The sequence below is a fragment of the Neolamprologus brichardi genome, chromosome 7 (genome assembly GCF_056152115.1).
Source record: "Neolamprologus brichardi isolate AB-2024 chromosome 7, ASM5615211v1, whole genome shotgun sequence".
Taxonomy (NCBI): Eukaryota; Metazoa; Chordata; class Actinopteri; order Cichliformes; family Cichlidae; genus Neolamprologus; species Neolamprologus brichardi.
The window spans coordinates 49,852,508-49,977,730 of record NC_142110.1 but is presented as its reverse complement, the minus strand read 5'-3'; the positions used below and the strand labels follow the sequence as shown (position 1 = coordinate 49,977,730).

At 40.1% G+C, this 125,223-nt stretch overlaps 1 protein-coding gene across 1 annotated transcript; it reads left to right on the top strand.

Annotated features, from left to right (window-relative positions):
• The first annotated feature begins 29,191 nt into the window (after positions 1-29,191).
• On the top strand, positions 29,192-96,221 carry hcn1 (hyperpolarization activated cyclic nucleotide-gated potassium channel 1). The gene is made up of 8 exons (XM_006789067.3): positions 29,192-29,765; positions 35,826-36,249; positions 59,533-59,694; positions 70,321-70,539; positions 75,741-75,887; positions 80,001-80,241; positions 85,810-85,974; positions 94,716-96,221. Exons 1-8 carry the CDS (start codon positions 29,410-29,412, stop codon positions 95,801-95,803), a joined length of 2,802 nt encoding a protein of 933 aa, XP_006789130.1. The 5' UTR covers positions 29,192-29,409; the 3' UTR covers positions 95,804-96,221.
• The last annotated feature ends 29,002 nt before the right edge of the window (positions 96,222-125,223 follow it).

Sequence of the window (125,223 nt, the reverse complement as noted above, 5' to 3'; positions counted from 1 at the left end):
CCTCTTTGGTAGCAGTAAATATCTACATATGCCAATGCAATATAAATCAAGTACAAATAAATAAATGGATACAAATACATACATCCATGATTGTGATTGTGAGTTATGTAACCTATTCCAAGGTAACTGACTGACAGCTCTGCTAAACTGCACTGAGACCGATGTGTTTAATCAGATTAGATTATTAGATTAGGATAACAAACTTCATTTTTTAAACAGGATTGAGAAACAATTTCCACTGCCCGTTACAAGAAGAACTCCAAAGCTCTGAATAAAGCTACACATTTGTAATCTAGCTGAAAACACAGTTTCAAGTGTAGTCAGTCAACTTTCTCTAAAACAAATAAATCCTGTGAAGAATTATGGGGCATTAAAAAAGTACAGTAAGAAAGAAAAAATAGTTCCAGTGAGGGTTTCTGCTGAAAATGATGCACCTAAAAATATTTTTATAAAAATCTTCTTTAACTTCATCACACAGAAAATATTTTTTCTGTGTAAGGCCCAAATATCAATGGCATCTACGGAAGAGGATTAGGGCCATTGGGGAAAAAAAAAAAGAATTCAGAATTTATAATAATCTCTGAATTCTGACTTTAATCTCAGAATTCTGAGATTAAAGTCAGAATTCTTTAATCTCAGAATTCTGAGATTAAAGTCAGAATTCTTTAATCTCAGAATTCTGAGAATAAAGTCAGAATTCTGACTTAAATTTTTTTTTTTTCCAGTGGCCCTAATCCTCTTCCGTACATCAAACTGGTTCGGTCATTACAACAAGACAAGAGTCCAGACAAGTTAGTGACTTAAACATAGCAGTGCCTGAGCTCAGCTTGCCAACATACTCACAATACTAACTGTGTAAGCACGCGGATCTCTGGCCATTTGTAATAAATAGTGAGAAAAACAGTGCCACTATAGAGGATAGTGCATCTGTGTCTGCATGGTGAACCAGTTTTTCTTAGGACAGAATAATCTCTGGGATAAAGATGATGTTAAGTAAACAATAAATGTCAGTGGGGGAGCTAGAATACTAAAATGTGTGCTATTTCCTACAGTCATTTCTATTGCAAGCTAAAACACAAGTAACTCAAAAGAAACACAAAATTACTGAGCTGTCATTTTGCTCTCACATTTACTGGTGCGCTAGCAGATGGTCATATTAAACCCGCCCGCAGTTTCAAACAATTGAGCTCACCATGCCCGAACCTCTTTATTTTTCAATTTTTAAATGTTTGGTCCGTATCATGTCAGTGAGGGTAGATATCCCTAATTTGGTCATCACAGGCACACAGCCTCGGCTGTGAACACAGCCAGTTGGCTGATTGAGCAGAATCACCAAAGCTGCTTCATTAAAAAGTCCAAGAATTAAAAACAAACAAACAGCTGGGAATGAAAGTGTAATGGTTCTTTTTAAAAGTGTTGGCAAGGTTTATGGGCAAAGCACACCACAGCCCAGGTATGGTAGGTCCAGGTATTGTTTGTTGCATGTTTACTAGGCTGAGTCAGTCTGCTTCTTCAAGCAAACTGGCCACAGTGCCCTGAAACAAGTCCAAAATCTGGACAGGTAGGTATTAGATTGACGTAGACAGGACAGATATTAGACTGCAAGACATAACAGAGACAAGTCACTATAGGTCAGATTGGAGAGGGATGAATAACTCAAAGGGAAGCAGACTTCATGGCTCTCAGAATTCAAAAGTAAAAAAGCAGAAAATAGCTGACAGATGTGCGTGATCTGAATTCTTCCACCTTTGCAGAAAATAATGCGTTAATGTGGGACTGCATACGAGAATAAAAAACAGACTGAAAAAATGGTAATGGTAATTTCTTTCATTTTCATTTGCATTAACCTCTACTTGAGAAAAAAATAACAGAGAAAGCAACAGCTTCCCGATTGTACAAAAAAAGAGATCTTAATCCGGCTCCCTTGGGTCTAATGTTGTCCTGAGTCAGCACAGCTGGTGCGTCTGCAATCTGTCTGTGCTGGTGTGAGGTACGTCTGCTCTGACCTTATTACCCATCTGTTTTCCCTGTGTGCTGTGTGGCCAATAAGGCACAATTCAAGTCAGCAGCCCTGCAGCTGAGAGGGGGAGCGTTTCTCATGAGAAGCCTCGCCAGATATAAATAAAAGCGCCATCTATCAACCTAACAGGTCCGCAAATTTGAGAAGGCAGGGCAGGAAAAAAACAAAAACCAAAAAAGCACCAAGGACTTGTTTCACAGATTTGTTGCAGTTGTACTACTCTAATGGATATTCCTGTGTGGAGGTAGATGTCATTTCAGGTATTTTGTATTTAATTCTCTTTGCAGATGGTTGTAGAGGCCAGGGTCATTAAGGGAGACCCAAAAGGACATTAGACTACAATAAGTAATCACAAATGAAAATATCCTGTCTGGAATTACAAGCTGGAACAATGTAATCTTAGCCAAAATGGGATTATCTGTATATGAAAGATACTCTGAACTCTGTGCCGAAAGAAACAATTTATCTTACTATAGGTTATAAACCAAAAAGCTAAAACATGAAAACTACTGGCAGGTGATGTGACGTAATTGGAAACTGGTTCCTTGCTTAGATAACCTGGCTAAACTTTGCAGTGTGCCCCCATCCACTTCATATAAACTGCTTCTGATATCTTTTAGGTATGATAAGGTGGAGCAACACAAGATTGGAAAGGTGGTCTTAATGCTGTAGCGGTTGTCGTGTTTTTTCTAAATGTTCTTAATCAAACATTGTAGACATGCAGTACTGCCTATTACCACTGGAGGGCAGTCTGATTGTTGAACTTCCCACTGCATCTACCAAGTTCAAGAAATCAATTAGAATCAGGGGAGATCATTAACACACACACATGCACACACACACACAAACACAGATCCTGCATAGCTGATGATGCATTATCACTGTTAGCTAATATCTGTCACTGTGTTTCTGCTAATTTGATCAGTACAAATAGATGACAACCTGGATGAGCTAAAATGACTCCAGTGACAGACCTTTTCAAACCTGAGCAACAGTAGCACACAGAGCTCTGTGGATTCATGCACTTCTAGTTATGGTCAAACCTTTTTTTCCTACTAGCCATAAGTGCAGATGGATTTAGTCTGCATCATGAAATTATTTAAAAAGAAACAACTGCTTGCATGTCACCGCTCTAATTAGGTCACCTACATTTGTTTCTGCCCAGGTGCAAACAAAACATGTACGCTGAGTTTCAAAAGGAACCCTTGGATATCTCCCAATTTAGCCACATTTTTCATCCATCACAAATCACAAAAGGGAAGCCAAGACTGATTTTTTTTTCCCCTTTTACTCTGCCAACTCTGTCATCCACAAATCGATTGTTTGATTTCAAATCCACACTGGTGGTGCACAGAGGCAAAACTACAGTTTAAAAAACTGCATTATAAAAATAGCAATTTGGAAACAGAGAGATTTGTCTTGCATTTCTCCCTTCACTGTCACTGCTGCCAACCAGCTTCAGTTTAAACCTCATGAGCAAATACATGCACTTCATATGCCTTAAAAATAGAAGCCATTTGCTTAAACCAGTGCACCACCACAGATTAGCTGTTGTGTGGACTATTTGACCCTTTAAACTACTTTAAACAAACAGTTCAGCAATTATTACAGTGCTGTACTGAGGTTTTTCTATCTATTTGCTTCCCAGGAGCCAGACCATGTAATTTTTAAAGTGTTCTTGAGTAATAGTTCTCCTGGGTTTCTGAAGATCTTTTTGAATTTTTCTTTGGCTGCTTTTTCACTCACTCTCAGTCCAATCTAGAGAGAGGTACAACAGTGAGTGTTTACAACCAACTGTAAAACCCGGTAGAGACTGTGTCAAGGTTTGGGACTGCATTTTAGCTAGTGGTGTTTGGTGGATATTATGGAATGCAAAAAAGCACCATTAGATTGTGAAACACCTGGAAAGCACCCGATTGGCAACTACATTTTTCAGCACGATCCCAAACACTTCACCAGTGTGCACACCTTGGATAGATAGAGTCTGCACCTCAACATTACTGAAGCAGTGTAGGATCATATTTACAGGGAATGAACAAGAGGCAGCCAACATCAAAAGAAGAGCTTTGAATGTCCTCTAGGAAGCCTGGAGAAGTATTATTGAAGTCTATTCAAAGGAATTACAAGGAAGCTTGCCTAGCAGCGTTCATGGTGGGTGGCTTAAGACAAAACTAAAATCATTATTTTTCTTTGTTTTCTTTTTTACAAAATAGTTGATGTACAAAAGACATCAGAGGACCACCAAAACTGGGAGGTAACTTTATCATTACCTTTTTATGTGTCTTTTTACAGTGTTTTTAGTGCAAGTGTGTGAGACACGTTAACAGTAATTTCGAAGCTTAACCAAGTTATGTGTACACATCATATTTTCTGCTCTGTTAGACTGAGGTGGCAAAGGATGTTTAATACATTTTATTTTCATTTATAATAAAAAAATCATGCCTCCGGAGAACAGAGCAGGTACCCATCCTGAATTTTTAATTAGTTAAAGGCTGGTGTGACCTATATAGTCTCACTGAAGCAAAACAGGAGTGACTGGTCATCTGATCCTCCACCCACTAACCCCCCCCCTGTTCCCCTCCAAAATCAGAGAAGCCCATTTCATCTCAGTAGTGAATGAATGGAGGGCTGCTTTGAAAACAAGGGCACTTGGGTGCGGGTCAATGAATCACTGAGTTAATGTGCTGATGTGACGTGTGCCTGGGCTTGTTTGAGTGTACAGGCTGACACCCTCTCTTCTCTCATTACAGGACAGGACAGACAAGGTGTGACCCGTGTCCCTCTGAGATACTTAAGACTCTGGTACGGTTTCAATCAGTGATGTCGTGTGTGTGTACTTGTCTGGTTGCTAAATTACAGTCGGGATGTTGTGATATGTGCCAAATAGGTGACAGGAAGGAACTGAACACATGCACAAAGGCGTTATCTGTCATTTCAGACCCATGATTTGATAAATACTGCATCTGTGCAGTAGCTGTGTATTTTGCAAATACACCCATTACCTGGACCATTCTTAGTTAGACAAAGAATGCTGTTTCTGACCTTTGTCATAAAGTTACAGCCAGCATGAGCTGGTGTAGTTTAGCCTAAAGATGGGAAACAAACTTCAACCAAAGCAGGGAAAGATATGCGCTTGTGTGTATATGCCTGAGTGTAAATAGTTTAAGGGATGTAAAGTCAGTCTTCCTGTCAAATACACACTCTGTTTTATAGAAACAGAACAACTCAACAACATGACACAGTCCAAAGTGCTGACCTTTTATAAAAAAAACCCCAGTGCTGTTGAGAACCTGCAGGAGACACTAGAGCAGATCTAAGGGCCCACCCACTTATCCTGATAAATTGTTGCATTTGTTGAATTGGCATGGGTTAATTTGCAGCTTGTCATCTTTAACATTTGTCTGTAAACATATTGGACACGTTATGAAGTTTGCATTAAATGCGATAACATGCTCAACAATGTTTCCCAAACTTGTTGTGTCCCAAAAACTGCAGTTCTTTAGCCAATTGAGGCAGCATCCATGCTAAACTGAAGTTTAGAGTCTTTACAGTCTGATAGCAAAATATATGTGGTCTCGAGAGATAATTTATCCAGGGTGGTGGGTTTGTTTTATAGCAAACCCTTTTAAATTTAAGGAATAGAGGAGTAGAGTGAAACATTATTTGGGGTGTAGCCACTTTGGCTAACAGGTAGGAATCAACTAGGCTGCTAGCTTAATTCAGCTAATCAACTAGCTAATATTTACTGCTGTCGACTGAGGAGTTGGTGCTCTCATGAAAACGCCCTTTTTATGGCAGTTTCCCTCGAATGGCCTGTGGAGTGACAAGCCAAGGTGTGTCAGGGAACTTAAGGAGGATTTAAGTGACACTAGGTGGGAACCTGGTGAGACTGCTCCGATTAATAATTCAGCAGTGTCTGAAGGGGCAACACAATCTCCTCGTACTACTGAACCTTTCTGGAATGAACCAAAATACGACTCTAAAACAGGTATCAAGTGTAGCTGTTTAATTCATTGGGTTAAGTAGATTTTAAATGGCTATTTTTAAAGTGTTGGTTTGGTGTGAATAGCAGTGTCATTTTATAAGTCCAGCACTTTGTTCTTGCCTTACAGATGCTGAAAAGCAATTTCAATGAAACTTTATGTTCTCAGGCATCTCGTCTTTTCGACGACATCTCGTCTTGTCGACTATTTCCTCGTCACCGAGGAAATAGTCGACTAAGATGATGATTCTGGCACGCCACATCTGCACCACCACCATCGGTCCTTTGATTTCTTTTCCTAATAACCTTGAGTGCGTCTGCTCTTACACAGCGAGCCTCTCAACATTTCTCAGTACCACTACACTGGCTTCAATCTAATTTCCCCATGAGCGTCATCAGACAAATAATCTCATCTGAAAATGAGACTGCCCCACCACTTTGGCCAGCAGCTGCAGTGACAGCAGATCTCATTTCAAATACATTAAGTATTACCTCCAGGCTTTTAAAAGTGACTTGATCTTTTTTAAAATATAATTTTACCTCCTATTGAAAATGGAGTTTTCTCGTATAGAAATAACATTTTAGAGGACACCGTTGCCTGAAGCCAAACACCACCAGGACATGAGCAATTATGGATGTAGAACTAAAGGATAGAGGATATAAAACTGCGAATAGTGCCTCCTGTTGTGTCTTTCTGAATAAAGTGCTATGAATTATATGATTTAAGCAGTGTAAATAATCAAGTTATTTACCCTTTTATTTTCACAAAGGTGCCTAAAAAACTCCCCTCACACGACTTACTCATTTCATTGTGACTGCAGTTTGACATCCTCATCCTTATCACAAAAGGGAGATCCTGCATGTAACTGACACAAAATACCCTCTGAGGCTCAGTGTATCCTCTTTCATTTAAATCCATGTTATGATACGTCAGCTCTGCTAAATGTCTGTGTAGCTGGAGCTAGTTGTCTAATATCTCTGGCTTACAAACACTGCGCAGCGGAGAGTCCATCCATCCTTTGGCTCACAGACAGTTCATCAACGATGGCTGGGGCTTTACCTCCTGTGGGCATCAGCCCGGCTTCATACAGCCAAAGCTGGCTGGCTGCTTCCAGAGGTTGGAAGCCAATACTAAACAACAGAGCTTTCATTTTCAATGAGTTATTACGCAACAACATCTGGGCAAGAGACCTTTGCAGGAACAGAAATTTCTTTCAACCCCTCGCCCTCCCTTTTATTTGCTAATGATGTTGAAATCGGGAATCATTTTGTATTCTCAGTAATCATGAACATCTGGTGTTTGCCATCTGGCTAAGTTGCTATCGGAAGGGCTTGACCATGATTATTAGACAAAAAAAAAGAGATATACAAATGTACAGGCTGCTTTAAGCTAGGCTATTTTTTGTAAAGTTTATGTAAACATACTTCCACATGTACAAGCGGTGGGATGAAATACAAGTAATCCATTTTAGTTATCTGGATACTTTAACAAAATTGAAGTTTTAATTGCAAATCAATTGTAATTTTTTAAACCAGGCATTACACATATATATGTGTTTCTGGGACAACATAACCTCATTAAATCTCCACCACAACCACACAGGAGTATATACAATGTTTGCATGCTGTAGAATTGGGACAGAAAAACGATGACACAGGACAAAAAGGACCAAGTTACATTCCCCGTGAGCTCAAAATACCAAAGAAAGTAGGTCTGTATCATACAGTGTAAACGTGGCACCTGCTATAATGCACATATATCACAGACCCACAGCCAGCATGTCACACACTAACAGGCATGCATTCGTGCGCGTATATACTGGGCTTTGTGGCAGCCTACACCAGCCACCAGACAGTGTCTGCAGGGTAATCACGCAGACAAAAATAGCTGTGTGACAGCCTTTCTTGTGATTTATAGTCCTTTAAAATCTGCACCACCAGAGATGCTTTCCTTCTTCAGTCACTGTAAACATGCTGCCTTTATATGCAAGTGTAACTGAAGCAATGATGTGCAAGGTCCAATTTCACCTAAAATATGAATCTCTGCTATCTTTAACCAGAAAACAGCTAAATAAAACTTTAAAACTGTCCTGTATGTGACTTAATGTCCAGCGTAAGCTCTATTAGTCTAATCGTGATGACAAGCTGAGGAAGATTGCCGAGACTTGTTGCTCTCCAGTGAATATTGCTAGATGTTCAGCTGAAGCAATGCCGGCCACACGGACCTGATGACATCCATGTGTGGACTTCCGATCGATTGCTGACAGCTTTTTTTTTTTAAAGTCGCTGCTAAATAATTCAGTGTTGTCACTCCAGGTATTATCCACCTTCCTCTGATCTTATACTGTACGTTACATATTCATGAAGCTACAGTTTATGAACCTGACCTACATAAAAGTCTTTGTATACATTTGTGCTGACATCAAAGGCATGAAGATTATATTTTAAGCAGGGCCTGTGATTTATCTCCAGCTACATGATTAAACTGCAATATTAATCATGCAACAAACTGAGCCTGATCTATAGTCTAAAGTCTGCAAATACAACTAAGTCTCTCTGTGCCAGAGATATTCTTCTTTATAAAGAGAGATAAAGAACAAACAAATACTCATTTTATTAGTTTGCTGTGTGCGAGAATCAAATTTTTCAAGGCACATTACCAACCACGTGTGAATAAGGGAGTCATGCAAGTATGATGCATAAAGCACTGGTTTGTTAGGGGTAATAATCCCAGAGATTTAGTCTCAGCTCAGGTGGATTGTCCTCTCTTTGCACTTGAGGTGTCTGTGATCAAATCTTATCCTACAGTGCTGGTGCGAGTGTTGTACACACTGCTCTTGTGTTACACACAAAGTGTCAGATGCCCGGTGCGTGCACTTGTAAACACATCCCGGTTTGCAGACAGAAAGAGGTGTCGCTGGTAAACTCGAGCGCTTCTGACTACCTTTCCAGGAGAATCACGAACAACTCCTCTTCACACTCAGACTGCACTCTGCTGGTTTGACGGGACATGGGTTAGCACTGTCATAACAAAGCAAAAATGCGGATTTAAAGAGTGATGTGGTTTCCTCATGTATTAACATCCTTAACATATAAGGAGGACACAGCTGAGCCCATAGGTAGCAGCAAAGGATCTCTCATTCATCATTAAAGTCATTTACAGTTCTGCACATCTGAGGCAATAAGTTCCAAAAAAAGATGAAATGGCTACATGATTTCTGATTCTTTGCTAATGCAGTGCATGTTCTGATTCATAACTCTGACCATACATGAACCATCATATATGTCTGTTTATCAGTTTATATTTTTATCTTTAACTAATAAATGTAACCCTTTGTATTTTAATCTATAATTCCAGCTTCATATAAAATCCATGGAGAGGATTTTGAAGAAGATTTGTTCTTTGGCACCCGCTGCCATTGATGGCAGACATTAAAAAACGGAAGCATCAGATGTGACATCTGTGTTGGGTAAAAACCCAGAATCACTGTAAAGTATATTTATAGCAATGAAAAAAAAAACAATAAAAAAGACAGAATTGCGTAATGAGATGAATCGAGGGAAATGCACAGGGATGACCTCCTGGAGGAAGGATGGTGCCAGGAGAACGGGGGTGGACCGGGAGCAGTACCAGCTGTTTGCCACGTGTTATGCTGCCTATGTTGTTAATATGATGGTAAAGTCAGATTATGCTGTAGATAGGCTTTTAGTGTTTCTGTAGAAAGGATTTTTTCAGAAGGCAACATGTAAAAAACCAACCAAAGAACAAAACAGCAGAACAACAGTGAAACAAACAAAGAAATTTAAAAAAAAAATTGTGTGCATGTAAGACTTGTTGCGTATAGTGTTTATTTTTATTCATATGAGTCTGTGCATGTGCGTATGTTTGTGTCAAGCCAATGTGCCTAGCTGGAATAGCGTTTTCAATTAAGGCGATGTTTGGGCAGATCAATCACCATATAGCTCGCTCTCTGTGTTGCGGACCCTTAGTCACATGTCCCGCACTGCTGTTGCTGCTGCACTCGGCGGTTTTGATCATCGCAGCGTTTCTGTTTGGGGTCCTTTTGTATGGTTGGAAAAGCACACAGAAAACAGTCTGAGGCACGTGTCTCTTGTACCTTTGTCGATTAGTGACACTTTAGAATTATCTTCTAAGAAACCGTTGAGAGTACCAAGGGCGAAAAAAGGAGATTTTCAGCATTTTGCCTTATGGTTTGATGTCCATAAAAGGGAAAACGCTGAGATCAGTTCAGTGACTGTATGCTCTAGCTGTAAAGCCTCATTTTCATGAAAGCTCCCTTATGGCCTGGGTGCTGCCAGCTTCCTGTAACTGCTGACTGTAATATACAGTGACAGTTTGTGTCCTCTCAGCTGGAGCCTTTATGTAGTAACTGATAGCTTTTTGTCAAAGCTCTTTCACATGTGATGCATGACTATGTGGTATAAGTGGGTGGACTGGCTTAGAAGTCTGACCCTGCAAAGCAGATTTATTACAAGCTTGTAAATGAAAGCAATGGATAATAAACTAAAAGAAGAACATCTGCTACCCTACGTACGATCCACCAGCCACAAAAGGGTGACAACTAAGCTCTGTTTTGATAGTGCAAGAACTAAATGGTCAGATTCTTTAGAATAGAAGCCACAATAGTTTCCCAGTGATGCAAGTGTCTGCATATTTGTAGAGTAGGTAATTATATTTACTAAAGGTTTGGTCCAAACCCTGCAGGCTTGTGTATGATCAGCCCTAACGAGGGCAACAGAGACAGATATTCATTAGTGAGTTTAGGCGTAGACTTTCCCTCTAAAGCCAGGGAGATTAATTATCAAAATGGCAATAGTTTTATACCAGTGAAAAGATTAAAGCAATTTTCATAACCCACCCAGTGTTGCAAACGTAGACTGACAGCTTTGTTGCCATGCTAAAGAATGACCCCATAGGTCATTTGTCCAAGCAGCTTATTACAGGGTTGGTGCTAGATTGGATCAGCTGCAGGGATGCCCTATTCTGCTGTGATTGGTTATTTCTCTGTCAAGCAACTGGTGACCTTCTGGGCTTTCGGGAAGATCATGGTTCAGCTTAATGGGTCAGTTCTGTCCTTGGCTAAGTAGCTTGTTTAACATTTTGTGTAACTGCTTTGCAACTCACAGATAGTCCAGGAAATGGGATTTTACAAGACTTGATTAAAAGCACAAATGGTTTCACAAACTGTCAACCAGGCCAAACATACAAATTATTAAAAATACTAAAAGAACAAAACTGAAATTATGTAACGTTGGTATTTTTGCAAGCATTACAGTTCCACTCCTCTAAAAAAATGTGTTTTATATATAGAAGGATTGCATCATATCCCAAATACATTTTGCATGTCAAAGTCATAATATGGAGGAATAAGTAGTGACTAAAGATGCCAAATAAATGTAGTAACATAAAGTACAGTTACACACACTGAAATCACACAATGAGTCTTATTGCAATGAATATAAAATTATCTACATGGTGAAGTGTGTAAACTGTACTTACATGGGCTGTTTCAGACTTTAGAAGCAATTACTGATATAATTGTCTTGATTGAAATGTTTACATGGCAGATTATCTTAGACAATGCGGGTGGAGCAAAACAACTTAAACTGCGCAGCCTCAAATGAGGACTGGAGATGGAGCTCTTCTTTCAAATGTAATGTCAGTATTTGTGGACCAAGTAGCTCTGGTTTTGTGAGCAACTCCTGAAAAACAGCATCCGAGTGTTTTGCCTGATCCGGCACTCTGATGTCTGTACCCAGCATTTATTTATGCCGGCTTTATGCTCAGGTAGTGCAAAATCATCTTGAATGTACTCGAGGGCCTAGAGTTCGAGGCCACAGTTAAAAACCAACATTTATACAAGAACTGTTATTTGCTGGGTGGAGTGTCTCTAGATCTAGAATAGTATCATTTGGTTTCTGCCTTTGTTAATTATTGATAATATTGTCACATATAGTAATCAATCTCAGTAGGCCCGAAGCAGGAAGTAATGTGGTTTTCTGGATTACTGCGGTATACTTACAGCTGATTTCATTATTACTGGCGACATCCTATGAAATGCAATTTTCATAATCACATAAAATGATATTAGTTCAACTTCAACTACTGAAAATGTATAAAATTATCATTCTTGAAGTTCTTCTGTTAAAAGTAGTATTTTAGTGGTTATTAGTGCAACAGAAAGGAAAATGAAATAATAACCAGTCTGATTGAAGAGCAGAACGAGAAACTCCAAGTAACCGAGGTGCCAAGGTACTGGCCCACCACCTCCCAGTTTGGTGTTTTGGTGCTGATGGTGGAGAGCACTATCTCCATAGATGTTGGGTTAAAAGCTACTGACTGAAGCCGTTAGGATATGGTCGTTTTGGTCATTTTGCTCCACACCATCTTGCGCAGAGGCTGGGGTCATTATAAAGCTGGAAGAGATAATGACGCCTTTATTATCAAGTAATAAATGTGATCCATGCGATTTGCATAATCCTGCCTCTGATGGGACAAGAGGACCACAAACAATGGCAGCAGAATACTCTAACATAACCCCCCCCCAGTCCTTAAGATTCACCTGTTGTTTTTTTGTCATGGAAATTTATACTAAATCTGAGCAAACAAGCACAATCACATGCACATCTAATGAGGACATCGATTATCTAGCCTGGATTTCTGTTTTTTTATGTTTTTATTTTGATTTAAACATTGTATCTCAGATCTGACAGGAGGATGTTATAGTAATGGATTTTATATTAACGCCCCCTTTTCTGTGCATGGTTTAAGCTTACTCTAGTGGTACTTACACCTCTGACACTTGGCATTTTATGTAAGAGCGGTCGATTCAATGTGGAGTGGAGTGAACACATTGGTTTTACTGAACTTGCATTTTTCCTTGTTTTTTTTTAGATTTTTAACTTTGTTTTTGTCTTTTTAATTTCTGTAGACTTATCTTATCTTAATGACCTTGTAGTACCATATCACCCTATTAGAGCACTTCGCTCTCGCACTGCAGGCCTACTTGTTGTTCCTAGAGTATTTAAAGTAGAATGGGAGGGAGAGCCTTCCGTTTTCAGGCCCCTCTTCTGTGGAACCAGCTTCCAGTTTGGATTCGGGAGACAGACACTATCTCTACTTTCAAGATTAGGCTTAAAACTTTCCTTTTTGCTAAAGCATATAGTTAGGGCTGGACCAGGTGACCCTGAATCCTCCCTTAGTTATGCTGCAACAGACGTAGGCTGCCGGGGATTCCTATGATGCATTGAGTTTTTCCTTTCCAGTCACCTTTCTCACTCACTATGTGTTGATAGACCTCTCTGTATTGAATCATATCTGTTATTAATCTCTGTCTCTCTTCCACAGCATGTCTTTATCCTGTCTTCCTTCTCTCACCCCAACTGGTCGCAGCAGATGGCCCCGCCCCTCCCTAAGCCTGGTTCTGCTGGAGGTTTCTTCCTGTTAAAAGGGAGTTTTTCCTTCCCACTGTCGCCAAAGTGCTTGCTCATAGGAGGTCATATGATTGTTGGGTTTTTCTCTGTATCTATGAAGCGCCTTGAGGCGACTTTTGTTGTGATTTGGCGCTATATAAATAAAATTGAATTGAATTGAATTGAATAGACTCTTAAAATAAGTTTACAGATTGAACTTTGAAACTTATCTAACTTTGGAAGCCGATGTGATTCAGCTGGGGTTAAATTGGGATTTAGCAGGTCAGGGAACCCTGAGATAAAGTGTTGCAATGCAGCGTGGGGAAAAACATAGAAATAAGTCGGAATAATTTGTGTTGTGAGGTCCAGTTTTTGATGTTTCTTCATGTGAGGATGCGATCAGTTGATCTGTGCTTTCTGCTGTGAGATTCACTGCTCTTTGTGGATTTCGCCGAATCAATTCGACAAGATCTGAGCAGATGTTTGTGAGTAACTGCTCATTACTCTTGTGAAGCGCTGGCGGGATGCTGAATTTCCATGACCACAGTTTTATTTACACCATGAGTGCATCACAGGGATGAGAAGGAAATATGTGATGAGGGTGTAAGCAGAACCGTGGGATGTCATTATTTCCTTTTTACTCCATGCTGTCAGCTGGAAGCAACGCTAGGTGACAGCACATGAAAAATGAACGCACCCAACAGTTTTATGTAATCGTCCACAGATCAGATTTAAAGACATATTTGATGAAGGTTCTGGAGTATCCACTTTAACCCCCAAGCATGAATAAACTCAAACACTTCTGGACATAAGTAAAAACCATGTGTGTGACTCATCTTTACACCATCTTGAAACCTCACTCTGTATTTCACTAAAGGGAGTGTCTTCTGGCGTGACCAATTACTGAAGCTCCAATACCACCATGTCTGACATGAGGTCCCCTATAGTGCCACGCTCACCTTTGACATTTTAAAGCAAATTAGTCTTTGTTCATTAAAAATAGACAGATATTTCCCATAACTACCTATTGTTCCTAAGATAACCATATGACCTAACACTGCACTTAAATCTGGAAATTATTGGGATTTTTAAAGTAAAAGACTTTACTGCTTCAGTAATTTCGGTGACTCACAATACTCCCATGAATTACATGCTGGGTAAAACAAAGACACTGATAAGAAATACTTTAAAAACGCAGACAAAAAGCCACTAAAATAAGACCGGCAATTACCACCAGTCAAATTACACTCCTCTAAGAGGGAGAAATACAACAATCAGATAAATCCACCCAAAGAGAGCGGGGATTAAAATGCAGTAAAAACATATCAATCTAACCCTCGCTCTGCTATTAGTCAGTTCCTTGAATAACACAAGCAGTTACAACAACAGACTAATAACTGTGCTTTGCCTGTCACATCCTCTGGAGAAATGCGAGTCGCAGTAGACGAGAAAAAAGGAGTTTTGACACCTAAAACTAACACTTCAATCCAACAGAGTCGTGCTAAAGTGTTGCTGGGTAGATGTCAGGTCTGCTCATGTCAAGTCTGGGGAGCTAAGTGAGTCATTAGTGATAGATTCATTAGCTTGGGATCGAATTGGGGCACCTTGCCATTGTGGGCTTTTTAATTATTCATAAGGATGAGCTCAAAGGACTTAAACATAGATTTAAAGCTTTGACCTGGGCCTCTTTTTTCGTCCCAATGATCCTAATGATAAATGAAAAAACAGAACACAGCTGTTATGCACCTTTACAAAAAGGAACATATTTAATATACGTGTTATTCTCCTTCCTTGTTTTTACTGCATATAAATGTTTTTATCTCTTCTTCCACAATGTGGACGTACCTTAAGTGTACTCAGGTATGAGTGTCTTCCATGATGACAGTGGGTACTCAAGCAGGAAAACCTTTGTCTTGCTGCTCCTACAAATCAGAATGACAGCCCTGTGGTCATTCATCAGCACGCTAGAGAAAATTGATCATCACAAAAAAACTCAGATAAAAGAGTCTCAAAGAAAACAAAGGTTTAATCAGGGTGGCTGTTTGAACAGGGACTACACTAGTTTAAAAACCTGATTCCTGATGGTCAATCAGGGCTTTAATACACTAGGCTGTGGCCAGGAGGCTCTTATCTCACTTTCTGGTAGACAGACAACAGAGTAAATAATTAACTGGTTTCAATAGCTGTGGTAATTCAAGGCATTTAAATGCACCAGCATTACACGTTATACCATGGTAGGTAAAACCTAAGCATACTTTAAAAACTACACATCAGAAGGTGAGGAAAGACATTTTGGCAAATTGTTGAAGTGGACTCGATCAAATCTGTAATTTACTTCCCATTAAAGTTTTAAATTTAGGTCAATTACTGCAAAATATGGTCTCTGTATTAATGGGATGGGACACTGAAGGTGAATAACACAAACATGTCACAAACTGTTCTTACAGTGAAACATTCCCTGTCGATTACTTACATTAAGACAGTTTTTAGTGTGGTACTGATAAAGTTATGTGATGGTGAAGTGTCAATCATCCATGTCCATCTTGCTACAGTTCATACAAATCACTGAACCTACAATATTGGCCATAATTTAGTGGAAAGTGCACACAGTGATCAACTTACAAACTGAAATTGAATACACTGATTTGTCTTGGAGATAGAGTAACTGTTTATAGTCTCTGAGGATTTTGTGCAGGATGGCCAATCAGTGACAATAAAACATAACTTTTATCCTGTACATTATCATAACCTGTGATTTGTGGTAAATTACTAACATTCTGATTTGTATGAGAACTTTCTAAAATTTTATATTCAAATATGCAAATGAGGTGTTTTTTAAGTATATATTAGTCTGCATTCTTAGTCAGACCTGAAATATAAACACTAGATGAATTAAATGTCCAAATCCTTATTTCATCTTCTTGAACTATTAGAGCTCATTTTAGGAATATATGCTTAAATAATAAATCAGAAAACACAGATCCAGAAAAAGAAGAATGATGTTTTTTTTGTTATACCAATCAGATGTTTAATATATTAACAGAACACTGTAAAAAATACTTGTATAAAAATAAACTGGAAAGTGATGGGTATAAATGCCACTAAAGTGGAAAAAACAAAATTAAAAAACAGTTGTTTAATTGTAAAATTCCTTATGATTGGGGAATTTTTGTGTTAAAAAACAGACACCGCCATTAAACTGACAGGGAACATCTTTTGTTTTGAACTACAAGGTCTGTGAAACTATATTTAACATGCTTATAGAATTTGAATAAGTATGAAGTAAAGTGAATGACAACTTAACAAAATCTAGCAAAACACAAACATCAAAAATTATATTTTTACAGTATTTTTTTTTTTAGTATCATCTGGTTTCATGGAAGTAAAATAGCCCAATCTGTAAAAGTGAGAATGTTTTCATTGATTTATATTGAGTAGTACTGATGCATATTTGTTAGAAAACCCCCAAAACCCCCCAAACACATTTCTCTGTTGCTACACGAATGCTGATGAATCACTATTTAAACTGATTATTTATTCAAACTGTGCTTAAATCTGGATTTAAAGCCTTGACCTGGACCTCTTTTTGGTGTATGAGCTGCTTAATATTGATTTGTTGCTAATACAACATATCAGTGAGCCTGCTCCAGCGTGCTGATACAAGAAAGGCATTGGAAATCAATTATGCTGTACACAGTCAGCTAGCCACATGAGACACTCAAATCAATTTTTCCCTCTCAATATTCAGCACGAAAATTCTGAAGTGACTTTTAATTATCTTTGAGGATTTCCCGTCTCTGCTTCTGTCAGTACCTCTTAATACTGCACGTGTTCACATGCTTAATAGACCTTTCTTACAAGGGCCCCTTTGACGTGTCAGAGCAGGAAGAAGCACAGGTAACAGTAATGACCAAACTGACGCGCCCTGCACACACGGCAGCACTGCCTTGGAACTGGCTCAGCCACAGTAACTGATGTTATTAATGTTTACTCGGGTTTTAACCAAATCTGATAAGCATTTTAAAAACAAACTGAAACAAACACGTAAACTGTAGGATTTCCACAAGATTAGAGAAGCATGTTAAAACTTGGAAACATTGCACTTTAAGAATACCTCCAGCTATTTAGTCTTGATTTAACAAAGTACTAGAAAATGATAACACCAGTCAAAATGATTGCCTATTTGCTTTACAAGCTTAGCATACATCCAATTTGCATGTGGTTCTTGTGGTTTTGGTCACGGCATGTGGAAACAGGATGTTGACTTCAGGGTTAACCCTGGGTTTTCTGTACTACACAGGTTGTTCACTTCTTATCAGGGTATATTGCCTTGGTAACTTATGTGGTAAAACTAACCAGATTAGAGATCATCAGCTATGAAATCATCACCCAGGAGTAATCAAGTCTCCAAAAAGGAAGGTCTAAATTTTTCTGACAGAATCTGAAGTCTTTGTGTATGCCTGATGTTTAATAAGAAGTAGGCTAAATTTGATGAATATCCAAGTGCTTGAAGTGTGCATACATTTATTCATTGCTGTTGATATTCAACTATCACACAGCGATTTTCATCCCACAGAACGGATTTATTTGGAGTGACTGTGTTCTGCTTTCAGGCTGCGTTTACACACTTGATATTTTTCTATATTTTTTTTTCGTCCTCTGTACTAAGAAGGTGATTCATGTCTTACCAGGACATATCACCATGGTAACTTGTGCTGTGAACTTAACCTGCTCCAGAGTAGATTAAGTTCCAGATTAGAGATTTGCAGGTATGAAATCACCGCCTGCTAACCAATCAATGACCGTGGGCACTGACCAATCAATTCTCTGGATAATAGTGTCACCACTCCTGGAGGATCCCTTGAACTTCTGTAGAGGGAAGAAGGTCTAAAGAGTTTTGGACCCTCCTTTGTGTTTCCCTGAGGAGCACCAGTAATAAATATACACCGATTAGGCTTAACATTACAGCCACCTGCTAAATATTGTGTTGTTCTGTCTCTTACTGCCAAAACAGCCTTGAACCACTGAAGCATGGACTCCACTAGAGTCCACGTGGTACCAGGTGCCAAAATGTTAGCAACAGATCCTTTAAGTCCTGGAAGTTGCAAGTTTGGGCCTCCTGGGATCAGATTTCTAAAATCTGCCAAATTTGGCCCGCAGCCTAATTACATTTGGCCCGCGAAGCCATACCAAATTATTATTAGAGCTGGCCTACTGGTATTATACAGCTAATATATATATTGTTTAGTATTAAGCTTTGCTTGTTCCATATTCAGTTTTTCAGCAAAACTTGTTTGAGTCCATAAGAAGAGATTCATTCTTATATCTGGAGGAAGATTTTTTTTTCAATAAATATTAATGTTAGCCCGCGACCTTGTTCCAGTTTTGAATTTTGGCCCACTGTGTATTTGAGTTTGACACCCCTGGTCTAGCACATCGCACAGATACTCAATTGGAATAAGATCCGGAGAATCTGGAGGTCAAATCAAGACCTTGAACTTGTCATTATGCCATTTCTGAACCAGTTTTGCTTTGTCACATGGTGAGTTATCCTGCTGAAAGATACCACAGCAATCAAGTAATACTTTTTTAATGAAAGGGTGCAACAATGCTTGGTAGCCTTTTTTAATAGAACATTCACATGGATGGCAGCACCCAAAGTTTCCCAGCATAACATTGTCCAAAGCATCACACTGCCTCCGCTGGCTTGCCTTCTTGCAATAGTCTGTTGTGATGCCAGGTGTTGCACAGGTAAGTGACGCACCAAGTCGTCCATTTGATGTTAAAGAAAACTTGATTCCTCAGATCATACCACCTTCTTCCATTGCTCCATGGTCTAGTTTTGATACTCATGTGCCCATTGGTGATGGTTGATAACCAGTTCTGTGTGATTATTTATTCCAGTTGCCAATATTAGGATAAATGAATCCAGATAATGGAAAGATACCCTGGGTATTCTGAACTCTCTTTGTTGTAAAGTAAAACAAACAATAATCTCAAAAACCACAAAAGTAGCACATGAGGAACATAACAGACAGCAACCAAGCACAGGAGAAGAGAGTCAGGACAATCAGCTGGAAGCAGGAAAAAAAACTAACACAAGACATAAAAGTAAAGAAGACAACAAACAAACAAGCAAAACAGAAAATAACCATTTAAGACTAGCGCAGACATCAATACTAACAGGGAGTGCAAGATGTGAAAACCTCCAAGCATGTGGTTTATTGCTAAAGCCAGGAACAATTACAAAAATGAAGTCCAGGACAGGAACGCTGGCTCCAAAGCCCCTTAACGTTCAGACTCCTTAGCAATTTATCAGCAGATTTTTTTAAATAAGCGCTGTGTACGTTTTCATTTTAAAAATAATACAGCAGGATAGAAATTGATAAGATTTTACTTTTCTAAGAATCCTATTATCTATTGAGCTTATATGTCTTTAGAAAAGTTGTCCTTCATAGGTTAGCATTGTAACTGTTTTGTTATCTCTGAGTCTGAACAGAAGCAGAGTAGAAGAAAAAGGCTTGACTCATGTGTGGAAAAGCTACAGCATCAAGAGTTTGACGTCACTGTTTTGTAATGTGCCACAGTCAGAAAAATAGCTGAAAAAAGGCACTGATGATCTTGGAGGTACAAGATAGAGTGGACAACTCTGACGATAGGGCTGGTGACATATCTGTTTTTAACACTGAATGTAATTCCCATTCAAAACTGTGATCAGGAACTGTCACAGTGGTGGTACACCTTAGATAAACATAAATTTTATTTGGATATGTGATCATTTGATTTTTACAGTTTGCTGGGGACACGTTGAGATTAAGAGATTTTTGCCTCTGTGACACGAGTTCAACTCTTTTTGTCCATCTGCAGTGAGATTCTCCACGCTAAAAATGATACTTTCATGTTAGCAAGTGTAAGGGGCTTTTGCACTCCTGACACATTCGTCTGTTGATTTTACATTGAAATTCTGACCACACAAAGACATTTGCTATATTCCTTTTTGTTTACCCTTTTTTGTATGTGAACCATTTAATCAACCCTGAACCCAGTAACTCTCAAGGTGAGCGCACTGTATGTGGTAATGAGCAGAGCTGCGGGGACCCTCTTTCTTCTGGGAGATTTAACCTTGCTGTTCTGCTCAAGCAGCACGCCAAAACACCAGGAAGCCTCATAACCATTTCAGAATGGGAAAACTGAGAGAACTGAGTGAGATATATAGGAGTTTGGGGCGGTCTGATAAAGAGGAAATAGGAGGATCAAAAATGCAGAAATAAGTGAGGGCTATCGTCACTCGTAGGGAGGTGGGGAGGCGCAGTGTTTAAACAGGAAAAATGAGGGATAAGGTAAAGGATGAATGAGGGAAGTAATGACGTCACAGGTTACGTATTGCTATGCTCTGCAGGGCAACCCTTCACTTCATTTCCCGAGCCCGGGACCAGGAATACATCGTATCCTCTTACCCTAAAACGTTCTGAATTCATCTAAAGTAATTCCCTCCTCTTGTTCCTGCCCTAAATGCAGACAGACACACATGCGTGCACACACACAGACGCACATTTGTCTGTCTGCAGCTGGCTATGGTCTGCGCTGTCTGGTAGCTGGAGCACTTCAGATCATCATGGATTACTATGAGCTTTTCCCAACAGCCTCTAAAATCTCTGGCTTTCAACATTTAGGCGATTTGACTTTTTGGAGCCATAATTAACATTTAGATTCCTCTCATACTCAGCCAGCTAGCACTCAGCCATTGTTTTACTCTGCACAACTGACACGTGTACACACATTTCTGATGTTACGAGGTTCTAAAACTGGAGAAGATTATTTGTTCATCTGAAAAGAACATTCTATTAAAATACAGTCCATCTGTTACTGTTAAAGATGTTTGTCTTCAAGTGTCTACACATGGTGCACAAGAAAAATGCATGAAATCAAAGCTAATGACAGAGACAGTTAGGAACGAGAGGCACATATAGAACACATATTCACCCTCACTAATGGAGCAGATAATAAAAGCTCTGAGGCAGACAGGCGGTGAGACAGTGATAAGATGTTTCTTATATTAACATATAAAACAGCAGTAAAGACACTTTCAATCCGAAATACTACCAACATAAAAGTTTTTGTTTTATTTTTTTGTTCTCTAAGACAAAGTCGTCTCCAAAGATTCAGAGGGATGAAGACCCTGAGTTGTTCTGCTTCATTTCTTGGAACAGAAACGTGTGTTTAGCAGAAGCACTTTGGAGACACTTTTGTCTTGAAATATATACGTGAAGGTCAATGTATACATTTCTTTAAGGATTATTTTTTAAATGTAACAAACCTGTTGTAATAGTGTAGTAATTACCAACTTCTGTTGTGAAGGAATAAACTGGTTAGTGTGATGAGATATCTATCAGATCACATTAAGCTAGCAGAGAGAAAAAAATTGTCACTTTCTGTAATTCACAGGGAAAAAATGATTCAATTTCTCACTTGTTCAAGCACTTTGGCTGGCTGTACAAAAAGTCCAAAACACACACACACTCACACAGCACACACAGATGTGGTTAATGTTAAACACTTTACTCAGCAAGGCTTGGTGGCTCACTTCATAACTGTTGTGAAAGACGCCACCCATCAAGGGATCAACGGACGTCAGTAAATCCATTACTAAAAATACTTGCCAATCCTTGGGATTACTACGCTTAGCAAGTGGACACTGTGCATGCCACAAATCTGGAATTAGGCAGAGAAAGGCTGTCAATGGTGCATCAACACCTGATCCACTGTCTAGGCATATGCGTGCCCGGGGCAAAGGTGTTGTTAAGTGTGTCACTTCAACTGACCTGCACCATATGGTACACTGAACTTTGTCCACTTTCTTGAAAAAGGTTGGCAAGAATTAAACTAGTGGGACTGCCACTTAAAAGCTGTGATTTTAAAAAAAAAATCTATGCTTTAAAAAGACTTTTGCAGTTATGTGCTACAAATACAGTATGACTGAACAAAATAGGCATGTATGAAAATAAAGCTTTGTAAAAATGGAATGCATGCAACAGAAATACAACAGAAAGAATACTGTCACTACTGTTTGAGTTGTTCTTGGGAGCGTTGTTTCCCACTGAAATAAAAAAATTAGGATCAGATTGGGTTTCTATAAGAGCTTGGATAAGCACGTTAGGCAGCGAGCTCAGGGTGGTCTGTTGTCTGCTGTGTCTTAATTCTGTGCTTGCTTATTTAATAACACGCGCTGTAAATGTTCATGCTATTTTGGAATAAGAAATAAATGTGGAGAAAAAGGACTTTTGACTATGACCACCAATCGACTGCAATATTACACCATTTAAACTTGACAAAGTGAATTCATTCTATTTTCTATTTTACTTGGAAGTTGAATGTTGTAAAGAACTAAAAAACAATAAAACCACTTGAACCTACAATCAATCCATGGCAGGCAGAAATTTCTAGTGCTTAATAATGTGGTCATATGATAATGATAATTAATCATTTGAATTAAGCAGAAAGATTAAATTGTTGACAAAAGAGTTGCAGGCTAAAGCTTCAGCTTGTTTTATTCTTTTGTTTTTAAAAGGTACATTTTAAGTGAGAGTGTCTGTGTAACTACACTCATCAAATGAAATGCCAAATAAAAAAGAAATTTATTGAAGAAAGTAAGAAATAAATTATTATTTTATTTTATTTTTTTAAATTATCATAGTGATTTTGCATGATCGATTTATATTCTTATAACATATAAACATACCATATAAAATAACATGTGACCCCCAATTCACACAAACAGCAGGCAATGTATGGATTTATTAAGAATAAATACAGTATATCTAATTATTTTTAATTTGAAAGATCTTCAGTTTTTAGAATATTAAAGTAGTTTGGAGCATTTTTGTTTTGTTGTCCAACATAATTTATGGTTGTTAATAACCCTAAAATCTGTTATCATAGCCTTTTTCTATTTCTTTGTCTATCATAATTTATTTAATTAGTTTTTACTTAATCTACTAATAACTTGTATCTGAATAACTTGTATAACTTGTATCTATACAATAAACAGCACCAGACCAACACAGATATTTATTTGATATGATGTGCAATATAGTTTCAATTATAAATATTTATTATATGCATGCAACAAAGGCATCACAAGTAAAAACATACTGGACCAAATGCACAAAGCAATTAAAACTGTAAGTATAGGCAGAGATAACAGAGAAAGGGAAAAATAAAATCGAAGCCATCTGAGTATGCTGGATTGCTAGAGCTGAGTGCACTACAGCAGTCTGACACAGAGTGGATCTGGATGGCTGGTACATATACCTGTAGGCCTTATGAGGAGAGTAGGAACAAGTAACCAAGGTAGAGTAGTTCAGGTAATTAACTGAAATGACCAAACAGAGTAGTAAATATATAGAAATAAGAATGTCTTATAAAGACATAACTGTGCATTCAGCTCTGTGTTAAAAAGTTTTGAACCTATACAGCTATGCACAGACTGCGACTGCCGAGTTTTCCCATCTATACGATCCATCTCACACAGAAGGAAAACTGAATGAAATCCTGCATACTTGCAAATTATATTCACTGCAACAGATGAAGTCACACCCCACCTACCGCATACTGCTGCACTACATCAAGCTAATGCACAATGATAATAACGATCCTGCAATTATTTCAATTTTAATTATTGCTACAATTTTATTATTTAGAGATTTTTTTCATAGTAAGAATATTTTAAAAATGGTGGTTGACATGTTGGTTTATAGCTCACAATTAAGAAGTAAGTGTAGCTTCTTTTGGACATTAGAATCATCCATTTCTATATTTGCATTTCTATCTGTTGCTTTTGGGCATTCCACAAATTGGCCAGCTCATTCTGATGATTGTAAACCAATAACCGATCATTTTTTATCACATTCATCTTGCTGATTGAGCTTCCTAATGCTCTCATTTGTTTGTACAAGTCAGTTCGCTGATTAAGTCAACCTTGGCCTCAGCTGGTCCCTTTCCAATGCCTCAGTCTCATCCCGGAGGTCCATGATACCCTGATAGTCTCAGCTGGAGACCGACCAAAGCTTTCAATCTTATTACAACACTACCATCTTTCCAGCCCCAATCACGGTTTAATTAAAGTAGTCAGCCATGGGACAAGCGTCCAACGAGGACAAGTGAATTAGTAGTCACGTCTGGCCCAAGAGGTGGAAGATTTGTGTTTTTTTTAATTTGTGTTAGTTATTAAGCTCGGTCTCTCAGATGTTTCAGTGAGACTACAATAGGTGATTTACAGCATTTACATCCACAGGTTATTATTCAGTGGACAAGAATTGAATGGAATGGAAATGGTAAGACTAGAGTTCGTGTATTCCTATGTGACAGGTGTCTGCTAAACCTTAAAACAAAATGATTTGAGCAGAAACAATTCCTGTTTGTAGGAAATCTGGTTTTACATTTAATATCTTGCAGAAAATGAAACGAGTCCAAGGAGGCACACAGTTTCACTATCCTGCAGAGGGGTGATGCTGTTGTTGGCAAAAGCAATGACTGACAGTGCAGGGGTATGCAAGGTTTCATATCTATCAGTGTGAAACTGGATGTAATCTTAGACGCACAATGCAATTTCAAAAAGGCCACTGAGACAATCAGAAGAATCACAAACACATTTTTCAATGTAGGAAGCAGGATATTAAGTACACAATTCTCTGGATATTCATCATAATATTATAAAGCTGGATTAGATCCCACTAGGATCAGATTAAACTCGCAGCTTAAACTGCAACATACTGTATGGTAAAGTGTTTAAAACACATTTCCATACGAGGATTGAAATCTCACTATTGATCTGTTCATATTCAATATGTGTGACTTTTTTTTTTTTTTACCTAAACATGATTAGATGTGTAAAGAAAAGTCAAATAAAATCTCTGAATAATTTGTTTTTACCCCGCTCACCAGTTCTCCTCTGGCTGAATTATCGGACAGATTTGGAGGCAGGATGACGCCGTGAATTAATCATGAGGTTTGGACAAACCCAAACAAAGGTTTACTCCCAGATGAATGTGCTCCTCCGTGATCCACAGTCTCCACCCACTAAAGTTATTTGTGTTGTATTTATTCTCTGACATGTGAATGTGCCATCTGTGATTTCCACTTGTTCAATATCAGTATTACTTTAAGCCATAAATCTTATGCAACATTTTTCTCTAGCAGTACCCCTCCCTGTCCCATTAACTGTGTAGTTACACAAGCGTTGTGTAGTAGAAACAGTTGGCATGCCAGCTAATCCAATCCAACACTAACCCAGCTGAGAGAGAAAATGAACAAAAAATTAAGGGATGTCTGTTTCAATTATGATAACATTTGGATCATTGCATAATAATCCACTACCAAACATGCAAAATATCTGAGCTATTGTCCTCTAGTGATATACACAGCCAGCTGTGAGATTTTGTGTTTTGTTTTTTTGTATTGACAGGAAAAGAGTGGCTACGTGGGTTCAGCTTGGGCATACAATGCCACGTTGTGTAAAAAAGTACAGTTTCAGGTGATACGAAATGCTTCTGACAACCACACTTAATTGGACAGCAGTGGCTCAGGCAGTGGAGCAAGAGGTCTGTCACTTGGAGGGTTGTTGGTTCAAGCCCTGGCTCCTCTAGTCTATGTGCCAAAATGGCTCATAGCACAAAGTATTGTGTGCCTGTAGAAAGCTTAGTTAGAGTGCTATCTAAGTAACTGTCCAATAAATTATTTAAAAAATATCAAGAGAGTTTATTTAGAATTTAAAAAGGTCAAAAATGTATTTTTCCTTCAGAAAAACAAACATTTTTTCAATAGAGTATATTCTGTTCAGAAAATTTTTGCATTCAAAATCTTAATTACACCCAATCAAAACAAAAGTAACAGAAGATGGGTACACAGTGTTCATAAAGAGATGGACATGGTCAGCAACAATACTCAGGTAGGCTAAATGAGTTTTAAGAATGCTCATTTGGTAAGGTACCCAAAAAGTGCCAAGAAAATATAGCCTGCACCATAATTTGAGCACCCTGAACCTGGATGGATCCACGGATTCATGTTGTTTACACCAAATTCTGACTCTACCATCTGAATGCCATTAGAAACTGCTTAAATCAAGTAACATTTTTCCAATCTTCTTTTGTATGAATTGGTGACCCTTTAGTGGTGTTCTGCTGCTGTAGCCCACCCGCTTCAAGATTTGATGTGTTGTTCTTAGAAAACTGCTCTTCCTGTTTATTGACTTGAATCACCCATTCTCCTTTGACCTCTGGCTCCAACAAGACATGTTTGCCCAGAGAACAGGTGCTCACTGTGTGTATTTTGGGTTATTAATATAAGCACCTTCATGTATAAGTCCAGTTTTTCTAGTTTGCTTTTCAAAGTTAGAGGTACTTTAATTGATTTATATTATTTTGGGTAGTCAACAGGGCCTTTGTTTAGGCTACTGGGTTAACATGCTCAAGTGCAGGACTGAGCAGCAGCAGGTTGAAAACGATATCTAAAGCCAAGTCCAAGAGAGAATCCCGAGTAGGAAGAACAAATCAAAAGCCGAAAAGAGAATCAGAGAAAGTAAAGAACACAAGGAGATTAAAATAGATGGAAAGGACTATTCGTACACACAGGGTAATCATGGAAGTGGAGATAACTTGGAGATATGAGACACAGGTACAGGCCAAAAAACAATCAAACAAAAAAAAAACCCAAACAATATTTACAGTTAGATACTGGAGACAAATTTAAAAGTAAAACAAAAAATACCAACAAAAAACATCCCCCCAAAAAATAGAAAGACAAGAGAACGTACATTGAATGCAACACAGAGGCACGCTGCCTTGATAACCTTCTAATGTGACCATTTCTGAACAGTAACAGTAGCAGTTTAGTAACTTTAACCTAAACCATGATTTCTCATGAATCTAATAAAACTGTATTACCAGTTAATACCATCAGAAGCCTGTTTTATATTATGTTCATGGTAATTAATGATCCTGGTATAGTGAACAATGCAATTGGGGACTGGAGCCATGTGAAAATAGCTTTAATGCATTTATAGCATGACCAGTGTATAATGGCCAGTGTCTCATAACCAGTCATTCTTATACTTACAGGAGTACCTTTTTTTCCTAACAGTTCTGCACCCGGTCAAAAATGTACATAAATGGACACACACACACACGTACACATATGTACACAGTACCTGAGTATAAATATGCAAATAAATGGATGTATTTGTGTGCCCATCTGTATGTGTGTGTTTATTCTAAAATATCTCTTATTCTTAGACCTATTGATAGTGTGGAAATTAAGAAAATCTCATTTCATGCTGTGAGTCTGACATGAAAATCACAGCACTAGATTTTCCCATGCATAAGGCAAAATTTCATCCTTCACAAAATATCCTGACTCTTAGCAGTAATGTCTAAATAGCGTTTCCATGGCAGATGGTTTGTGTGACAGGCTGTCCTGCAATTATGCCATTAAGGGGGAAGCCACTCCCTGTGCTCTCTCACTCTTTCTGCTTCTCTTCATCCACACTCCCAAGCAAGCAACCTATAAAACCACAACTACTCACTATTTCCTTTTATTAATGAATAACCCAGTTATTCTTTTGATCAATTATTTAATGATTCAGTCTTAACAATGTCAGAAAAAGTGACAAAACATGAACATTTTCTAAACTTGATAGCTTTCTTTGCAAATAATAAAGAAATGTATCATAAATTTAGATGTAAAAAACAAACAAACAAACAAAAAAAAACTAATTCCGATTAGAGTACGATTAGCTGATCAGAATTCCTTTTAATTGGTTGGCTGCTTCTGTAGTTTCTGTATTGCTCCATCTACTGTCTCCAGCCTCCAGTCTTTACCATCCTTCACTAAAATTATTTCTGCACTTTATTCTATTATTTTCCCACTGCAATGTAATTCCAGTACTCACATCCTTTCTTTGGTCCATCTTCTTCCTTGTCTATTCGTCATCCCATCTTTGCCTGCAGTCCTTGAGATGTATTCTGGATAGAGACCTAATTCTAGGAGAGCGAACCACGGTTCGGATAATTAGAGAAAACACCTTTTGGAAACAGCATGAGTGGAACAGTTGGTCATCCCTTAATTTACACAATATGTCAGAATGCGCTCATTAATTCAGACGTTACCTAATTAACTACAGAATTCTCCTACATAGAGCAGATCATCTCTTTGTGGTGCATATAAAAGCTCTGGTTTCTACGCAGCCTGTACGTCAAGTTTTTAAATAAAGCAAACTGCAGCAGGTAGTTACAGGAAATGTTGGATCAAGATCTGCAACACCTTAAAAACTGCGATATCCACAAGATGTTTAACTTGTAGTTTAATGTGGCCGGTGGCACCTACTTTACAATCTGTTTCATCCAGTTGGCTTCTACTGTAACTTCTCAGCAGGAAGCAAACCAGGTGCCAGGCGAACCACCGGAAGCACCTAATCTATATCGGTTTATTAAGAAATAAAATAATAAAACCAGCCCTCATTAACTTGTCATACGTGTATTTTTTCTTCTACAGCAGCGGGTTCCCCCTGCCGTGTGTGAAACTGTTGGCAAAGAAGGGGACTGGAGACGGAGGTGGGGGGTATCGTCAGCCACATTATGTAAATAAGGTGCAAGAGCATGTGCCAGTTAAACCGCAGTGTCGTGCGAAGTGAGATGAGGCACAGGCTTTGGACGGCAGAAGCCGGGGGCCGTCGGTAGATGGCGGTAACCCAAGAAACCTGATCCACCGGGTTCTCGGCCACTCTGTCTCAGTTTGCAGCACTCGCGTTGAAGGCAGAGGAGCCGAACAGTTTGAAGGACATCAAAAGAAACAGGAGAGCTCGCGGCGCGTCCTCTCGCCCCCCCTCTCTCTCTCGAGCCGGAGACGGAACGCGTAGTCTCAGAGAGAAAACAGAAGAAAAAAAACCCCAAAAACAGAAAACGGGAAAACTAAGAGCGCCATGGAAGACAAATCGAATTCGTTCTCCAGCAACAAGGAGGAGAAGGCGGATGGGAATAATGTTTTTCAGAGGCAAGACTCGATACAGAAAAATAACACGGGGAGCCAGAACATGAAGGACCATGGCAACTCAGTGGGCTTCAAGGGGGAGCGGGAAGAGACCATGGTTGGTTTTGATGATCTGGAGGGGGCGTCCAGGCAATATGGTTTTATGCAGAGGCAATTTGGGGCTATGATGCAGCCCGGAGTCAATAAGTTCTCCTTGCGTATGTTCGGCAGCCAGAAAGCTGTGGAGAAAGAGCAAGAAAGGGTTCAGACGGCCGGATACTGGATCATTCATCCATATAGCGATTTTAGGTAAGGGCTGGAATAGACACCTGCTCAAACCCCCTCCCCCTCCCCTTTATTTTATCCACCCTCACTGTCACCCTAAGGTCTGCAAGCTATAGCCTCCACTTGTTATCGCCACTCTCTCACACACAACCTGGCCCAAAGCGCATACGCTAATCTACCTCTGTATTTAGGCAATCGGGCTTCTGCTGTAGGGGAGGGGAGGGGGGCTTCTGTCAAAATGTGCTCAGTGATTGTGTGTGTGTGTGTGTGTTTCATTGCGGCATTTTTAGTGTTATTATTATTATAAGAGAAAAGGGGGGACGCATTAAGGCTAAAGGTGTACCAGTGAAACGTCCTTGGATAAAGGATGGTGAATGTCATGATTGGAGAACACACACAGAGCTCAGCCCTCCTGACTGCTTCACACCAGCGGCGCAGTGGCAGCTTCTCATTGCGACACATTCCCTGCTCGTATAGGGGCGACCGTACCTGGACACAACGTGACAATGCCATTGCACCATCGGCGGTTGTAAACATTTCTTTGTAGGCGGATGTGAGCCGATGGGCCTGCGTGCATAAAGGGAAAAAAAAAATGCACAGAATGCGGAAAATCGTGCAGGGAGACGATTAAGGAGAAGATGGCCGTGTTTTGAATTAATTAGTAACAAAAAAAAAATCTGATCTTCGAGTCTTATCAGAGAGTTTTTACATGCATTTTTTTTTAAAACTGACTTGAATGAGGAAATGTGATGGAATGTGTTTGTTTCAAAGGAACCGCAGAAGGATCGTGCCACACTTCCTTCCTCGGCACCCACTAAATGTCATAGTGGTTGATCATTTGGATTTGGTCTTTGGTTTGTCTAATTTATTTATTTTTCCTCTCAGCTGCACCAGCTCTCTGGCTTTAGTGCAGCAGAGAGTGTGAGTTTCAGACCAGCTGCCTCCAATTTGCTTACATTTCCATACACAGTAAACAAATGAATCCAGGTAAAGGCGGTACGGGCTCACCCTCCCCCCCCTCACACACACAGACACACACACACACACACACACACACACACACACACACACACACACACACACACGAGCTGCGTGTTTACAGTTTACCTCTTCACCAATTAAGCATCTCATCTGGTCCAGCCTCTGCACCAGTGTCACCTGGCACAGCTTGGTGGTGACAATCATCCCCGTTTTCCGTTGTCGCAACATGTAACGTGTCGGGACACGTCCCCCCCCCCCTTCCGGCTTCCAGTGCCTTGAGCTTAGAGCTGTCCATGGTCCTGAACTTAGAGCAGGCTGCAAAAATGCAGCGCTCCCTTTTTCTGCAAGGCTTTCTTTTGCTGCTGATTTTTTTTTATGGCAGGTGATTTCTTATTTTTTTAAAAAAAAGGTCCACAGGAAATAAGTTTCCTGCTGGCTTATTTGCTACATACATTTGTTGTGATTAATGAGATACCACATGGTACTCATGGTAGCGCTAAACTCTATAAATCTTCATGCCCCACCCCTTGCAAGATCCCCCCCGCCCTTTCCATGCATAAGAATAAAGATAACTAGGCTATCATAGCCTCAGCCACACAAAGACACTGGTATGCGTTTGCCCCTCTGCAGACACAGATGGACAATGATGGTAGGCAAGGATTAGCACAACACAACAGTCAACGAGCTTAACAGACTCAATTATGTAAGAAGATTGACCCCCTCCAAAAGATAGCCAAAGGGTATGACCAGAGCAGTTCAGTGAAATGGATACCTGTTCCACAGCTGTTAGTGAGTCAAGAGATTAATTAGTGGCCCCAAAGTGAATGGGCTGCATTTGTTATATTTGAGGAATTTCAAAAAAATACAGTGGGGGATTACAGTGAAAATCAGCAGGAAAAAAAAGGCTCTGTAATGAGAACATATGTGTGATTGCTCAAGCAGACTGGGCCTTCTTCTTTCTGCAGTATTAGAAAATGTTTGTCTCACTCACGCTGGCAGAGGCCCCCTAAGGTTACTTCCTCATGACATTTTCCAGAGGGCTGTTTTTCAGAAGACGCTCTTGTCCTCCAGACAGTGCAATGAAACGACCGCCTTCTAGGCCGCTGAGACCGCCTCCTGGCTTGGAAGTGCTACCTTGAGGTTTTCATCCCAGTTTGTGCCCAGTTTGTGGTGGAAGAGACAAGGCTGCTCCTTTGTTGCACGTGGCTCCATGTAGTATTTCTTGGAAGCAAATCTTCCTCTCTCATTTTTTTCTTCTTTTTGCTAAGAAGTCTTCGTCACTTGTTCATTAATCTTATACTGTTATATACTCTCATCTTAATGTTATGTGAGCAAAAACAAAAGACACAAAACACTAACTTTAATGAAAAGCATTACGTAAGTACAGACCATGAATGACACCAAGCATTCACACGGGCTTTATATCGCGTTGTCGAGTGATGAAACTCAATATTCAACATATTCTTTGTACACAGTAGCTGCTTAAAGATTTATGGCAGGTTAGTAATATTCATTATTAATAGATTTTTGAGAGGGCCCGTGCACGGCCTCGCGCACCTCTGGTTTTGCTAAAGGTGGCTTTGTCATGCTCCATATGCTGTTGTTCAAAGACGTTGTGGAGGTTTTAAGCCTTTTCAAAGTAAATTCTCATGTTGCAGTTCTTTTAATTAACAGAATGAATTGTAGAGTCAACTGTGTTTCTTTCCGTTAGTCTAAAACCTCTATACTCTAAAACATGCTGAGTGGTTAGAGGCAGAAATTTTACAGTGTAGCCTTACTTCCCCTAATTTATTCCTACAACAACAGCCTTATTAAAAAGAAGAAAGAGGCGAGTAAAGCTAGTTTAGAGTATTTAATCAAGCTTGAACAAATCTTTTCCCACATGTTCTGTTTTACTCATCTCGACATTCGTAGATGACTCTGACATCCTTTTTTTTTAACCCAAAGTCTTTGTTTTTCTCTCTGTCTGAGGATGTGCCATGCTGTAGCACGGTGTACCTGCTACACTGTAGACTGGTTGTGCTGAGTAGGATCCTGTGGACTTCATTGTGTTGCTTGGCAGGAGTGGGTCTGGCATTGATCATGATGGATCACTTGTTGTAAGAAGGAAACCTACAAGACAAAATGTGCTGGCTTGATTCGAAGCAGATTTTTTTTAACTTTCTTGTGATTAATCTGCCTCAGCTGGATTATTAGAGGCTCACTGCTTCCCCCTTTGGGGTTCTGTAGCTTCCAGCTCTTGTTATAAGTGGAACATATTGTCTCAAAGTATTTTTTCAGTGATACACTCAAATCACATACGCTTTTTTGCTAGTTCATGCTGCGTGAACACATTTGGCAGAGTGACCAGAGCGCCACAGTTTCTCCGTTGCTGCAGAGCCTACAGTGTTTGGGAAATGTCTCCCATTTTAAACAGTCACAACAGCAGCGTGTTATAACATTCAGACCAAGTTTTTTAAAATTGATTGTAAACTCGGGATAAAAGATGATTAGCAGAGTACACATTTCATCTGGATGTGAATCCATAGCCGGGACGGGACTTGAGTGCTGAAATGGGCTGGAAGGGGAGGCTGTACTCCGACAGCACCGGGTGAATGTGGAAGTAGAGTACTTTAGCTGGAATGCATTGCTAGTGTTGGTGCCGCAGTTACAGTTAAGTGCACTGCACTGCATTACTGGTTTAGCTGGGGTGCTTTCTTAGAAGTGGCACATTAGACCAAAAGCTTAAGCTTAATGCAGTATCAGAGCTGCCTCTGTGACTAGGAGGAGCACACCTGCGTTGGTGTTACCATAAATAAAAAAATGTTTTTAGCATTTAAACTTCCAAATTAGTATTTTCATTATTTCAGTCTGATAACTTAACTTAAAATGAGTACTTTATTACAGAATTATTACATTACTCTGTTGTTTTTGACTTTGGTATGTGATGAGTTACATGTAAACTGTAGCAGCATTGGGGTTTCACTCCATTTGACAGATTTCTTGTATTCTTCTGATGACGAATATTTCAAGGTTGCTTAATGATTCTTTTATTTGAGAAGTGAAGCACAATGTTTAATTCAACAGATATGTGGGTGTCTTAGAGGTCATGTACAGTATAAATACCACCTACAAAAGTCACAATAGAAATAGAAATATGTTAGAGATGTGGGAACTCTGTCAACATGAGTGGAAAACATCCAAATTCAAAAAGTGATTCAACTTAAATTCTGATATTAAAACCTGTTTGCTGAAAGCAGGAAGATAAAACATCTTAGTTCACAGGGACTCGTTTTTTTAATCTCCAAATTAACAGACTGTACATCTTGAACTCACATTTTTGTGTATTATCTATTATTTAACTATTTTTGCTCTACCACTGTTCTCTTTTTTTTAAACTATAAATATGTTTGTGTTCATTGATATTATATAATCCTTGATCCCCTTAGATTAAAGTTGAAAAAGATTAGTCATGGCAGCCTCTTCTTTAAAACTGAAATATAAACAATTACAAGACAAAAAAAAGTCACGCACAACATGACACATCGGGTCAATAAGCATCAGCTTATTGAAAGGTTGATACAATGACACACGTGCTAAAAAGCGTATAAGCACAGCTTTTGTATGCTTTTTTAAAATGCGCTCTTATTACTCATAATGCTATAGCTCAGTTCTAGTGCGCATTGTACTTGTTGCGTAACTTTGTTGTTATTGTGCTGACCTGAGAGGACTCAGTTTGCATCATGGTTTAGCATGAACTCAACGAGCTCAGCGGTTCAATATCTGCTGGGGTAAAAATACCTATTGTGGACCTTATCAGCCACCTCAATGTTTAGTTGAAGTGAAGACAGTTATCAGACATGTGATCTGTGGGTATTTATAAAGCCAAGGCCTCGGCTTAATTTATTGAAACAGATCCATTACTGGGTGGCAAGTCTGCCAGACAGGCATCCAGCCAGCCAGTTCATTTCTACCTTCAACAACAACGTGATGGTCAGCAAGGCAGAGCAGAGGCAGGCAGGCACGGAGCGGGGATAACGTCAGTGGAGAGTTTTTAGAGTGAGATAGGATTGCTGAAAGCATCTATTTTCATTCATGGTTGTCTGGCCTTTACTCAGGGCCGAGAACACTTTGTGAAAAGAGCAGGGTGCTGATGAATTACTTCTGGCTCTGTTCATCGAAAGGCAGAGGGCAGGGACATTAACACAGCCAGGAAGGATGGAGAGGGTCTCAGTCTAAAGAGCCCTGAATACATATAGTAAGTGATAGCAGTACATTACTGGATGTCCTTGAATCGTAATTAACTTTGAGTTTTGGTACGAACTCAAGTATATACTTCTCGGAGAGAGATCTTAAGCTTGCATGTATGAGCCTTTCCAGATCTGAGCTGAAAGATTATCTAATATTGTCGGCTGTTTAGATGTTGCATGTTATCTGCTGATAGCAGAAGTGGCAACGTAAGATCTTTCAGGCTGTGTACCTTTGCAGGCTGAAGCACTGGATAGGCTGCAGTGAAGAGTTTCATAGGCAGTGACTGATGTCAGAAGGTGGCTACTACTGACTTTTATAATCCCCTTACCTCTCTGCTTCCCACATGAAGTTGGAGTTGGAGCAAACTGGCGTTATAGCTATCGTAATGAAACTTGTTTCACACTTTCCCTCAGAGTGAATTGAGTTATCGCTGATACGTAACCTTTTAAATGTTCTAATAAAAGAAGGGGATGTAGCTTCGTGCTCTTGAAGCTTATCCTATTTGTAGGCAGCAGAGTATTTGAGCAAGTTCAGATTGAATAAGAGGCCCAGCTAATGTTAGAAAGTCATGTGACCTGACACGGTAAATACCGCATTTAAATGTCAGAAGAGAGCAGAGTGATCGGGCATTTTTTTAAGCAGAGCTTTATAAATCAACATTGTGCAGTGCTCCTCTTTTCTGGGACTGTTCTACCTTTTCATAAGACATGCAGTGACAGAGTGAACAGTCACCTCTGACCGTATGCAATGCACTGGGATATACAATATCAGCAGAATAAAGAAGCATGATTTCTTTTCCCCTGTGGACTTCAGTTTTGTGGCTACAGCATGTTTTATCGCTTGCATTACTCATTTGTTTCGGTTTTTCCACAGGTTCTACTGGGACTTGATAATGCTCATCATGATGATGGGGAATCTAATCATCATTCCTGTGGGAATAACCTTCTTCTCAGAGCAGACTACCACCACCTGGCTGGTCTTCAACGTGGCTTCGGACACCATCTTCCTGGTGGACCTGGTCATGAACTTCAGAACAGGGATCGTCAATGAGGAGAGCTCAGAGATCATCCTAGATCCCAAAGTCATCAAGATGAATTACCTGAAGAGCTGGTTCGTCGTGGACTTCCTTTCCTCCATTCCAGTGGATTATATATTTTTGATAGTGGAGAAAGGCTTTGACTCAGAGGTATATAAAACAGCCCGCGCCCTGCGAATCGTCCGCTTCACCAAGATCCTCAGTCTTCTGCGTCTGCTAAGACTGTCCCGACTCATCAGATACATACATCAGTGGGAGGAGGTGCGTATATATTTGTCTTTGTCACATAAATTAACAAAGTTGTGCGGTCTCTTACTGCGATTGGGTGGGGTCCTCGCTTGGGAGTTACCTACTTATCTGTAGGTAACTAGTGTAATCAGTTTCAGTTCACTGATGTGTGAAATTAATTTCAAATCTGAAATCAGAGCAGATGCTTTTATTAGGAGAGAAATACTGCACGTCAACCAGGTAACGAAATCCCAAACAGCTGATTCTGTTCATCTGGACGTAGCGTTTTCAGCGGTAAAGCGTGACCAGAGACTGGAGAAGTTGGATGAGTGATGAAATGTTTTGCCACTGAAATCACTACGTCCAGATGAACAGGATCAACGTTTTGGGAACACATTTAACAGTTTGCCATTCCAGTGGTCTCCAGTGTAAAAAGATGAATCTGAGGCATAGTGAGCAACCTTCTTAATAGTTTAACTGTAGTGGATTTTGTGTAAATATCACAAGGTTATACCCAAAGGGTATAACAGAGAGTGATGCATTACTTGCCCACTATTGAGTCACTGCACGTCTCAGACTTTTTCCAACCTGAATCCAGTGTTCTCATCCTTCTCCTAAGGACTAAGTAACTACACGTCATCGTGACCCTATCATTTCAGCTAGTGGATCCAGATTAGATATCACGGCCAAAGTCATTACTGTGTGCACGATTTCGTAGTTAAAATGTAAATAGGTGAACATAACGCTGTCATTTTTCATCAGCTTGACTCCCTCTTATTTTAAATGTCCTTGCAGCAAAGCGTCAGGGACACGTTCCTCCCTTATTGTTACACGTGCTGTTAGCCATGCTGTTTTAGATTGTTTGATATGCACGGAGTGTATTAAAAATATATCAGCAGCAAGAGGAGTGCAACAAGGCGTAATGTGCTATGTGCATGGACTGTATGTAAAAGATGGATGCAGCCTCCAGGTTTGAAAAGTGGAGTAAATTTGTATGAAGGTATACGGGAAGGTTGTAGAGAGCAGATGACGCTGCTTGTTCATGTGTCATTTAACAGTTCAGTAAGCACATTCTTAATTAATCTAGTGTCTCATGTGCTAGCTTCAGCCCATCTTTATTATACAATATTGTATATAAGAAAGTGAAAAAACAGGAACTTTTGTGTTATTAATTACTTTGGTGTAGTATATATATCCATGGGGGAGGCCTTTATCTGAGGGAAAGCTGTAAAACAAATGAATGAATACAGTTAGAAGTCCAAAATTGATCCTGCCCTTCACATTTCCAAAGCTGTCCAGTGGGCCGGATTAGAGTCTTTGCGCGTCCAATTCTGGCCCGCAGGCTATATATTTTACACCCCTGCTATAAACCAATCGATGACATCACGGTGGCCACATCTGGCTTTTATATAAAAGCTGCTGTTGTGCCCGTGTAAACATAAGCTCCAGTCAGAACTGTGCCTGATTCCTGGTACCCATACTACGGATCAGTGAACTTTTTTAATACAGAAAAAGATCATCTTTCTGCTTAAGTATCAGCGAGGCAGCTGACTTTTACAGTGTTTATGGTAGCTTATAGCTTTCTGTCAGTGTGTGCTTTAAACATTTTTTATTATCCTTACTGTGTAATGTGGCATTTGAACAACAAAACCATTATTCATGCTTCAGTAAAGCGTTATTAAAGCTTTGCTGAATATGGTCTCTGGTTCAGGATTCTCACACACACATACGAGCACACATACGTCACACAACACACTCTGAAAGTGAGCGCACTATAGATGGCGGTTGCTTGGTGTTGTTATCTTGGTATGTACACTATGTGGGAAGCTGATTGTGAGGTTCAGCATAGTTTGCAGACTTGTATACATTGGGAGGATGAGACAACGTTGGACCAGGACAGAAGCACAAATATTCAGTGCTGCAAGGTTAATGAGAATCTGCAGTGAGGATGCAGGCAGCCAGTGCAGTACAAAGTACACAGGGATGTGTCATAATGCCTGGCTGCAACAGCACAGCTTACAGGCCTGCGCTACTCTCAGTTCATCTCTCTCACGTCATTCGTCTTTGCCTCCAATCATTTCGCTGCTTATCAAACTCCGTGGCTCCTTCTTTCCCTCTGGTTCGCCCCCTTCCCCCCAGTTGCATGCCTTTTCTCAACCTCTCACTCGCAAGGCATGTCCTCCTTTGGCATGTTGTCTTTCTTTAAGACATGTCCAACCCCTGCGTGCTTAAGAAGATAGTTTAGTATAGAAGCTTGCATCAAATTACTTATTTCGCTGTAACCAAACGAGCACACCGAATAATAAAACAACGGCGAAACAGACACATCCACTGGAGATGTAAGAGGGGAAGAAAAGGCACTCAGTGGAAACATTCCAAGCTGTCGTAACATGTTAGGTGTGGGATGCAGGATTAGAGCTTTAATGGAGGGACGAATGTAGTCTCCTGCCATTGCAAAGATTTTCAAGCTGTGAACGTTCGTTACATCAGCCGTGGGATGGACCCAACTAGTTATTCAGTCAGTTTCTACAATAAGTCATCCTCCAAACTGTGTCCATCCGTCATTCCTTCATCTGGTGTTTGCTCCCTCCCGCCCTCTTCACTCTGTCACCATCTTCTCCCTCCATCTGTGGAGTAAAGGAGGCTGTTATTTCACCAGTGCTGCCTGGCCATTCAGTCTTTTTTCACTTTTCCATCACTGCTAATGTCCTCGTCAACGGTCTCTGTCAGAGAAAACCTATTCATATTCTTTAGGGTTCTTACACCTAAAATCTTCATTTTTAGTTCAGAGCAGAATTTTCCCATTTAGCGTGATCAATACTGAAACTGTATCTAATATATAAAAAATGAGTCTTTGGAGTCACCTGCAGGTATGTCTGAATGATTTAGCTGTGTAATTTGTCAGTAAATACTCCACTTTCCTTTATTAAAAGTGCTTGTGGCAAGAAGGATCCTGATACAGGCAGTTTTGGTGGGGAGTGGATATCGGGTATTATGGTTGCAGTAAAACAGTTGAACAGCTACAGTATTAGGACCCAGTCAGGACCTGACGTGCCTTATTTAACAACTCGCGCAACTGCCAGTCATTAGAAAGACATTATAAACTCCACTTTGATGACTCTGCCTGTGCCAATTTGGAAATGTAATAAAGATGGAAGAAAATATATGCAGTAAAAAAATACCATTACTAGTGTTTTATGACAACAGATATTAAGACTTGGTAGCTGAAAAGACGTCTACTTGTACAAGAGTGCATGTTGCTGTTTGTACTGTATCCAGTTGTCTGGTTCTCTGTGTGTTTTCTAAATCATTCATCATGTGCGTGTGCAAACATAATTATTACAATGTGCAGTACTTAGGGAAATTGCAGTGGACAGTGTGAAGGTCACGCAGAGCAGTAAATTCTGTGTGCTCAAACAATCTGAGTGGGGACCAACCAAGGGGAAGCTTGTGCACTTTTTACACATGTGAAAGTAACTACTGATCTTTCATACATTCACATCAGCAGTGTTGGTCAAGTTACTTGAAAATAGAAATTAGTTACTAATTACTAATTACTTTTCTAAGAAAGTAATCCCATTACTTTACTGATTACTTATTTTCAAAATTAATTAGTTAATTTATTACTTTGTTACATTCCCGTGGCAGCGTGCTCGGTGCTTGCTAAGATTTGAAGATTAATTTTTAGCTGTAGAAAGAAGTTTTCTACCCACGCAGAGGGTACAGTGGACGCAAATGCTATTGTCACTTTTTACGCAATCAAACTCAAAGTAATGTCAGTGCTTCCAGGCTTTAAATGCTGCGTGGTCGTACTCTCTCCTGCACTCCATATTATCCATTGTTGATATACACACGTCTGTTGCAGTCACGGACGTCGCGGGCTCGTACGTCCTTGTCATGAGACACTCTCATAAAATCACGGTTTAGTAACGCAGTAACGCGGCATGCTTACTGGAAAGTAACAGTAATCTAATTACTTTTTTTGCAATATTAATCCCTTACTTTACTTGTTACTTGTAAAAAGCAATCGGATTACAGTAACGCGTTACTGCCCATCTCTGCACATAAGTGCTAAAAAGTGCAGAGCTAAAAATGTAACTTTCTGCTCTTCTTTTCTCCACGTGCCTAAATGCACTGAGGCGCTGCCACGTGATTGGTTGATTCAGCACTGTGCCATTCATAATGTTAAGAAATCCTACAGCTCATTATTTCCCATAAACAGAGGATCGGGAAAACAAAAAGTCATCTAGCTTACCTCTCAACTAAAGTGCCTCATTAGGGAATTATGTGTAATTATTAACAATTTAACAACTGAGAAAAATAATGAGAAGAGTTATCTGGTTATTTTACACCTAATTTCACATGATTTTTTTTTTGTTTTAACTTTCAAGGGCATTTTGCCCCCTGCTCCTATTCATTTCTAACCCTGCTTCTCTAATGTTTCTCTTATTATTTCATGCCCTCACAGACACAGAGCTAATTATCCCAATGACCTTAAAGTCACAGTAGTGGTTTTTTTTTTGTTTTTTGCTCTCTCAGAATGTTGGCACCTTTGGATATGTGCTAATGTCAGGCAGATCTTAATGACGTGTATTACAGGGAAATGATTTATATACTATCCTATTCAATGCTGGTTTTAGTTTGTTTTTATTTAATGAAAATGCAAAAGGAGACTAAAAGGATAACATTTTTAAACTGCTGTAGAAAATCCCCAGAGCTCCCAGTGCCACATCTGGCTTATCACAGTCACCAGGCCTCCCGCCAGATCCCAGCTCAAGCAGGAGGGCTCAGGTTGGGCTTGTGGCAACATACCATCCCCCAAGGGGAAGTGTACCCTTTTTGAGGGTACCAGACAAAAACAAAAACAAACACAAAAACAACCCCAAACATCTGTCATACAATATTTATTGTTTATTGTACATTTAAAATAGAATAAAAAACTGTTGTTGGTCGCATTATGAAAACAGAACTGCCACTACTCCCGTTGCTGTTATGTGACCTAAGATATTAAATAACCATTACATCTGTGGTTCAATATGCTTCAGTTTTAGCACAAACCCCCCAACTTGTATGTGTTGTATTTGTTGTACCTTTTGCTGCCCTCTTTGGCCAGGTCTCTCTTGGAAAAGAGATTTTAATCTCAGTGATACTTTTTACCTGGATAAGTAAAGGATGGGTCGTGGTGTACGGTACAGTGGAGTCTATATAGTAGTATGTATGTTTTCAGTACTTGCTAGTAATGCATCTGGATTGCTGCTGTTGACACCAGCTTTTCTTCGTGTGTGCTGAGCATCCACATATGTCATGACCAGCGTTGACTTTGCTGCCCTGAGCTGCCTTCAAGCCTCTCCCTCTCCTCTTTTGTTACTTTGATCTGTTGGCTGATGGCGTCCAAGTGCTGAGACAGTAACCAGCTGCTTGTAGGAAGCGTCAGCTCCCATGTGCACCTTCACTTTGTCGTCACTGTAGTCACAGAGTAATAGTACAACCTGTTTCTGTGAGTATCTGTGTTACTGAATAAGTCAAATTGTCCTTTTATTTTCCTTCTAAAAACATTTAACCTGGTATTATTAATAATGCACTTCATCTGCAAACACTGCTGGTTCAGGCTTTTTAGTTGCATACTTTAAAAACAAAAATAGTAGTATCTGCTACAGATGACTGCAGAACGTGATGCAAGTGATCTGATTAATTAGAATCTGCCTGTAGGGATAGAGATGTCGTCCTAAGCAAAGGTGCTTAATTCACTGTCGGTAAATTGATCTGAAATGGGAGAAAATGTGAGCCAACTGACCCGAGTATCCAGTTCACTGAAGAAGAGGCTTTAACTACATTTCCCTGGCTATATTTGGTCTCCACTGAAATATCCCATGCTATTTGTATGACAGCCTGACAGCATGCCCTTTTATACCCTGCCATCGTCAGACAAAATATGTGAACGCACTGATGTTTGTCAGTTTGTGTTTACATCAGTGGCTTATGTTTCAGTTTGATCTGTATGCTAAATTAAAGCCAGAGCAGATCATCGGACCTCTGTCTGTAGCTCACTTCAAGTAATGCACAGTAAATTAAACACAGGCTCACAAACAAACAGCCATGCCAAGTATTAAGTCAGAAAACAGCTTAACTTTCAAAAATTAAATATTAGCTAATTTATTTGATTAAATGTGTTTAATATCTCCAAATAAACATAAAAAAGAAGGCATCTTTGCTAGATAAAGGATTCTTTGAATAAACAGCTGAATATTGAACTAAGTGCTACAGGCACTGAAAATTAAGCTATAACCTTTTTAGTGATGAATAGAAACTGACACGAGGTACTGAAACAGTAAGGTGAAAAAGGCCGTAGTGTTCTGTGAGCCATTGTGTACTGTAGTCTGCCACGATAGCAACAAATAGTTTGGTGCCAAAGCAGATTAGTGGGACTGTGTTTGCAGAGTCCCGTGGACCCGATTCACCTGTTTCAGAATAGGCAATGCCAAGTATTCGGTGCCTTAAGGTCTCTGCCCTGGTGTCATGCAGGGACACAGGTGCATAATTGCACGCACACACACTGAAAGTGTGCTGAATCATAAAGTGCTGACTCATTTGTGAGGTTAAAAGAGAGATCATAAAGAGAAAAAGAGAGGAAACAAATAGAGGAAAGCACCAGGGGTGGGGCGGTGGGGTGGGGGTTATAGTTTTCCATTCTAATACTTTGTTCGCTTGTTTATAAGATAAGATAAGATAAGATAAGATAAGATAAGATAAACTTTATTAGTCCCACACATGGGAAATTTGTTTTGTCACAGCAGAAAGTGGACAGTGCAAAGTTATATAGCAAAAATTAGAGAACACTGGAATACAATAAGGATAAGATACTGTAAACAACTGTATACAATAGAATAGCATAAAATAAAATACTATATACAATAGAATAAAATAAAATAATATATACAATAGGATAAAAATAGAATACAAATGCTATATACAACAATTATTGTACTGAACCTGTTTTTTTCAGTTACAGATGAACGATTATGCAAGGTGAACGAGAAATTAAACCAGATGCAATAATGTCTTTTTTAGTACTTCTGATAAGATACATCGTCTGCCAGTTTGTCAGCAACAATCTTAAATAAAGACAACATGAATCTATAAAGAAGATATACAATCCTTTTATCACAGTGTTTACTGGAGGAAAATTAAAAGGAGCGTATCCTCATTAGACCCTCTTAGTTACAGGACGCACAGGCAATAGTGGTGAGGGACAGCTGCGGTTCTCTCCTCTGTGAAAGAGCAAAGGCACTGGCTGATGACGATGTACAACTGCTTGATGTGATGTGAGAGTCTGGGAATTGTTGTGAGATTGTGTCATATCTACCAAATGTGTTCATTTTTATATGTGTATATCATACCTGTGAAGCATTTTGATGTATGGATGCTGTGCTACAGTGTACAGTATTTTTATAATACTTAATGCTAATGAACCAATAGCATGGATAGGATCGCTGCAAATAAAAAATAGGAAAACGTGCACAATAGTATCTGTTTATAGAGATGAATTTAACAGTATTAAAGCTTTAAAAGTGACAGCACCACTGAAAGTTGAGGTGAACATGTTCCAACTGTGGCGCAGGTGTGAGCTAGCCCAGATTTTCTGTTGGGCTAACTCAAGAAGCAAACATTGCCAAGGCTGCACAGCTGGTTGTTTATATTTAATGTCCCAAGATGAACAGGGGGTAATGATTTTCAAAGCACAAAATCACTCTGCTCTTGCTTATAGGTTAGGTCGAGGACACTGCAGGACAGGAAGACTTTAACACCATACTTTATATGGTGCATCATAGTTTTCTGTGCACGTCATTTATCAAACTGAGCCAGCAGCCAAGAAACAGCTTGTGTGTGAAGTGAAGGAGGAGATATGCTGTGAGGCTGGTTGATCAGGCTCCTGAAGATATTGATGAATGCATTAGCTTAACAGACATTTGAAAACACAAGATTCACGTATTGCAGCTTTGATAAAACTGATGCCCACTGTGACTGCACCATGACATTTTGACTGGACATTTCTAGTCTGCATTAGGATATTGTTCCATGAGAGTCTAGGGACTGCTTGGATCTAGGGTTCGGCCTCTTGAAACATATGCTTTAATGCTTTCTCTTTTCTTAACGGTGGCTCTTTTAGCTCAATCTTCTGTTATGCATTTTCCATGGTCAGAATAAATTCATGTTGCTGATGGATTCTGCAGACTTTGACTAAATTGATGACTAATTACATAAAAATGGCAGTGCTATTGTTTTTATGAATTGAATTAAAAACATAGACCATAAAGCATTTGCAGCATTAACGCAAATGAAGAAAGGCAACATAAACATGAAATAGCTACATCCTGTAAATCCAAATGCTGTGTTTATGAGGGGTGGGTAACTCATTTGGGAAACTCAGACTGTGGAGTAAGGTACCAGTGAGATTAATTCAGTTCTGCTCAATATCAATTTTATCTCTTTATAAACTGGCACTGGTAAGAGAAGATGCTACATTTAAGTGATTGAAATGTGAAATCAGCGGAGCAAGTGCGCCAACATTTTATCACTAGCCACAGCAAACATGCTGTTAACTCCATGAACTCCCTCTCGCAGTCTCTTTCACAGCATGCATTGCTTCCAGCTCCTTAATAAACACTTTGGTTATCCCACGTACAAAGAGGAGTCACTGAGCTGTCATGGAAACCCCAGATCTCATCCAGAGCCAAGTAGAAAAAGTTAAAATTGAAGCTGAAGGATTTTAAATTGTTTTCCAATGTGCGTTTGGTGTTTAAGATTTTTAAATAGCTTGGTACCTTCCACAATGCTTTATTTTATTGACTTTCACCCAAGAGAATCCATAAAATCCAAACTGATGTAACTCCTGAAAGACTCACAGACTTCTGAACACTTTGTGTGTTATGCAATTTACTTTTCGGGTGACTTTTTTGTGATATTGTGCACGTAACCTGCCAAGTGACTGCAGATGCAAATTAGCTTTAAGCTAACGCTGGTACAATGCTTCAAGTGGCAACGTTTATGTTAATATTGTACACGGTCCCTTTTCAAATAAAATCAAGAATGTTTTTTTTAAACATTTTTAAAAAGAGACTGATATCCTAGAGCCACGTTGTTATGATTCGCCTGGAGAGGGACAGGTTCTCAAATGCTTCTTTTTTTGCGGGGTATGTTAGCGCATTACACTTTGAAAAACTCCCCAGTGAAATGCTTACTGCTTATTGTTGTTATGGGAAATCACACAGCTGGTCTTGACTGCTGCGTCCCTGGATGTGTGAAACTTGGTAAAAAGTCCTTGTTGCAGCTTTGCTAGTAAAGGTTTAACTGTACGTTCTTGCTCTGCATTAGCCAAGTTTTAACTCTGCTCTGCATGTTTAGTCCCAAGAGTGATTTAAATTGTCATCCACAAACTAAGCACACTGCTTTATCTCAGACTTCAGTCTATATCTTATTAAAAACTTCTGCATTCTGCATTAAATGACTAACAACCTTCAAGGTTAGCAAACCGAGATATCTCATCAAAGTTTGTGCTAATTCAAATACAGTGAAGCTGCATCCGCTTGCACAAACCTGCTTTTATAATTGATTAAAAAAAAAAAAAAAAAAGAGCATTTCCCTTTGAAATAACCCAAATAGTAACCCATTCTGTGAGGAGGAGTTATCAAAGAGGGTTTGCTGGCTGAAATGAGAAAACTACACTTATTTATGTTTAATTGCCATTGACCTCATGCAGGCCGGTCAGGGATAACCAAATGGACCAGATGTAGCTCGGGGCCATACAATTCCCAAGTCTGGTTATAATAAAGCTAGCTAAATTAAGTGCTTGAACAAACAATATTGGATACGACTCTAAACCATGTGCATATTTTCTGTCCAGTGTTGCTAACCATTTAGCCAGAGAACACTCTTCTCAGTCTTCTATGAATTCTTGCCTACAGTGTTTTCACATGCTTATTTGGGCTATCCAAATCAAACCGTCTTCCATAGCATGTGGATGGGTGTTTTGCTATTGAAGGATCCACACTATTTTTTGGTCACTGGCATAAACACACAAGTGAACTCCACCTTGTACTGCAGAGCATGCTAGGTTTCTGAAGGCGAAGCAGACTTGTTTTGTGTTGTGTGTGGGAGTCGCAGGCTGCAGGCTGCAGGCTGCAAAAGAGCTCTGTCACGTGTTTTCATGTGTGACAATGTGCCTGTCACACGTTTCATATTTTGTGTGCAGAGGGCCTTCTACTCGCTTAAATGAGAGCTTGAGCCCTTCATACATTAAACATGTTAAATGATCTTCCCTTGCACAGACAGGGATCTTCTTAGCTTCGTCTCTTTCTTCCCATTTTCTCACACACAAATACACACACAAACAAGCAAGTCAAGTCCCACACAATAGCCTAATGGACTCCTCCAGTCCAATTTTGTCAAGCAAACAAAAATGAAGGACAGTGCTTCTTCCCCCTCCATGCTGTCTGTGTTCTTGTCCTCTCTGTTTTAAGACAAAGCTCTGACGTTGAATGTAATGTGCCTTGAACTGTGTTCTTGCTCAGCTCACAGAGGGAAGCTCGCTCTTGGCCCATAGGGTGGAAAATCCCAGATTGCACCGCTTGAAAGAACGTTTTCCTCCTTGTTCCCTGCAGATTTAACCAATTTCCCCTTTGCCAAGTCTCTCATTATTCCTTCTGTTGTTAGTTGGTCTTGTTAACTGTAGTAGACTGTTTCCAGTAAATTGCTAGACCATATGGTTTAGAGTACAGAGTCAGGCTCAATGATTTGAAAGCAGAGAGAAATGTATAGTGCTCTGCGGCAGAGCTAAGATTCATTGAATCAGTCAGAGGTTTAAAATACAATATGCTGCAACATACATAACATATATAACATATTTAACAGCATACATATAAAAACAGAGGGATTATGGCAAATATGTGATTTCAACATATGGGTTCTGTAAATAAAAAATACATAAGGTGTCATTCCTGCATATGGATGGGTATTGATACGATTTTCACGATTCCGATTCCATTTTCGATTCTGTTTAATGATTCGATTCTTTATCGATTCTCTTATCGATTCTTTTTAAAAAAGGAGAACACTAAGGTCGATTAGCTTAGAACTTTGTTTGATATCTTCTCTTTGAACAAGATAGAAATTTAGGAGTAACATGGCCTTACAAACCCAACAGTGAGATCTTAAGAGATCCACAGCCTACGGCTCTTCGATGGGGTGTCACAGGGTCCCCAGGAAAAAAAAATTGTAAATGTAAAACAATAAAATAAATATTCTTCTGTAGCAATAACAAAGTATAACATCAATTATTCTGTAGCAATTACACAAGAATATCCAGTAATGTCCCTGCCTACAATTAAACACATTCACTTACCGAAAATCGGGGGCATCTGCTGTGGCAAATTAAAAACATTCATTTAAGGTTATCGAGTGTTTTGTGAGCAAATGCTTTTGCATATTCATAGTGTTTCCTCCCTTAAATAAAATATCTACTTTGCAAGTTGCCCTGTTGTCATCCATTCTTGTAAAGTATAACCAAACTTTTGAGCGTTTGAGCCGCCATGTTTCCTGCCAGGTAACTGACGCTCTGCAACATGGTGACGTCTTTTGGGGCGACTGGAATCGATAAGGGAATTGTTTGCAAAAATGGCAAACAATTCCAAGGAATTGAAACTGTGGGAACAAGAACCGGGTTTCGATAGCCATCCCTATTCCTGCAGTATCAAATATTGAATTTGTGTAGCTCATAAACAGAACTGCAGGAGGGAGAGGGGGCCTAGTGAAGTTCGATGAGTTGGAAATAGGGCAGAAAACTGAATCAAAATAATGAACCATCACCCTGAAAATTTAATTCAGTTTTATTTATAGAGCACCAAATTACAAAAACAGTCACCTCGAGGTGCTTTATAGTGTAAGGTAAAGAGAAAGACAGAGAAAAACCACAACTATCGACAACGCATTCTGAACAAGTAATTGGCGACATTGGGAAGGAAAAACTCCCTTTTAACAGGAAGAACTCTGGCAGAACCAGATCCAGGGAGGGACACTGTGTGCAGTTGGGATTGCAGGGATGGAAACAGGAAAAAAAGACACACTGCACATGTTTTGCTTTCAGGATAGGCAGATCTGTAACATTTTTTAATGTGTAAAACTAATAATGTGCTGCAATTACTGCAATACCACAGATGAATATTAGTTAAAAGGCACAATATGGGCCCAACCGTATACTTAACAGCGGCGTGTGTTGGTGTTAGTTTTACAAAGTGTTGTAATAAAATCAACTTTTGTGTGAATTGTAATATATAATACTTTCTGTTATGGCTATTTTGTAGCTGAATGACCTTTTTGGTTGTCGCAATTTAAGGAATGCCTGATAGATTCAGGCCCAGACGAGCCTTTTGGAGCATGATGACCTTTGCGTCTTCTGTTTGGTGTCCTTCGTTTTGCTCCTCCAGAGGCTCAAGGACAGCCTGTCTGGGTGCTGATAGTGCACAAGCTCGCTTATCTCACTGGGGTATAAAACACACTCAAAATGGGGATGACCATATGTGTTGAATCTGGAATATCCATAATAAATGTATCTGTATTTCATACTGTACGTCAACATCTCTTGAACGTTTATTTCACCAAGGTTAGATTCCTCTGCCTTTACCAACAACTGCTGGCTGGTTTTACAGGTCGCTTTGTATCGTGGTGTCATTGTAAGCTGTGCACGATGTTCAAAATATTTTATACTGCTCCGTCGGGATTACTTCTGCTTATTGCATACTCTGTCTGACTCTTTTCATCTCTTACTGTTGCTGCCAGTCCGTCTCTCAGTTCAGCCTTTTATTTGATATAAGATATGAACGGACATGTCTGCACAGTAAAGACGGCAAGACTGAAAGCGACAGGAAACAGAATCACGTGTGCATTATTTTCAAACTACCAACTGTTTCTGGTTATAATTTATAGTAATTAATACTTCCAATCACCTTAAACACCATACTCTTCTTATAATAGTTACAGCAGCACCAGAGCAGTGAAATAGAGCAAGCTTTTTATCCCAACAACTGTGGCTTATTTTTATCATAATTTTGTTTTTGAAAACACATCGTATTTCAGTATTTAGCAAAAAAGAAGTCCTGATTTCTGTTACCCCTCTCTAGAGTTCTGAGTAGAAAAAAGCTGTCAGTGAAAGCAGCTTTGATCTTCTGTCCATTCCCATGGGATATCCCCTCATGGAGACTAGTTTCCCTCTGCAGTGTGCGCACAGTACAGAAAGTTGTCACATGACACATCAAGAATCCTCCAAATGAACTATGCTGGTTGATTGTTTCTGCAGCCTAACGCACTTCATGTGCTGTAAGCCATCCTACAGTGTTTCCAGTGTTTCTATAAGGGCAACAAAGTCCCACAGTTACGTTTGTATTGTCACTCGTTGTTTTGTTTCATTTTCACTTACTTTTTTCATATGTTCGAACATAAACGCTACTTAAGAACAGAAAAAGATCACGGTGGCTGTTGAGAAACACCCATGTTAGCTCCAGCTTCTTGGTTTGCAATTAATGTATGGGTTTGTTTTTTTACTGGAATACTGTAACAGAGGCGCAAGTGATCGGTGTAAGGAATACAGTAGAATACTTTGAGTACTGGTTGGTAGTGTTGTAGCTGTGCATGTAGGAAGTATCTTAGTGACATATCCAGGGTCACAGTGAAAGATGAGATGCCTGGTATGTAATGCTATTGTCACACACTGGAAAACACTGGTTGGAGACGGTGCTATGACCAAGTGTGACCGCGTGCTATCAACTTGTGCTTCTTGTGGTTGTTTCAAACATGGGGACCAGCTCCATGATCATCTGCAGTCACTTGGTGACTTCAAAGTGACGTTGTACCAGCAACTGAATTACGTCTAGTTTCTAAATAGGACTGCAATTTATCTGCAAAATGACTAGTTGGCAACCAGCTGAGTTGAGTCTTCTATTGTGAAGATATGTGTCACAGACACGGTTTCCTCATCAGCACAGATTGACTCTGGCCACGTTCAGAAATTAGACGCCAGTTTTTTGCAAACGTTTTCCAACTTGTTTAATAGTGACTGCAGTCAGCTTGCCTCCCATCAGGCAACACTATGAAAACATGATCACTCACAGGTTGAGCTGCATGCTCAACCTCTTGGCAACCAGTTGGTTACCAAAGCTGCTCAGTTAGTGCGGTTACTGGGCAACAATAAATTTTTCTTATTCGCAAAAGCATGACCTTCCAATTTTTTATTCTAGAAATCTGAACCACAAAAAGGAAAAATCTGAGCATTATAAACTCTCGTTGTAAAAGCCGGTTCCCACTGTACACAGCGTACAAAAAAATAATAATTTGAATGCATCATAAGAAAATGCCCTTGGATGGCAACACAATACAGTTTAAATATAAATGTCTTAATAAACACTAACACCCTTCTTGGACTTATTAAACAGTGTTGGGAGCTGGATTGTTGACCTTGACTAGTTAATCACCATTTTATCATCCTCCAGAGCTGAAATTCACTTCCAAAAAGCACTGATTCCTTTACATATATATATATATATATACACACACACACACTGATATTGCAAGCGTTGCATGGGCAAGAGGAAGAGTGACATTAGCTGCAGTTGTTTGGGTTTTTTATGATCCACTCGACTGCAAAAATGTTCATTTTATTTGATGCTTTTTTGAGAATTTTCTCCAGAAACAAAAGTAACAAAAAGAAAAATTCCTGTTCCGTGATCTAAGCCTTCATGACTAAAAAGCAAAATAAAACCTGAACCATCAAAGGTTCAGCTTGAAAAATAAATGGTTGATTGACAAAATGGTTTGAGAATATTCGTCCTTATCAACCAACTTATTGAATAATTGACCAATCACTATAAACCTGTTTGTTATTGACTGATTCTGCACGAGGAGCTTAACGATTCCTTGATTGTTTAAAGGCAAGCACCGACACTCATTGCAGACATCCTGTAATGATGCTTTGTGTGCAAATTAATTGATTACTAACTACTGAGGCATTAGGGTTTCACTTCCCAAGAGCTAATGTTGCGGTGGATCAACTTAGCGACGCACCCTTCATCCATCTGTCATGATGACGTGCTCATGTGCTGAAATCCAGCTGTTTATGTGAATCTAAGCACATATATGGAGGAACCACTATGGCAGTAAACAAATGCATGGCTACAGTATGGACAGGACTATATGTAGCATGTCAGCTGTAGTCATGCAGTTAAGAGATATGTGGAACTAGTTAGTATGATGCTGCTCCACTGCTACTCAGATGAGTAATTATAACATCAGACTGCCCTCAAGGGTGTATGCATTCACTCTTCCATTTCCTGATTTCCTCTTTTATGTTTTTCTCTTCCTAAAACAATCATCCCGAAAAGACACACACTGTTAATGCCATCATATTTTTTTAACCAAGCTTCAGCTGCAACTTTGAGTATGATGATTAAAAAGAAATATATAAAAATCAGTCTAAAATCGCATCACCGGGCAATCTCCACCCCTCCATCCCCAAGCGTATCGGGACGGGTGTGACCTCGATGCACACTGTGATACCGTCCATCTTGCTGATATTTACATGAGCACAGCGGGTCACCCTGTGCAATCCAGTCAAATCCCTCCTGCTCTCACATGAGCACTAATCTTCCCTGACTACCTTCTTAGTACAACCACAACTCAGACTACAGCACTCTCTCTGTCTGTCTTTCACTGCGCTGCTGTGATGTTTGCACAAAGGAAAAACTTGCAGTCCTCTTTCTTTCTTTCTTTTTCAGTCTAGCCTTTATTAATGCAGATCTACTGGAGATGCTCAGATTATCTTGACTAAATTAGATTTTTTCTTAAAAGTCTGATCTGCCAATTCAGATATTTCTATTTTTACTGCTTTCAGGAACAATATTTGACTGCACAATCATTTTGTAGTTTCTCCTTTAAAAAAAGTTTATTTTTTCTGAAGCAATTAAAACAATTTAATAAAATGAAGCCCCCCCCCTTCTTGTTTAACAGTGTTAAACCCCACTTTATGCTGTACACATACATACAGAGGATATGAGGTTTAAATGCTCCTCTACCGAGCTTCTTCTTTCATTGCTGCATTGTGCGCTTACATTTCTGGAGAGTTGCTCCTTGGGATAATTTGAATGAGAAAAAGTCCTGGTCAATGTCAAAACAGAGTAATACTATGTCAGCATTAGTATTTTCTTCTTCGATAGAACTCTTTTATTTCTGGCCTGGGATTGTTGTGTGAAAGATGCACGCTTCTCTGTCAGCTCATCGTCCGCTCACAGCTCGTTTTTTCTTTTTCTTTTTTCCTTCTTCCCTCCCTCAGCCTTACTTCGTAATGATGATTCCTATAATGATGCAGTGAAACTGTCAACAAACTTGCATAACCGAACAGATGACGTTAAAAATGGGTCATGTGGGAAAACGGTTATTCTTGAGGGCACTAACATGTTTTGGACAATATGTCCACACATGCCTCTTTCACTTCCCAGCAATTTTCTCATTGCACCGAGTGCACTGAGTTATAAATGCACTGGTGCTGCTGTCCGAGCCATAAGTACTGCTTGTGTTTGTGTACATGATTTATTAGACCTGAGCTGATGTTATTTTGTTACCACTGCTCAGGTTACATGTACAAATCAATAGAACATTCATCCATAAATACATTTACTTGTTGTCCCAATGCACCATAACTGTCCTGCGCAGAGCAGGCTAATATAAGCCCTGCAGGAAATTTCTAGAAGAATGCGCATGCATTAACTGCATACATGAATGCCTACAGACTCTGGGACTGATGTCTATATAATTACAGTAAAAAAAGGCTTAGCACACAGAGTGGATCACCAATACTGTCCACGCAGAGAAGATCATAAATTTGATCCCTGCGGGTTTGTGAGCTTCTGCCCCGGAGGACGCTGCCTCTGCCAATGCATCTGTGAATGGTAGAACGCAGATTAAGGCAGAACAGAAGTGTTAAGGTTATCACGCTCACATGACCAAAATAGACGCAGAGCGGGTGAGACAGCGGGCAAAGCAGCTCGGCTTGCGGTGAAGTGTGATGTGCTTAGTGGAAGAACAAGAGAATAATGCTGACGGACACAGAAACGATGGAAAGCAGAGCAGATGATCAGCAGCGTTCCCGTGAGGAAGATCTCCTTGGACAGAAAGATGTGATCGACAAGTTCCGAGGGGAAGAGTTGTCTAGTTAAATGTGTCCACTGATTGGCTGGTAGTTAAGCTGCGAGGTGAGGAAGAGCATCAGGATCTTTTGCGATATCACACATCCAGTTTGAGCCCTTCGCTTTCACACATTCACTGGTGATATTTGAGGCACGTTAGCAGTTGTATTTGATGCTCAGAAATTTGCATCTGCTGAGGTCACGAGGGTACATTCAAGCATTGGTAGATGAAATATGTTGCAGAAATCATATCAGAGTGGGTGCGCAGGAATAAAAAGAGAACATTTGTGATTCCAGAAGAGGACAAAATATCAGTGGCCTGTTTTTTTTTTGTTTTGTTTTGTGTGTTTCGTATCAAATTGGAGACAATTCTGATTCACAGTGTTGCTGTATTAGCTGCAAACGTCTGCGTGTGCAGTTATTACTACAGTTCTGCTCTAAAATCATACAGTTCAATATGATTCTTGAGACTTGTTTTTATGTGAAACACTTCGGCTTCTCTAAGTGTGTCAGGGCCTGTGTGGGATGAGTCCGTATGGTGAAAATATTTTGTTTTCATAACAACTAAATCAATATCTGGAAGAGTAACTGAGGCTGTGATTTTTTTTTTGAATAATCTTTTGTCTATTGTCTTTACTGATAGCTTAGAGATGAACCGCATGCAGCAGTTGGAAATAACAACTACTTAAACAACCTACCAGGTTATTTGGTGAATTTCTATTTAATGCTACTTTTTACCTTCAACGGTTTCTATAAATTTTACTGATAATGCTGCTACTTTTTTAGTTTTAAATGCATGCATGAGAGCCTGCGATGAAGGAGCAATGATGGTTTAGGGCAGGGGTGTCAAACTCAAATACACAGTGGGCCAAAATTCAAAACTGGAACAAAGTCGCGAGCTAACATTATTATTTATTGAAAAAAAAAATCTTCCTCTAGTTATAAGAATGAATATTTTCTTATGGACTCAAATAAGTTTTGCTGAAAAACTGAATATGGAACAAGCAAAGCTTAATACTAAACAATATATATATTAGCTGTATAATACCAGTAGGCCAGCTCTAATAGTAATTTGGTATGGCTTCATGGGCCAAATGTAATTAGGCCAGAGTTTGACACCTATGGTTTAGGGGGTTCTTTACTATATTAATAGATCATCGCTTGTTTTCTGCCTGTGTTAAGATCCTATTGATCACTATGTGGCTCTTAATTAAGTATCTGTCTCCTAATTACTGCTGGGCCTCATTACCTAAATGTTCCTCTGCATTGAGATTCAGAGCTTTTTATGGAGCCTATGTACTTGCACGCATGATTTGGCAAGAACCAAGTTACAAGCATAACATTGCTAGAAAGGCTTTTCCTCTCCTCTTACACAGTATCCCAGTCTGTATGATAAGCAGATCTGCTGACTGATTAGCGTCCCAGCACATACAATATGTTGCCTGAAGCTCTGAAATAATGCCAGCTCTATTTATATTTATTTATTGCCGAACTATACTTACACCAATGTGATTACACATTGCACATTACAGTGATGGGATTTATGATTACTTCCAGCAGGCTGCTTTTCTTTCAGAAAGAGACAGACCGGCATTGAAATGTTTTTTTGCCATAGAAAACATAGAATGTTGCTCATTTAGCCTTACATGCTGTTGCCTTTTTTTAAGTAGACCAAGTACAGTGGGCAAAAGCTTTGTAGCCTTCAGAGGAGGAAAGGCAGTAAAAGAAAACAGGAAACTTGCAAATTCCCAGTGAATTCTCATTACGTCATGGTATGATTTTTTAGAATCCAAGTTCAACTGTAATTTTGTGATTAAGCAAAACCAAAAGAGAGCCAGCAGGAGATTTACAAGATGATGCTAAGCAGGAGAATTCCAGATTTTCCTGGAAGCAGTTTTGTTATCCTTCAATCTAATAGCCAGTGGTGGATTTAATCTCCTCAAATTAGTCCCATGCTAATCCTCACTAACCTCAAACAGAGGTCACTCATGTCCAATTTGAAGATGCATAAAGAACAGTTTGTAATTGCGTGTTTCAGGCCCACAGCTTGATGCTTGGTGATGAGTAATTCTCTTGCATGCTCTCTTCTCTGTGCATAGGATTCAAAATGTCTGCCTACAGTGCATACATCCACCAGACAGCTCGTAGTTGTATAAGCAAAAACTCTTCGTGCCATACCTTGTGGGCAACATTAATTTGAATTTTAATCCCTGCAGTATTATGTATCAGCATGCTGCTTTACATAAAAATATACCTGCAAAGTTTCAAAATGTTCTCTGCTCTGTTCTAACAACCCATCAAAAGGATGCGGAAAGACCAAGTGCATGAGCGACCTATTGGCTTGACAGAGCTAGCATGTGACTTTCTATCACTATCATATCAAATCTTGGCTGTTTTTCTCCAATGTATTACAGGATTATGCTGACCTATGCCCTAATCCCCAGTCAAATTTAAGCTTGATGCACTTAATTCCAAGCCTATATTTTGCCAAAGCCAAACAAGAGCATTGGATATGCTTTTGGCTCTGTGTCAGCTCTACCTTTCCTCTGTTCACGAGGTTTATGAAAACGTTATAGTTGCTCAAAATGAACTCGGATCTGTCATATGACAGATTTGAGTCTAAATTTGGTTTCAAATGTTTATCTCGGAGCGATTCACTGCCACCGAACTGCAAAAACTGTCAGTTTTGGATCTTAAACCACAGAATAAACTTATATTAATGTTGCTATTGGAGCAACATTTTTCAAACATTTTACATTCAGTTCAATTTTATTTATATAGTGCCAAATCAGAACTTTATATTGTAAGGTAAAGACCCTACAATAATGGAGGGAAAACGTGAACAATCAGAGGACACCTTATGAGCAGCCACTTGGCGGAAGTGGGAAACAAAAACTCTCTTTTAACAGGAAAAAACCTCTAGCAGGGCAAGACACAAACAAAATAGAAATAAATGGCCAGTACTGAAAACAAACCTACACTATAGGCTTCGCGTCTTTGTGAAAACAGACTTATCTCTTAAATGGCAGACACTGTCTGTAACAATCTGTAACCACTCTGCACTGGCTGATTTATCAAAATTAAGAAGAAATTTAGACTTTTTAAATGCTGGTCTGACAAAAGTTAAAGCATTTTTAAAGAGTTTAGTAAAAGGATTAATTTGCTTCTTGCCACAATGATAAACGATTTGTTTCTTGCTTGCTTGCATAGTACATTTTACTCGTGCCATACAGTAAAGTTCTCAGAAGTAGTCACTTTTTTTTTATTTGACCAGCTGTTGTCAGAACTCTGTTGCTTTTATTTTTAGATCTGGATTGATTTCCCTTACAGTAAACGTCGAACAGAACACGGGCATATATTAATCACTCCTCTCCATCAGCGGGATGCTCAGACACACTGCTGACTGCACGAAACAGAACGTTGCTGATGGGTGATCGAGTAGGTGCATATTAGCAAATTGAAGTGCATGGTTCTTAGTTGTGACACATATCCTGAGCAAGGGGCCGGCTGTGTGCTACATGAAAGCTTTGCAAGTTGTGTGTTTTCTTTGTCTGGTTGAGTCAAACAGACGTACGTTCAGACTTACACTCTCCACATTCCTTCCTTTGCCCAATTTGATACAATTCATTTTTTCTTAGAAGCCTTACAGTGAGATAAAACAACAGATTACCACAAAAAAAGAAAGAAAGAGGCTTTCCAACACAGTTAGTTCTCGAAAGAGAAGTTGGATGATCGAGTATGTGCAAATGCTTTCTTTTAATTATAAGAAACAATCTGTAAATGCAATATGGAGACATTGTGTTTGTATTAGCAGAGTGCAAATTTATCCTTACATATCTGCACATCACAGTGAAGGTTATCCTTTGTAATCCGGTGACCTGACCAGCGATCTACACCTGCAGCCTCTTCTTTAAAACCCTATTAAAAAAACAAAAAACAAAAAAAACCCCACTCCTGCCTTGTGGCTACCTCCTGCTGCGTGCAGGCTTTTCAAAGTGATGCCGCTGCAATACAAACCCAAATAAACTCCACATTGTGTTAATGAGCATCTACATCATTTCCTCTCTGGCCTCTCTGACTCAGCGTGACCCAAAGGTCACAGAGGCTTCCCAGCAAAGTGAGACGGTCCCTGGGAATTTGTGAGACCTCCCTGTAACCCTCGCGCGTCATAGAAATGTACCCAAAAAACTTCATCCTTATTTTTCACTCTTTTGCTTATGTATTAACTGAAAAAAGAAAGTGGAGACAGAGTGATCAGCCTTTTCCTATTTCTGCCTGGTATGAGTCATTTGCAATTCAAACAGGGCCCACTACTTCCTGTTTTCTAGTCTTGTTGCAATCCTTCAGGAGCATGCACCTCCAGAAATAGATACCTTTATCACTTCACGGCTACCTTATGCTCTGTCGCTTTCCTTATTATGTCATCAGGCTGTATGTAAATATGCATGCGCACATAACAGAGGGAGAGCGAATTCTGCTAAAATAAGAGTACAGATATAGGCAGCAGGAGAGACACTGGGTGCACTGAGACAGCCGTCCTGTAAGCTAGTGGCTAATTTTAGCCTTTCATGGCAGTGCACTATATCTCCCCATGGATGAGTTGAACCATAGAGGGATCTGAGCACCAGCTCAGCCTCTTGTTCTCTCCTCTGTTCTGTGTGCGGACACTGTCCTTTATGCAGAAAGGTTACAGGGCAGTCACAATAGACCGGGGTGGAGAGATGAAGATTAAAAGAGCCTCTAAAACACCTGGGGTTTGGTGGTGGTGGGGCGGTTTAACAGATGATTTTGCATACAAATGGCAAAACTGGTGCATATCAGCACAGCCTGAAGTCCATTCTCTTGCAGATCTTATTTGGGCTTATTTGGAACTAAATTATATGCAATAGTAGTAGTGTTTTTGTTAGTGTTTAGGTGCACACAAGGACAGAAAAAGACCATAAATGACCAAGGTTTTAGATATAGAGATAAAAATACTGGCGTGTGTTGTACATATATGTTTACTTACCTGAAAATCCTTGATTTCTTGTATTATATACAAATGTAAACATTTGTCAGTAAAAGGAAACCCCCGAAACAAAAAGTTCATCAGTTCTCATTTACAAAACAAAAGCGAAGCGACTAAATTGCCTTTATATGTATATGGGATAATAGGTAGAACAGGTAATGTATGGGGAATGGAAAGACATGAACTTAAAATAGATGGTAATTACCTGAAATGTCTCAATTCAACAAACTGGCGAATGGGGCAGGTTTATTATGCAAAACGAACCAGGGGGCTGGCGGGAGGAGAGATTGAGCTTCGGTGTGAGGAAGATTATGGAATAACTAACCTGGAAATAAGTAATGGGTTTCTGATGCTAATGAGAAACTCTGAATTAAAGCCACAGCCAACCAGGCGTGAGTCAATTCTCTTCGGCCAGATCCGACGTAAATGAAACCGTTTTGCGCCGCAGACATGCTTACTCACCCCGCTGATGACTTTCTATTCTGAAACTTTCGGGCTCTGATTAAACAGCCACACCGGCACCGACACCTTTTCCAGCTCACAGCATTGAAACACACTTACGGGCTAATTATTCCAGAAGTTTGCACTTCCCCTCATCATTCACTTCACTTGCTCTGTGCTACCTACTCTAGCTCATGTGTCTCCTCTACTGGTCAGGTTTTTTTTTTTGGAAAGCAGCCGTGTTCAGTTATGAGCAGCTCAACATCTGTGAGTGCAGAGATACATGCGCACACACGCATGCAGGCACACACAGACGCTGTGGCACCCAAACACTTTGGAGGACAGACAGGCACACTGTGCCCTCAGCTTCAAAGGTGACTTTGTATTTTTGTGAGCGTTTTAAATGTTTTTAATCTTTTTTTAATCTTTTTGTGTCCCTGAAATACCAGTGCATCCAACGTTTGAGACTCTTACAGATCTAAATCTGGGCCGCTGTGTCTGTGTTGCTTACTGAAGTTTATATTTCTTCATAATGCCGTGCTTGGATTACGACTGTCAGAATTTGAGTAAATGCTTTTGCACAACCAAGCAGATGCTGATGAGGTCTCTATCTCTCCTTTCTTCTGTCTTTCTCTTTGGCAGATTTTCCATATGACCTATGACCTGGCTAGTGCAGTGGTAAGAATATTTAATTTGATAGGTATGATGCTGCTTCTGTGTCACTGGGATGGCTGTCTGCAGTATCTGGTGCCTCTGCTCCAAGACTTCCCCCCTGACTGCTGGGTGTCCCTAAACGGTATGGTTGTAAGTATTACACACTCTTCTCTTTTGTTTGTTATTTTTGGATTTTTACTGTATAAAAGCTGTACAGCAGACTCGCTGTTTAACACCTGCCACATGTCAAGCCTATGGAAACGATCTCATTCCCATACAGCAGTTTTCTAAATCTTATTTTTTAATCAAAACCATAAATGAACAGATGTGATCAGATGCAGCCAGCTAACAATTTAAAAGTGCAGGGGTTTGTTGAAAAGGCCTTTTCTCGTAGCACTGAAATGTGTCCACCTTGTTTTTCCCCGTTAAAATACACTTGCTACATCATGCTAATACCACACCTGTGCATGGCCCACAAAAATAGATAGCACAGCATAGTTTTATTACGTATGTAAACAAAATGAGGACAAAAACACAAATATATTTTTACATATTTTTGTAGCACAGCTCTAGTTAGTCCTAAAATTACATTAGATTGTAACAGAGAGAGATTATAGAAATAAAGCAAAACGTTGTTAAAAAAAAATGGGCAGCAAAGCGAAACATTAGTCTTTTTTTACAGTGATGTGGCCTCTTTGGTATTTCTTTAAATTACCACCCATAGACTTTATAAACAGTCATGTGAAAAATAAAGATTTCACAGTCCTGTGAAAACCTCAGCACACCTTTACTGCTTCACTAGGTAAGTAAATGGCAGGAAATGCTTGTTTAATTGACCTTCAGCAAGTGTGACCACCTTTATAAAAGTTTGTTGCTGGCCTGGAGCATTCAGCTGTGTGATAACACGCCTCCCTCAGAGAAACAATCTGAAAAGTTACATCTCAAACTCCACAGGCCTCAGGTAGCATGGTAAAAGTTGCCAGGAGGAAGCTTCTTGTCTCTAAAAAGAACATGGCAGTATGGCTTAGGTTTGCAAAGCTTCATCTTATCAAGACAAGGTGAAAGATGTTTGATAATGCACAGCGCCATATTTGTTGTAAAGCCAAACACAGCACATCAGCTCAAACACCTCATACCAACTGCCAGGCATGGTGGTGGAAGGGTGACAGGACCTGGGTATCCTCCAGTCACTGAGTTGCTGGGGTTTTTTTTTTTTTAAATATCCCCAGTAATACTTGTCTCTGTATGTGGAAAACACTTTGTGTTCACTAACACATGTTAAACATATTAGTTGTCATTGTTAAAAAACAAACGAATAAAAAAAGACACATGTATTTCATTTCTTCTTTGCAACGATCTGATCTGTATTTCTCACAGTCTGGTTATTGCCGTCATACTGCAACCAGTTTAAACCAGGGACAGGGAACACAGCAACCATGGTTGCTGTATTTGTTTATGTTGCATAAACAAATACATGCAAACCTCAATGAACTGAAACAGCGTCATTAAGGAGCATGGGCCAAATATCCTCCACAGCGATGCGAGAGACTAACAAAGCCATACAGAAACAATCACTTCAAGTTATTGCTGCTAAAAGTGCTTCTACAAGCTACAGAATAATGAGGTGCACCGAGATTTTCGCAGCAATGAAAGCTTTCCTTTTCACGACTGTAAAAATGTAGCATAATGTTACACATTACTTTGTGTATTACTGTTTTTGTATTACTGATTGTGACTGTAAATGTAACAGTAGAGTGAGTGGCGACTGTAGAGTGTCTTGCGGCCCTACGTGAAAATTCCCAGGGGTCCGTTTTACATTTGAAAATACACGCTGACGTAATCTTTCTAGTTACGTGTATCAGTGTATGAAAAATGTAAGCCAGTGTGTCCCCTGTGTACAGTAGACAGCTGGACAACTGGACAGTGTCAACACAGCTTATGTTTGATTTCTTTGGGGACTGTCCCCTCGTTTGGACTTTTTCTGTATCTTTCATCTTCCCTCTTCTCCTCTTGAGTTGAGGTCAAGCGGACTGTGCTTGCCCGTCTCGGACTGATGTGAGCGCGTGCGGACCTCCTGGGTAATACTCCCCTCTTTTGCCGTCTCCTCTCCCTCTTTCTGTGACAAATATTTCTGTGCTGCACGAGCGCACGAACTGTTTAGAGGCATCATACCGGAGGTGCAAATGTCAGCTTTTATAAACGTCACAGCTCTCATCTTTACTTCGAGGCAACGAGTTGCCCAAGTGCGTTTGATACCAGCTAGCATGTGTTATTCATCCAAACAGACATTATCCATCTCTGTTCGCACCGAAGGAATTTGCACTGATGTAATTTCCCACAGAACTGTCACAATTCATCCTTGTTAATGGTAACTACGGGCGAACAGCTCCTCAGTAACCCAGATTCTTAAACTTCCTTTTAAACAGCAACACTCTGGGTTCATAATTACTTGTCGCTGTAAAACTTAATGATAAACATCTCCTTGCATGCACGCTGCGTGTTGCTGATCTTACTGAGAATAAAGCTGGTACATCCTCCTTCTTCTATGCAAATCAATATCAAAGGGAGATGGTGTACAAGCCTAATTTGGTGCCCCCCGTGTGGCTATAGCTGCAGCCTGCAAAAATTGCCTCTAAAACAAATAAGGCATAAATCAGTGCTAGAAGCCTGTGGGTGAGCTCTTATGACACGAAACCCTTTCTCCAAGCTGTATTCACTTGTATGTAGCTAAAACATTGCAAAGATGGCTTTGTATGTTTGTTTTACACTTTCTCTGATGGGTTAGCTACTTGCTGGTGAATTGACACATCCTAAACTCTCTCAGGCAGCTTTCTTGATATTTCTTCAGGAATAGATATCCAGGCTTCTTGAAGCTCTTCTTTGGATATTAACTACCTTTTCGTTCTGTTTTCTGTTATGATGATCCCACACTGCCTCAGTAATGTGCCAGTCTGAGCTCTAGGGAGACCAATCCATTGTGTGTTTTCCCATCCTGATATGCTTTTATACTGTATCAGCACCGTGTTTGGGATCATTGTCTTTCTATAAATGAAGCCACTGTCAATCAGATGCTTTACGCATGATATTGCAAACAAGCTCAAAATCTGATGGTACTTTTCTGCATTAATTCTATCGCTTCCATCAGATCTCCAACACCACTGTTGTACCTCTCTCCTGACCTCCTCTTGCAGTCAGTCTCAGATGGCTTAACAAACAGAAGAAAAATCGCTTTAAAATGGCCATGCACAAATACTCAGGGAAAAAGCAGCCAAAGAAGAACTTTGGACATTGGTTTCTCCAAAGCGTGGAGACCTATTGTCAAAGAGCACTTCTAAAGATTGGAAAATAGTCTGGCTCCCTGGAAACAAATTATAAAGAAATAAAGGGGTCGTCTGACTTCTGCACAGTGCTGTATATTATTTACAAATATTCATACAAATTTGCAAATCTAGTTTGGGTCATCAAATATGTATTTGTCTGTAAGTAATGAGGGCAATTTTTATCCCGCTGAGCCGCTTACAGCTGAACCAAATTCATCTTGCCCTTTAAAAAAACATTAAGGAGCATATGAGTTCATCAGTGAGTGCCAGTATTATGCTTGCTTTTACATTTAACCAAAAGCAGGCGTCCTGCACATGATAATTGTTACTCTTTGTCAAAATTCTAAACGACAAGGCTAAGAATGCTGAAATCTTAGAAGAGAAGGCTATGCACACTCCAATGACAGAAAGACACAAAAAACGTGAAACTGTGGAAGTATATTTGGATTTAAGTTCAAAATTCATAATTTTTTAAGAGTCTTTTCTTCTTCATTTTATGAGGGGGCAATCCTAAAAATAACTCACAAAGAATAACCATGAGGCATTTTAGAGGTAAAATCTGTTTAAGCCAGTGGTACTGTAGATATCTGCACATGAGCAGCTAGCATAGTGTTACTGATGGTGATGTGGCAGAATGGGCAATTTGTGGAATCTCTTCCCTGTGGATCTGTGCAGAAGTGCAGGCCTGTGCACTGACTGCTGTCTGGCAAATCCGAAGTGATAAGGCCAGCTCGCATATGGGATTCCTCTTCTCACACCATCGCAATGCATTAGCATTCACAAGTTGAAAATCAGGATAAGGTATCTTTTCCTCAGTTTACTGTGTTTGCTGCAGGTATAAATAAACAATACAGTTGAACGTTGTCATCGGGAGATTTGTCTTTGTCTCTGTCCAGAAAAGGAGAGCTTTAAAGCCATATATTGCATCATATTTTTTTCTGTTGTTGGCTCCGTACTTTCAGTCTCCAGCTGTGAGTCGAAGAGTGAGGGCAACAAGGGCTGCAGATACTGCTGAGTGGTGCAGTGCACAGTCTAGGCCTGTTATCTTCCTGACTAATGGTCTGAGAGTAGCTTCTTACTCTTTAGAGGCTGCATTTACTTAATCACCAAACAAGATAATGCTGCTGTCACTATGTTGGCTCATGTTGGAAGATGGTGGGCTGTGGTATTGGATAGGCTGTTGTACAGCTTAAAGATGCATGTGTTGGAGCATTTGTGAGTGTATGTGTGTGCCTACTGTTCCTGGCCAAGCTCATATCAAGAGACAGACAGCAGTAGCCCTGCTGAGGGCTCCTGTCTCAGAGAGAGCTAGACGCCAAAAGACAGGTGGATATACTGTAGGTAGACACAAGGGGGAAAAGGGAAAAAAGGACAGAAACGCCTGGCTAACCATGCACAACCCCTTCCTGGCTCCTTTTATCCATGGACCACCCACTTCATTTCCTTCCATTTCTTCCCAATCTCCCTGAATGAGTCACTTTCAAAAGGCGGGCTCAGTCCTGAATTTATGAATTAATCAGACGTTTCACCCTCTTCCCTTCTTTCACATCACACTTCCCCTCAACATACACATGGGGCTTATGGAAGGAAAATGCAAGACTGCTTCAGTCCCTATGCGAACAGCTTGTTTTTGGATTATTTTTTGGCTCTCGTGGTAATCATTTTTTGTTAGCTGAAAGAATTGTGTGCTATTTGTCAACTGATACAGTAGGATGGTTTAATCAAGCTTGTGTGAGGGTATTTGGACCACAGCTGCTGAGCTTTCAGAGGCTGTTGTGGGATCTTAAAAAATAAAGTTCTGTTGTGAGGAGAGCCTTGTGAGAAGAAAAGAAAAATCACCGTACCTCATTCATCGTAAAGTTTGGGTGGAAAATCACAAAAGCAAACATTTATAAATGGGAACTGTCTTGATAATTGGTTAATAGTTCCCATTTTAAGCAAGAATGCCAAATATTGCCTTTTTTGTCTGTAACCTCTGAGAAGACTTCTGCCACGAAAATGTTAAAAAAGAAAGAAGGAAAAAAATGGCACGTGTACCACTGCCAGTCAGTAAAGTTGCACTTTAGATCCATGATTGTCCAGAATTGATCTTTGACCTATTAGATATAATAATCTGCTGCCTCTTCTTTCAGCTGCTGCCTCTAGGGGTCGCCACAGCATACCCTCTCAGCTTATCACTTCATAATTTCATACTATTTGACTGTTATATAGAATATAGTCATGATTAGCATTTGAATTGTGGCTTCATGGTTAAAAACATGTTTTTTCTTGCCACAGTGACCTTGACCCTTGACTACCACATATCTGATTGGTTGAGCTGAAGTTAAAGTTTGCCAAAATGCCAAAATTTGAGGAAATTCCCTCAAACCTTTGAAGTGATTGTGCATTTACAAGAAAGGAGCAAACAGAGTTACACACAGATGAATCTGAAGATATGCCTCGGGCCACATTACTGGGGCCAGTGCATAAAAAAATGCTAAGGAGAAAACTTCTGTAGAGAGATGAAGTCCATTAGTACTGATACAGGTGATGAACATAAAAGCTCACGAGACAATGACAACACAACGCACACAGTGAGATACAACACTGGGCACGCTTTTTTTGGTGTCAATGCAGGCCTGCACATCCCTTTACTCTGTCATCTGTGTTTAAAGGCCGCTGTGCCTTCTGTGCGCTCCCAGGGAGAACAGCTTGCAGTTTGATTATGCAATTGAAAAATGAATATTGCGCATTGCTTTTTTTTTTTTCCATTCAAAGACTGTTTGTTGGGTTTAGGGAGTTAATCAGTGATTAAATTAATCAGTTAAGGCAAATTTGCTCATTCACTTATTTTCTCTGCAGACACGCACAAGCGCAAACAAAAAAATAAAATGTTAAATAAAACTAAAACATATTTACAGGGCAACCAGATCTTGCTACACCCTCTATTGAGTATAATTTGTGCTGCAGTGAAACTAGGTATCAGTGCAAATCTTTGTGAGTCCAGATGAAAAATAAGTTTGATTGCTGTCATTTGTCCTAGGACTGTTCTCTTTTTTTTGCGAAATTGTGTTCTTTGCAGCAAGGCATTACATCCTGTTAGTCTCATAGTTTGTCAGTATCAACAACAACCAAAGCCTCTGGGTCGCACTGAACACGAGGATAATGGTGAATCATCAGCCGCCTTCCTGGTCACGTAGCCGGTTTCATCTTGAGAGAGAGGACTGTTGATTCTGTGACTAATTCATTAAAATGCAAGCAAGTGGTTAAAATGCACGAGCGCGCTGTCAAAACAACGAGCATAGTTAAATTATAGATACTTTGAAGTTGCTGGTGCTTAAACAATAGTGCGGAACTGGAATCGCTTTAATGTGCGTGGTAATGAAGTCTGAACCTGCGCTGCTGTTCTTACGGGGCTGCTGAAAGATGAATATGCAGAATCTGATGTGTTTTCCTGCTAAAAACAGAGCTTAATTATATTTAGAATAATGTTAGAGGAAGGGAATACATTTGTTATGTTGGCAAAATCTATATCAAGGGGGCTGTACATTGTGAACTATAGGAAAGCAACTAGAAACTGCTTTTTCCGTACTGAGAGTGAAATGACTCACTCCTCCCAAAGGAAGGCTGTACAGAACCAGCCCTGGAGATTTCTAGTTCTCATCACTCTTTATGCGTTAGATAAAAGTGTGCATGTATCTGTCCTTTTGTGACCAACCTAATCAGACAAAAAAAATGGGTGCTGAGCATGAGTGCCTGCTGTAATCATAGCGCACTGCCCCAGAACTGTGAGTCACATGCCGTGATGGCAGTCAAAATGCAAATTTAAGCAATCACACTGAGGAACAGCAGTGAGTGAAGAACAGCGAAGTGAAACGCGGTGATGCTGTTGGTTTTGTTATGTTCGATAAAAAGCTCCTGTAAAGTCCACTTTGCAGACATCATTACCACAGTATCACTTCAGTGAGACAGCTCATGTTCGATATTATTTATCACAGCAGCAGAACATAATAGAGTTTGGCGTCTGGGATCCGAGCTCATCACTTCCCGTAAATATGTCCCGTATAGAAACGAGGGGGAGCTTACAAGGTGGTTGCTGGGATGCTGGGGTAATGGAGGGGTTGAGACAGCAGACAGCGATGCAGGGCTGCAGCAGCACTGACGTGTCAGAGGGAGAGATGGGAAATTTTGCAGCTTAGATAGACCAGCAAATTGGCAGGTTGTGTTTGGTGTATGACACGAGGAGAACGAGGAGTGTGTATGACGCAGTTCGGCTAAAGCCTGACTGTCTGAACTAACTTGTGGGCTTTGCTCCATTTGTTAGGAGAGAATTTTCTCTCTGTCTCTGCCTGGTAAAGCCGCCTTTGGATATTTTGCTTCTGTGTCTCCCAGATGTCAAATCGCAACAATGGGCAGCTGGAAACGATAGTGATGATCAGTTCCACATTTGGAGGACTCACAATAATCCTTCATAACAAGCTCCATAACCTGCAGTGCCCCAAGCACGCAGCTATTATACCCACTGCTTTAATGTTACAGTGAAATGTCAACTCAGAACTTGAGCTACTTCTGAACAATTCAGTCTCTATCAGTCTGTTTAAGATTAAGAAAGAGCGAAAATTTGGCTTAAGGAATCACTAAAGTTGGTCATGTGAGCCATGCTTAAACACATGGCTATTTTTTTTTATTAAAGATTCACTGACACTACACTGTCAGAGCCAACTTACCAATGTTATCAGTATATTCCACAAAGCAGCTGTGGAATAAATTTAATGCCACGTTTGACTGCCTGAGTTATTTGCTCATTATTATATGTCTTTGGACAAGGGAGAAGGAAATATTCGCAGATATTATACCTCGTGATATAATAAATGTGAGCTCAGCTGGTCAGTTTGCCTGTCATCTTGTCATCTTTATTCATTTTACAAATTGTCTACAGGTCATTCAAGATTGTTTGACTCCTAATTAATTGTGCGTTAAACTGTGAGGTTAGTTCCCAGGCCCCAAAGCACTGCAGAGATTTCTTTGTTGGAGCAGTTTACTTGTGCGACAGATTCATGCAGAGAAAAACAGCAAAAGGTGCAGTTAGTCATTTCGGACTTTGTGATATCATCTGGCAAAACCATGCCTCTGTTTTTCCATGCATACAAATATGTCAACACAAACACAGCCTGTCGTTGCTGAATAAACACTCACCCACCATGTGAAATATACACGTGTGAAAGAACATCTAGGACCCAAACTGCATTAGTTCCAGGTATATGGTTGGGTGACTTTGCTCTCTGTGTGGAAATACATTATTGTGTGTATGTGTTGTGTGCTACAGTGGACGGGTGCTTGTGCTGAAATGCTAGCTGCAGATATTTCCAGTACAATGAAAGCCACGATCCCTGTCATGGACTGCTGACCTGCCACAGCTTTCGCACTGTGTTAGCTGGGATGGGCACCAGCTTCCTACATCCCTAAGTGGGATAAGGAGTTAAGTGGATGGATGGATGGATGGATGGATGGATAGAATATTTGAACCTAAAGGTAATATTTCAATGGTTTAACACACACACACACACACACACACACACACACACACACACACACACACACACACACACACACACACACACACACACACACACACATTATTTATTGATTATCCTGTTAAGTATCATGTTATAAAAATTGAACACACAGTTCTAGAAAGAAACAACTAATCTGTGTTGACATAAGAACTGATGAGTCATCCAGGGCTAATGATTTGCTATAAATGTGCATCTGTCATCAAATTCAAGTGGGATTCACTAATTCCCACTTGAATAACTGAGTGGACTCAAGCAGATCAGGGAATGGCATGGCAAAGGGGACAAAATGGGCATGATGGCATGTGACACATGGATCTGAGGCAAATGGGGAAAAAAAGAGACTATCTAAGTTTCCTATTTCTATCACTAGCTGTTCTGCTGTGTGTGATAGGTATTCTGTATGGAGTGCTTCCTCAGCACTTCATCTTTGCAGGAGGTGAAGCTTTTCGAGGTGTCAGCAAAATGTCTGTGGGCCCAAGCTTTGTACCAGGGAGTCTGTCACATTTGTCTCTAGATAGTGGATTACTGAATTTCACAGACATACAGTAACTGCAATGGGCTCGCTTAGTTGCCCACTAGAGATTTTGCACATCTCCAGAGGGAAAAGGCATACTTTCACGTTAGACATGCTGTGACTAAAAAAAAAAGCAGGAAAAACAGAAATGAGGGAAATCTGAAATGCAAATGAAAGGCCTTTCAAGCCATGTCCTTGCATTGTGCTACTACCTGATAATGTGGATTACTAAAATTTAAGAGGTTCTGCATAAATCTCTGTTGAAAGCAACTCCTGATAAGATTTCATACTAAAAAAAGGACTTTTAAAAGAAAAAGTCAGTGACTATCCTAAGACTGCCAGTTAGGTTGGCTCTTTATTAACAAGTTTTAAAGAAAGAAAGAAAGCACTCAATTAATCAGTCAATCAATAGCTGATGTCCATCTTTTACTCTTCATATAGACTGGTTACCTGCATGATATTAAAGCATATTTTCTAAAACTAATGATGACCATTTAAAGTTCTGCTTCCATGCATTTAAACTTTTATCACCAGGCTTCATCCACCAAGCAAGTTCTTTTCAAACTACTTAGTCTGAATTATGTGGCTCCTCAAAAACCCTTCTGGACACATTATCGGATAACAGTGGACCCATGAACCCAAGTTGCACTATATGGACAAAAATACTGGGCCGAATCTCTTAATTTTTGACTTCAGGTGTTTTTACTCCTATTGCCACGGGGGTATAAAATCAAGTAGATTCAGTGCGGTCTGCCGTCACATTTGTGAAGGAATGAGTCATTTAAAGGGGTCACTGAATTTGGGTGAGGTACTGCAAACAGGATGCCACCATCGCAACAAGTTAGTTTGTGAAATTTCTTCCCTCGTAGATATTCCACAGCCAACTGCGCATGGCATTTTTGCAAAGTGGAAGTGTTTAGAAACCACAGCAGGGTTAATCCTCTGGCATTAACATCAGCACAAAAGTGCACCAGGAGCTTCATGAGAAGCATTTCTATGCCAGTGCAGCTCCTTTGGGTGTAATGTGTAAGCGACCCAGTACTTTTGTCCATATAGTCTGGATACTGGATACATAGTTTAGAAGCTGTTTTTTTTAACCTTTGCAAACCTGAACCGCTTCTCACCCTTTGATAATCTGTAAAATGAATAAAACAGATGCAGACAGAGAGAGAAGGTAAAAAGGTAGAAAGTTCATTCATTCAGTAAACCCATAAGGTTCAGAAGCATGAAGATTATGTTGGCTGAGTGTTAGTGATCCATCAAAGGAAAGTCTGTTGTTCCATTTTTATCTGCCGCGGAGCCTTTCTTCCTTGTCTTACTTGGCAGTAACTCCCCCCAAACCTCCTCTGTCTCTCCTTCCCTTTTTCTTCCCCTCTGGTTCTTTCAGAACGTTTCTTGGGGTAAGCAGTACTCCTATGCCCTCTTCAAAGCCATGAGCCACATGCTGTGCATCGGTTATGGTGCCCGGGCACCCGTCAGCATGTCTGACCTTTGGGTCACCATGCTGAGTATGATTGTAGGAGCCACGTGCTACGCTATGTTTGTTGGCCATGCTACAGCTCTAATCCAATCACTGGATTCCTCACGGAGGCAGTACCAAGAGAAGGTAAGAGTCCTGCAGTGGCACACACAATATTAAATTCCTGAGATTTAAAAGAACACTGGGTATGACACATGGTATGATGTATGCGTACACATCTTTAATGGTTTGTTGTTTTAAGGTAAGTTAAGCTAAGTACTACTGAGATTAATGTGATTTTTTTCTTTTTTTGCGACTCTGTAAAGTCCTGCTCATTGGAGCTGGATTTAAATAAATTAGGCCTCAATTACACTGTGGACCAATAGGTTGAGCTCTCACAATATAAATATAAATATATCCGCAGCGATGACTAGGAAAGAGGATTTCCTACCTACCCCCAAGCAGCTCTCTTAAGGTCAACAGGGTGATGAGGTCTATGACATAAGCAGCCACCTCACTGTCTGTATGCTGCCAGTGGACACATTTTATTTTTCCCTTTTCCTTCAGTTCCTATTACGTCATTACATCTTTCTTTTTTTTCACGTGGAGGATGATTATCCAGCATTTCAACTGAGCCACCATCTGTGATCCCGCTGTGGGGCCTGGGCAATTCCCAGAACACCCAGCCATGACTGATGCGCTTTGTGTTTGCACGCAAGAAGCAGAGTTTAACTCCCAAACTTTGCCTGTGCTTATGCTGCAGAACGCATTGTACATACCACACTGTTGGGCGTGGGGATTAGTCCTCTATGGTATGTCTTCATCCACAAACAAGTTTAGGATTAAAATAACTTAATCTTTAACTTACAGGATGATGTAAGAACAGTTACATCAGGTCACACTGATTTTGTAAGACCCTCCTTTTCTTCCCAAAGGAAATAGTTTTTTTCAAATATGATATAAAGACAGTGAGTCAGCTGAAATGCGATTAACAGAAAGCGCTAATTATCTTGTCTTAGTACATTCTTATTTACTATGACATGCTGTGTGTGCGAGAGCTGAAACAATTACTCAGAAATTAAGTCTTTAACAGTGTTTAATGCAGGGTTTATTCTTCAAGCCATTTTTCACCCAGTAATGGAGTCTAATTCCTGCATTTCAGTATATTTTTTATTTTAAGCATTTGCTACTTTTCCGTGTCAAGTGATATCAGAAGTGGCAATAATTAAATAACTAAAGCCAATAAATCTTCATATACAAGTTGTTCAGTTTGTTATTTAAGACAATTTTTCAGCATTTGTCTATGATTTCAGAAAAATTATTTAGATATTATTTAAATAAAAAGCAATTAAACAGATTAATTTAGAATATAAGAAATAAAACTGATGTTTTCCCTTTAAGTTTTCATCATTTTTTAAATTATATTATGAAAATGGGTTATAATGGGTCAGGAAGTTAAAATTATTATTAGCAATTACTTTGATTTTTTCCCCATGTAATTATTCATCTTTTAATGATCTATAAAAAATTTCATGTGTTTTAACAGCACACTTTTTGAGTCCCTGAATTCAATGAATGTTGATCATATCCATCCACTAAGCGAGCCCTCCGGCAGCTTGCATCCCTGTTGAGTTCATCAGAACATATCCACACAAACGCGCACACAGAGGCACGACTGGACAGAGGTACAAAGCACACATTATTTATCCTTCCAGAGATGTAGCCATAATTCTTATCAGAGCGTTGGTAAAGTCACCTTGGCTATTACAGGACGTGCTAAAATACCACTTCGTTAATTTACACCTTGCTTATAAAATCATTTAGCCATTGTCGGTTTATTCAAGTGTGATGGCCCGACCTTGCCAGCTGTCCTCATGGTCAGTCCAATCTAGAGGAACATCCCCCCTCGGTGCGTTTTGGCACCACATTGCAATCTTACATGTCACCTAAAACTTGAAATTAAAACTGCAGTTTCTATTGTCTTTGCAAAAGTGTTATCACAAATCAGCACAAATTAGTAAAATGCACATTTATCATTAGCGATACAAAGATCAGATAAATCAGATCAGATGAAACTAACAGATTCAAAGAACAAGACAGCAAATAAAAGGGCTATAATAAAAAAGAATTAATGGAATGCTGACTGATCATTAATATGCAGATATAATTATGAATTATATTCACAGCATAGCAAAAAAAATTAAAAAATCATGACGGCAGGTTGCCCTCAACAAACAAGCGAGCCGTGCCAAGTCACTGTTTGAATTAGTGGCACATCTCCAGCTCAGTTGCTCCAAAGCAGATGCACATCACACACTATTTTTAATCTACATCCCTTTCCGTCCCTCTAACGTCACCCCAGGAATCGAACTGACAGCTTCGGGGCCGCAAATGCCATGTTCATGGTAACAGAGCTCCAGTGTGGAGCCAGGTTCAGCAAGGGCTGATTTGCTGCATGGCTGTGCATATCAGTGGAGCAGGCTGCAGAGCAGCAGGGATGGGTTCAGGGTGTTGAGCCTCTAGCCATTACATCTATCACTGCCACAGCTGGGGGGTTGGAAACATGGATGGAGAGATGGATGGGGATGCGAGGTTATAAGTTATCTGAGGCCGGAGGATGTTTATGACAAGAACATGATGAGCAGTAAGTAAGAAAGTAAAGTGATTGTTGTTGATAGGTTCTACTTAATTTCCAAAAACTCAAAAACTAATTTTGTCCAGACTAGGAGAAAAGAAAAACAGACCAAGCAAAAGCTATAGAGAAGAGAGGAAACAGAAATAGTGGGAGGAGAGGGAAGGAAATGAGGGTTTAAAGTATGTATGATATAGAGACATGTCTGCTGTGAAGCCCTGGTGCTGCCACAGTGCAGCTGAGTTGCTCTTTAAGATATGTCCAAGATGTCCCACATTTCATATTTCGGTCTGAGGTTCAATGCAAAGCTAATGTAACTACCTCCCTCCTCTGAAATATTGCAAAGATAATTAAATAGTTTTAAAACAAGTTTCTGCAACATAAACAATTCTGTAAAGGAATACTGTGACCGTGCACCCATCAGATGTCAAACACAGCGTCTTGCAATTACATTTATGTCATGCAAGCACTACAAATGGGGTTGCATTTGAATGCATCGTCCTCTGCGTGACACAGACGGGTATTAGATCAATTCCTGCTCAATAAAAGAAGTGTTGAGCACACACACAAAGTGGATGAAGCATTTCAAGTCTTTGCACTAATTGCCTGCCCTCTTTAAACTGTCCTTCATGTCTTAGAACACATTCTGCAACAGAGGAGGTTTCATCATTTTACATAATGCTGCTAAACATATATTTATGGGTGATGTTTAACTTTGCAAATTGCAGTGCGCCTGGGTTAAATTAGATCCACAGGAATGCCCCAGGAGTGCCATCAGCCAGGAAAGAAGTGGGTTCTGCCAAGTGGCACATCCCAGTGTGGGTGTTAGTCTGACTGGGCCCTGACTATTTCTAGAGAGAGAGAGCGAGAGAGTGAGAGAGAGAGGGGGGATAAAGAGAGAAATGGATGAGGTGGGATAATGAGGAATGTAGTCAGCATTTATCTAAATTGCTCCTTTAGAAAGTAATTAACCAATAAAATTACACATCTGAATTAATATGAGAATGGAAATTAGTCATAATGAAAAGATAATGTGACGTTAAAGCTGAAGGCCCCATATCGAGCCTAAAATGTGCCAAAATGGACCGGTTGAGCCCCTGCAGACACCTTCTGACTTCGGCTGTGTGAACTCAAAATAAATCAATTTCCCGCAAACAAAGCTCTGGTCCCTTATCACCTTTCTGCAGCCGGGTGAGAAATCAATGAGGGAGGCACTGGGACTCGAGTGGCTCCTCTCGCTAACAAATATCGTTTTATGGGGCTGCCTGCGTCACATTGGTCAAAGCCTCTCAAACTGAACTGTCCTACCAGCCTCGCAGCTGCTGCTGGCTCTCACCTACAGTACTGCTCTATTCTCTTTGTTGAGGTTCATTTTCAGGTGTGGGGCTTTGGCCGTGCTCGCCGACTACTCAAAATAAATGAGCCAAAGTTTTTTCTGTGTTCCTGTGGGTCAGTACTTGCCTCCAGGATAATGCAGCTGGACGTTACGCTCCTGCTAATTTTTAGTTAATTACTGGAAACAGGATGTAGAAACGGGATCGTATATCTTTTAATTGAAGTAGTTATTTAATGATTTCACTCTTCTTTTATTTGGTTTTTACTTATATGTTATGTAATTTTATTTTACATTTCCAATGTACAGCACTTTGTGTCAGCTGTGGTTGTTTTAAAGTGCTTTATAAATAAAGTTGATGATGATGATGATGATCTTAGTTAGCCAGAAAAACAGAGATGGCAAGTGTACAGACTCTGTCCTCGCTCCTTTTTAATGTCACACCATTATACTTTTTTTAAAAAAGAAATTCTACTTTTTATAATTCATAGCATCTCAAAAGGATTTATTCACTGTATGTCCAGCTAAATCTAAGGACTTGAAATATATTCTTATTTGTCAGAACTGTATTTAAAGTGCAGACAGTTCTCTTCTCAGTTATTAAACAACCCAAAAACCAATGCAAATTATTTGAAAATTATTATTTTAACATTATTTGCATATTAATGTGATAGTAGGCGAAAATTAAGTTGATTGTAATGATGAAACGTGAGCAGTTTAAAGTGCTCAAAAATGACATTTTAATGTAAACAAGAAAAAACAAAGACAGGAAAGGAAAGAGGAGTCATAGAATCGAAGCTATAATCCTCATTGAATTTAATTCAATTCAGTTTCATTTATAGCAATAAATCACAACACCTGTCACCTCAAGATGCTCTATATTATAAGGTGAAGACCCTATGATAATATATAATGTGGTCAAAAGGAAAATTCTTCTTTGAAAATCACCCAATAGCCTCTTATGCTCCTGGATACTAGGTATGCCTCGCTTGTTCGCATTACAGCATAGCTCGGTTGCCTATTAGCACTGGGCTTCCTGCATCGGTGAGATAATCTGCTGCTACCTTGGTCTGACATAGCCCCGGGCCTGTACTCGTTCCTACTTTCTTCACCACCTGCCTCTCTTGTTCTGCCTCTCCCTCCCCACACGCAGAACCAGGACATGGCACTGTGACTGTGTGAGAGCACGCCTTGTCCTCAATACAGAGACACAAATATGCACTCTGTGTAGACCACATTTTTGTTGCTTTGCTGTTTATTAAAGGTGCGATTTCCAAATAAATATAAAACTTGAGACTTTACTGGGACTGCTTTAAGATATCAGATTTTTTTTTTTACATGTTAAGCTGTTAAGTGATGACTGTTTTTCTTTGTCTCTTCTAGTATAAGCAAGTGGAGCAATACATGTCCTTCCACAAGCTTCCAGCAGACATGAGACAGAAAATCCATGACTACTATGAGCACCGCTACCAAGGGAAAATCTTTGATGAGGAAAACATCCTGAGTGAACTCAACGACCCACTCAAAGAGGTGACACAACATTTTAGAAGCTCCGTTCTTGAGTATCATTTAGAAATCTGCAGATTTTTCCTTTAGAACGCTCTGAATTTATTTTTGGAACCTTAATAAAAAAAATAGACACTGAAAGGTAGGTGTCACGATGTCTTAGTTTTGGAACATAAGTTAGATCTATTTTTCTTTTTTTTCTGAACATAAGCAGTGAATCTTTATTTGGGTGCAGCACATTAAACTGAAACACCTGTCATCTCATCTTACAAGGTCAGGAAGAAAAAGAGCAAAACGGAGTCTCCCCAGGTGAAACTAGACTGGCTGAAAGTCAAAATAGGAAAACATTTCCTACAGAAGCACCTCCTGTGCCTCTCTTTCACTTGTGATAAACTCCAAGAGCGTGTGATTTACAGAGCTGTTAAACAACTGCCACAGAGGTAATGAGACAGAGCAATAAAGGTTACTGTGACGTCAAGCACTAGTTTTGGTCCTTGGACGACCTCCCCCATAAGCACATTACATGTGTAATTATGCAAAGGGATATTAGGGAGCAGCGGAGTAAGAAGTGAATGTAGGATAAATGTAGTGTAGGAATCCTGACCAGCTCTCATGAAGCCCCATTAAGTCACCTTGCAAAGTTATATGCTCAAGAGATGAATGCTACGGTGTGCAGAGTTGCTGCAGAGTCCCAAGCACTTACAAGAAAGGTGCAGGGATTTAAAGGGACAGTAAAACACGGGCTTAGTTCAATATGTGTACTAAGCAAAGGTTAAATCCAGCTTAAACTGAGAGAGATCGATAATAGCAAACATGCTCACATCAGAGCAATTTCAGTAAGTCTTACATTTTGTTGTAATTTTATGTACAGTGTTAAAAAAATAGTTAGACCACCTGTTATACAATCAAGAAATAATACACATATATCTGCCAAATCTGCCAAAATTCACATTTTTATGCCCAGATTGAATACAGATTCTTCATCATCAAAAAACATGAAGCAATTATTTTGAACAAGGTTTATTTCTTTAATTAATGAATTATTAATTGGTATAACTGAATGAGTACCAGTCGAGTCAATTTAATTTAACCAGATTGAATAAAATTATTTTTAGCTTCGTTTGACAAAATTTAACATTTAATGTTGTACTATATAACAAACTACGTGGAAAATGTATATGTAATTAAATCTGGGAATTGTTTTTTTGTACATATTTAAACTTCTTTCTGCAATTAATCAGTTATAACATTGAATCACCAAAACTCATTTTCCTGTTCAGGAATGTAAGTAAATGACTGTAATTTGGCATCTCAAAAATAATAAAGGGCTTTACTTTTTTTTTTTGTGAAACATTATATATTACAATTTCAAATAAATAGCTGCATCTGCTGGTTGATGAACCATTACAGAAGCTAACAAAATGATATGTGTGATTACTAGTACTGTTCATTTAAGGCACCCATGGCATATGCCTCAATCTGAGTGTCGGTCTAATAAATTTGATAATTACTGGAAATTTTTTAATATGAAAACCTAATTAGACACCAAAACTTGACTAAGCTTTATTACATTACAAGACAGTGTCCGTCTGATTCGTCATCTGTAATGTGGCAGCTTTGACTTAGTGTCAGCTGACTGCACTTCTGTTCTAATCAGTCTATCCAACAACTGAGGCGCCGTGGTTTCCCCCATGTCAGGTGTGCAGCCTGTTTCCTCTCTGTTTCTAAAAGTATGCTCTTTATTTGATCTCCCATCACCAAAGTAGGTCACTTTACTGCTGGTAGAGTAATATGCCCTTTATTACTTTAATAGACACTTAAACAAATACCACGCTATAAGAAAAACAATAATTAAGCTTACCTACATCTTTATCACAATAACGACTAGGTCTGCTGGGCACCGCACAGTTTAAGCTGTTGTGCACCTCATCTGTGTGCATTTGTCAGAGCAACAGTACAATTATGTTTTCCTGTTCAGCTGTAATAAACCAGATGATTAAGTATTTTGTGGGAGGGAGCAAACTTCTCCCATAGATTTCCACTCCACTGAGTGCTCTGATGAACTGCTGAAGGCCACTACATTGGCATGCTTGGATGACGTAAAAACTGGTGAAATAATCGGAATGACTTAGTTTGATTAATCTCTTTCTGTGAGCTGTTTTTTAGCCGAAAGTACCTGAATGTCCATTTCACTCAGGATCTTCTGACCAGCAGATTATAGCTCTTGCTAAGTTTGGGTTTTTTTGTTTGTTTCTTTTTTCTCAGCATATTTTGAATACATTTACAGTCTAAAAATAGAAAGGTCGAGTCATACCAACTATTGTCATGTTTGTCATTGTGGTATGACCACTGCCTTCTTATGTTTAAAATAGGGTATAGTATATTTTACCCAGAGTGAACAGCTCGGTAGGAGATTGGGTAAAAAAGGTTAAATTTGGGGAGATAAAGAGCAACAATGTAGAGCTTTTCCACAGCTCATTTAACGAAAATCAATTAATGTGGCTGTAAACCTGACCATCATCAGTAAAGCCAGGACACTTTCAGACAGACTGAAACCTAAGTGGTTCTGATTGCCACTGAGTATGGACAATCTGTGGGGTCCTGACTTAGAGGTCAATTTGGGAACCGAATTAGCTCCACTTCGCACCACTCAGGCTAGGTAAGAATGCCGAATCAGTTAAAGCATACTTATAACTGATTGTGGCAAGCCAGTTATCACAAGTCTGCAAAACAATTATGCTGCTACTGCTGCTGTAGGCTTAAACGATCTCCAGATTTTGTACGGACTTCACTTGGGTTACAAAACCAAAAGATGTATATCCTGTGTAAGATGATTCCACCACTATATACATTTTTACATTTATGTCAGAATATTTCTACATCTGCAGAGCTTTTCCAAATTTCCCTGCTGGTTTTAACTTATTCATTTGGTGAACTGTAAAGATCATCCTAAGACAGGCAATCCATCAACATATTGAACAGTTTGTTGCCACGGGCAGACTTCGCTTTAAAGAAAAAGACGTGTTGCATTCAAGGACGCTGCAACATCCAATAATTGATTGTGAGCTCCTAAAAACAGTATTGCATTGATTATCTCTGGTAGCTGACAACCTGATGTACAATGTAGACGAGCAAAGATGAACACGAAGGAAAACAAGGACAAAGTAACCTTGACAAAAAATAATATTAAAAGAAGAAAAAAAACCACGTTGTGATCAACGTTTTTCTAAGGTGACTTTCAGACTGTCGTAAAACAAGAACATCTGAAGCATGTATAGGGATTCAATACAGTTGAATTAGATGAAGTTTGAAGCTAATCGGCTAAAATATGCTAAACCAGAGTCCACACAGCCTAAGAGCCAGACTGTTTTGCTCCTCTGTCTCTCCCCCCTGCTCCCTTCCTCGCCTCTGTCTCACTGCCTTTTATTCTTTGCCATATGACAAATCTTTAAATAGGCATAGCCAAACATTGTTTTCCCAGGAGGAATCCTGACTGTGCATGAAAAGTGCTTACTATCGTATTCATTAGTTCTGGTGCTTGATTGAGGTCGGAGTTGTGGCTTTACCTGACACCGGCTTCTGAAGCTTAGCTAACATATTTTTTGCCCTCGTGGAGCCAGCAAGCATTTCAGAGATTGGTTATCTTTCTGTTAATGTCCTGTTGTCAGTGGAGGGGAGTTATCCCTCATGTGGGGTCAACAACACATCGCTGCAGATGCCAAGTGCCCCAGCTTTCCATCTGCACAGCAACAGAGATGTGTGGGTAAACACACAACAAGCTCCTAATCTGCTGCTGGGTCTGAGGGGACAGGATGGGCCAGAGAGATGGCCTGCAGCCGGCACCAGAGGGCAAACTCATCAGGATATGAATTGCGTGCCAAAAAGTTTCTTCGCAGGAGAAATGGAAAGTGCTTTAGGAGCATTAGGGATAAAGCAGCAATATGCATTCCAATTCATTTATGTTTGCAGATACTGTGAAGGCGGCAGAGATGAAAGATTTGAGGTGGTGTTCTGTGTCAGGCTGCCGAACTGAAGCTCATTTTTCACTTTTGGGTGGAAATAACTGAATTATTGATGGCATGATCTCATCTGTTAAATCAACACTTTTCTTTTTCCTTTTTTTCCCCCCTCCACCAGGAAATTGTCAACTTCAACTGCCGCAAGCTAGTGGCCACCATGCCTCTGTTTGCCAATGCGGACCCCAACTTTGTGACGGGAATGCTGAGCAAGTTGAAGTTTGAAGTTTTCCAGCCCAACGATTACATTATCAGGGAAGGCACAGTGGGGAAAAAGATGTACTTTATTCAACATGGCGTTGCAAGTGTCATCACCAAGTTCAACAAGGAGATGAAGCTGACTGATGGATCCTATTTTGGAGGTAAGAAATGTAACTATAAACACTGGAAATTGAACTTCAGTTGCTTTTTTTTCCTGGAGTATTTGCTTATTGTGATTTGTTTTCACATTAAAATCCAAATGTTAGCTACATATTCCACTGTGCTTCTTACATCAATGCACACTGTGTTCTTAGAGTTATACCATATATATGAGACTAGCCTGAGGCCTTTAATGCTTTTTGAAGTTAAGTTATTGTAAATGTAGATTCTCATTAACCACTGTTGGATGTTAGTCAGCTTTCGCTTTTACGTAACCTCTCATCTGGTTGCTGGAGTGGGCCAAGAGGTGGATCAGGCATCCCTTAGGACACACAGAGGTCCCTCCCCCATCCTCTCACACACACACACACACACACACACACACACACTTAGGCGCACATACATGAGCATCTATATGTTCCCGCTGCATTCACTTGGCACGGTGTAAAACAAGGAGCAGTTTCCCAGTTCTGTCGTCTGCTGTGCTCTGCTTCTTCCTCTCTCTTTCTCTCGGCACGCTTCCCACTCCCCATCCAAAGCATTCCAGATATCATTAATTTTTTAAATGTCAAATGTAATTTCATTGCACTTTGTTTACTCCGACAAAATCTGCAGGCAGACATTGTCGTATCTCTGTGAAAGCAAAGCAAAGTTTCCTATTTTAGAGGTTCTTGCATATTTTATCTCCTGAGTTCATCCCCACTATGGAAGGAGGCTGACGAGTCTAAGAATACCTTCACTTTGGTGTGTCTGTTCCATGCAGTTCACGTCTCAGAGGCGAGCCATGGAACGAAGCGAATCAAAGAAAAAAGAAAAGAAAGAAATGCATCGACTTTTTTTTTCTTCCCTTGCTTGTTCAAAACACAGGAGTACTGACATACACTCTTTCATCAGTTAGCAAAGATACCTGCTTCAGATATGTAGTTTCACATATGGGTGGCTTTAAACTCTGCATTAAGTAATGTAGTGATTTGCTGGAAGTGCATGTGTGTCGTATTCAGGCTTTGTATCCTCTGAGGCTGTAGCTCAGAGACATTTTGCTCAGTGACACAGAACAAGCAGATCATGTTTATGAAACTAAGGTGAAATATCAGGATAACGCCTTTGGCCAACTAGGCTCTAATAAAAGGATGTTAATAGGATGTATTTTTTTTCTACACCCTAGAGCCTAGCGTTGTGCTACAGTCAGCACAAACACCTAAGAAAATATTAATTTTCAAAAAAGAAAAAACATTAATTGAAAATTAAGAAAACAAATTAGGAAGCTGGAAACAGATTATGATTAGCATTTTTAATTAATGATAAGGCTACATAGTTGTGTGAGTAACCATTTGAGCTTTAGCCTAAAGTACAATAGAAATAAGTAGCAAATAGCAAACTGTTCAGTCAGTATTAAGATGAAGCAGTTCTTATGAAGACTGACCTCGTACGATCATCAGATTGCCCACCCCCAAGTTTAGTTAGTATTTCAAAAAGATGGAGGGTTCACAGTGAGCGATCAGCATCTAATATAAGCCTAATTATAAAAATGAAAATATAAATTAAGAACATACACTAACATTTAATGAGTCATGTGATAAATTAAATTAGGGATGCACTGTAAATTGTTCACCCAATAAAAAGGGGTGAACAGCCCCACCAGAGCTGCTGCCTTCTGCCCTGTTGGTATTTTTATTTTGTATTTGTTTGGCATTAGCCTTGCGTTGGGAGCAGCTGGCTATGCCCGGCATCTCACTCTACCCCCTTTTCTCAGATGATTTACACTCCCCTTACAACCAGGCCAGATCGTGGCCAGAATGAAAAATCAGCGAGGGGGACTGAGACAGCTTCAGAGATGGAGAGAGCGAGTTACAAAACTGAGCCCAGACACAGGAAACTATTACCATAGTAATGAGTAGGACATCTATGAGAACAGTAGGTCACAAAGCACCTCTGACAATGGTCAGTGACTCACCTGCATGCTAAAGAGATATCATAGTAATCACAGGTGAGCGTGGTGAATGAGCGTACACATTGGCGTCACACAGCTCTGTGAGGCCGAGGTACTAAAGAGACCACAGTGCAGGGACAATGACCGACAGGGGATTTAAATCCAGATTTGGCTTTAATGTCTTTAATGTCATATGAGACATTTCCACAGCACCAGCCGCAAGTAGAGACGAGGGAAGAAGAGCTCGTTGCCTCGAGTGTGTGACACAAAAAGTGATGACAAATTATCCGCAATGCCCCAGGGTTCAACAGTGATGCTTTGTGACAAGGCAACAGACACGTGTCAAACCGCATCACTGGAAGTGTTAACAGGGCTCTAACTTACAAACACACACACAAAACATACCTAGGAATGCCACGTTTGCACACTGAGGCTCCAGAAAATGGTATTAAACTTACAATTGTGCTGTGGGGGGCTGAGGATGTTAATGGAGACAAAGTTTGTTCAGAAAAGACAGGCTCATGTGTGTCTAATGTCAAACAACATTTAAAAAACTATAGCAGCTTACACAATACTGTCAACATACTAGTGTGGAAGTTTAGTATGAAGCCATGAGAAAAGAGAAAGAGAGATGGCAGATGAAAGCCAGTCATAACTGATTTACATTGTGATGGAAAAACTGAGAGGCAGAAAATGAAGAAGAGGTCTGAAGCAGGTTATGGTTTCACATAGCACACTCTGGGTCCAGGTGTCTCCAGCTGACTCCACCCACCTGCTGCAGCGTAGAAATAGAAAATGCAGACAGCTAAGCAGTGTCTTATCTGAGTAACTGTGTTTCTGGCCTGCATCTTAGCATAGATAAGTCACAGAAACCCAGAAAAGCAGCACTGTGCATATGCATATGCACATATAACCAGAAACTCCTAAGTCCTCTTACAGATGTTCCTAACTGTACTTAGACATATGTTAGACATAGGATGCTAGGCCAAAAAAAGAGCGTTACCTTTATACTGGAGGAGAAGCTACAGGTAACTAGACTCAGTTCAATTAAAAAAAAGAGAAGAAAAAAAAGCTCAGAACCAACTTTTTTTTTTGCCTGTCCCGTTTGGCTCTTTTGCCATCAGAATTATTGTCTAAAGGCGAAGAAAGATGCCCAACGGATTTACTTTACCAAATGGACCATCCCAGCCTTGCCGTAATGGTCTATTTGATTCACCTTTTATTGTTTATTTTATTTTCACTTGCTAAATACGGGACAGATTTGACTGGGGAAAGGAAAGGGGAGAAAGAAAGAGGGAAAGAAAAACAGCTGAGAAGAGGGACGGGGATAAAGGGCAAAAAACAAAAACCAACAAAATAAGCAGACAAAAAAATACATAAATCAATCACCTGGATCACCTGTTGAGAAAGAAAAAAGAGAAAACAAGCGGAAAAAAGAGCAACATAATAAACAACATCACGATGATCTATGTGAATATAACAGTAATATAACAGCTGGCTGCTCCGCCGGCAGCCAGCTGTGCCAGAGTGACCGAGCCCCAGGCCGAGAGGCCGAGGGCACCCCACCCCCGAAGTGGCCCGAGCGAGCCCCAGGCTCCAGGCCCCGACAAGCAGCCACCAAGGAGTGAGCCAGTGGGTACCTGGACGCCCATCCCCAGACACAAAGAACCACCAACGCACTGATGTCTGAGGGAGTCTGCCACTGGCAGGGGAAGTGGGGGGGGAGATAGGCCTCCATACCTTGGAGGGCCTGAAATGTCCCAACATTTTTACAAGCTTTTGAATTTAGTGAAGACTCTATGATATCGTTCTCATTCAGTGCCAAAGCAGGTCAAACTTTGGAGAGTATAAGTTATTTTCAGTTCGCCCACTCAGCTGATTAACTCCCCTTTGTTTTTAACTGAGTCACTGGCTGCTACGTGTCAAGCTAGCACATTAGTCTCTAGATGTCTCCAGTTTACTGGTATACCAGAGCGTTTTCTTAAAGATAAACCAACCACTCTTTGTACTTCACTCTACTTGTGTTTGTTTATCCCCTTGAACATGACGCAGGTTTTTCTCTCTCTGTGCGTCTGCTTGCATTAGTGGATGTACCAGTGACAGTGAATCTTTTTCCATTAAAACAGCACTAACACCTTATTCGCACGCACAGCTTGAGAGTGTTGCTCACACATCTTGCACTCTCTGTGCTCTATTTTCATGACAGCTCCTGGCAGAGCCCAGAAAGATCACACCATAACAAGTTAACATTTAACGATTTAATGAAGATGGAAGTCGTGCAGTGGACTGGACAAATGTGGGTGTGGGTTCAGCGGTGTTAAAGATTCAGAGAAAGAAAATTAAGGGAAGGATTGTTCACATTCAACTTCTGGATGAGCTCAGACACTGTATCAGTCAGATTTTACAGTCATATACACTGTTAAGCACTGTAAGCTTCTTGGTGGGTACCAAAAGCATCAGGTTGACTTCCTACTTCCAAATGGAAATTGAATCAAATACCCTGTACTGTGTACTTTTGACCCACTAATAATTAGAGAAAATCTGAAATAAATTCAAAATTGTGCACCCAGTTCTTGTATTTCAAAGCATTAAAGATGTATGCAGTACAATCAAGCTACCTGGGAAAAAGAAATAAATAGAAGCCCCAGCACGACATTTATGCCCAACTTGTACACTCTGACCTCAGCTGCACCTTTGAGCATTCACAGTGCCTTCTCAGACGTCCATATAGCCAATTTCATAGGCACTAATGGACCTCTGTATCAACAAAGATTTAGGCTTTTTGAACTGAGTGCTAATAACAAGCTCCCTCTCTTCTTAAGTTCAGAGGATGTGGCATCCATCTTTTCAAAAAAAGTATTTCAAATTTCACTTCATCTGATCACAGAACAGTTTTACACTTCGCCTCAGTTTTGGCCCAGGAAAGACAGCAGTGTGTCTGGATCTGTTTCTTCTCCCGAGATGAAATGAGCTCATATTTTTTCACAAAAGACTAAAAATGTAGTGCATTTGTTGTCCGTGTTAACTGTAAATAAAATATGGGTGTATAAGTACTCTTTCCACACTGACGACAATGACACAAAACAAGAAAAATGCTATAGCTACAGTATATTATTGCTAATAATAAAATGTAATTACTATTAGTAATGATGATCTGAGTAATTTTAGTGTATATGGTACTCTTGTGTTTAATTTCACACATAAAGACAAGCATGCTGTGTTATCTAGTGTGAAGAAGACTGCAAAGTTAATTATGATCCAATGCTGATGAATTCTTCTGTTCTATTCACATCTTGTCGTGTCAGTAAGAAATATTTCGGTCTCGTCCTCTTAACGCGGTGCATTGAGCCCGCCCTGTTTTTTCTTAATAAAGCTTGGTACTGTATCATATTATTGCACTATTATATCTCCGCAGCATGATGAATTATCTTAGCGTAATGCAAGTGACAGCACTGCTGATGGGCTTCACATTCTATTTGCATTCACATTAGCTTCTTCTCCTGTACCCTTTGTACTCAAGGCTCATTTATATGAGAATACTGTATGTACTGTAATTACTAGGATGATTCCCTCCTGTACATTTCACTCCTGTTACAGTTTCATCATGTGTCCTCTTTGTTTTCCTTTACCTGCCCTATAGAGATCTGTCTGCTCACCAAGGGCAGACGAACGGCGAGTGTGCGTGCAGACACCTATTGTCGACTCTTCTCCCTCTCTGTTGACCATTTCAATGAGGTGCTAGAAGAGTACCCAATGATGCGACGCGCTTTTGAAACGGTCGCCATTGACCGATTGGACCGCATTGGTAAGACCTACGAGCTTCATTTCTCTCTGATTGTTTGGATCTCTTGCCTGTCATAGTGCCTTGTTGTCTTGTCTTTATCAGTATTTGTTTGCCTTCTTTCCTCATAAAAGCATTGTGTCTGCCATCTTGTGCTGCATGACCTGTATGCTCTCTATTGATTTCTTTTTTTCTCGTGTCTCTTTCTTTACCTTAAAAAAAATATTACATATTAAAGAAAATTTTGATGTTACCAGCATTAATCCTTCTAAAGAAACAAAGTAGCGTTTTGTGGTTGGATTAACTGGAAGGCAGTGCATGTCGCTGTCCGGGAGGGAGTCAGGTCGCCCCCTCGTTGGTTTGGTGTTGACCCCCCCACTGGATGTCAGCGAGTGGATCGAAGCTAACCTCACATGCATGTGTGTCTGGCCCTCTTTCCACTCATCTGCACTCCTGGGTATGAGCAGCACCCCACCCCATGTTAGAGTTCTCAAAATCCCCATAAAAAGAAACAAAGAGCTGGGTCAGGTAACAAGAGAGCCCCCACATTCACCGGGTCCAGTCGAGGACCTTGTGTAGCTTGATTCAGTCATCACATTATTTTTACTGTCTAGTAGAGAAATGTTTCAAGAGAAATTCAATCATGACAGATGATAGTTCAATACGTGATCACAATTTAGACACAGAGTCTTGTTAAAAAAAAGGGGCACATGTATGTAACGCAAACAGGGCAGTAATTGGTTGCACTGATCCTAATGTCGCACATTCTCCAACTTCGTTAAGTTCTTACGTCTGCTCTAACATTTTCTATAAGATTCCATTATGAATGACTTGAAAGTAATAACTCAGCATGCTTCATGTATAAGTTAGGCACACTGTTACATTACTTTCCACTTGTGTCACAGTGGAGCAGGAAAGATATTTAACGAATTATACTGCAGATTATTTTACTATACTTTTGATACGATGTGGTATCTATGTAGTCTGATCCAACCGCTGGGCTGGGTAATCTCATTAGTTACTCTAAGAATATCTGAATTAATGTAGTGATCTTGTTATCCAATGTCTATCTAGATAGAAGAATTTGAATTTTACTGCACTGTAAAGTCTCTAAAGCCTAGCAGGAATGTTCCTACTCCTTATATAATGCTCTGGGATTATCAAGCTAGAAATGACATGATATCTCGACAGTAATATCTTATATTTTAGACTATAATTTAGAGCTTTTCCAGCATGTGCTAGGTTTGCCCACAGATTTAATCAGGGCACCATACACCATTTTTCAGCGCAGCCATTTTGACGTTACACAGTAGGTAAACACAGTTTCTCATCACTATAATTAAGGCTTGCACATAAATACCACAGAACCCTAATTAATGTCACTAGAAACACCTGTATTTGAATACTATGGTGTGTCTAAATGACTGCTCTGAAAAGAAGGTGGTTTGTTAAGTTAATTAATCAGGTGCAGCCTATTTGTCAAAAAAAAAAAAAACCTGGGTGATGTTCCCCATATGAAGACTGTTAAATGTTTTACCTTTTTGAAGCAACACTGCTTCCATGCTTTTATTGTAGCACATATGCAAAAAAAAAAAAAAAGCCAAATCCTCTCACTCTGTATCTCTACTGGCTCTACTAATAAAGCCACCTTCTTGTCTTGTCCATTTTTTTTATGTCTGTAGATCGATTGCTAAAAGAGGCCGTAATGTTGTTAATGATTTGTTTAACGTGGAAACAGTTTCACCTAAAAACAGGGAAAAAAGTAACTAAATAAAAATTCTTGAATTTGCAACTTCACAGTTTTCCTGTGTTGTCTCATGTTAGTTTTGCAGTAACTACATTTCTGTCAGATATTGCTGTTTTTTCCTTGTCATGTCTTTCTATCTGTGGTTTAGTTTTGCCTGAGACAGGCACATTAATAATTGCAAATTGCTTTGTAACCCAAATGTTGACTCAAAATTGGAATCCCATAGTGTTGAAATCAATCAAACTCCAACAAGTGATGTATCTCATCGTCATGGCACGTGCTCCTCAGAATTATGTTCATATTCAACTATAAGCTGGTGGGTGGGCAGAGGGGGTAATGTTGACTGATGACTGGATTATTCTAAAATTCCTGACAAAACACACAACACACGTGTGTCAAAAAGAAGATCGACTATCGTTTTGAAGGTTTGAGTTTAGCATTTTGGTTTTTTCCATTTTTAGTTAGTTAAACTTAGAGATCACAAGCAAGACGTAGATGTGACTGTGAACTTGAAGGCACTGCACCCCCATACTAGGGATGTCACAGTACCAGAAATTTAGTAGCTGGTACCAATACCAATAGAATTACATGATTCTAGGTATTCAGTTTGATTAAGAAAAAGAGAAATTACCCAGTGTACTTAAACACAAGCTGCTTTATGAAAAAAAATTAATACGACAAGAATGTTAGCTCTGTAAATAAAAGCAACAGTGGAGAACAGAACAGAGACTGAAATGTTAGGATGGTTGCTGAGTAGCCTTTGAGGTATGATATTAGTTAGGGGGTTGTGTGTTATCTTGAGCTCTTTAGGTAATGTTATGTTTATGGATTTTACATCGGCAGTGCCAGCTGTGACAGACAAGGGGCTGATGTATAATTTCAGGACAACAACCAAAATGCTCTGGAAGTAAATAAGAACCGAACCCTCACTCAACTTGATTTCTGGATCTGGTCTTTTAGATGGTTCGCTAAATTTTAAGTATTTGCTCCTGTAAAATGCAAATAAAAACTGTGTGCAGTAATAATTTTCTTAAATTATATGTTTTTGCAGTTCAAACTGTTTTCTATTTACCTTTGTGAGCAAAATATGGGTTTACGAGATTTGCAAATTCTTGGATTCTGTTCTTATTTACATTTTAACCAGTTCCCCAACTTTTTTGGAGCAGGGTTTATATGTCCACGTCCAACTTTTACTGCTGTTGGGGCAGAGGGCTTAATAAACATTTTCAGAATTTTGGTATCCATTCTGGTGACATCCTTAGCCCACACAGGTAGCAAGTTTGTATATCTCAAGTTAACCGCATGCGAAAACACACTTGGCTTTATACTGTATTTCTATCCAGTCAGCCCTCAACAGAAAGACTTTACATTACCCTGCTCCCTGCAATAAAGCACTAATAACCAATTGTGATTCAGTTGTATATGAGCATAATTTGCAGGAGACAAAGTTGTGTTATTTTGACTACCATATTTTTTCAAAAGTCTTACAGTCTTCTTTGATAAAATGTGTTAATTTTGCATCGCTGAGGCTTTCACGACATACTGAGTGCCCTTTGACCTCAATAAGGCCTAATTTACATTTGCCCTTTTTATAATAACTACCAATAACTAAATGTTGGAAACTCAAAGTTAACCACTCTGACTGACACCTCTCAGAGTGATATAGATTCGATCCATCCTTTCAGACTAGCCATGAAGGGGGTTTTGTCTCATACGAGGGAAGACACTTTGTCATGATCTGTGCTGGTTGTATCGTTTCTATATCTGAACTGCATTTGGTTACATGCCTGTCTTGCTCTAAAAAGGAAAGAAAAAGAAGTAACCATGCTTTGAAACCAATAACGTGTTGTACATTTGACATTATCTTTTATCTATCTAAAAATTATTTGACCAGGAGTCCGTCTTGAGACGAGCTCATCTCGTTTTCAAGAGTGTCCTGGCCGACGAGTAGGCAACAGGTAAACACTTTATTCCAATTCCAGTATTCGAACAGGAGCAAACTGACCTATTAAAGCTTGCTAAATGGATCCAGTCTCAAATTCATCCTCCAAGAAATTTTACTCAAAGTCACATTGACTGTTTAACTCCAGCATCAGTGACACATAACTCAATTCACCCACACTAAAGCTGAAAACCTTTTGATGAAACACATCATGTCAATGTCAGTAAATAAGACAATCAAGGAAACAAAAGATATCATATTCAGCGTTACATGTCATCTTTGATTTGCAACAGATTTTAATCAACTGGATTATTAACTCAGATCAGACATTTTTAATAAATCTTTGAATGCTTCGTTCAAAGTGTATTCACAAATGAAATCATGTCTACCGATTAGTAAAACCTTTACTAATGCAATCTTTGTTACATGCCGAGATCCCATTTCATTATTTATTCATATATCATCGACAGAAAAGCTTTGTTTCTGATTGTCTGGCTTGAAGTATGTGGGTTTTTAATAATTTTCAAAACTGACACTGATCATAAGAAAGTCAGTGTTATCTTTTGGCTTAAACTTTAAAATGGAACATGTTACTTTCTAAAATCAGAGACGTTTCTTTTTCACAGAGGGCAGCTGCGAAATAGTCCACAATGGTCCTGTTGTAAATGCATTAAGCCACTTTACAGTCTTCTTTGACCAAGATTCAGGCCTGTAAATATAAGTACGTAATATGTAATATAACATAGTAATGCAATCCATTTGTGTATAACCTTAAAGTTATGCATGACATTTTTAAATACATCCGGGTGGTAGCTAGCAACAACAACCAAAATTTACAATGAGCCTTGCACTTGTAACGAAAAATAAGGAATACTAATCTAGCAACTGCAGTTTCTGTCTGTATGTTGGTATTGGATTTGTTGGTCCACATTTTCTGCAGGAATTCTGCATTCCCCTGGCTCTGGCTTGGCAAATGATTAAAATAACTCGAGAAAGATTTATACCCTAGCGTAAAAAATTAGCTTAACTAGTGACAAAGCTAACAACAGCTGCCACTTCTTGCCACCACTTGGGCTCTGCCCACAAAACATGTCATCAACTTTTGTAAACACTTGAAATGTCTATCCGGTCTTTAAGTGATGACGTGTGAACCCTGTTTCCGGGTCCAGACTACTCTGCGTTTATTAAGGTTGTTGTGTTTTTAACATGTTTTGATGCTTTGTATCTTGTTCTCTTTAATCTGAACAAGCCCCTAAAAAAGGCAGTGATCACTGCCGGCCTCTTTTGGTTTTTATTACCACTGTTCATTTTAAAGCTCACTTTTTAAAACCTGCCCATGCAGCAGTAAATTAATGACTAACCTTGTATTGTGGGTCGATTAGTTGTTCTCCTGACAGAAGTTTGGTCCGTTTACAGCATCCTGCCATGCAGTTGCATTCGTCCCTAACCATTGGGAACCCTCACGTTAGCTTTCATCGAGTGGAAAAAGTTAGTGTCCATTCTCCAGCTTCATTGTGCTAATATGTTTATATTATGCTAACCACAGCTGTGTAGCTAGCCATCACATAGCACATCATTATATACCAGCTAGCCCAACTTCAGTAACCCCACACACATCAGTAATATTTAGTTTCATGTCTTCATTTATTTCGGAAGTGATAGCAGAGCTGTACATTTAAATTTTTTCAGAAATCCCTCAGTCAAAACATAGTATATTATGTTTACGTAGAAACTAGCGATCTAACTTTCCGCTAACTTCTACCTCCATTAAATGTCATAAATTCTATTTTCATGGATGTCTGGATGTTAAACTTAATTGTTACACCTGGTAGAGCAGAACGCTGATCATTTTATCAAAGATGAAAGAATTTAGACAGTTTTTAACTCTCAGTGATGCCACGGTGTTCCTTTGACTTTGGGACCTGAAGCGGAGTTTGGACCTGGAAACGGCTAATGACGTCAGGCTAAAAGACCGGGTATAAGACAATAAATTTTATACTAGTTTTCAGTCGCTGTAAAAGGCCAAATCCCGCTAACATAAAATTCATAGAATGTTAGCTGTAGACCCTTTCTTGCTGACCACCAAAGTCTGCTAGAATATATAGTTTGTAGTATGCACATTTTATTATTTAACATTTTATGGGCAAAATTTGGTTTCTTATAGATATAACAAAACAAATTATAATTAGTAAAGAAACAAAAAAGTGAACTAGTACAGCAAAATCTGTATTTTTTCTTATTTCAATTGTGACATATAATAAACTCCATATTTCCAAAACTAAAATAAAGGCTTTTCTGGCATATGTAAGTCATTTTTGTAACTGTTAGCTGAAGCTAACTGTTTAGCTGTTCATTGAGGACTATCTCATGTGTGCCCTCTAGGTTTCAGTGTAATGGCATTACAGGAAGTACATCAAGTGAATGAGTTCCCTGTAGATTGACTCAACACAGTAATGTTTTCACACACAGATATCTATCTGTAAAAACATGAATGCATCTGGAGTTATCTTTCAAAGATATGCATTTTTTTTAATACAGTCTTCATTGTTTATTATATATGATGTCTGTAAACATTATATTGTGTTCTGTGTTTTGTTTTTTTTAGTTGATGTTTGTTGGCTATCAAGCTGTTTTATGTTGAGTGTATTGAATGTAAATAATGGGAATTTGGGACATATCTGTTATTTTTACTATTATTTATTTTAATTTTGTCAAAGCTGAGTGGTTTTTACTTTTACTTTTTATTTTTTTTAAAGCATATTTTTTCCACAGCCTTTCTATTCAAGTTTATAAATGGGCTACTGTCCTAGTAGGAATATGCCCAAAGTGCCTTGCTGAAACAGAAAGGGAGAAATGGATTCCTACCAAGTTGTATTCATTAGCCCGGAAAGTATTAGTGGAAAATATACACAATATGTCAGGTTTTGCGCGGGCTTATAAAATATGTCTGCCTCTCAATCCTCTCAATGTATTTGTTTTTTGGGGTAAGTTTAATTCTGTGATCAAAGCGAGACAGTAATTCTGTATATGTGCAACATGAAGTAAATAAAGTTATTTAGGTACAAATAAAGAGTGTAAATAATATATAAGCTGAACGAACTATTGATGCAATGTAGATTCAGCCTGATCTGGGCAGCTGAACCAAGTTAGCTCACAACAAATGTTTATTGTTAAAATTTTCATCATTCTGCATACCTACAAATTGTATTATTCAATAGGATCAACTGTAAAGCAAATATATGAATGTATGGCAATTTCACGTGCTGTAGCCATGATGCACCATAGAAAATAACAGCTCCCCACGTAATGAACGGTAATCATTTGTTTCTAACAAAATAACCTAAATGTTGCTGCATATGTGTAGCTCAAAATGCTATATTGGCATTTTTCGAAACTGTCTGTAGGACAGATATAATTAAATGAAAGTAAATGCTTTTAGCTTGTATAGTATCAATATGCAGTAAACATACTGTACAGTAAACTAAGTTTGCCTGACTAACTCTATTTAGCTGTGCACAAAACACTGATAATGAGATACTTTTCTTTTCAGAGGTATACAGAAGAATCCCTGTTTCCCTGAAACCCAGTTATTGCCCCTGTCTCTAACTTGTTGGTGTGTTCAGATGTTTCTGTCAGAGCAACAAGCACACCAAACAATGAACATGTGTTGTCCTTCCAATCTACAGAGTTTAATCCTGTCACCTTTAAATATGCAATGAAAACAGACGTGTAAGTTAACGATAGTCTTATAATTAGTGTGTGGTGCTTGTTTTAGCTACCCGACCCTGTAGAGATTGTTGCAGTCGAGGAGAAAAACATCAAACTGAGGGCTTTATCCTGAGAAAAATGCATTAAAATATTACAGCAATCTATTTTCAGCTGCTACAGCAGCAAAAGTCCTGTCTTATAGTTGAATGCATGACTTACCAGCAGCCTTGAGAGGTGAAAGCCATCAAGCATATGCTGCCAAATGGTGAACTCAGTGGAAAAATCTTCTGCCAGTCAAGGACAGGGCTGAATGATTGATTGACTGTGGCTAAAGCCCTGAGCACACTAAAAGTCCACTTTGTCTTCTTTACCGGCAATGCGTTGCTGCTTGTCAATACACGGTCAGTAGTAATGACAGGAAACACTTCCTATGAAGAGGTTTGGACACTATCACTCAAAGTAAATATGTTTATTAGGTCTTTAGATTTGGCAATTCCTTCTAAGACAGGCTCGTTTGAAGATGTCTTTATATGCCCATTTACAACAGTTTCTTTTTTTTACTCAAACTCCCAAAGCCACAAAAGTGGCTGGTGTTTAAAAAGCCATCTGTCAAGCCTTTTATTATTACGGTTCAAGACCTGTGACATGCTAGGAAAGACTTTCCTGCCCTTTATAGTGCATATGACTGGAGTACTTTTTAAAAGCAGTTTGTTTACAGTATTAAAGGAATACTGTGTTATTTAAATATGCAGGCAAACTGCTTTGCACTAGTCAATATAAAATATAACTTGACTTTTTTTCCACACTATAGATGTTACGCAGAATGCCCTTGTGATGTGTTATGGCTTTGATGTCAATGTGACCATGTAGCTAGACCGTGGCTTTAAATTAAGCCTTAGACCCTTTTCTTCTAAAATTTCTAAAATCAGTCATGTCATGTGTGGGTACAACTCATCAGTATTCTTCTGTGTTTCACTGTCCACTTCACAGTCTGTGCTATCAAGTCACACTTTCAGTAATCTTTGTCTCCTTACGTGTCCTTCACCCCTTCAAACTGTATATTTCCCACAGTCATTTCCATTTAATGTCTTTCAAAGGTTTATTCACTGTAACAGCCTTTAGTGAATGTGTAAAGATGCAGTTTGTGTGGTTAAAAGTAGCCCATTTATGAATGAATGTGGAATGAATACAGTGAAATGCCTCTGTTAAAGAATTGGCCTTGATCAAAAGAAGAAGCTAAAGTGTGATTAAAACCCACAAGCTGCGTCTTTACTGACCTGTATCCTGTTTATTCCTGTGGTGCAGTATAGTTTATCCAAAGTTTTCTGTGGCTGTGTGTATTCACGTCTCCTGACTGCGCCCCAACAGGGAAGAAGAACTCGTTGCTGCTGCAGAAGTTCCAGAAGGATCTGAACGCCGGGGTTTTCAACACACAGGAGAACGAGCTGCTGAAGCAGATTATCCGTCAGGACAGGGAGATGGTAATGATGGTGGACCGCAAGCAGTCGGTAACCGGGATGAACTCAACACCAATGTCAGGAAATTCCATTATTAACTCACCAGCCCAGCCGCCCTTCTCCACTGCTTTTGGCACCACTCAGCTGCAGCAGTCCTCTGTACCCCTGACCTACAGCGCTTCAGCTATTGCTAATGCCTCCGCTGCCCGCATGATGCCAGCCGCTGCCGTTGCTGCTGCTGCAGCACAGGGGCTTTACCAAACTCAAAGTGGCACCCTAAATTTGTCACAGACCCCACTACAGCAGCAAGGCACAATCATGTCTCCCTGCTCCTTCACAGCTGCCATGTGTAGCCCGCCTGTGCAGACCCCTTTGGCTAACCGGAGCTTCCAGTATGGCTCCCCCACAGCCTCCCAGCTGTCCCTTATCCAGCAACCCATTCCCCAGCCATCTCTGTCTACGCAACAGCTTGCTCAGCAGCCTGCTGCGCCAACTGCAGCCACATCCTCTGCAGCGCAGCAACAACAACAGCAGCAGCAGGCGTCACCTCAGCAGCAGCAGGTCCCTTCACCTCAGCGGGGGGACATCCACAAGAGCACACAGGCTCTACAATCAGGCAGCTTGAGTCGAGACGTCCGACACTTATCAGCCTCCCAACCATCACTACCACATGACACATCTCTGGGGCCCAGAGTGCATCCCACCTCAGGAGAGTCCCTGGCCTCCATCGTGCCACCCACAGCAGCGGTGATCCAGGGAATGAATCTACAGAGTGGCATCCGCACCACTGTGCCCCAGCGGGTCAATTTATTCCGCCAGATGTCGTCAGGAGCCTTGCCTCCCGTGCGCTCAGCTGCAGCAGCGGCAGCTGCAGCAGCAGTGGCAGCAGCGTCCTCATCCTCAACCCAGCACAGGGATTCTCCCGGATCTAGAAGAGATTCAGTGCTCAGCAGTACAGAAACTGAGCAAGACAAAATGCGTTTTGCATCAAATTTATGATCCCATTTTACCCTCCCTCTCTTTTTTTAAACAGAAATATGTTTCAAATCATTTTTAATGGAGCTAGAACAAAAGAGGTCAAAATGAGGAACTTCGGCATTGTTTTCTTTCTCTCCAATTTTCTTCTAAAGTAACCTCATAGAAATGCTGTATATATAACCCATGTATTATATTTTAGACAATTTTGTCTCCCTAAACTTAAGAATGTATATTATACAGATACACGTCCTTTCTTTGATCATATCTATATATACATATATATATATGTATATATAGATATGAAAGCGTGTGTGCACGTGTGTGCACGGGGATGTGTGTGTTTGTGTGCATGGGACCATGTCAAAAAAAACACCAACAACATTGGCAATGGCAATTTAAATCTGTAGTATAAACATGAGTCTTCCTTTCTGAGAAATGTAAAGAATTATATATCTATATCTATATATAGATATAGATATAGATATGTATATATATATATATATATATATATATATATATATAGATAGATAGATATAGATATATAAATTAAGTTTTTTTATTTTTTCATTGAATTTCTTTTGTTTTTGCACTTGATTTTTTTTTTTTTTTTTTTTTTAATGACTTTTTCATTTTCTACTAAAAGAAGAGCAAACTTATCTTCTCCTATTAAACAGCTTCAGCACCACTGTGGAAGAATAAATGCAAATAATGCCGACCAATAATCTTAACAAGCACACAATCGGTCTCAAACCATTTTCCTGGAAACTCATCTAAGAACAAAATAACGATACTGTAACTATCCTATTGCTGTCTGCGATGAAAAATACAGTCTGATGAACCACTACATCCCCACAGAGGCGCACACACACACAAACCATGGCAGTGTTATGGGTCCAAAGGGAATAGATATTAGAAATGCTGCTTTCTTTGTTTATTTTGGAGGAAAATGAAGTGTGTGCACAGATATGGATGGATGTTATTGTTTTCTATTTCTGATTTCTGATGGCTGAGATGTTACTTAATGTTGCTTAAAACTTCTGTGTATATTTATAGTATTTATAAACTAAAGATTATCACCATTATGCAATAGACTGTGACATAAAAATTAACTATATGTGTCCTGTAAATAGTTTTGTAGATCTAGTATTTACAGATACTGTGTGGTGCATTCTCTATCATAACAATGTCTTACTTCTATCAGGAACCTGGATATCATTTATGAGAGATAAACAAACCTTAATGCAATAGCTAGCACTACTTGATTGAAGGACATTTATAAATCTTATCTTCTCTCTTTCTGTCTCTCTGTATACTACCCTTAGTCCTAGCGTAGTTTCTGATTTAACATCGAGTGGACATACAGTATACAGTATTTACCTACAATACACAACTTCATTTCAGTGTCATCCTATTAAAAGCAAATGCTTCTTTTCTATAACGTTACTCCAAAGTACTGCCAGGGATCATTTACCACACAACTGGTATGAACATGTATGGCTTAGGTGTGAAAATTAGACTTTCTCTTTCCTTTTTTACCCATTATATTTCCTTTTCTTTTATATATAAACCACAATTTAGATTTTGAGCTAACCAGCTCCTGGTGTACATTTGTACTGTACTGCTGTCATATCACAATTACTGTAGTTGAAGCACAGCATTTCTAGTACATATGTTTTAGTTTCAAGACATCAAGTATTCAGCCACTCAGTTGTGCAGGAGGACATTTACACTGAAAGCTGTTTATAAACCGCTGTTAGTGACAGAAAAAACAAAATGCTGGTTTGCATTAAGGTTTCTGTCTCATGTAAATCCATTATGTGGGCTTAGCTACTCTAAACTGACCAGGACTTTGAGGCATGGACGCAAGGTCGAGCGAGCAATATTTTAATATCTGTCAAAGGGAATATTTTGAATATTTAAATCTACACAAAATCTCAGGACGACCAGTCGTTTTCCTGCTTATAGAAGACGGCCGTGCTTACGCGGTCTTCTTGATCAAACGTCTCGGCCGTGCAGAATTTCTAGTCAGAGTCAGAGTCACCATGGCACCCGTGTCCCATCAGGTTAAAGTGACTAAGCCCTCACAGCAACCATTTTAAAAGATGGCTCTTCACTACAGGTTGTGCCGATAGTGTACCAATACAGTCGACCCCATCACGAAAGCATGCGCTGTCACAAATACTTAAAAAGATACTATCTCAAAAATGTTGACGTTAAATGTAATGTTAGATTATGTTTTTGTTCATTGTCTGTCTGCCTAGATGTTATCTGTGTGTGAACAGAAGCATTGACTTTTCACATGGACATTTTAAAGTATTTGTGCCTAAACTATAGCCATGTTCCATCCTTTGTTATGAGTGTGAGCTTGGTGCATATTGGGGTGGGTGGGACGGGGTGGGGTGTGGTCCGGGGCACTTCTGCACACTACTACGCAATCATCCTTACTATACTCTATGTGTTCTATGTCTCAGTGTTTTTAGACGAGAAAGGAGTAAGCAATGAAGATGGCCAAATGTCTCAGTTTATCCAATTGGTATCTTTACTTCCGGTACGAACTTTTAGAGGCAGGTGTTTCTAACATTCTAAGTCAAGCTATATAGATATTCAGTGAGGTTTATGTACAGTTTAAAAAAAACAAATAAAGAAGAAGTGCAATCTTTAGACTTGCAGTGACACCAGTGAGACATTGTACAAATTTGAGCACCTTTATACCTTTCTTTGTAGCTAACCACTGACGTTTGGGTTGAATATCGACGCGTGGAAGGAAACTGGCCAAAGCAAAACATTTTAAGTCATTGTCTTTGTTTTGAATTGCACTTTCTGACTTGCTAATAACAACATGTAGATTCTTTCAGCTAGGTTAGATGTCGCAGTGAGGGAGCAATATCTCCGGGTATTTGGGTGGAGATGTTCTATTTACAACGAAGAGCGCTTAATCGTGAATACGCCATAGTGTATAGGAACTAGTTCACAGTCGAGATGGACAGCGGCACTGTTGGTTTGTGCCGTTTTTGATACTTGCCTTTGGAGGGAGAGCTTCCCAACTATGTGCTTTTTTTCACTATCCCAATCGCAACTAACATACTGGAATGGGCATTAATGGTGATGTATAACACAAACTAATGAGCTTACATATTAGCAGTATAGAGACTCTCAACAAACCAGCACATATATTTGTATATTTTTGTTTCTTGTTTTGTTGGTTTGGAGAAGAAAAAAACAAGAGATGCAAAAAGAACTGACAATGCCCAGAGAGGACGAACCAAATCTTTGATTTGGTTTTGACAACCACAGGTTTCATATGTTTACTGATGATATGCGTAGTGGAATGAGGGGCGGGAGCGACGGTGAGCTGCTCGGTCCTCTTAAACCCCACTCACATGATCACTGTTCAGCTCATTCATGTAATCCAAGGCTTAGAGTAAAAAGAACTGTCAGTCGGTTACTTAATACGGACGAAAGAAAGATAAATGTAAACTTTCTTACAAGAATATGCAGACAAACAGTGTTTGTCAAAAAATCTTTTTGATTTTTTTTTCTTTATTTTGTTTGTAAATAATAAACCTTGAAAATATAGAAAATAAACAACATATTGTCATTTAAACTGAGTGCGTGTCATTGTGTTTTCACAGCGATTGAGCTTTTGCCCATTCGCAGGTTTTAACAAGTGTTAGATAATGTGGAAAATGGAGAAATATCCAGAAGGGATGAAGCAGTGATGGAGAGGCTCTGAGAGCAACAGGGAATACATTTCTGTCAACACATTTTGTGTCATTGCCAACAAATAAAACTACTGGTCATCTAATCATAATACAAAGGTAGATTTCTCAGTATCTATTCATAGGGGAAGAGTTACTAAATACATGCTAATGTAAGATGGGATTTATTAGTTCCACATTATTACAGCAGTAGACTGGACAGAGCAGGAATAAACAGATGCAGCATGTGTCTGTAAAGTGTTTAATGCAGGCTAAATAACATTTTATTAAAACTGTAATATATGCAGTAGAACAAACAAAAGCTAATCTGCAGTGATCCTGGTATTTAATGAATTATTTTTCTCTGTTTTAGAACAATAACCTATCCATTCGTCGACTTACTTCCACATATCCAGTTCAGGGTCACGGTAACAGGGGATGTGCAGTGAGTTTTTACCAAGGGGTTGCATGAAAAACTGGGTCTCCTGTGGAGGATCACATCAATAAACTTACAAAAGATAAAATTAATATTGAGCAGAATTGAGTTCAGCTTGTTTGGCCGCCGTCTACAACAGTCCCACACACAAGTTTAATTGAGCTGATTTGTTTAGTTCCAAATCACGACAGCTCCCTGAAGGCGCTTCTCATGTAATCTCCCAGACCACCACTGCTGCTGAAGTCAGTCATTGTCAGCATGCATGTTTAAATAGCTCGTCCTGTCACTGTGGACAAATGTGTAAACAGAACAATACCTGGGGCACTATCCAAGAACAGGTGGTAAAAACTTGTGATTATGGGAGCCGATCTGAGTTGTTGTCACTGTCCAACACAAAGAGACAAACAAGTGCGCACTCTCCGAACCACACCGTGGGCCAAATAACATGACATGACTTTTCAATTAAGAAATAAGAAGACTACACCCATGACAACAACACGCTTCCTATTTACATCAGACTGAATATGAGGACCAAATTCCATAAAAATATTCTTATTTATTTATTTGCCTTATATTAGGTTAGCTGCAGCACAAAGCAGGAAGATTAACATGAAGGATGCAAACAAGTCAGGCATCAAACCAGGGACTGACTAGTTGATGGTATGGCGTGCCCCTCATCACTTACTCACAAGTCATGCTCTGAATCTCCTATCTGCAAACACTGGTCTCAGCATTGTTGTGTTTTGAAAGCGGCATGGGATTTGAGGAGTTGCTCAGAAGGATTCATGAATGACACAAGCTGCTTAATCCCACCCCTGAGGAGGAGAAGGGGGAAGAGAAGGAAACACAACAGGGCGAGTGACATCCATATAAATGACAGATGCTCGTAGTTTCAGCATTACACGGGGAGAACATGTGCCTTAACCTTGGTATGACCGTGAGTTGATTGAATTTATTTACAGGGGAATTAAATATCAAAGTCTTTGGTTTAACCAATAGCAACCGAGTCCACAGCCATGTCAGTTAAACTACATTATTAAACTCTACCAAGGGCACAACAGCATGAAGCACAGAGTGCTGTAGCGAACAGCCTGACTGAGTCCCCGACAGATATTAAGCTCAACCAGTGCTGTCCTGTTTTCATACAGAATATAATGCAAAGGAGCTGCATAATGCTGATGCTTGGGGTCATTTAGAGATGCTTTTTAGATTACTTTGAATGCTCTCTGCATCACATCTGTCGGAGTAGACGCTCATAACAGCTACAATGATGATGGTTTGGAGTTTGGAGCAGTTTGGAGTACGCTGCTTGAAATTTTAAAAACAATGACAATGACCCCATGATTTTCCACAATTCACTGCAAAATGACCCTCTGATTCCCAAAGTACACATAACTAAAAAAAAAAAACAAAGTGACCCACTATTTATGGGAAAGAAGTTAAGAAATGTCAGCTTTGACTCTGTATGATGTCGCTAGTCTCAACTTACATACGTGCCAAGTACAAACTGTGGAGCTAGTCAGCATCTCAGTACATGTTTGTTTAAGTATGGCCATGCTGTGTCTTCTTATGTTGACATTCTGATTGCTATGTTTGCGCATGCCCCCATGCAAAGGTCAAATATGTGTTTTGTGCTGAGCATGCCTTCACAGAAGTCAGAATAAACAAACAAAAAAGAGGGGACAGCGCCGGTCAAGAGCGGTTCAAAGTTACCGCAGAAACGGTCATCGCTGTCCTGTGGTCTACCCTTTCTTTCACATCTGATATTTCTCCTGTGTTCTGAGCGGGGCTCATTTCGCTCAGTCAGCCCGTGTATGTCTGTGTGTATGTTTGTGTTTACTCAGTATTTGTGCAAGCACTGATTAGATGCACAGTGTTCTGGACTGCTGGATGAAAGCTTCCTGGAAGCCAAAACAGTGGACACGATTGGAATGCAAGAGCTGCCCTGCTGCTGTTTTGTCTCTGTTTGCATCTGCTATTTAGCTACAGATTACACACACACACACCAGATGGTCGCTTTATTTTAATTGTAATTGCTTTTGTTTTTTTCTTATTATTATTTATAACCATGAATTTAAAGTAGTTGTGGAGCAAAACTACATGACCTGCATAATATTACAGGACCAAGTTGGTGCCATATTCTCCAGCATAACTGAGGAACTGGACTCACCACTCTGCTGCCCCGGTGTCCAGGTTTGAACCCAAATTCTGATTCTAGGTTATTACTCAGAAACAATCATACATTTCCAGGTAATTATCACTCTTCTTAAAAATTGTTTTACTAGCTTATTTACATGGACCTAGATAGAAACAGCTATTTTATTTTATTCTATTATGCATTTTTCCAGCCCTGATTCAAGGTTATTACACAAAGACTACCACGTATGGCTCTAGGTAATAAGCCAAAACATTACCCATGGTATTTGTTTCACTTGCTAGCCTGTTGTTAACTAGTTGCATATGTTTCATGTTACTCAGTTTTAACCACGTTTGATGCAAGTAATTACTTGGATTACTTTGTTAACTAAGTGGTAATAACTTCCCATATCATCACATTCTTGTTTCCACCCATTATTACCAAGCTGTAATAGAAATTACTCCTGCTTCTGTTTTGGCCTCATAGATGAACAAAGAATCCACACAAACACACACACACTAATTTTCACATCTTAGTGAGAGCACCTAATTGACATGATGCTTACCCTAGTGGCTTACCCTGGGCCCTAACCATCAAAAATGAATGTCTAATCCTAACCCTCAGCCTAAACCTAACCATAACCTAATAGTAACTCTGACACTAAAACCACATTTTAAGCCTTCAGACTCATGGGGACGGGCATTTTGTCCCCATAAGTGATGATGGTCAACACAAGCATAGTGGCATGCCGATTTTCTGTCCTCACAAAGATGTCTAAATATGTACACACACTGCATTTTTCAGTTTTCTACCATCAAGCAAGAAAGTGAATGAAAACGTTGAGATGTGCATGTAAAATTTATAAAGTGACAGTCAGCACAGTAAAAACTTAACAATATACCCTCAACAGCACTGCAGTCCCATTCCAACCTAATAAATAAATTTAAAAATAAAATTTTACCAAAGTACTGGGCGATGAATGATGCAGTTTGCTTTGTTCATTTTTTGGATTTTTGCCTGAGCCTTTTAACCTAGGGCGTAGATTTGGCATGGACGAAAGGGACATGTCCCCACCAATATCCAGCGATTATTGAATTGTCCCCACCAATAATTTGATGTCTGCGAGTAAAGAAAAACAAACCCAACAGAAAGAAAAAAACAATCTGTCAACATCTCATTCACCCAGCGGTGCAGAAAGAGTTAAATTACTTCTCTACTGGAGTCCTACCTCGTGTGACAAATATAGCCAATGTGATTGGCTGTTAGTGATGGGATTTCCGGCTCTTTTTAGAGATCCGGCTCTTTCGGCTCGGCTCACTAAAAAGAGCCGGCTCTTTCGGCTCCGAACCGGCTCTTCAGGTTGTTTTGTTGCTTTAATTATTTAATCATTAACAATAATATAAAATTATGCAGAAAAGGAATTACTAATGTAAAAAAAAGTGGTTTTATTTATATATGTTTATATATGGCCCCTAGAGACAAAGCACGTACAAACTCTAAAGCATATACAAACTCCAAAACACATTTCTAGCGTTTACTGAACTTCCAAAACAGAGCTACCCAGATCACTTAAATTACACAATTGAAAACATGTGTGTATTGTTTGTGTATTTATACACAGGCACTCATATTTATTCAAATAATTTAAAAAAAAAGTTCATTTACCTGTTACTACCACACACCAAATCCGGTCGTTGATACTTCCTGGCTTGTGTAGCCACTAGATAACAAAAGCTCAACACTGCGCCCTAGAAACCTGGAGCACTTCTGTTGTCTTTTGTACGTGTTTTGGAGTTTGTACGTGCTTCTGAGTTTTTACGTGTTTTGGAGTTTGTACGTGCTTCTGAGTTTTTACGTGTTTTGGAGTTTGTACGTGCTTCTGAGTTTTTACGTGTTTTGGAGTTTTTACGCGTTTTGGAGTTTGTACATGCTTAGGAGTTTGTACGTGTTTTGGAGTTTGTACGTGCTTTGTCTCTAAGGTCCACCATAAATACACTTTATTTATTCACTCCACATAAAATGTAATAAATAAATCATATAATACAAAAAACAACTATTTACATTTTAAACTTTTAACTATTTAAATTTTCAGCTTTTTCCTTTTAAACAAATTTAACGTGAAACAACACAAAACACTGCAAACCACAACACAATTAAATATAAATTAAAATATTAAAACAAAAAGAAGATGCACATTCTCTGTCATATGGGCCTGCATGATTTCTGAATCCTTTATCATCTGCAACTGAAAATAGCGGATGATTACTATACCTTTCTAATGTGACGTTGTTGTCCCTCGCTCTCTTTCTCTCTGGCTCTGTTCCTGTGCTACTGCGAGTGTAACTAACGCCCCTCCCCCCTCTGCCCAGCGCAAAGTACAGGCTGCGCGTGCGGAGTTTAGCGGAAAAAAGGGCGAGAGAGAGGGTGAGAGAAAGGAAAAAAAAAAAACCTCACGGCTCCCAATAAGGAGCCGGCTGGCGTCGTTCACTTCAAAGAGCCGGCTCTAAGAGCCATTTCGTTCGCGAACGACCCATCACTATTGGCTGTGCCCTTCAGGGAGCTCTGTTTAGTTTTAGCATAATGTGTTTTGGAAACTAACTGCACAACATGCAGCACTATTAGGCTACGTCCACACGTACCCGGGTATTTTTGAAAACGCAGATTTTTCTATGCGTTTGCACCTTTCGTCCACACGTAAACGGTCACTGAAAACGGAGATTTTTAAAAACTCCGGCCAGGGTGGATATTTTTGAAAACTCCGTTTTTGCATTTACGTGTGGACGAGAAAAACTGAGAAAATGCAGAAAACGCAGCGTCAAAGGTGTGCGCATTTTTTAACGTCACACTGTGCGCCACGTTATTGTTTCGGTGAAATGAATTTCTACAATACTGTTAATTGTACTCTCTGCAGTGTTTAAATGCTTACATATACACACACAGTTACTGTCCCACACATATGACTCGGTTCTGCTTCTATGCCCCAGCTTTGTTTACTATTTCCCACGGAGGCTTCTAGACTTCTGATTGGCCAACATTTCTACACGGTTAGGAGTATATCGCCACCTGTTGCTTTGGCATGTTCCTAGCAGTGTTTTCCTTCATTTCTGCGTTTACGTGTGGACGGGATTATTTTTTAAAACGGAAACGGAAAATCTCAGTTTTCAAAAATACCCGTGTACGTGTGGATGTAGCCTTAGTTATTTCAGTCTCAGAGCAGCATTTCTAATTTTGATTGAAACCGTCAGAGAAAACAGCAGCCTCGAGTAAGCCAGGATATTAGTTTACAGAGGCTGTTGAGATTAAATGTCTAACATTAAAATGTTGGTTACACAATATTTTAATCCTAATGGCACTGACATATTCATAGGGTTCATTTTTGAGACAAAATATCATGAGGTAGTCATGATTTTGCAAATATTCCACCTTGTAGTGCAGTTTCACAAGTTGTTTTAAAAATGCATTCACCCTACAAACATTACTGATGAGTCAAGATCTGCACAAAGTGACAGAAACACTGAAGCAGCTCCACATTTTATTCTTATTGTCATGTATGTCCTATTTGTCAGATGACAGAAGAACCAACACAAAGCTCAGAGAGTAATGGTGACACAAGATCACAGGTGAAATTGGATGATGAGGCACATATGTGACTGCATGTATTTGGAATGTCTCACTGTTATTCATCAGGTGACAGAGGCAGCTCTGCCATGTTGTAGCTCGGACAGAGGTGAAGAGGCGAGGTCACAGGTGACTGATTTGGTGCTATAGATTAACTAGTATTTATTATCATGACAACTGTTAGGCTGCTAATGTAAATTGATTCATTAGTGTACATTTGACAAAGAATCTGAATTGACATGTCTCACTTTTTATATGGCACGAATCAAATTATTTTATCAGGTGGCAATATGTCCTAGTGCAGTCAGAGGGGAAGAGCCAGGGCCAAACATGAGGCACATCAAGCACAGAATAATAATTGTAATCTGAGGATAAAACACATGTACTGCGGATGAAAGACGCTTCAGTGCTCTCAGAAGACTAAAAACATGGCTAAGGTCAACAATGACTCAAATGAGATTAAACAATGCTGCTGTATGCCATGTCCACCAGGAGAGACTGGACAGTATAGATGTAAAACCAATATGGCAGCTGTTTATCTCAGTTAACGAGAGGAGAAGGCATGTGTTTGGCTCCTTCGTATAGTGGACATTGAGTTGTTGTGTGGGGCACCAGTAGTCCATGTCTGTTGCTGTAACAGTAGTTCATGTTTAGAGTAAAAAATCCCAGCTCACTAAGTTGATCGGGGCAATAGTGCCTAAAATGTTGCATAATGTTGCTGAGAGATCTGTTACTTTGTGGTCATCTTAGATGAGTAGTTTTATGGACAAAAACCAGCAGGTCATTAAGTGTTCCCTTAGTGCTAATGTATCAGAGATGTTGGTGTAACTGAAGTAATGATGTTAAGTCCTTAAAGTCATATTCTTTTATTGTATTGACTCTTGACATAATTTTTGTATGATACCTGATTTACATGGAATATGACTGAAGTAAACTAAAGCCTAAAATACTTAGTCAGTCATTTGTTTAATAGTAATTTAACATTATATAATTCACATATAAAACTATGAATTGTAATTTTAAATGGTTTAAAAGCATGTAGAATAGCATATGTAGGCAAGTATATTTCTCCTTTTTTTTTTTTTTTTTTTATCAAGAAGCAAAGACAAAAAGGGGGAAAAAAAGAAACAGGGCAGGGTTTGGTGGTTGAATCATCCGTCCCCACCAATGCCAAAACCAAATCTACACCCTTGCTTTTAACTAAAAGAAAAATTATCCCAAAAATCCCAAAATCAGCTTTTATTCAGGGAAGGCTTTCCTAAGCTTGGCTTTTAGCTCTACCACTTGTTCAGGCTCCCTGCTTGACAGAAAAGCACACAATGGAACACTGTCAGTCATGGATCGGCCTCCCCAGAGCTCGAACATCAACATTACTGAAACCGTGTAGGATCATCTTGTATAGAAACAAGAAGTCTTGCCTAAGAGAGTTAAGGCTGTGCAGCTGTGAAGAATAAAGGGGCTCATACCCAATTTTGACTTTCAAGCTCATTAGATTTAACAAGTACTGTACTTCCATGTATGTTTGCATGTTTCAAAAAAAAAAAAAACTCCACTTATTTTCTAAGCAAAATATAAATGGGTGGCTCAAGACCTTTGTACAGTATTGTGTATACCTGTTCTGAAGGCAGGACTGTGATGCAGTTTTCTGCCTCGCCACTAGAGGGCGCGGCCGTTTTGTGAGTAATGTTTTTGACTGGGATGAAAAATGGCGTTCATGGAGGCAGTGTGAATTCACAAGTTATGCTCGGGAGCAGTTTATGTGGGTTCAATGAGAGTGTGCGTCCATAAGACTGGTGAGTTACAGGATATTTCTTGTGTAAGAAGGATAGCCTGTATATTTTATCGCTCTGGACATCCTCTGTTTGTACATTTGCTATAAGCTAAGTTATCGCTAAGCTAAGCTAAGCGGGCTAAGCTAAGCTAAGTTCGCCTAGGCCAAACTGAGTTTGGTTTGAGTTGGTGATTTGTTATGTGTATTTACCTTCTTTAGTTGGCATCATAAGTGAGTGGGGCACAAGAGTTAAGTGATGGAAAGATGTTTATTTTCTTTGTTGCCAAATATGGTTCAGACTATAAGTAAAGGCCGCCAGCTTAGTAGTAGGGCCTATAAGACAAGTATGTGGCTGTAATATGTTATATGGTGATTCTTGTTGTCTATAATTTGATTGTAATTTGTGTTCTGTTTTTCCATTCTGTTTGTAGAACCACACACACACATACCGACATTCACGCTAAATCTGCCATTAAAGAGCTGAACGATCATCCCCTATCCTCGTTATTTTCTGGAGGGTCATAGTGGCACTTGACCTGTGCACACCCTGCGATCACCACTGTAGAACTGAACCTCATATCACAAATCATCATAACAAAATTGGTCCTTCGAGCCGGAGGAGGTGATTACAGAGAGTGAAGATGGATTATGACCCCCAGAGAGCAGGTGCACGTCCACGGAGGGCTGTGCGACCACCAGGATGGATGACTCAGTATGCAGGCTACACACTGCCACCCACCGCTACATTGGAGCAACAGCAGACTAGAGAGGGATACGCCAAGATGACGCCCCTCACCCAGACTCCTGGTTCTATTGGAGCTGCAGGACAGACCCCAGTGTCATCCAGCATCCCTCAGGAGTTCATAAACATTGTGCAGCAACTGCAGGAGGACAACAGGCAACTTCAGCTGATGGTAGGAGACATGAGGAGGCAGATGGATCGTAATGTCACCACGTTGGGATGCACCCACTTACGTTCTGCCGGGCAACCAGGGGGCTACATTTCAGCTGATGACACTTGGGCCTCCACACCTCTAACTACACAGCCTTTTCCCCTGAGACCAGAGCAGCACAATATATCCTACACACAGGATGCAGCTGAAGAATGGCCAGTACCACCACCCCCAGTTTTTCTCCCGAGAGATCATCCTGATCTACCAGAGGTACAGTCTGTTCCACCTCCACCACTACCAGCAATTGCATAAGAGCTTAGCCAACGTTTACAAGAGCTACAGTTACTGCAACCCTCAGCCACTGAAGCTCCTGAGTTTCAGCCTCGTGCACCACAGTCCACCCCCTTATCTCAATCACTAGCTGGACCTAGTTTCGACGCGAACATGCTCCCCCCAGAACAAGTGTTAGCTCCCACTACAGCCATAGCTGTAAAGGAGAAGACCTACAGAGGACCATCGCCCTCCATCCCAGAGTTCACGAAGGGTGATCCCAGGCAGTTTCCTAGATTAAGGCTTGCCCTAGACAATATTCTCCCCTTTGATGCAACCGAGAGGTTCAAATATCAGGTCTTATGTGACCACCTTAAATTTGAGGAAGCTCTTTTAATTGCTGACTCCTACAGTAACTCACCACACCCCTACTCTGACACGATGGCCTCGCTCATTAAACATTACGGTCAGCCGCACCAGCTGTCACTGCAGAGGATAGCAGAGCTTATGGATGAGCCCAGCATCCGCCCAGGTGACACAACTGGATTCAGAAAGTTTGCACTGAGAGTCCGCGCTCTGGTCGGCATGTTAGAGAAACTTGGGGAAGATGGACACATAGAGCTGCAATGCGGGTCTCATGTTGCTAGATTGACACGGAAGCTACCCCAAGACCTACGTGCTGCTTTCCGCCGCTACCTTTACCCACAGAAAGATGGAATACCATCATTGAGAGACTTTGCAGAGTGGCTGGAGTATGAGCTGGTCATTCAAGAGGGCGGAGATCACACAGAGAAGGTAGAGGAGAGCTCGAGAGACAGGAGCAGCATGAAAAGAGATAAAAGAGCCACCAAAAGGACTACCACCGTGCTGCATGGTGCAACACACAGCACTGCCCCCCAAAGGTCCTCAGCCACAACCCCTTCCACTTCTGAGGTCCAAGACAAGCCCACAGCTTATTGCCCATATTGTAATAACACTCTGCACTTCCTAGATCAATGTGTCAACTTCAAGATGCTGACTAAGGAGCAGAAATCAACTTGGATTAAGTCCAACAATCGCTGCTGGCGTTGTGGGCAACACCACCAGGCCGCTCAGTGTCGACTTAAAGTGCAGTGTAAGACATGCAGGGGAAAACACCTAGAGGCCCTGCATGAAGTCAATCTCAGACCTGCTGCACCCAATCCACCAATGGAACACGTCGCTGAGCTGGGGAGTAAACCATCTACTGAGGTACTTTATCTAGACCGGCATGCTGGCTGTAGCCAAGTGCTTCTGAAGATAACCAAAGTGCTGCTGCAGAACGGTGAGCACACCCTGGAGACATTCACCATATTGGATGATGGATCTGAGAGGACGATCCTTCTCCCTGAGGCCACTTAAAGACTGCAGTTACAGGGCACGGCAGAGAGTCTTACTCTACGTACGGTGAGACAAGGATTGAGAACCTTGCATGGCGCATCAGTGACAGTCAAAGTCTCCTCTGCCAGCCAACCATCCAGAACATTCACCATTGAGAGAGCATTCACAGCTGATGACCTAGGCTTGGCTGAACATTCATACCCTGTGAAAGCACTTCAACAGAAATATAGACACTTGAGAAGGCTTCCCTTGCAGCCCCTCACAAATGCCCAGCCACTCCTTCTGATCGGCTCTGACTGTCCTCACCTAGTGACGCCCATCAAACCTGTGCGCCTAGGCTTACCTGGAGGACCAGCTGCAGTCAAGACTAGACTTGGTTGGGTACTACAGGGACCAATCCCCTCCCTTAAGCACTCTGCTCAACCGCGACAGTGCCTCTTCCTCTCAACTGCCTCTCCTCAATCAGAGCTTCATAGTCAAGTAGAGAGGCTTTGGCAACTTGACACTCTCCCATATCGAAGTGAGAAACTAGTGACACGGTCTCGGAGGGAAGAGCAAGCTATGAGGCTTTTGGAGGCAAAGACGACAAGACTGAATGTCGAGGGAGTAAACAGATATTCAACTCCCCTTCTGCGTGTCAGTGATATGCCTACACTCCGGGTGCCACCTGAAGCAGTACTCCCTAATCTACGTGGCACGGAGAAGCGCCTCAGTTGAGACCCAGAGAAGGCTAAAGCTTATCAAGCGGAGATGGCAAAGTTGATAGCAGCAGGCTATGTCAGAGAAATCAGTGAAGAGGAAATGAGGGCCTCCAAAGAATCATGGTTCATCACCCACCACATGGTGACACACAACGGAAAGAACCGTGTGGTGTTTAATTGCTAATTCACCTATAGGGATCAGAACCTCAACGAGTTGCTTTTACCAGGCCCGAACCTGGGGGCCTCTCTTCTTGGTGTGCTGCTGCGCTTCAGAGAACGCTCCATCGCAGTTAGCAGTGACATCAAGGGGATGTTCCACCAGGTGAGACTACTGCCTGAGGACCGGCCACTACTACGTTTCCTCTGGCGCGATCTGCAAAGAGACACCCATCCCAAGGTGTATGAATGGCAGGTGCTCCCCTTTGGGACAACATGCTCACCATGCTGTGCAATTTATGCACTCCAGTGACACGTCCATGACCACAGTGACCAGGGAGATGACGTGCGTGACTCCATTGAGAAGAACTTTTATGTTGACAACTGGTTACAGAGCTTCTCTTCTCCAGATGTGGCCACAGAGGTTGTGGACAAACTACGGTCACTATTATCGGAGAGAGGATTTGAGCTCAGACAGTGGGCCAGCAGCACCCCAGATCTCATCAGCCATCTACCAAAGGAAATAAGATCAGAGAGCAGCGTACAGTGGCTGAATCAAACTGATATGGACCCTCAAGAACCTGCTCTAGGTCTGCGCTGGATGTGCTACTCTGACACTCTGCACTACAAGTCCATGCAGTTGGAAAGGAATCCTCCTACCATGAGAAACATCTACTGGGTTCTGGCGAGTCAGTATGACCCACTAGGGTTTCTCGTCCCCTTCACAACGAGGGCGAAAGTACTAGTCCAGCAGCTGTGGGACAAAAAGCGTGAGTGGGATGACCCCCTGTTACCAGGTGACCTGCTCTCTGCATGGAACAAATGGGAGGGTGAGCTGCAGCATCTGGACAACATCAGTCTACAACGTTGTTATGTGAGCCCAGAGCTGGACAAATCCGACAGTAGGCGTGAGTTGCACATCTTCTGCGATGCATCTCAACAGGCATATGGAAGTGTTGCCTACCTACGGACGGAAGATGCTGCTGGAAAGGTGGAAGTTGCTTTCCTGACTGCCCGCTCTAGGGTAGTTCCTAAACAGCAGATGTCCATGCCACGTCTGGAACTATGTGCAGCCTTGACTGGAGCTCAACTCGCTAGCCTGCTGACCAAAGAACTCACCCTATCACTATGCAGGGTGGTGTTATGGACAGACTCCACCACTGTCCTCACATGGATCCAGTCAGAGTCCTGTCATTTCAAGGTGTTCGTGGGAACTCGGATAGCTGAGATCCAGGAACTGACAGACAGCCAGTCTTGGCGTTATGTGACAACATATGACAATCCGGCAGATGATCTAACTAGGGGTAAAAGGCTACAAGACCTCACAGTCCAGTCCCGGTGGGCATGTGGGCCCCCGTTTCTGCAGCTACATCGAGACCAGTGGCCAGAGCACCCAGCCACACCATGTACAGACTTTGCTGAGGAGCGGCGTAAACCAATAACTTGCTTAGCTGTGTCTACTGACTCTATCTCCCTGCCTGATGCACAGCAGTTTACCAGTTTTAGCGAGCTTTTGGAAGAAACAGCCAGGTGCCTTCACGGGGCGGCTGGTGACAATCTCACATCAGGGAACTACAAGGAGGCTGAGCTTATTCTGCTGAGAGCTGCTCAGAAAGACAGTTTCCCAGATGAGATCCAGTGCCTGACCACTGGGAAACCAGTTCACTCATCCAGCCGTCTGTTTTGCCTAGACCCGGAATTTGATAAGTCACTTCAACTCATAAGAGTAGGTGGTCGTCTCAGACGATGCCATGATTTGGAAGCTGCTGTGATACATCCAGTAGTATTGGACCCTAAACATCCAGTCACCAGACTACTCATCCGACAGGCTGACAGTGATTTGAAACACCCAGGAGCAGAGAGATTGTTTGCAGAGTTGAGAAGGAAATACTGGATTCTTCGCGGCCGTGAAGCCGTAAGAAGTGAACAGCGCTCCTGCCCTGAGTGCCAAAAATGGAGAGCCCAACCTGCCAGCCCGAAGATGGCTGACCTTCCCCTTGCACGCCTACGATTACATCAGCCAGTCTTCTTCTCAACAGGCATCGACTGCTTTGGGCCAATGCAGGTGAAGGTTGGTCGGAGAAATGAAAAACGCTGGGGCCTGCTCTTCAAATGCTTGACGACTCGTGCCATTCATATTGAGGTGTTGTCTAGCATCAACACCGACTCATTTCTAATGGCATTAAGAAGATTTGTCTCTCGTTGTGGGAAACCAGCTGAGATACTGTGTGACCAGGGAACAAATTTCCGAGGTGGGGATCGGGAGCTCCAGGAAACTTTCAAAGCCCTGCATCCCTCTTTACAAAGCAAGTTAGCAGAGCAGCAGATCAAGTTTCGATTTAACCCTCCCACTTTGGAGGATCCTGGGAGCGAGAGATCAGGTCCATAAAGGAAGCTCTGGCCTCCACATTGGGCTCGCAGGTTGTAAAAGAGGAAATACTCCAAACAGTGTTGATCGAGATCGAGGGAATGCTCAACTCGAAACCTTTGGGGTACGTGTCATCAGATGTGGCTGACCCAGACCCCATTACCCCAAATTTGTTGCTGATGGGGCGGCTAGACCCTTCCCTACCCCAAGTGATATACCACGACTCAGAGCTCATTGGACGACGACCATGGAGGACCTGTCAGGTGTTATCCGATTGCTTCTGGACACAGTTCATACGCCACTACCTGCCTACACTGCAGACACGGTCAAAGTGGCAGAAAGACACTGCTCCGATCCAGCTGGGCACTGTGGTGATGATAGTGGATCCCCAACTTCCCAGAGCATCATAGCCTGTTGGGAAGATCAACAGGGTATTCCCCGGAGCTGATGGTTTGATCCGGTCTGCAGAAGTGAACGTAAAGGACCGGACCTACGTACGCCCAGTGAGCCGCCTTATTCGACTACCTGCAGTACCAGAACAAAATGGACAGTGAACGACATTCTGCAAACTTGCGAATGCAAGTTTGGGGGCGGCTGTTCTGAAGGCAGGACTGTGATGCAGTTTTCTGCCTCGCCACTAGAGGGCGCGGCCGTTTTGTGAGTAATGTTTTTGACTGGGATGAAAAATGGCGTTCATGGAGGCAGTGTGAATTCACAAGTTATGCTCGGGAGCAGTTTATGTGGGTTCAATGAGAGTGTGCGTCCATAAGACTGGTGAGTTACAGGATATTTCTTGTGTAAGAAGGATAGCCTGTATATTTTATCGCTCTGGACATCCTCTGTTTGTACATTTGCTATAAGCTAAGTTATCGCTAAGCTAAGCTAAGCGGGCTAAGCTAAGTTCGCCTGGGCCAAACTGAGTTTGGTTTGAGTTGGTGATTTGTTATGTGTATTTACCTTCTTTAGTTGGCATCATAAGTGAGTGGGGCACAAGAGTTAAGTGATGGAAAGATGTTTATTTTCTTTGTTGCCAAATATGGTTCAGACTATAAGTAAAGGCCGCCAGCTTAGTAGTAGGGCCTATAAGACAAGCATGTGGCTGTAATATGTTATATGGTGATTCTTGTTGTCTATAATTTGATTGTAATTTGTGTTCTGTTTTTCCATTCTGTTTGTAGAACCACACACACACATACCGACGTTCACGCTAAATCTGCCATTAAAGAGCTGAACGATCATCCCCTATCCTCGTTATTTTCTGGAGGGACATAGTGGCACTTGACCTGTGCACACCCTGCGATCACCACTGTAGAACTGAACCTCATATCACAAATCATCATAACAATACCGCTCTGTTTTATTTCTCTCTGGTACCCAGATGTGCTGTGAGTCACTTCAACCTTTCACAAGAACCTTTGCTTCACATGCATTTAACCTCAAATCTGACTGCTGGACATTTGTGCTGACCTTAAGGTAGAGGTTAGAGGTTTCTTGTAAGTCACCCATGCACTCTTACACACACACACACACAAGCAGAAACAAACACACATATTCCGTTTCTCCCTGGATGGATCCCTTAATACGCAGCATTAGCGATTGAATGATGAATGACAGATAAAGCCTTTTGAATGCTCTCTTACCCACAAACTGATTCCTTAACAAAGACAGAAGAGATAAATAAGAACGCAGGGGAAGCCCTGTGGTAAAATTACCTCGGATTTATTTTTATCAAAGCTTTCTACAATGCTGATGTTGCCTAGAATGTAGCACTCAAAGGCCTATTGATGAACTGTAAGCAGATGGTGTTTGCCATCTCCTTCACGCAACACATCTCTTCATCAGTTACACATGGAGAATTTTTTTCCTGAGCCAATTTCAGTACAGCCTTGTTTTCCATTCTTGTCCTCGTAACACAGAGGAAAACTGAAGAAATATGCAAGCTTATGCAAAGTTAAGAAGTTGAGAAGTTTTACAGTCAGTGGGACTGAGTTATTCATTTATTTATTTGTTTGTTTGTTTATTTTTCATTATGGAATTTAAAGAAAAAAGTGGGAAAATTACAGTGGAGGTAGAAAAAAGGACTTTTCCACCCATTTTTTTTTATTATGCAACACCTACAGCAACATTAGAATGTCTAATACGAGCACAAATTCAACCATCAACATGTTCAAATGAAAAGACAAATACTTTGAAAGCTACTGAGCACATAGGCTTTTATAGTCTAACTGTGCTTCGCAAACTACACATATTAGTCTGCTGACTAATTGCATGGAAAATTGCTCCAAAAAATTAAAAGAACACTTCAATCATGCATCGAATCTTGATGAGCCAATAATCGCAAAGCGAAACTAAAAATTGAAATCATACATGGATTAAAATTTGTCTTATAATGATGCTCAGTAGTGTGTATGCCCCCCATGTGACCATAAGCACCTCTGAAACAGGGGCATGCTTCTGATGAGATGGTGAATGAATGGCATCCTGATGGATCTCCTCCCAGTCTGTGGCACCACTAGGGTGACGTGCATCGATAGTCACGTTACTGTTGGCTACCATTCGAACCTGCTCTGACCTATGAAAAGGACAGTGGACCTGCTGGTTCTGGTGTTCTCTGGAGAATACCATTCAACCTGTGAGCTGTGAGCACAGCACTCATGAAGCCTGGCAGTGATGGTTTCGTCACTAACATGCGCATTAGTATCCTACTTTTGTGAGGTTCTGTTACTCCTTGTGCGCATCGGCTGGCGTTTCCTCCACACTCTCAAGATTGTTGATTGCAAGACCCAACAGACCTATGAACGTGCCATCCTAAGCTGGGCTAACCGTGCAACCTAAATGCACTGCAGGTACCGTCTCGTGCTACCAGCAGTGATGAGGATGCTGACAAAAAGCAAAGACAGAATCACATAGTAGGATAAAGAGAGAGCAATTGTCTGTGGCCACCACCTGCCAAACTGTTGCCTTTAGGGAGCTGTATCTTCTTATGGTCTGTCAGTGCACCTGTTGTCACTTTTGTTTGCTTTAAGTGTTGCCCTAATTTTTGAGTAATGTGTATCAGAGAAGTGACTTCCTTCCTGTGATCTTGCATCTTTTGTAGTAATCAATGTCTCACATTTTAATGAGAACTAACCATAGATCTTTATCCAAACACTGTCTTTTGGTTTAATTTATGATGCCAAATGCCCTTCATATTCTTTAGTCATCTCTCTGTAGTCACCTTTTGAGTCTTCTCTTAAGAGCCCTCAATCAGATCATTATCTTACAATTGCTTCAAGGACAACATTCAATATCCCTTCACCAGACATGCTCTTCTGCTCCAGCAATAACCTGCAAAATGTATAAGCAAATGCAGACTCCCAGGCAGACAAACATAAACAAAGAAACAAACCTTTAAAATGAGGGGGTTCCGATTTACAAAGTCCATGAAATGAAACAGAAAAGTAAAACCACAAGAATCCATGAACAGCAGACAAGCACGCAAGGATGAACACTGAACACAGGACAGAAATATACTCACACACTGAGAGCTAATGGTGATTACAAATGAGACACAGATCCACACAATTAAGACAGTCACAGGTGAGGAAGTACAGCTGGATACAAGACATGGACGACAGCTAACTATGTAAAACTCAGTAAGCAACAATGACTAAACAGAAAATAGCATACACAAAAGTAAAGCTGACAAGAAAACTCATAATTACATGACAGTTTGGGCAATCAGAACCTTTAGACATTTATTTCTTACAGTTTAAAAACTATTGAGTTGTGCCATCAAATTTCATCTACTACAACATCATTTCTTTATTTTAGACAGTTACAGTTAAAATTCTTGACACAGACAGAAAGGATCTGTAATTTTGAGGTGTAATAAAGTCCCATTTAACTCTAGAGAGAATAAGTGTAGTGATTAATTTCTGATGTTCGCATTAGAGTGAGTGAGTGGAGTACCACACACACACATTGAATTACTGACAATTTCAAAAGATGAACGGTTGTTCTTATTGAATTGCAAAAGTGGTAATCAACTTTGGAAACCTAACATACTGCATTTCTGGACTGTTTTATATTATACAGTTATTGAGCAGGCCTAGCTAATTAGAAAATAAGATCATGTGTGAAGTACGGTGTACATTTTAGGACATCGTCAGGTCTCAGGAAAAAAGTTGTCAGGTATCAGTCTCACACGAAAAAATGTCAGGTCTCAGACTCACACGAAAAAATGTCAGATCTCAGACTCACACGAAAAAATGTCAGGTCTCAGAACACGAGCTGTCAGACAGAGAGAAAATCTTCCTGCAGGTGGCGCTGTTGTCATGTCCCACCAATTACTGTAGTGACAGCTGCAGTCACGGAGAAACTTGCGTATCTCTGTTCGGGAATAGCAGATAGAGCGTAGGCTCTGAGAGGAGGGCCAGTGTTTACGCTTCGAAAACACGACCGAGTGTTTTAACCTGACATCCTGAGTTGTTCTTCAGTAAACTGGACTACCCGACAGAAGGACCCGAGGCCCCGCTGCACTGTTTCGGTAAGTTAAATGTCTTTGTAAGCTACTCCGTAACTACCGTCCTTAGCTAGGTCCTGAGACCTAGCTAAGGACTAGCTAAAATGTCAGGGTTCGTTTAGCTAATCTGTGCAGGTGAATGCATTTACTAAAGAAATCAAGTGAAACGCCCCGGGCTACTCAGTCACTAATTACTGTTACTGTACTTTTATTACAAGTATTATACCGTAAAAGCAACAGGCTGCACCCTGCTTCAGCTCCTGTGCAGAGCTGAATATTAAATATGTGCAAACAACAGCATGTTTTCAGTCTCTTGCCACATCTGTAAAGACAGTAACATTTTTTTTTTTTTAAAGCTTGTACTTCAGTAACTCCTCATTAATCAGGAACTATTGATTAAAGTACTGTAGTGTACTGTAATACTGAAAAAAACTGTAAGAGAAGAACTTCAGATCCTGAGTGTGTGAGGACAGAAGAATCAGCTTTATTTCAATTTTGAGGGATAAAATTCATATCTGAGTTTGATGGTTCTGTTCTCTTTGTGATTACAGGAGCTGCCCTCAGATTCAGACCTCAACACCACCCAGTGACAGCAGACAGATCATCCAACATGTTCACATGTTAACTGCAAAATGAACTGATGAAAACAGTACAAAGGTTAGAGTACCACATGTGCTGTAGTGAAAGCTGCAGCTGTTTTATTGATAAAGTTAAAGACAAAAAAACAAAAGGATTAATCACTCTTGTAACTGTGTCACTATATATCAGCATTAACAGGACCTCAGTTTGTATCTCAGACCTGCACAGCTTCCGTTTTAAACACTTGATGTACTCAGCTGCATGAAGAGCATATGAGATTTTGTCTAACACAATTAAATAAAACCTGATGAAGGTCAAAGGTCGTCACTTGTATGTTGAACTACAAACTTGTCATCTGGAATTCTTTCAGTTTTTTGCAGATAGTGTGTTATTTACCATAAAGTGATTCAGAGTTATTCATACCAGAGTAACCAGAGAGGATCATATATTTTTAAATATATAACTTTCTACAGGACTGAATATCATATATTTATATAAAAGTCTGGAGCCTTTGGGGAGTATCCGAGTATTTATAACATTACACAAAGCAGGGCTCGCAAAATCGCTAGCCCGACGTCCCGGGGCTAGCGATCTTTCCAGTCGGGCTACCAAAATCTAACTCAGCCCTGCCCGTCGGGCTATCATAGGAAGGAAAATATATGTCAATGCTTTTGCATTCTTTCGCCAATGTAGCTGAGTAATTATGTCATTGGCATCGGTGAGCCACTGTCAATATGTGACATATTGAAATCGTGTTTGAATTTGCGCTTGCTTTTTGCTTTCACTTTCATTTTGCGATCGCGCGAACGGTGTGTAGAGAGCAGCAGCACTGATTGGTGAGTGACGATTAATTGCGCACCAATTCCTCTGACATCGTCTTATCACTCATTAGCTTACTATTCAAACGTGACAAGTGAAATCTCTCGCAGCTTAAACATGTGAGAGGTTGAGTGCGCAAAAAATCGCTGACCGTTATGTAAGTACGTGTGTAAAAGCAGCAGGATTTACGCTGGTATTTTAGTTCTGCTCAGCCAAATAAGACAGGTCAGGGTGAAGAAGGGGCAGCCAAAGAAAAGCCGATCACAAAACGGAAAAGATATGACAAATCAGACTATGAGGCAAAAAGAAAGTGCAGCTTTTTTGGTTTCATGGACAAAAGAATTTCTGTGGCTGGAATAGGACAAGCTAAAGAACATGATGTTCTGCCAGGTGTGTTGTGAGTTTCATTTGATTTCTGAGTCCATAAGCGCCTTTGTTACTGGGACCAGTAATTTTAAGAAAGGCCCCCATTAGAACCCATGAGAAATGCAAGAGATGCATTATTGCCCAGTCTGCAGTATCTTTCCCAGAACAAACAGCAATTGCAAAAAACATACTAAAAATAAACCAAGCACAACAAGAACTCCTGAAAAATCAGTTTAGAACAGCGTGCTATATTGCAAAGAGTGAACTACCACTGGCAAAATTTAGCAGTCTTTGCAAACTTCAAAAAGCAAATGGCCTAGATCTTGGTTCCACTTGCCTCTTACCCGTGACTTCAGTGGAAATTTCAAATTCAGGATCTGACACAGACTGATTTATGTCCTACACAGTTCTTACATGTTCATAGAAATTTCTGTTCAATTTGAACCAAGTATTTGAGTTGATGTTTGTAATTTTTATACAGTTGTTGTGATGTGTATTTTAACAATTTTTTTTGATTAATTTTGGAGGTGAGAGATTAATTTTGTTTCTCATGTAACAATATTCCGTTACAATATTATACTTTAATGTATAATATTGTAACGGAAACAAAACATAAAAAAATTGCTTTCTTTTTTATTCGGGCTACTTAAATTTATTTTGGGCTACCAAAAATGGAAGAATGCCTGCCCGAAGGGCTACCAGAGATTTTGAAATTTTGCGAGCCCTGCAAAGCAAAGGTCTCCATCACAGTGTTGATGAAATGCTGGGTTTATCCATCTCCTGGGGCGGGCCTACAGAGGAGTGCTGAAGATTTCCCTGTGAGAGAGCTGCTGGTGAAGATCATGAGTCCTGCTTGATCAATGCCATGAGCTTCAGTCTCCCTGGTGTTTCTTAAATGATGCCTTTTTGAGTGGGTCAACAGAACTTCTGGCACAGGACAGCTGTGATGAAAGAAAGGGAAGAAGTTTCTCCAAACCTCTGGACCCAGGAAACCCAGCTTGGTCCTGATGGTCTCCCTCACTAGTTTCTCTCCAGGGTGAATGTAGCTGTTGATATAATATGGACTCTATTATTAAATGAAAAGAACAAATTAGACTACATTACTGAGACGTTCTGCTGATGTTTTTAAAGTCTCCATGTTACCACGATGTAGAGGGCTCTGAAGATTTAAACAGTTTTAGATCCATTACACTCACAGTCTTATGTTAAAATCTCAAAGGACAGCATTATATTTTTGATATTAACAGTAACTCTGGGCTTCTGTAGAGTGTGCAGATGATCTCATCGCTGTCTAAAAATGTATAACAAAACCGAAGGAGTGCTGAATGCTTCAACAACACAGACTATTAGAGTAGCAGGGGTGTAGCATCGCTAACTAGCTAGCAACAAGCCTCCAACACAGTGCGTATGCTAGCGGCTAATCTAACTAACGAATTAACAACAGAGCGATTTTAGAACTATAAGATGATAAACTGTGTGTCTTTTTTTATAACAGTGACATGGTTGTATTTACCTTAATTAAACGAGTCGTCAGTCGCGGTAAACCATCAAAAAAACTCGAGCAGCCGGGCTACGTAAAAAGTGTAGGGGGCGTGTTTGCGGTCACGTCCAGCAGGTGTGTGGGCGGGAGCGTTACACAGTCGCTCCACCTCAAGTCACTACTCCAAATTTGCAAGATGGCAGCCTCCATCTGAGACTGAGACCTGACATTTTTTCGTGTGAGACTGAGACCTGACATTTTTTCGTGTGAGACTGATACCTGACATTTTTTCGTGTGAGTCTGAGACCTGACATTTTTTCGTGTGAGACTGATACCTGACAACTTTTTTCCTGAGACCTGACGATGTCCTAAAATGTACACCGTAGTGAAGACAGTCACACACAAACACACATACTTGCATGCAGTGATTTGGCCCTTCTCCTTGCAATGAAAAGACCCATAGCATGACTTTTAGTAACACAGCAAAACAAGGTGAGCTTGAGTTTGAAAGCATGAAAATTGGGTTCATTTGTGAAATTAATTAAGTTTAAAACATGATGTCTGTCTGCAAAGCAGTTTCTTTGACTCTTGTTTTTTAATCCAGTGTCCACTAAAAACATGCTTCTTCAAAGCAGGTGGAACTACTAAGTCATTTGTTGGAGGAGGCATGGAGTGTATCAGCAACAGCACACAGCTGATTCAGGCTGCCAAGATATAACTAAAATGAGTAAGAGTCCAGATGTGAGTGTGTCACTACAGTAAACAGAACTGATACTTGGCGGCTCAGCACTTGCTATATACTCCAAAGGAATCTTCACTTTTTCTTGCTTTGCTGTCACTGCGGTAATAAAGGGGCCGTACTGTAAAGGATAGTCACAGTTAATGGCAGCTGTCCAAAACAACTTCGCAGTAGGGGTGTAATAAGTTTGGGTTCAGTCTGAGTTTAATATTAAGTGAAGTCAGCGAATGTGCTACTGAATACACATTCACATACAGACACACACACACACACATAGGGAAAGGCTCAGTTCACAGCACACTGAACGTGCCAGACGGATATTTTTGACAAAGATGCCATCGCACATCATCCATTAGCCGTTTAAGAAGGAGGGCCTTGTGGTCACTGAGGGTCACCAAAATTTAAGATACTGCTGCTAGTGTAACTGCTGTATTGACTGTTTGCAAATTTAGTTCCAATCAGCTTCAAAATCATGCCTGCACTTCCTCTGGTTGCCAGCAATCCACAGCCTGAATTTGCAGACTGTATGAAAAGCTTTCTTTGGATAATTGGATACTTCATTGCTCAAAATGCAAACAGTCTGAAAGGTCTCAGGGAGCCTAAAGATTCAGATACTGTATAACTGCTTTAAAGGCCCTGCCTTACTCACATCTTTCCAAAATGGTGACTTTGAAACTAAACTGGTCCTTTGAGAAGAGTTTATATGACAACAGCAGTAAAAACTGCACTAAGCAGAAAATCAACCCCTTTGTTATTTTGTCACACCTGCTTGCACTCAATTATGTGTCAGTGACACATAATTGAGTGCGAGTTATTGTTGAATTTGTGATCTACACTAACACACAATCATTTAAGGATGTGGCATCAGTCACTGACTGATCAAACAAATCTAGTAACTGTTACATAATTACTGGATTTGTTTGTATCACACCCAGCAAATTAAACCGAACTGAATATCCCTCATAAAACATTGAGTGTTTTTCAGAAGCAGTGATACAAAACTGTTGTAGTGTGCTGTCATTTGAACATGGCAGCATCGACAAGAGAAAAATCACTGCACTTCATCTGTCTTTTTTCTCCTTACATTTAAGTGCACTCTTCTGTGGCTTAACATGGCCAAACATAAGCGTCAGCACTAAAAGCTCCAGCTACTGATCCAGGCCGAGGTGATTGATCACCCTTTTTCTGTACTCACAGCAATACTGAACATTTTTTCTTGCCTTTAGGCCAACTATTAATACAAACTGATGGAAATAAAGTTTTGTGAGGCTGAAGAATAAGAGAGAAAAGACTGTTGCTTATATTGTTATTGTTATTGTGCATTGGATGTTTCTTTAAGTGGCATGTATTTTTATGCATTTTCAAAGGCAGGTGGAAGTAATATGTAAGAAAAGACCCTCAGCTCAAAGTCTGTTAGAGAGTAGTAGATGTGGCTATACTGAAACAAAGTCTAAGCAGCCCACAGTTGTACTTGAATAAATGTAAGCCATAGACTCAGAATAGCAGCAGATCTCACACTTCATAAGATGGAAGCAAAGAAAGCTGGCAAAAGTTCTTAGTTTATAGAAATACCTATTGTGGTACTGTAGTATAGTACTCAAAATCTCTATTTGCTTGCCTATGAACAAACAACACGTTCTCACTCCCAAACCGTAACATTTTACGCTAGGTGACAAATCGTCAACATATTACTTCGGCTACCCACCACGTTCCTAAATGACGACCTCGGAAAAAAAATGAGGAAATATGAGAACCGTATGGACTCAATCTACACATGTTCGCTCTTTTTCTTCAAATCGCTTAGAAACACGCTATTTAACATCATTGAAGTTCTGGTTAAGATCAGGAAAAAGGTTATGGTTAGGGCTAGGGATAAGATTAGGTTTAGGGCTGGAATACAGGGCTGGAACATCTATTACCGAGGGAGCATCATTGCACTGGATTTTAGCCATAAGAACGCCGAAGGTCTCCTTTTGCGTTCCTCAGGAACGCCGCGGGACGTGACAAAACGTCGGCATGTTGCGCCTCGGGAGTGAGAACGGGCTGCAACAAACAATCAAGAGTCGAGGTACTGTAAATAAATACCATAAAGTGGCGTTAGTACTTTGAAAACATAGTACAGTACTTGGTCATTCTTTCATAAGAATACCAACCAACATAAATAAATAAATAAAGGTTTATCCATATGGTGTTTACCCAGGCAGCGTGTCATGTGATTATATTACATATGACTGGTAACTACACCACGCACCGTGACATTATGTGTTATATCACCAGTTTACATATGAACGCAGCAGCCAGTAGGCGGTAGGCCTTTTTTGGATGATTTTATTTTCAGAGAACTACTCATAACGATTAATCACTACAGCGCAATGCTGTTGGATTATATCTGATCTGAGGAAATTACGTCTGCATTGTGTTCAAGCATGAATGAACTGAATCTGGTCTTAAAATCTGGCACATGTGAGGGCATCCAATTTTAATACAGTGTACTGATGAAAGGTCATTTCAGTTTTTGCTCATTTGCAAAGTGAAAATATTTAGGGCTGCGTGTATGCTCATCAATCTTGCCACATGATCATCATTCAGCCTCTTTCCCGGTGAAGCATTTGTCTGTCATGGCAGTTGTGTTGTGTCTAAAGCATTCTTCCAAATAAAAGGACTTTTCCATTCATCAACAAACAAAATGATGCTATTTTTTGAAATTGTCAGCATTTTGTACGAATGCATTATCTAAACATGGGTGCTTAGGTTTGCAGGAAAGTCGCATGTATGCATTTTCTTACAAAGTGTGCACAGATGAACTCAAATCCCCCCTCATTCTGTATCAGTTATTCATCGCTGAAGCAAAATGTAATCTGGTCAGCTGGAGGGCACATGGATGTCAGAGTTTCCCTCTGATATAGAGTCCTATCCCTATACTAAACTCCGTGCAGACATGTGACACCTAAAGCCTCCTGCGTAACAGTAAATAATCCTACCATCGTTAAAGCCATCCAGATTAAAGAAAATCCCTCATGAATCGACTTTTTGTTGAAGTTTCCATAACCATACTAATGACAATATTGTGATTCTCCGCACGTTTTCTCATCAGGACAAGAATTCGAATAGACCACAAAATGTTGTGGTTGTTACACATAGAGTAGACTCAGCTGCACATCCATCACACTGTAGTAAAACTGCTATGGGCAATGGCAGCGATGGAGTTTCAGCCATAAAAACAAATCCATAAAAAATATGTATTTGTAATTTGGTGGATTAAGGAGCGAATGACCTCTGCAGCCCGTTAAGTCTAAGCTGTGGAATCCCGACCCGTCTGTTAGACAACATAAGCTTTTATTTTATTTTTTTCCTCCCCATAATAAAAAATGAAAGGGATCAGATGTAATTCTATTATGCTGCTGCTACTACCGCTAGTTCCCCCGATAGTGCTATTACTACACCCGACTCCGTTAATATGGTAAAACTGCTGTAACTGAGACGATATGTTAATTGTAATGCAGTATTTTTTTATAGTGATTTATCAGGTGTTTTCTTAAGTCTTTAG

What these genes read in the sequence shown, in the direction of transcription:
- hcn1 (XM_006789067.3), top strand. Translation starts at nt 29,410, where the DNA reads ATGGAAGACAAATCGAATTCGTTCTCCAGCAACAAGGAGGAGAAGGCG. An exon ending in CATCCATATAGCGATTTTAG is followed by an intron (nt 29,766 to 35,825) that starts GTAAGGGCTGGA and finishes GTTTTTCCACAG; the next exon opens with GTTCTACTGGGACTTGATAA. An exon ending in TCAACGACCCACTCAAAGAG is followed by an intron (nt 75,888 to 80,000) that starts GTGACACAACAT and finishes CCCCTCCACCAG; the next exon opens with GAAATTGTCAACTTCAACTG.